We start from the raw sequence: 144,179 nt of genomic DNA, 5'->3' as shown, positions 1-144,179 counted from the left end.
AGGAAAAATACAGGGAAAATCCTTAAACTCTGATCATGGAGTTACTACTGTACTTTCCTCTTTAATGAAACCACTTGCAAATGGTTCCATTCGGCGGGGGTCATCCAGTAACAGCCAGCATGGGAGACAGGCACGCAAACAAAAACACTGTCAGCAGTCAGTGTGCTGCTTGAGGTCAGGAAAATGAACAGCAAAAAATTCTAATGTTCTGGCAAAGTAAGAATAAATGTAGTATTTGCTTTGCTTGAAAAGGGCTCTGGGATTTACAGCATAGTCCTTACCAGCTAACATCCATTACATCTGAACAACAGAGAGAAGAATATAATTTGTATAAACTGTTAGACTGAAACAGACAAGTGTTTAAGATTATGAATTATTCTATTAGCCTTTTAAATCTCAAAAACAGACAATTCTAACTATTATAGTCACATGATCCTACTTCCCCTTCTCCATTTTGCCAACTTCTGTTAAAAGGCACAATTATCTCAGACACTATAGATACACATCATAAGAGTTTCTGTAGACAATTCCAGTTATTCACCAAAGGAAGTGATTTTTTCTTTTTGCAGATAGCATGTGACTATAAGGTTAGGTGATTTGATTATGCTGTGCTGAAGAATAAAGTGTGTCTGAAAAGTAACAAAAGTGTTGAAGTTACATGCATAACAGCAAAATAACAAAGTGTTCCTGGAGATGTCAAGGCTTACCAACAGAGGAGATGTCCGTAAAGTGTTCCTCTCCTTCTTCAGCACTGATGAGGTCATTGCGACCCTTCCTGGTCTTTGTTCGTTTCAGCACTGAAAACAAAACCACAAACACACACAAACAAAGCTAAGTATTACACCGGCTACGAGAAACCTTCAATTTCTCTTAAAAACGTGTCCAAAGACACTGAATTTTTTCTTTTTTTTTTAAATAGTTTTAATTGATTAACTGCTCAACTTATTAGAAAAGCAACATACGTGTATTTGGCTACAGTAAGGAATGTGTGTGCACACCACAGGCCTGATCTCACTGAGACTCATCAGCACACAGTCATGGCTGAGCATTAGTCCTGGGCTCTTTCTCTGCACCTCTATGTATCGCCTTTTCTCCAAATGAACAGATCCAGTCAACATCATTAATTTCAGCTTGAGAAGAAATGGCTGGGAACCACAACATTAATCCCTTGCTTTTGTGACATATAGTGAAGATCTAAAAAACATGTATAATGATATTATGTTGTAAGATGAGCAGCTGGTCATAATGCAATCGCTACTTTTTCACTAATTTACATTGCTTATATCCATTTAAATTCTAAAACACAAAATATAGCAATTTAATGATGATAAAGGGACATTTTATTGTGCCTTAAAAAATAACTCTTTGTTGCAAAGACTTGCTCATCCTGCCAAAAAATATAGTTAGTTTAGTAGCATAACTACTTTTAGCTAGTTAGTGCCAAACACTGTGTGGCATGGATTTGAGAGTGTGTAACTAATCCAGTTACCACAGTTGTCTTTAATCCCTGTTATTACTTTTGGCTTCCGAAACAGCCCAAACTGACAGAGAGTATGGGCCTTGAGAAAACAAAGGCACTGGAAGCAGGAAGGCAAATGACAACAATATAAGTGACAAGAAATGTATATGTAAAGTGACTTTTTAAGAGTCCACAAGCATGTAAATACATGTAAATACAAGCATATTATCTAAAAAAAGATAATAGAAATTAATTAAAAACCATAAAACTTTGGATTTTGACTGAGCTGTTTTTAAACAGCTTTTGTACAGCATACGCCAATATTTGTGCCCAGGTGAAAAGATAATTGAAAAGCAATTTTGCCCCATAACAAAGCAAAATGATGGTCATGTATCAGGGCTCATGAAATGAGAGTTCACCTTCCACTGACCTGGTTTATCATAGGATATTATGGTAAACCAGTCACATGAACCCTTGCCCTCTTTTCACCTGGGTTGTTCTGTTTCCTCCTGTACCACGCACCATCCAGAGGGGATTTCTCCTCAGCATTCTGATCCTCCTCTGCCAGCAACACCTCCTCTGTAACAAATATCAAAGTTCCATGTTCCAATATCCAATGTTCCATGCAATCAACCAAATCATACCAAATTACATAATTCTATATTTCTACTTATCCTGGGTTTTATTCAAGCAAACAAACTTCTAGCAAACAAAATGTAAAAGATAATGTAACAGTGAAGAATGTGGAGTTTATACTAACCTGCCTTGCATATCCATTCCAGGTATCCGGTGAGCTCTCTCTCAATCTGCTGCTGTCTGCGGAGCTTCAAGAACTCTTGCCTCTTCTCCACTCGCTCTCTTTCTTTGGCAAATTCCCTTAAACCAAACATGCACACACATATGCATTTATGCACTGAAATAATAGGAACAGTAATAAAATTTTAAATACCCCAAATTTCGATGAACTATTGTAAAAGACCAAACAAAGAAATGTACTTCATTTGTTGGTACACATTTACACTTTTTTATGTGCAGTTTGAATAGTAACGCTATGGTTTAACTGTCTTTGTACAGCAGAGAGCTTCCATTTCTGCTCCTGAAGATCCACTCTCTACTTAAATGTACCTGAACAAGCTAATCAAGGTCTTCAGGATCACTTGAAAATTACAGACATGGTTGTTTGATGAGATGTGGAATTGTGCAGAACCTGTGAAAGCACAGCTTTTGATGGTAGGCCTATGTTTTTTACATTAGTGCTGTCTCATACTTTTAGATATGCTTAGATACGTCTGACACAAAATAGCGTACACAGTTCAGTGGATATTCTCCAAAATAGTGCAATGGTGATGCAGAGAGACACAGAGGAGGCAAATTATCACATAAAGTTATTTTGGTTTTCTTCATGTACAGAAAGTATTCTTGTCACTTCATAACGTTACGGATGAACCACCGATGGGCAGTGACTATTTTGACGATGTCTTTCATACTTTTCTGGACCTTGACAGTGTTATTTACTTGACAGTCTATGGGACAGTCACAAGCCTCCTGGTTTTTATCCAAAATATCTTAAATTGTGTTCCGATGATGGACAATGGACATTGGGGTAAATGATTAATGACGAAAAAAAAATTTTGGCGGGGGGGGGGGGGGGTGTACTGTAACCATTTAAAGGTTCATAAAATGCTATAACAGATTAGTGATAATTGTGATAAAAGTGATAATTGTACTACACACATAATTGCACAATTTTATCACCATATTATCATATTTCATGTATCAAATTAAAACAGCAATATTAACAGAAATAAGACACTGGGAGCATCCAAAAATGAATTTAGGCTGTCAATAAAATTACATGTAGAATATGAGCATTTATCTGTCAGTTAATTCTGTTTAAGTAATTTTGTTGCTTCAAAAAGCAGGTCACAATCAATTCGGTATGAAGGGATGAAGCTGTTTGGAATGGGTCAATTGGTGGGGATTGGGCTTCTTCACAGCTTGAGACTTCTTGGACATAAGGGCCTGTGGACAATGCCAGAAACAGGGATAACGCCCAAAGAAAAAGATAAAGAAAGACGAATGTGGGACTTACCCTGATAAGACACCCAGGACAAGGTTAAGCATGAAGAAGGAGCCAATGATGATGAGAGGGATGAAGTACAGCCAGTTCCAGGTGTTCCCCGAGGCATCATTGGCCTGTGCATAAACAAATGCAGCGGGTACTGTTAAAAGAATAATTATTTTGCTTATTGTATTTGACTGCCATACTTGTCACAATATACCACATTTAAATATGTCAAAGTCATTTGAAATGTAAAATCACTTATGAATCCTAACACTAAAACGAATTAAACTGAAAGCAGTTACTTTAACTAAAAATTAATCATTAATTAATAATATTGTTAATAAACAATAGATTGAAAAACGAATGGTAAATAAACAAGAGGCTCAAGGCACCCGTGTTTCACAAGGGTTAAACGTTTAATGCTGACATGGCGTATGCACCAATGAGGCGTCACTCGAGCTGCGACTACTTGTCACTTTGTCTCAAATATTATTAAATACATAACATAAGATATGAACAAATATAACGACTTGGAATAACGAACTTGAAATAATGAACAAAAGGGCACCAGGGTGAACCGGAGGAGACAAATTGTTGAATTAAGACCAGACTTTATCCTGGAATGCCAAAGCATTCATAATTTCAGAGCGTTACCAGACAAAATATAAGTGACTTAGCATCTACAAACAAACAAGTACAAAAAAACCCAGAATATTTATTGTCATATACTATGAAATCAAATTTTGAAGTACAGTAATGTATGTAGTACTGTACAGAGTTATGAAGCTGTTGTAAAAGAGACATCAGTGGTTTTCTGTAAACACCAGCCAAGGCACTGCAAATATAAGTCAATCATTTCTGCTAAATGAAGCATATCTGAGATAGGCCAATAACAACATACGTTCAAAGTCCAGAGCTACTAAACAAACAGCAACAGGGAGAAAATGCAGCCAAGCAGGTCTGTGAATCTGTAGATTTACTTTATCACAATCCAAAAAGCTTTCCTTAGTCTCAAAAAAACCACTAAAGCCAAAAAGAAAATCAACAACATGGTCAGACACAAAGTTAAAACTGAATTTTTTCCTCACACATTTGAACTAAAACAGATGGCAAAAATAAGACAAAGATTAGGCATAATTTATTAGAGGTGTGAGACTTTTGAAGCAATTACAGTGCAAAACGGGAGCCAAAGCGAAAAGCATATTAATCATATTTCCCTTAATCTGTTTCACTGTGACATTTTACTTTATCAAATGTATCTTCTTTAATCTATTACATCCTTTAAGGCTTTTGTAACACTTCCTTAAAACAGTGCGCAAACATGCATCTACTCAATCTATAAACACTGATTATCATAATGCTTTATTCAGCATTATGCACAGCCAACTGAATCAGATCAAGCAAGTCAAGTGTAGTATTTGTTCTAAGAGTCCTTAGAGGAACACAAACTATATAATAAGCTAATCTATTCTGCTATCAAGGCCACATATCTTCCTCTTCCCTTCATGCCAAGAAAATTCCTTTCATGCAATAAAAGTGGGGTAAATTCAGAAATTAAGAATGAATTGCATTATTTATTTGATTTAGCACCCGACTTAATTCATTATGACTTAATTAATTATGTAGCGTACTTCACTTAAACTGTACATCATCAGTCAAATATTGTGATCTATACACCTGAATCAGCTCTTTAAAATGCTGGAAGTGTCTCGACTGCACCATGGGTGGATATATGCCTTGACATAATGTTTTTCTCCATCATTTGACCTTCATTAGATAATTATTGCTGCTGCACCTTTTTGGGCACACAAGCATGCCATTATTAGTAATAATGAAAGCCACTGGCTTATGATGCAGCATTATTTTAGAGCATTAACTCCTGGTTAAGCTGGACTGACAGATTTCCATCTGTGCATATTTTTCACTGCCACCCGCCACTAGTTTTATTAGTTTTATAACAAAAAGGGGAAGGAGAAAGAAGGGGAAAAGCCTGAATAGTGTCAATGCTGCATGCACCCAAATATGACTGTACCCCATCCTGCTCACAACGGGCTATTTTTAAAGAGGTTTAATGAGCTCAGTGATGGGTCTGACAGCCCAGGACGACTGGCTGACAGGGTCAAGGTGCACAGAGGCCTGGTGACTCAAGTAAGCCTCAGTAACAAGACTAAAAACACTGAAACACTCACTGGATACATGGAATAGCATGACAGCTGCTGACTGACTATACATTTTAGTGTAACATAACAATTAATACATGGTCTCACAGGTCTACAGAACACATAATGTCTCATTTTGGGCAGCATACTCTTATGCGTCAATAAATGACATCTCATAAAGAGACTGTTTTTTTTTTATAGATAAGTCAACATTACAAATGCTTGACCAGAAGGTAGATTTTACAATGGTTAAAGATGCTGTAGGCAGAACAACATTAAGATAAGAATAATTCTAAATCGCCACAAAGAGGTGCCTCATAATTATTTCAGATCGTTTTGTTGCAAAATGCAATTTTCAGGAGCAGTGATCGAAAGAAAACCAATCTAGTTTCTGTCTGCTTAACGCTGCACTCCATTAAAAATCAGACTTCTGAAAAAAAGGGAAGGGAACAAAGGAAACAAAGTGAATAGAAAGAACAGAAATAAATGAATAGAAAGTTCTTGTTTTCCACTCCTGTTTTGCAAAAGGTTTGCTAAACTATAATGTATTATGTCATAGAAACTCAGGCTTATTTTTAGTTAATGATAGCCACTTTATTTGTTTAAAACTGAATGTTTATCATTATCTGCATATCTTCCTGGGTTTTGCCATGTTCACAAAAATGTCCTTTCAGTACAACTTAAAAAATTTCAAGTTAAAGGTCCAAACTCAAATGAGATTCTAATGCATTTTTCTAAGTAGGTAGTTGAAAATGACCAAAGATTGTGAGCTCCATAACACTAGAACGACTTAAAAAACTGACACAATTTATTAAACAAATCCAATCAGGTGCAAATTAATCCATCAAATCATAATGGACAATAATCAATCTGTTTCGTAAGTTGTTTTGACGACTGTACTCTGAATTCTAGTATAGCTGAAGACATATAAATAGACATATAGACAAAAACATCTGTCATTTCATTTAACTTATTTTTGTTTAAAAAAAAAGAACAATAATTTAAATAAATAATTACTTTTCTCGACAACAGCAGCACCATACTGTAACAGGTAGTGTTGCTCCACCACAGGGGATCTGACCAGAATCCTCAAACAAGCATGACACAGCAGTGGTAATTAAGCAGAAAGCAATTAATCTCTAGCACAGCGAGAGTGTAATAAAACTAACAGGCATGAAATGAGGACTGCCATGTCATTAGCCGAGGACTCCGCCCCCGCTGGCTTGTTTGGGCCGGAGCTCACTATGGGTAGGGATAATTTACCAGTGGAGCTCCTTAGGTTGAGAAATTTACACTAACCTCTAGCCCTCTACCTGTCTCTCATTTATTGAGCTACAATGTGATGCTTAATAGAGAAAATGCTTTTCTATTTAGACAACCGGTTCAATTCAATTTTTCAACCAGTTGTGTTTAGGTGGGATTTGAATTGTAGAATATGAATCTATATCACAGTGTTGTTAGTGTTTTCACTGGATGAACATTTAGGATGTGAAAGACAGAATTTATGCGTATAATCCATTACAGACGATCCCATTATTCCATTGTGCTGTTCCATCACAGCACCATAAAGACATCAATCCAAGGAGTCTCAATCCAGCTACTCTGACATGCAATCTAGAAAATGGAGTGCTGCCATTATTCTTATTTCATGATGCGATCCATCCTGGATTCCAACCATAAATAGCATCTCAAAAAGCAGCATCACACACAATGTCTTCCATAGCGTTTAGCCTTATAAAAGTATTAGTCACAACAGTTTCTCTGACTTACTAAGAGAGAGGCTGATTTCAGACTTTGTGCTTTTTCTATACATTTACCCTTTGGAGTTGATTCACGCGTTATGAATTACGCATTATGAGGCATTTTCTCCTGGTAACCCCGAAAAGAATTTAAACTAAACTTTCAGTTTTGATCGTACAGATAAGAGCTATACATCAAACGAGTCTGTAAAGGGTCTACATTTTTTGTATACAGACATAATAACAAAAAAACTTTCTAAAATAAATATAACAAACAGGGGGTGCTGTTTGCAGCCTTTGTCTGCACTGATCTTCATTTACAAACACGTCATCAAAATGAACTGTAGCTCAGTGAATACTCAACGAAGAGACATGAGAGATATATCTATAGAAAGCCTGACATGTCTACTTTTAAACTAAACAAGTGCTGCCGAAAACAAATATTCTGTGATGAAGCAATCCATATGAATACAACGCGATGTACGTCTTTCACGTATCCGTTTATCTTCTAATGCGACCATGCCCTCGCGCTGAACGCTCTATTCAGATTCTATTGTTTCAAACTTGAATATGCCCACACAACAGAAACAAAGCAGCGAGACAGTTCAAGTGTTTCTTTTTATTTTACTGTTTGCTGCGCAATGAGAAGAATAAGACATATTTTCACCCCAAAAAGATGTGATGAGGATTACCTCAGGATTTTACATTTCCCCTGAAAAAAGAATGAAGCGCTTTATTCAGCAGAGATCATAAACAAGTCTCTTTTTATTCACTTGTACTAGTTTTCACATAATGTGTAAACATTTTACTAGTTAGACTTTTTCCAAACTATAATTCCTGACTAAATGTATAATCAAGTGAATCATTATGAAGTTTTAATAACAATATACACTATACCATACAAAAGCTTGATGTAAATAATATAAATGTAACAAATAAATGTTACTGTAAAAAATGTAACAAACAATGCTGTTCTTTCAATTTATCAGTTTGAAAGTCAGCTTTGATAGTTCTTAATAAACTGTTTAACTGCACTCCCAAGTGGAAATTAAATTATGTTGTGCGATAATTAAATATATTCTTAATAAACTACAAACATAAAATTATATACATTTATTTTGTCCTCACATTCTTTCTTGTAACTCCTCCCTCACAGTGGCACAGCTGACTGAATGGCTCATTACGCCTCTCATTATGCAGGCCTTTGTCTTCTCAGGTGTAAATCACAATGATATTCATGATAGTTGAAGCCTACTCGCATATGACTTTTACGAACAAAAAGTGTCTTAGAAAATTAAAATCAATATAATGTTTTCTGTGAGTGAGTAAACAAGATAATTTTCACATAATTTGGAAAGAAGTATTCTAGGCTACAAGCTCCAGTTCTCAAAAGTCCCAGGAACCAATGTTCTGTATGTGTTTTATTGCCTTATTCATGTTATTTAACATTTTTAGTTTTTCACTAACCACGCATTTACAATTTTTTCCCTCAAACACAATCATGTACATACATGCTGCTCACATATTATTATAGCCCAGCTTGTGCTGATTACAGTGAGATTAGACTTTAGCCATTTAGATGTTTATAAGCAACTGAAAAAAGCACACATGACCAAACTTCTCCAGGCCCCAAAAATACCCTTAGACCTCAGAGGGTTAACTGGCTTGCAGTGTCAATTACTAAAAAAGTCTGGTGCTAATATGAAAAACAAAGCACGCTACAAGATAGTTTCTATCCATCTTTCCAACCTCAAACTAGCTTCTGGCTCACTGTTGAAATGGCACTCATATGGGTGACTTCTGGGAAAGATCTAAGACTTATGATGAACAATATATATATATATATATATATATATATATATATATATATATATATATATATATATATATATATATATATATATCTCCAAAGCGACTTAATATTATGATTCAGGCTATCAATTTTTACCTATCATGTGTTCCTGGGGAATCGAACCCCCAACCTTGCGCTAGTTTGCTTGCTAATGCAATGCTCTACCAGTTGAGCTACAGGAACACTTAACTATATTTATATATATATTGATTTACTCTCTATTTGTCACCAATTATAGGTCTTTGCTTGTCAATGCAGAGGGATTAAGAAGTTCACTGAGCAACTTTATAAACGAGTCAGTCTCTATGAAATAGGATTGAAGCCCCTGGGCTGAAAGGAATGGTTTAACTACAAGCTCCAGTAGTTTCAAATTGGCAATAAAATTATGAAGCTGCCTATGGTCTCCCAGAGACGTGTTTTTACAGTATTCTGGGAACAAAAGTTGTTTTGAAAGGCCCTCTGGAATACCTGAAGGGCCACCAGTGCAGTTTGGGAGGTTATGTGGCCCTCAAGCCCATGCCAATAAGATACACTCACACATACGGCTGTGCTAAAGTTGCCTTGTGAAAAAGGTTTATTGCACTTACTAAGAACACACTGCACTGCAAAGGAGTAGAGAATGGAGGGAGGTACCCTGTTCCAAAACCTTTTTTTAATGTAATATTTGGATGCAAAAACTCCTTATCAACATTTATTTAGCTTGTCTGCTAGGTAAAATGATTAATTATATAATTTTATTTTACATATAATAATTTTTTGCATCTACACAAAGTGTGTGTATATATATATATATATATATATATATATATATATATATATATATATATATATGTATATATATACACACACACACTTTGTAGATGCAAAAAAATTATTATATGTAAAATAAAATTGTTTTTAAAATAATTAAATGTAAAAATTAGACATTAGGAAATGTGGAAATAATATTTAGAAATATTTTTAAAAACTATTAATGCAAATAAAAAATAAAGTGGAATTAAATTATATTCAATATATTTTAATTATACTTGTGCTTTCTTCATAATGGTTAAAAAAATATTTGAAATACATATATTTTTATTTTATATTTTATTATTTTGTGTTTTAAAAAATAATGTAAAAAAAATAATAATCTTAGCAAGCGGAAAACATCCTTATTGTTGAGTACTGAAATTACGGTATATAATATTTCAATGTGATTAAAAAGGATTATTTTACCTAATATTAGCATTCCAATTGTTCATTTGAGAGGTTCTATTATGGTTACAATGCTAGAATGAAGTAGACAATGATACGGCTCGCTGGGTTGTGGAACAGAGCTCATGTGTTAAAAAGCCGGTAAGTGAAAGTGAGAGAAAGAGAGAAGGTATCAGCATAACCAGCAGCCCTCCGCATATGACAGGAACAGGTTGGCAGCATACAGTTTGGGTTCAGTTTACCATAATTCTCGTCTCAGTCTGTGGTGGGATAGGGAGCAGTGTGGAGACAGGGTGACATATGCTGCCCCACAACATGTTCTGGCAGCCTGATGCTCTGTACACATTTCTAAACTGTGAGAAGGGGAGCAGGTGAAACTACAGCAGTCTGTCTCTTCTGTCACTCAGCAGGGTTTATACTACGCTCTCTGGAAGTGTTACTGAGACTGTCCATGCCAGCGTTTATTCTGAACGTGATGTCTCTGTAATAACTGACCTGTGCTAAAAACAGATGGCCGCAGCAGGGTTTTCCATAACTGTGAAATTCCTGCTCGTCATAAAAGCACTTTTGCATTTTTACAACTGTGTACAATTAAACTATGCAGAATTCTTTCCACTTTTCCACTTAGTATTCACATCAGCACGCACAGATTCTAGCAACTTTACAGAAAGACAGAAAGTCTCCTGAGCTCAACACTCAGACAAGCAGAACACAGACTGTCAGATGTTCTAAAACATAACACATTATTTAAAAAGCCTTTGAGATCAATATTCCACGTCCATATTTAAGACTTTGTATGTCTGCAAATGGATATTTGTGGGTGTGTTTGTGTGAGTGAATATTAAAGGAATAGTTCACCTAAAAATGAAAGTTACTCTATGCCATTGTTCACTCGCCCTCATGTTCCATTCCTGTGACTTACTTCTGGGACGTATATTTAATACTTTCAGTGTATTGAAAATCTAGTTCAGATTTTGTCATCTTGTAAGTCATGTGATGGTGATTAATACCAAGTTCCAAAATAGCATGCAAATCCATGAATGTTGAGATAATAAAAAAAAATTAAAAAAAGGCATCTGAAAGTTACGACTGGCAACTGGCCTTTTGAAAAAAACCTGCCCTCCTTAGTAGCTGTTGCTATGTCCGACTAGCCATGCAACTTTCACAGTACACTCCATATTCTCACACAGTGAAAAAGAAATCACAGAGCAAAGAGGAAACTGACAATGTGCCAACAGACAAGACAGAGCTGGTTACTTATAGTATGGAACAAGGTACACGTCATTTTTCAAGTTGAAGTCCACCAAAGTTAATCTACTCTCCGGGCTGATTTGTTTATCAGACAAAATGGTGCATTCTGCATTATGATTGGTCAGATCGCATGTCAATCAAGCTCTTTGCGAAGATTCAGTTAGCTGGGAAACTGGATGGTGCAGGCTAATAGGTCTTTTACCTGCAATCTGCTATAAAACACATAATTTATTACACAGCACAAGCTGATTGGCCTGTGTTGATTCTGCAGCCAGTGAACTTGCTTGCTCAACAATAGACTGGTTCAGTGTTTGCTGAAAGCTGGCTGCAATTAAAGTTCCTACGAAACCCTCCACCTCCCCCAGCACCACCTGTCTAGAGCTGCTATTTATGTATGCATATTCACGCAGCATATCTTACTTGTTCACTGCATGTCTGTGTATCTATTGGCAGTAGCAAGTCCATACTTGTTCTGCAGCAGCGTACGTAGCCTAGACCATAATGCTGCACCAGAAGCCTGTCCAAAATCAGTTTTAGAATGTACTGTAGTTTCAAATGTAAATTTGGCCTGTGAGCTAATTAGCTTATAGAGTAGTAGACGCAGCCATTGAAAACTCGAAACATAGTATAGACATCTAAGTTTGACCTTTTTTTTGCCATTTGGAATTATAACTGACCAATACGTTTTATGGGAAATAAGTGATGTGATTTAGCCTCACATTTTATTTTATGTTTGGTTTACAAAAGAAAGAAAAGCATAAGGGTTTGGCATGATGTGGGGCTGAAGAACGGAGAAAAGTTGTCATCCTTTGCAGAAAATATTCCATGAAATGATTTCTAATAGGAACTCACATGGTACAGTACGTCGGTCCATCCTTCCATGGTGATGCACTGGAAGACTGTGAGGATGGCGAAGAGGATGTTATCGAAATTGGTGATGCCGAAGTTGGGTCCTGTCCAGTACTCCCTACATACTGTTCCATTGGGACACACTCTTGAAGGACGTTCTGCTCCACATGGGTAATCACCAACTTTTTCTCCTGCACACACAAACAGAAAACAAACCTTTGTGAATTAAATGACAGGCCTTTGAATCATTAATAATCATTACACATTTGAAAGGTAAATTAATGCAACTACTCTCTCCAAACTGACCAGACACACACACACACACACACACACACAATCTCTCTCTCTTTCTCTCTGAGGCATATCACCTGCTGATGTTGCTGATTGAGGGGTGAAGCAGGCAGCAGCTGAGCACATGTTAGCAGCTCAGCTTCTTATTGGAAACCTCATTACCGAGACAAGCTAATTACATGCACTGTGTTGAACTAAAATAGCTCTCATGCACATATCACATTAACAACCTGTCAAGATCCCTCACACCATGGACACAGAAGTATAGTACATAAATACACAGACATGTGCATACACACAAACACAGCCTCCAGCTGGAATAGCAGAGCTTATGTCCTCATCTTCGAGAGCCGTGCTGTGCGGATACAATAGAACAACATTTGCTCTCCAAGCTCTTTCAAGAAACGACTTCTCTCTTTTTACCTCCTTCTGTGTCACAAAAGACCTTTAAAAATCACTCAGTGATTCAGGAGTAAGTGTGCTACGCTCGCCTGCAGGATAAATCAGGAAAACATCTGCTTTACAATGGCAATCAATGATATTCTGCAGCAGGATTTTTATTTTAAGAAATGTGATTGCATTTGCTTCTATCAATCAATCATGTGGTACACTAGGATGTACCAAAATCAGATGTTGATTGGAATTAGGGGTGGGAATCAAAAAGGACCTTGTGATACATTATACTGTATCTGGGTCATGATATGGGCGTTATACAGCTCAAAAAATAGTGTAGATTAGCAGGGATTTAAACCCTCAAATATGATGATCCCCTTGCAAAGGACCTCAATCCTAAAATATGAATGGCAGGGTTTGCTCTGTTTGGGTAAAATCTCCTCACATCTATGTACTTTCACACCAGAACACAATGCATTGCTAATAAACATTTACATTTAATGTTTTCATTAGAAGACAAGGAGAAAAACATAGATAATGAAAGAAAAAAAATTTTTTTCTGCAAAAATCTTCTGGATATGTCTCGCAAAGGCTTTATTGTGTAAATGGAGTCTTCACTTTTAGTTTATATTTTGTGACACCAATGCAGTTTTCTTTCTGCTGGAATGTCTTTATTATCTTCAATATAAACTAATAAGGAGTCGCTTTCCTTGGACTCTCTGAATTCGTTATTTAATTTAATTTACAAAGAGCTGTTTTGAGATCGTGTGCTTTGAAATGTCTCTGACTGCAGTGGCAGTGAGATTTATTTCCTCGGTGCTCTCAAAGAAGCCTTTTTTGCTTCCACAGCAGGAACTAACCTGTATCTATTTTAAAGCAGGTGAAGTGGAATTTGCCCATGTAGAACTCAACGCCGATGATGGCAAACATAACAATGGCAAAGAAGAGCAACAGTCCGATCTGAAGAAGGGGGACCATGGCCTTCATAATGGACTTTAATACTACTTGAAGACCTAAAAAAAGAGAGAAACATTCCATTTAGTTAAATTAATCATGGTTAGACACTGTTACATTGAAGTGTATTGTACTGCCAGACACTTACTTGGGATTCCAGACACCAGTTTGAGGGGTCTTAGCACTCTGACGGCCCGCAACGTTCTTAAGTCAAACTGTGAACCCAGTGTGGTTAAAATCCTGTCACAAATACACAAACATGCAATGTATCTTTTAATATTCATTATAGACAATGTTTTATGTGATAATAATAATAATAGTTCAAATGATTTAATAATATTGAATAACATATATTTCTGAATTAATTAATTAATTATTTCATGCATTCAGCATTTCAAAACGCAAGCAAAATAAAATATCACATGTGTCAATTTATACATTTACTTCTCTTTTTCAAAACGAACAAGCGCAAAGTGTCTCTAAGTCTCATCTGGCACTGTATCAAATGGCTGGATCGCCCTTTAGGTCAGTTACTCGTGTAAGGTAGCCATCAGAAGAAACCGGACTGTCAGCTTTCTGTGTTCTGTGTGTTTGTGTTCTGGGAAATCAGCATACCCTAATCTAATCTAATCCCATCACCACAGTGACACCGCCAAGATGACAGCCATTAGACGTTGCCAAGGAAATGTAGCTGGCTGGCGTAGCGCACATGAGCCCGTGTGTCCTCAGGAGCACTGGAGTGGAACCAGCCGCACACTGCATGTGTGCAGAAGATCTCCCCATTAAATCACAATCATCAGCTCGCAGCAGGCAAACTGAGAAGCCTTATATAAAAGTTACAGTTCTTATGTTTGGCAAAGGGGCATCTTTCTTCACTGACATGTGATCTGATTTGCTCATAAAATGAGAGAGAATAAGAGGATGAGAGACTGAAAGAAAGATGGATGCATGCGAAGAGGGAAGAGAGGCTAGCAGCAGGGTTGGGGTGGAGGGATCATGCAGAGTACTGTGAGGCTGAGCAGACATGCCCCATTAAATATGATAGAGCTGCCGCAACACCCCCGCAATCTATCTAACTCACTACCCAAACAGAGAAGAGGAGGAAAGTTAGACAAGGAGGAAGAGTTAGCAAAGTTTTCAGCATTCTTTTTTAATAAAGCTGACCTTTAAGGAAACCGAAATCCTGTGTGGCGACAACAGCGCCCTCTGCTGGAGCCGTGCAGTCTGAGCTGTACACCTCACAGGCATACAGAACATGCTAGGGACCATCAAGACAACGCGCAAAAAAAATAAAAGAAACTGTGACGTAGCGGATGTTAATTCTTGCATCATAATCAGCACAGTCACAGTGAATATTTTCACTGCTGCTGAATAAAAATAACTTTGTATTGAAAGTTTGTATTAAAAATTCTTCTGTTTTACATAAAAATGTTCAAAACAAAAAAACGGAATTTATTGTGTGACATTCAATGAAAAATAAATATATATATTATACATATTTAAAATATAACCTGTATAACAAATATGAGTAATATATAGGATTTACTTGTGTATACACTGCAAAAAAAAAGCATACTTTTAGAAGTTGTGAATAAATCAAAGATTACTGGACAACATAAAAAAATTATAATAATAAAAAAAAGATAAGTACAGGTTGTTTCATTCTTAAATTACTCCATCATCTTAGATATTTGGTTACATCCTTAATAGAAATAATCTCATATTTAAATATGCAACATTATCATTACTATTATTATTAAGCATCATAAAATAATAATAATAATAATAATAATCATTAAAAAAAATAATAATAAAATAATACAAATAATATTTATCTTCTATAACAGATATTTACTGTAATTATATTATTGAACATAATCTTTACATTTTATAATACTTAACAACAATAATAATAATTATTAGAAGTCATATTTTGTTGTGAAAATTTAAAATTATTATTTATCTTATATAATATTACATAATTTAATATATTATTTTTATTTGATAATTAATGTTAACATAATAACATAATAAAATCATTATCGAAAACTGGAATATAAAATAATATAATAATATTTATATTATATATACACTTTCAGTCTTTTTAAATCATAATTAATTCAATGTGTTACTTGTCTTGTAATTTTTGTATTTGCTAAATTTTCGAGCAATTTCAGATTGAATTTTTTTTAAAGAAAATTCTCTACCAAATGTTCTCCATCTTTTACAAGTTTCATAAAATGAAAAGGGCCACTTTAAAGTATGAAACATGCAAGTATGGGCATACTTGCCAACCTTGAGACCTCAGAATTAGGGAGATATTCAAAAGGCTGGGGGGGGGGCTCATATATAATCACACACATAAACAAACGTAAAGAAGAATATAATTAATTTATCTGTACATAATTTATACATACATATTATGTACAATAACAACAACCCATCACAACCCAACCCCATTTATGCAAACCCAACCCAATCCATTCAGTTAGGAATTTGCAGGCATATTTTCTCTTTTTATTCACCATGTCTCTGCTTTCTTCCTTTTCCCCTTCTTCTTCTGCTTCTTTTTCTGTTCTGAATTTGCCGCGCTTGACTTTGAGGTGTAACCTTTATTATTAGGGACTTTAAGCAACTGCTGCGAATGGAACGGCTACAGTGACCAGAAGTTTGCTGTCACACCGCCGTAGCCATGAACGTAAAAATCATTAAGCAACGGTAAACAGGACAGCGCAACGCAGCATTAATTCACTTATTGAGATACAAAAAGATTTCATTTAAAAAAGCAAGAGATGGATTGCTTTTGGCATTAAATGGCAATCTTTTGTCAGAAGATGAGTTTTTAATATTATATGATGTAAATACGTCTAAAAACCTAGATTTACCATGTAAGCAAAATTGCCTTTTAACCTTGATTACATGGAGGAAGACGAATGCTTAAATGAATTTCGAGTCAGAAAATGTGACCTACCAATTCTGGTAGATTATTATTATTTTATTTTTTTTATGCATTTAGCAGACGCTTTTATCCATAGCGACTTACAGTGCAATCAAGCTAACTTTTCTTTTTTTTTGTTTTTTGTTTACCTATCATGGTAAAATAAAATATTTTTTTATTACCTATATAGATGTTCTCGGTATTCCCAATGAGATCGTTTGTGATCAGACAATCATAAACTGATGCAAATTATAGTGTCATATGCCATAAAACATAACATTTATTTACCTAATCTCCCACGCTGTAGCGACTCCGGCAAATCAGCTGTTCTCCCGTAGTAGACCGTTAAAGTAGAACGTCACAAAGTAGCAGTTAAATTCGCGCATGCGCAATACAACGCCAGAATGTCGTTGCCGTTCCACCAGAGGCTGTTGCTAAGTCCCTGCTCAGTCTGAAACAGCGCCCATTGACGGATGGTGTAGCAATATTGTTGTCCGGGTGGAAATCGGGTGAAATTCGGGAGAAAGGTCGGCCCAGGAGATTTTCGGGAGGGGCTTTGAAATTCGGGAGTCTCCCGGAAAAATCGGGGGGGTTGGCATGTATGAGTATGGGCTATACAAAAAAAAAACACTAATACACTACTGGAAAAGATGACAGATATACATGACTAAAATAAGATTAAATTTTATATAAGCGTTTGAAAAACTCATTTTATAGGACTTTCGTGGTGAGATAAGACTCTGGTTGCTTGTGGTGAAAAGAGACTAGCAGAAAAAGAGCTTTATTATTTTGAATGTAGCAGGGTAGCTGGCAGCAAAAAGGAAAGATTTTTAATATCCCGCTTATCGATGACAGAATACATCTCTACACAAGGGCACCAAACTCAGGCACAGGAAATATGGCTCGGAGCGATATCTGCTATTGGTCAAAGAGAAACACCTTCACTTAAAGACACAAAACACAATAACACATATAGAAACAAAAATAGATGCAGGAAAATCCTGCTTTACAGTATCAAGCTGTCATGAGAAATTGACAATCAACTCCTGCTTTGCATTATCACAAGCTAAAACTGAAATGAGCTACCATCAAATTTAGCCCTGCACATAATCATTACGGAGACAATAGAAGTCAAAATGAGCATATACAGTATGGCTGTTTTAACAAAAGATTGCAGTCAGATGATGAACCCCCAAAAAAGCTGTTAGGGGTTGATTTTATTTATGAAAACCATCTCTGAGCTGAAACAGTCACTGCAGTTCATAACTCATGCACACTTGCGATTGACAGCTGCTGATTTGTGGCACTCGACTGAATGAGCCGCCAAAGTCACGCTGCACTCGCCAGCGCTTACAAACTGTAAGACAGGATGAAAAGAAGAAGCGGGAGAGACAGCAGCGGTGAGGGAGAGTGAGAGAGAGACTTTCACCCTCAGCGGGGGAGCTGTGATGTAATTACTGTTGCACAGTGCTGGAATTAGGTTTTTCACACATCTCAGAAAGAGACTTCTCCCTCTCAGATGATCATCCAGTGTCAGAGGAGAGCTGTCAGTCAGCCTCGGGCACACAGTGACCTCACAACCTCAACAGAGCAATCAGACCTTCAGCCTAGAGAACAACCTGAGCAGAATCTGAAGGGAAATGTATCAGGAAGGTGTTACAAGCAGAAGACTTGTCAGCAAATGATGATCTTATGAGCCGAACACCTTCACATGAGTCAAGACGACCTGCTGTAAAGGCACAAATTAGATCTCTTTAATGTCTTTAATGTGTGAATTGTTTCTTTTAGAGAGCAATAAGTTTAAATGGAGAGTTATGATAAAGAACTATCACCATAAGTCACCACTACACCAGATATAGCAGACTTTGAATTAGAATGAAATGTTTTAATCCATTTCAACTAGAATGTCCCTTGTTATTTTATTCAAGTGAACTGAACATCTGATGTGTGTTACATGATCTGAGTTGCACATCTCGTGCATGTATATTTCCTGGCTTTATGAATGTTGCACTCAGTCAATATCTTTCTTTCTAAAGCCGTACTCAAGCTGCAGTTAAGTTAAAACCCTGGTTTTGGAGGAATAATTTGCCTACTGCCTGGGATGCATCAGGATGCATTAGCATTTATAATGTGGTGAAGTGTGTTTCTGACTTCTACTGAGCATGTTTCAGTGATCGAAGCACAAAACATTTTGGATCCTGTTTATAACTGTATCCAGTATACTCAGTTATTGACCACATCACCCCAAAATAGATCTCAAGCGTAAACAGGGCCCTAAAGAATATTCTGAATATTCATTTAATAGATATTTTAATATCATCTTCCAAAAATAAGAAAAAGAAAAAAAATATCTGTATTGTTTACATTCATTTAATATCACTCAACCAATTTTAAAGTCGGAAAGAAAGATTTGGAGTCTCTTTTGCATTTATTTGATTTAAAAAAAGTCAAAAAAATTATTGTAACAATTTAAAATAACTGTTTTCTATTTCAATATATTTAAAAATGGAATACAGCCTATTGCTGTGATGGCAAAACTGAATTGTCAGCATCATTACTCCAGTTATCACCGTCACATTAGAAATCATTCAAATATCCTGATTTGGGTCGTCTTATCGTTAATGTTGAATATAGTTGTGCTGGTAAAATTTTTTCATGGAAACTCTAAAACATTTTTTTGGATTCTTTATTGAATCTTGTAGATTCATTCTTTCCTATTACTTTTGATTGATTAAATCATTCTTGCTGAATGAAAGTATTAGGTTCTTTTAAAAGAAGAACAAATCTTACTTTTGAATGATAGTTTATGAAAATAAAGTTTCTATTATTAAAGACTTTCTAGTTGATATTTAAAGGGATATTTTACCCAAAAATGGAAATTCACCCTCATTTCATTTCAAAAGTCAAGTGTAAGGCCTTCATTCACCTTCAGAACACAAATTAAGATATTCTTGATGAAATTCGAGAGCTTTCTGATCCTCCATAGACAGCAGCGCAGCTACCATATTCAAGAACCAGAAAGGTAGTAAGGACATCATTAAAATAGTCCATGTGACATCAGTGCTTCAACCTTAAGCTACGAGAATTCATTTTGTGCGGAAAGAAAACAAAAATAACTAATTTATTCAACAATTTCTTCGCTTCCGTGTCAGTCTTTGATGGTGTACATTAGAGTACTCTTACACATTTGTGCAATACTGCTGATGGAGCAGGCGTTCTGACGGTTGAACCAATGATGTCACATGGACCATTTTAACAATGTCCTTACTACCTTTATGGGCCTTGAATGTGACGGTTACATAGCTGTCTATGCAGGGTCAGAAAGCTTTCGAATTTCATCAAAAAAATATCCTAATTTGTGTTCCAAAAAAGAATAAAGGTCCTCGACACGAGGGTCAATAATAAATGACAGAATTTTCATTAATGGGTGAACTATCCCTTTAAAGCTAGGATAACTGAGAAACATGCTTGAAAAGTCATTATTTTTGCGGTCCCGTTTGTTGATGCACTTCAGCTTTAAAAAGAATATAATAAACGAACTATGAAACCTTTGAGAAATAAAATGCTTCTCTGCTATGGCATATAAAGAAGGGGTATGAAACTTAATCTCTATAATTCAATGTCCTGCTCAAGTTTGAGAAAGATTAAAAGTTGTTTTTTGAAGAATTTCAACCCCAATTGATTTCGCTAATGTAGAAAAATGAGTGTAGCCGCACAACCCTTCTGTTATCAATTAGTCATAGATCATTTCCCCAGTCAGTGTTGGCATCTGCCATGTCTCTCTGTATTAGGCTGCACACTACACTTTCACCTTCCTTTGCTCACATTAAGACGTCACTGCATCATGCTCAAAATAGAAGAAGTCAAAGGGCACAGCATTAGACATTTGATGTGGAGCTGTCTGGAGGCACATGACCAACAAGGACGGGCATCTCAGGGTGCCAAACAGGGATTCATTGCCATGGTGGGGAGCGCTAATGAAGTCATCCTGCCTGCCACGAGGCACCAGCATCATACAGAGAGCTTTAATGATATGCAGTTAACCGGCACACACACTTACACACAAACATACACTGAAGCAGAACCCTGTCACATTGCAACAATTACACTCGTATAGAGATACACTCTATCCACTCGAATGTGACACATGCTCAAACACACACGCTCCTACGCACATGCCCACACACATTAAAGGCATGAATACAATTTAAAAAATACTACTAATAAAAAATATGCTCGACAAGTGTCATACAAGTACTTACATTTATGTAATTTGGTTATTTGCCCCTTTTTTGGGTTATGCCATTTTTATTTATTTTTTAATAATTCTGTTTAACATTCACATTTTTATTTCATCTTCTTGGATTCTAGCAATCCAACTAAAATTTATTTTATTTCAGCTAGTTACCAAAGCCAATTACTTTCAAATCTTTTAGGTTTATTTATTTGGTTTATTTATACCTACCTAATATTTTATTTTATTTTATTTTATTTTATTTTAGCTTTAACAAAAACAACACCACTAACTTAAAAGCCGATAAAGTCTCCTAATCCACCTGTCATTGATAAAATATAATTTCTGACCATTTGGAATGACATGATGATGCATAAATTACACAATTACTTTTCCTTTAAAAACAATACTTTCATCCTTCAGTAAATGGCTGCCAGAAGTGTTGGGATATGTGTTTTTGTCCTTTGAGGCCTCTTAAGCTGTTGTTTGCTTCCAATGTAGCAAAAACAGTCAAAACAGTAAGCCACAGCAATGTCTCTCTGGAGTTGTGTTTCTGGCACTTCAGTAGCGACTGCTGCTAAAACCTCCCATGTGCGCTGAATCGTCATGATTAAAACAGCAAAATAAGAGTGCATAACGTGTTCAGTCCCTCCCGTTATTCTTCTCATCTTCCATTTCTGTTAAAATGGCTTTAATTAATGCGGGTCCTTTAATGTGTCCCCTGATTCAACTCCAATAAACTGTGTTAAAAAATAGACTCATCTCTGTATCCCCCTCCACCTTGCTTTCCTCTTTCCATCCATTAGTCACATCCAGCTTGCATGAACGGTAACAAAAGGAGACAAAAATGGCTGCCAAGACTGGAATAAACTGGACACAGAGGACACAGGAATGTCATACATCAGGCATTGACCATAACCAGGTCTCATGCATCAGCCAGACAATTCCACTAGTGAAAAATGAAGTGTTTGGATGCAAAGAAACATCAAAAATTAACATTTTAAACTGGTTACACAATCATGACTAGAGATGCATCGGCCAATAATTGCTATCAGCAGGTCATTAGGGAAGATTATATCCTTTCTGTGAAAAGGATGTGGAAAAAACGCACTCATGAATTCAGTTCACTTGAGTTAAGAATGTTCTTGTGAGTAATGGGTTTTATTAGAAATGTACTGTTTTTAAAACACACATGTCATTCTACATCAGATGTCATACTGCATGGAAAATTAGCATGCAATGACATTTTCTTCAAGGATGCGATGAGAAAAAATTGGATGAGAAAATAACCAACAGAACAATAACAGTTATAACTCTGATGTTAACACTGTCCAACATCAACACTAGAGAATGTTTCACTTGGTTCGCTTAACATTCTAATATTCTCACTGAGCTCATATAGTACAAATAATTATGAATAAATAAATAAATAAATAAATTCAGTGAGAGTCGGTATATGTTAAACGTCTGTGTGATAATGCCCACCTATTATGTTCGTAATCTGTCTGTAACTTCACAGACAAGGCTCAAACTGGTGAAAAGAATATGTTGCAATTAAAAATAAAACTCAACAACTCAGACATCATCATTTAAGGTCACATCAAAATGAAACACAAAATGATAGGAATGAGAGAGTTGGAGCACTCAGCTCTGTAAAATTAAAAATGTAGCCAAGGTTTATTGCTCAGTACAAGAGCTATGCCACTAGGTTTTTTTTTTCTTTATTTAAAAAAAAAAAAAAAAAGAAAGTCTGTTGGTTCTAGCAGGTCGCTTATAATATTAAACACATTTGTGGTGAAGCGAAGCCATGGCTTTAGGGAGAGGCACAGTGAGCGTCATTACCTCATTACAGGCCCCAGTGCTCTGCCAAGGAGGACAGGATGGGAGCAAATTAAAAGTGCTGGCTGACAGCCTGGCAAAGCAATGACCCGTTGACTAGCACAGGACCCAGAGGTAGGCTAGATATCAGCAGGGTACCTTTATTTTACATATGGAAATAAAGTCTAAAGGTAGGTATCATTTGACTGAAATATTATTAAGTTTTCAATTTTAATTAATTTTAAAATATCTTGAGCCTTTACTCCTTCAGTTTCAATGATCCTTGAGAAATAATTCAAGTATGCTAATGTGGTGCTTAGGAAACATTTCTTATTATCATCAAACATCTATGGCAGTTTTTTTTTTTTTTGAGTATTTTGTGATTTTTAGGATTCTTTGAAAAATACAAAGGTTAAATGAATTAGAATTTGTTTTTAGATAGCAATGTCTAAGTTATTATAGTCACTTTTGATCAATTTAATGCATCCTCACTAAATAGAAGCAGTCATTAAAAAATCTTTCTGAATCCAGAGTTTTGAAAAACAGTGTAATTAATACAACTCATTTATTTAAATATGGTTTTTGAAAAATACAGCTGGAAAAAGGGGAATGAGGAGGAGTAGAGTAGGGGACCGGGTGAGAAAGAAAGATAAAAATGAACTCCTCTTTCATGCTTGGCATGCCAGTGAAGCATCATGGGTGACTGTGCAAGCACAGTTGGAAGTTAACAGCTACAGCATGCAGAGTGTGAATATGTTCTTTCAGTTTTTCAATCAGGATGACAAAACACATCCAATTTGTACTTTGGAAAAACAATCTGCAAAGCCACCCTGAAAGTCTGTTGGTGGCCAGATTTGTTGAAAGTCTGAGATTGTGAACACGGAGAGCGCCATTGCTGAGATATTGCCAGCGGACATTAGATCCGGTGCAGGAAGCTTCAATGCGTGCAATATAGTGAAAAAATTGCTCAAACTTCTACTTGGCCATTCTCTTTCAATTCTCTTTAATGTTTGACTTCAGACTGTTCGGGCATCATTACGGTTTCAAACCTTGAATCTATCCATCTAAATAAAATTAAAGACATTTGTCTACAGAAGTATGAAGACGATGTGTTTAACGGTTTGACATCATTTTAGCTACCATTTCTAAAGTAAAATAACACACAACCAAACTAAACTGCATACAAATTCCAAAAATGTAGTCCAAATGTAGGCACTCAATAAACCTAGTCAGGATAAGATGGCATATTGAATTTAAAAGGTATGAAAACAATGTAATGCAATGTAATGTAATAGTAATAAATAGTTTGATCCTACTGTACATATATATGTTGGTACAACTGTGGTAGTGTGTTGGGTCCCCACTATACATCCAATGCAAAATCTGATTCCTGAAGTAATAAAAATATTAAGTGAATGTATTTTTTTAAAGAAACTTCCAGAAGAATAATAGAAGGGGATGGAATGCTAAACATTTCAAGACAACCTTTTCACTCTAATGGGAAATTCTGTCTTTGCAGAAGACCATACACATGCACAAACATACACCAGATCCGGCAAGCATCTGCTTAATTACACAACAACCTTCAAAGTCCTTAATAGAGAACCCACTGATCAGCCAGAATCCGGAACGGATGTGTTCCCCCAGCTGTGCTCCTCAGAGCCGTTTTCATTTTGAGCTCAATTTGTCAGAGCACTTAAAAACGGCCAGAGAAAAGATGCTCATGAAGTCTAAAAATGGGTGATTAAACAGTATTCACATGAAATGTACTGTACATTTAAAAGCACGCTTATAAAGGAAAAACAGAGTCTGGAATGAAATAAAAGGAGGAAGACATAAAAGTAGCAGCTATATGGAATGAGGACATAGTTCAGCACTGAGAGTGAGAACGAGTCACCAAATAGACCCTCAGTCAACAAGACAAGTTTACCTCATTATTTGTACTGGCAAGACAGCTGGGTCCTCGTTCCACACAGCCAGAGAAAAACAAGACACTAAAAGACAAAGAACTGTTTCCTCATGCTTTTCAGATGAACATTTTAATGATATAATAACAAATGTAAACTGCAAGCATTATTCTTCACATGGCTTTTTTGGACCACAGAAGCTAATTACACAACTGTTCAGAAGTTTGGAGGCTGAATTTATTTGATCAAATACAGTATAAACAGTACTATTTTAAAACATCATAACAATTTAAAACAACTGTTTCCTATTTTTATATGTTTTAACTTTTAATTTATTCCTGTGATGCAAAGTTGAATTTCCAGCAGCAATTACTCCAGTCTTAAGTGTCGCATGATCTTTCAGAAATCATCTAATATCCTGATTTAGGGCTCAAGAAACATTCAAATTTTTTTTTTTTTTATTAATGTTGAAACAGTTGTGCTGCAGCTTTGTGGAAAACGTGATGCTTTAGTTTTCCGGATTTGAATGGAAAATTGAAAAGAAGAACATTTATTTAAAATAGACATCATCTGTAACATTATAAATGTTTTAACAGTCACTTTCATGCATCATTTCTGAATAAAAGTATTAACTTCTTTTTAAAAATTAAATTTGAATACGGAAGGGACATTGTACCTTACTGCTCCATATGAATCTTCCCAAGAAAAGTGTTCTTCCCTGAGAAACTAAATTAAACGGGCAAAAATCCTCCCTATATTTTTAGGAAGTATAAGAGGATTTAAAAAGACTTTTAATCCTAATGCAGACGACAACATACAACACTGAGCAACCATCCTTTATAAGAAGGTCTATGGTTTCCAAAACCCCACTCCTGTTCGCTCACTACTGTCTCATATTGAGAGCCCCAGCAGCCAAGATAAAGTCTACATCTCATTTCCTGTGGTGCAGGACACAACAAACATTGAGGACAGATGTATTACTCACTCCACCTCTCCGTCAAATGTTTATCTCTTTTCTTAACAGAAGGTGTACACTACAGGTGGATGACAATCTCCAAGCGCACTTTACGGCCCAGTGTTTTTAATGAAATGGAAGGTAATTATTTCTTCATGTGCTGAATTGCCTTTGAAGAGAAGAAAATCAAAGGAAAAATGGAGAAGACTGTCAGCTCAGGGCCATTTTCGAATCAGTCCAACTGATAAACACATTACTAGAACTTGGCAAAAAGGCTATTTTAGCTTGAAAAACAGCTAGAATAAGGAAGTTAGAATACAAAATAGCCACCATTTTGCTTTATGGGTCATTACAGTGAATATGCAGATTTGAATTTTGTAGTACAGCCAAGTCATGACAAAACACTAATGCTTTCTGGAATACTTGATTCTGATTGGTCCGTTACAACAGTGTAGCAATGTATTCAAATCAGTATCTCATGTCCATTTATTTTTGGAGGATTCTGATGCCTGTAGTATTGTACAGTCAGACAGACACCTCCAGGATGATACTAAACCCCTTCAATCTCATGTTGGGCTCTTGATCATCCTGTCAGGATTTATATGTATGAAAAAAAACTGTGCTCATTTGTCGAATCTGCTGTGTCATAACAAACACACGATGTGTAAAACGGTGTAGAAAAATCCTCCTCCCGGGTAGCATTTTCCTATAGTTTCCTCTGAATGTGAGGGAACAGAAACAGCAGAGGGGTTATTTTAAACCCATCGGCTCTGAGGGAGCTTTAATCTTTGTTGAGTTTTCATTTCCATTCCACCTCAGTGACCCTATGCGTCTCACTCAGGTCTCAGGTCAATGAAGCATTGGCTGCGCTGAGAGGCCCCTGGGCCCTATGTTTGAGAAAACATATTTAAGCATAATGACAATAATTATTCTCCACAATGGACGGATCATTATTTATTTATGCCGATGCTAAAGGGAATGAGAGGGAGGCGATTGGACGTCTGATGGATGCCCTTCTGACGTTCTCTGCTAAAGGAGGAGGCGTAATCCAATGAGCTGAGCCCACTGCTCATCAGCGCTCTGACGGGATGACGAATTAGCCGCCTTTTGATTCGACTTCGATTGCTTTGAGAGACTCTGTCGTGGGGAGAGCTGGGTTTGACGGCTCAGCTTGACTTAGCGCTTTAGTACATCAATTCTCAGTGGTGCTGCTCCAAATCTCACCTCAGAAAACTTACTTTAATCATTGTATTCTCTCACTGCATACCTAAACGGGACATTTTTCATCAAATTTATAGCTAATAATAAAGTAATTAGCTTTTGGGTTGACCCTGTAAATTGTGTTGACATTTCATTTAGCCTCGGATTTACTTCAAGCTGTCACTCATTATACACCAAAGAAATTCATGGTTTGATGATAAAGAAAATTTGGGAAAGTGGCTTTAATCCCTGCTGTGGATCTTAAACCAGCCTAAGGTGGTTTGCTATTAGCTGGTATTTGCAGTCTGGTTTTAGCTGGTTTCGGGCAAGATGAAATTGACTAAAACCCTTCTAAACTAGGACATTACCGGCAATCTTCAATTATATTCAACACCACAGCAGGTAACACTTTGCTAGCACAACACACAGTTTCTACATCTCAATGCCAAGTTTAAATTGTAAATGACAGCAACTTATATTTAACATGGAACGTTCATTTAATTTCCTTTAATAAAAAAGAAACTGGTTTTGCATGTATTTTCCTGGCTCAATGCAACTGGAAGGTCAATAACGCCACTGGAAAGAATCCATTCTAATGCACAATGAAAACTCAAAATGAAAACTATTTCACCTGGTGCTCCTGAACTGGGTCAACCATATCATTTCACACTATGATCAGGCAACACTGGCCATTCCACAATGTAAGTGACATGTAACACTAGCAGGTGTCAAGGTCCCAGTGCGATCCTAGCACAATCTGTCCCCGGTAACTCATCCGTAGAGAGAGAATTGAAGTTTTTAGGGTCAGATAAGGAAGTCGTTTTCTGCTCCTTGTTCCAGATATTGCTGGTGGGATTTAGGTAGTTGGAATAGATCCTCAATCATTAGAGCAGACGTGAGTTTTAATGCCTCAAAGCTGCAGTAAATGAAGAAGAAAAATACCAGATTCTGCGTGGAAAACTGCATTCATTCACACTCCTGCCAGAAGCGTAGCTTTTCTCCAGCTGGCCTGCTGTCTGTCAGATAGTCTACTGACACAGCTCCTTCCAAAAACACAGTATCCTAAACACAACTACCATTAATGTCTCTTTCTGAGCAAAAACACATTTTGATGTGCACTGTTAAGGTTGTTGTCAGGGGAGCTTGACTTTGAAAAATAAAATTAAATAAAAATTTAATATGGCTGTATAATTTTAAATTCGTTATAATTTCTGCTCAAAATAAGCCATGTTTTCAATACTGCAGATAACATTTCTGTATGTACTGTTTATGAATTCATTTGTGCCCATTTCTTTTTGACACATACACACACACAGGCATCTTAGAACAGCTTTCCGCCGTCTCTTAGTCTTAATCTCTGTGCAGTCTATTCTCTGGAGGAACTGGACCTGAAAGAACTCATCATCTCTGGCCAAAGGCACCTAATGCAGAGGGTCAAAGTTGCCAAGTAATTAACCAACAGACACAAGCTGCTGCCCGCCAACACACAGATGGAAGAACATATTTTCCAGACAAATAAACTAAAGGCAAACCACCACATCACTATAAAAGCATAATAAGGGAGGTATCTTCCTCCATAGCCTGCCATGAAAGTTATGAAAGTGATGTGAATGTAGAATTATTTAAGTTTCAGACTTTCACCCCTTGGGCTGATTTTGGAATGTGCTCTACTGATCCTAAAATCACAGAGATTATAAAGTGCTGTCTGCTGCATGGGAAATCTTCAGATTTTGCCAAACCATACTCTCTATATAACATCTCTCCTCAGGCATAAATACAACTCTGATGACAAAAGGTTTGACAGCCTTACAGTCGATAAACGTATCGAAGCATCTTCATCGTCGCAAGAAAAATTGCTAAATAGCTGATCATTTTTACATATAGCTTTGAAGTAATTTTGACAAAAAAATGACATGATCTTTCTGACCCCATGACCTTTTAAAACAACTGTCAAAGTGCGACTGTGTCCCCAAAAGACACTGCTGTCCTAAGAATATCTGAATAAAAGGGTACCATTAGCCATCAGTTCACTGTCTATGATGAAAAGTAGCTAGAGGGAGATGCTTTTTTGTTTTAGTGTTATAGCTGAAACCACTGAGCTTTCTATAAAAGCAGTCTCTGAAAAACCACACACTGAAAAAACTACACTTGAGAAAGATTAGTTGATGAAAAAAAAAAATTTGAGCAGACTGAGTCACAAATTAAATCTAAAGGAGCGGGTTTAATTTATTTACATAAGCGCATGCGGTGGACGGAAGGCTCTAATTACCTTCTCTGGGACGGCGATAAGACAAAGTACAAACAGAGCCAAACGAAGTACATATCCAGCACTACGAAGGAACGGTCACATAGAAAGTGGCTCAAAGCAACAAGAAAACTTGACAGTTCTGGACAGATACGGGTATTGAACTGCAGAATTACATACACTCCACCATGCTTCAATAAAAACAAGAGAAAAAGGGGAAAATGAGTGTCAGTCATCCTTGCATTTGGACAGACGGATGAAAGCCTGAGCCATGAGTGACAGCGCACTGATTTCCACGAATTGCGCCCACAGAGCTTCAGAAAACCCATTTGTACGTTTCCACTGATGCTAGTCAGTTTGTGTTTAGTCTCAGAATTAGACAGAGCGCCCACGGACCACCCACAATCCCTTCTCGGTCCATGTGATAATGAATATTGCACTTTGCTGACAAAACTGGAAATTACTTTATAGATGGCAAGCTCTAATCTAATTGGCTGAACTTTAACAGCTTGCCAAATATTCTTAAATAAAAATCTATATAATTATAAATAATAATAATAATAATAATACATGCCATATACAAATATGTAGAAAAAAACTAACTCAAACACAAAAAACTGCCTTTCAAATAAACACTAATAATAATAATAATACATTTCATACATAAATATATAGACAAATGACTAAAAACTTTTAAATTGTTTACAAAAAAACTGCATTTTAAATAAGAACTGCGATCTTTGAAGAAAAAAACATCATAGTTTCCACAAAAAAATATTGAGCAGCACAAATATTTTCAACATTGATAATAAAAAAGTTTCTTAAGCACTAAATCAGCATATTAGCTAAATTTCTGAAGAATCATGTGACACTGAAAACTGAGTGATGGCAGCTGAATTCAGTTTTGTGATTACAGGAAAAAAATTTTTTTTATAATATATTCTAATAAAATATTTATTTTAAATTGTAAGAATATTTCAATGTTTTTTACTGTATTTTGATCAAATAACCGTAGCCTTGGTGTCATAAGAGACATCTTTCAAATATATACAAAATATTACATTCTTTTTTTGAATGGTATGTTAGCCAGCAAACAGATTTACTTTACTGACCAGTTAAATATGTTTACTGACCACCAAAAATGTTCAATATACCCTATGAAACCAAAATTGTAAGCTTAAGTTCACATGCATAAACAAGATAAACTAATGTCAGATGTGGCGAGGTGACGAAGCACAACTAGCATAAAACAGTTCAGTCCGCTGGCTGTACCAGAACAGTAGGCCTTCAAAGGGGTGTCTATACGAGACCATCTTCTGCTTCACTGTCTAAATGTGAAAAAAGTGGGGAAAATAAGCTTAAATTGCAGTTTAATGGCTTGGGAAATAGGTATGAATGCAAAGTCAGGTTTAAAATTGAAGCCTGTGATTTAGGTCTGCTGGGGGAAGTGCCCAGTCATAGTGTTACATCAAATTTGTTTGTGTGAACGTTTAGTGTGTTACGGTTTGGCAGAAGACACAACTCACAATTTGCACATTTCACATTTGAGGGATTTGTCACAGCAAGAGCATATGTGCGCATCTGAATGTGTGAGCGAGTGATAGCGGTGAAACGTAAACCACACTGGATACAGCCCATTCTTGTGTCACCATAGAAACAGGAAGGCAACATGACAATGACTCCATCAGGCTTATTGGAGCACACAGACAGAAGAGAAAACAGGGGGGATGAGAAAGATGACAAAGGGCAACAGATCGAATGTTGAATTACATGTATATTTGCCATCTTCAAAATAGTCAAAAATGCCCTTCTTTTGCTTTATTAGTACACAAGGTACTACCAACAGAGAGAAAAAATAAAGAAAACCATGAAAGAGAGAGAACGTACTGCTTATCAGAACTATAAAACTGAACACAGGAAGTTCCCGCAGATAAACTCCCAGCAAACAGTATCTTATGTGTTGTATCATGTGTTATGGGCCGTGTGCGACACTAAACCAAACATCAATGGAACACAGGTAGCTAGAAGTTTGCTTTGAAGGGACAGGTAAACTGAGAAACCCTTGAGCAGAGATGGGAGGACTAAGCCAATGGCATGAGAACTGCCACAGAGCATCATGGGGGTTTTATTTAGATCTGAGCTGGCGCTAACATTTAAATGTCAGGTAAATAGATGGAAGGACTTGTAGGCATAAAAGCCTGAGGCTAAATGAGAAAAAAAGGAGAGAGAGAGAAAGGGAGAGGGGTCAGGCAGTGAGAACTGGTCATGTGACACCATGAGTTTGCTCTCACTGTCCGTATAAAAGATCATCAAAAAGGCAGTGGGCATTTAATATCTGTTTTCTTTCCATCTCAAACAACTGCATTTCTCGAATCTTCTAAATGATGAAAAAGGTTTATGTGTTAAAGTGGTCAAATCATGCCTTTTTCCCTGAGGCCCATTTTAATGTTAGCCAAACAAAAAAAACAGCCATGATTTGGCTTTTCATAAAAACTTTCTCTCTGATTTTTAGAATTAACAGTCTATTTTTCGCTGCTGTGCCTAAACCATTTTAAAAGCCCACTCTGTTCAAAAACTAAGAAATATTGGTTACTTTCAGGCTGAAGGTTTGCTGTTGGAAATGTATTTGAGAGATTCTGATATCTGAAGTCCAATTTTGATTTTAAAACACTTTTTTTTTTTTTTTTGCAGAGTTTCTATAGAGGCCTTTTTAGACTATCACAATTTTGCTCAAGCAAAATAAAGTCATTTAAATCATTTCTGGTATGACTTGAAAACAACACAACAAAATAAAACAAAAAGAAAAGCAAAACACAAAAGAAAACAAAAGCAAAGCAAAACAAAATAAAAAAAACGCAAAAGCAAAGTAATAACACAAACGAAACAACACATAAACAAACAAAAAAAAAAACACTCCAGCTTTGAAATAGATTGATTTCGGCCTCCAACGATTACAAAAATCCAATAATCAAGATAAAATGCAATAAAATGCACTTTCCATTCTTCATAACAGCCCAATTTCACATGCAAATCAGTAAAAGCATGTATCGTGACATTTGCAAAAAACTTGCGCTGTTCCTCAGGAGGCTTTCTGTGCCTGCGTTTAGAGACTTAGAGATGTTTATGACTTAGGATATTCTACTAAGGTATTGAGAATTGTGACATTTCGTTGTACTCTTAAATGTAGATGTCATAGTAACCTTATTTACAGAAAATATGTATTTGATATTGCGACGAGTGGGGCGGGGCCGAGAGCCGTGGGAACGGGGCGAGGCCGGTGGAGTGATTGGTGATGAGCGACACCTGCTCGACCCACCGGTCTCGAGTCCCACGGAGGAGATGGAAGGATATAAAACAGGAGCGACGATAGAGACGGAGGAGAGAGGACCAGGCCTGGATTTTAGTTTGTGTTTTGATTTTGTTTGTGCGCGGCAGTCGGCCGTGAGGGCCCGTCGCGCTGTTTTGTGTTTATTTGATTATTAAAGTTTGATTTGATTGTCTGCCGGTTCCCGCCTCCTTCTTCCCGAAGATTATGAAGTTTGTACAGCGTTACAGATATATATCACTATCTTTAAATAAATCTTTCAAATAAGGTTTGTTCATATATCTCACTAAAAATCATGTTAAATAATTGTGATTTCAATACTGACCAAAATAATCGTGATTATGGTTTTTGTTATAATCGAACACCCTTATCTGGGACATATAACTAGAAAAAGGAATGTGAACATTGGTTAAACCCATTAGGGCCGTTATCGTCATGTCTTATGGCAGAATCGTCACAACAAGCAGATTTTTATTAGTTTCCGGTTTCCTTCACTTTAGCTGTTCTTCACACAGCATGAAGGAACAGTGGTAAATCAATTGCCATGGCGACTAAAAGGCCTCCTGGTGCTCCGAGCCCCGTCTTAAAAAAAAACTGGCATGATAATGAGAGCAGTTCATCATATGAGTCACTCTCTGTACAGAATGAACCTGTGTGTGTTTAAAGAGCTGGTTCACTGAAATTACATTTAAAGCATGTTTAATTTGTCAATTAGTTGTTATTAGCATAGATTGGGAGTACCAGAATATAATACACTGAAGACAGTGAAATATATGACAAGTACAGATTACAGTGCATTTATAAACTAATGTCTTTTAGACAATTATATTAAGCATTAGCAACCAAAAACTTAGCGAGTGAAGTTTTTGCTGAGATTGCCACTAGCGACTAAGCCTATGTATTTACATTTTATAGCTTTTTAAATTTTTAATGTATTTCCTTTTTTCCTGATTGTTTTGCGATCACATCTTTTGTTATGTTCGTGTATTAAACTGAGACGATGCGACTCAAAGTTAAGGTGGGAAAAAAAAAAGAGTTTCAAACAGTCCTCATCTCATCATTGCTCGAGAGAAATGACGGAGAATTGCGAAGTGAAAGTGAGGAAAAGCCGCGTCTATTTCATGCACAACTTGAATAGACTACAACAGGTAAAGCTGCCAGCTGTGTGAATATTGGCAATATCGGTAATAATTCTCATTTATAATCATTAATAATATGATCTTAGGTCTATGCTGTGTTCTGTTAATGCGTGAACTCTATTTTTTTTCTTTGATCCCAGTAAAGCAGCTAAAAGTTAAGAATTACATTTTTCTGGTCACAAGGTTCAGCATCAAGCTGCTCTGAGGATTGAGTTATTTAAGGGAAAAAGACAAATACAAGTTTCCCCCCCAAATGAACCACTTCCATTCTCACCTCTAGATCTCATGAGACCACCCTTCATGCACGCCATCAGACGTCTGTTCACCTGAGACTATCCACAATATCCACTCTAATTCACTACTAAGTCCACTAGATAGGGAAACCTTTCTAATCCAAATCATTCCACTGTACTTCACCCCAAAATATTTTAAGAATGCACCGTTGGAAAACTAATTCATAAAAATGTATTTATCTGTTCTGCTTAATAAAACATGCCGGACAATCGCATCTTTCCTAATGACTTTTTAACACCCCACAATTAAAATCCATTATGGAACGTTATTCAGCATTGCTGCTGGTAAATATCAATTATGTTTTAATGCAAGACCTCGAAAAAACAACAACTTCTGTTTACGATATACTGATATACAACACAGGGAACTAAGGAGCAAGATGAGGCACAGACCAAGCATAAATGACTATTATTACACGAGTGAACAGGGAGGGCATGCAGTGAGACTAATGTCATGGGGGCGATTAATGAACCATGACCTACAACAACTAATTTGCCTATTAGCTTAACTATTAGCATGCTGGGACAATGACGAGACAGAGTAATCAGCATACACGAATACACTTTGACATTTGTCTGAATAAAGATGTAAAAAATAATGACATTTCCAAACACTTTCGCCATCCTCCACTGATTCTGTCTGTTGGACATTCTGTATGATTGGCTAACTTAAACGGTCTCTGCGAATTAAATTGATTTAGTAGTTAAAATTTAGAAAAAAAAGTAAAAAAGGTTCAGCTTTTAATAATGTTACTTTCAAAAATGGTGTCAGTCATGAAAGACAAAGTCAAACCACACTACTACTGATTCTCTGAGTTCAGACTATCATGAATGTCAAAACTGCTGACTGATCGTTTAAACGGAGGTGACAGGAAACAACGTGAGCAGAACTGTATAAATGCCCCAGCTGGAGGTCAGCCAAGAGTTGCATCTGTTCTGCTAGCAGGGCTAGTCTATCCTCCATAGTATAGTTTCATTCTAACGTCAAACACACAAACAACTACACAAATATGTCTAAACTCTAATGACACACAAAGCGACTAATAAAGATCCAGAGCTACAAATAAAATCTCTGATTGCCTCCAGGGCCTGCAGCCAGCCTCAAAATTACATTAAAGCACTCTGTGACGGTCTGCATTGTCTTAGGCACACAGAAGATAACACTTCTATTTAATTTAATGTTACGCAAGGGTTTTGAAGTGATCCAAAACGTGTCTTTATAACAAACGTCATATATAAAAAAAATGAAGTGTCTGCAACATGACGCATCCTAAAGATACCATGACACATCTCGCTGAAGGCACTGTTGTAAAATGAGACTATTACCTTTTTATTTACGCCTGGTATACAGTATTGTTCAAAATAATATCAGTACAATGTGACTAACCAGAATAATCAAGGTTTTTCGTATATTTTTTTATTGCTACGTGGCAAACAAGTTACCAGTAGGTTCAGTAGATTCTCAGAAAACAAATGAGACCCAGCATTCATGATATGCACGCTCTTAAGGCTGTGCAATTGGGCAATTAGTTGAATTAGTTGAAAGGGGTGTGTTAAAAAAAATAGCAGTGTGGCATTCAATCACTGAGGTCATCAATTTTGTGAAGAAACAGGTGTGAATCAGGTGGCCCCTATTTAAGGATGAAGCCAACACTTGTTGAACATGCATTTGAAAGCTGAGGAAAATGGGTCGTTCAAGACATTGTTCAGAAGAACAGCGTACTTTGATTAAAAAGTTGATTAGAGAGGGGAAAACCTATAAAGAGGTGCAAAAAATGATAGGCTGTTCAACTAAAATGATCTCCAATGCCTTAAAATGGAGAGCAAAACCAGAGAGACGTGGAAGAAAACGGAAGACAACCATCAAAATGGATAGAAGAATAACCAGAATGGCAAAGGCTCAGCCAATGATCACCTCCAGGATGATCAAAGACAGTCTGGAGTTACCTGTAAGTACTGTGACAGTTAGAAGACGTCTGTGTGAAGCTAATCTATTTTCAAGAATCCCCCGCAAAGTCCCTCTGTTAAAAAAAAGGCATGTGCAGAAGAGGTTACAAATTGCCAAAGAACACATCAACTGGCCTAAAGAGAAATGGAGGAACATTTTGTGGACTGATGAGAGTAAAATTGTTCTTTTTGGGTCCAAGGGCCACAGGCAGTTTGTGAGACGACACCCAAACTCTGAATTCAAGCCACAGTACACAGTGAAGACAGTGAAGCATGGAGGTGCAAGCATCATGATATGGGCATGTTTCTCCTACTATGGTGTTGGGCCTATTTATCGCATACCAGGGATCATGGATCAGTTTGCATATGTTAAAATACTTGAAGAGGTCATGTTGCCCTATGCTGAAGAGGACATGCCCTTGAAATGGTTGTTTCAACAAGACAATGACCCAAAACACACTAGTAAACGGGCAAAGTCTTGGTTCCAAACCAACTAAATTAATGTTATGGAGTGGCCAGCCCAATCTCCAGACCTTAATCCAATTGAGAACTTGTGGGGTGTTATCAAAAATGCTGTTTCTGAAGCAAAACCAAGAAATGTGAATGAATTGTGGAATGTTGTTAAAGAATCATGGAGTGGAATAACAGCTGAGAGGTGCCACAAGTTGGTTGGCTCCATACCACACAGATGTCAAGCAGTTTTAAAAAACTGTGGTCATACAACTAAATATTAGTTTAGTGATTCACAGGAAAAAAATGTTTGTACAAAATAGTTTTGAGTTTGTACAGTCAAAGGTAGACACTGCTATTTTTTTGAACACACCCCTTTCAACTAATTGCCCAATTGCACAGCCTTAAGAGCGTGCATATCATGAATGCTGGGTCTCATTTGTTTTCTGAGAATCTACTGAACCTACTGGTAACTTGTTTGCCACGTAGCAATAAAAAATATACTAAAAACCTTGATTATTCTGGTTAGTCACATTGTACTGCTATTATTTTGAACAATACTGTACATTCCCATTAAAACATTTTTACAAATCGGATGTTTCTTCAGCACCAGATCAGCATTTCAGAATGATTTCTGAAGGATCATGTGACAATGCAGATAAATGGAGTTATGGCTGAAAATTCAGCTTTGCATTGACAGGAATAAATACAATTTTAAAATATATTAAATCGAAAAAGTTACTTAAAATATTCATCAACAGTAATGTAATTGACAAGAACATATGTTTAATATTCCATAAAATCACATGGGGAAAGTCATATTGACTTTACGTTTTAGCTCGCAGGATAAACTGTAGAATGGTATTGGCAGCCAGAAACTATTGTTTTTGTGTGATTTTGCATAAATATAAAAGTCCAGGAGAATAGCAAAGAAGTGTAAGTGTCCAGAAATCCTATAAAATAACCAAACATGGGCTCTGATTCACAATAATTACAGTGATATATACACCCTTCAACCTTGTATTTCTCTCTTTGTTAAACAGTCACTCATGAATTCCCCGTCTATTTTCAAATCCAATTAATTTCTTTATACAAAACCATTTTCTCTGTTAGGAAAGAAGCAGCGTGCCTGACATACAATGAGAAAAGCGCGGTCTTGTTTGACATTCAGCCTTCTCTGTCAATCTCCAAACTTTAGTCTGTTTATCTAATTATAAAAGACGAGGAACGGCGAACCGAAAGCCGCAGCAGCAGGCAGAAGAGAAGCCAGGCGAGCTTTCGCAGGCAGACAGAGGCAGATTGTTTTCCTAGTTGTGTGTTGACTGAGAGACTGATAAGCAGAGAGTGGCAGAGTGGTTTGTTTGAAGTCTCGCACAAACAGAGTTCACAGAGAGAATATATAAGCCCGTGTGAAGTTTTTTTTCCTCCTCTCCTCTCCTTTATCGCCCTCTTAAGCGCCAGACAAACACATCTAGTTGACCAGAATAACTCTACAATAACATGGAGAGCTAAATCTTCACAGAATCCCGTCTTTTGCATAAGTCGCAGCAAGGCTCTTGGAATGATTACAAAGAAACTCAGACTATGTTCGGAGTGGAATACTAGAATACTGCGCAGGATACACTGAATATTGCCTACAAACTGCATGTGAAACAAGGCACAATATGCAAAGATAAATATTGCAAACCAGTGTTTTTATTGTGTTGTTAAATATCAGATTAAAAGAAAATAGAAATGCTTCTTTGGCAATTACATAAATTACAGTTATACAGAAATATAAACAAAAACCACACAACAAAATTACTTACACTAAACTAAAAATATAAATATAAAAGCTCATTCCAAATATTATTATATACATTGTCGTCACATGATCTCATTTCATTATGCATAATTCACAAGCAACTTCTATTTAGTATTTTCTAAACCCACTTTGGGTCAAATCATCTTAATTATTGACAGTCTGATGAATAATGAGACTATAAGCTAATATTACTTACAGTTCATGCATGATACTGGAAGCTCAAGCACAGTATGCTAAATTACAGTGACATGGTAGTTTTAATTCACAGCTCATAAGAGACCAAGAGAGCACTTCTTATAAAACGAATGTAGAGAAAATCTTGAATTAGAGTTTGAATTATTCAGTATAATAAAATCTACAGGTTTATACAACCTGAACGCTCCATGGTCTCTATATTTGATAGTTTTGTCTACATAAAAGCTATGACTATAAAATACCAAATTGCCACCACAAAAGGCTCATATAATGTCAAAAGATGATGTGTTGCATTGTTATTATAGAAATATTTAACAAGGAAGCCTGCATTTGATGCATGTTGTGTCATCTGTCTCAAAGGTTCCCTCTACATGAACTCTTCCTTGGTGTGTACTTCAAAAGGTCTGGTTTACGGACATCGAGACAAACGGGGGCACGGTCATGCCAAGCACACAATAAAGCTGAAAGGTGACCCCCTCCCTAAGGGGGAGAGATACGCAGCAGGGCTCTGTAAAGAAGCTGACGCAAATGTCACCATCTCCTCTGCTCCAAGACTGCAGACATGACAACAACAAAAGACAAACCTTTTCGACATGTCAGGGCTGTGGCCACATGAAAAATATTGCTACACGTGCACAACATGATGTCTAATTCTGTGATAATCATAACAGAGTCGTCTACATCTGTTTGAGCTGTTGCTTGATCAGCTGTTTAAGATTGTAATGTATTTGGGAACCCTGTTCAATTGAGACTTTGAGAGCGAGAAAAATCAGCGAAGGTGTTGACCTGCTGAGTATTTGAAATTAAGTCTGTCCCATTGTGAAAGGAAACAACAGAACATTACATGAGCTCCATATTAATGAGTCAAGGTGCTTGGCAACTGTAAACAGCCTACAGCTGAACTTTATTACTTGGCAGAAAAATGGTTATTAGGAGTATTACTATTAATAAATGTAATTATTTTGTAACATTGGTGCATTTCATCATATGGCTGCAGCTATCATAAAAGCAATAAACCACTCGAGGGCTCAGGGTTGCATTGTATTACATCATGCTTAGCAACTCCTCTACATTATGGGAAAATCACTGTGTAACCTGGTCTCTTGTGGTTTATGGCTTAATTTTAATACAATATGCTTCCTGAAATTCCTATGCATGGCATCAGGCAGAAATAATAGCTCAAAAGTCTGGATAAACAAATGCTTTTATCCAAAGAAATAAATGAGCTGCAAAACAAGCTATTTATACAAGAGCTGACAATATATACATATACACACACAATATAGCAATATATAAAATAGAACCAATATTTTTATTTGAAAATCATTAATTAGTATAAAAAAAATTACACTAAATAATGTAATATAATAGTGTGACCTAAAAAATGATGTGACCCTCAAAGATGTGAATTCTGAAATGAAAAAGAGAATGAGAGACTGAAAGCTTCTCTGCTTGAGAAGTCCAGGGCAAGTGTGCAATCTGGCCAGCAACACAAATGATAGAAATGATTAAGTTGGACAGTACATAAATGATGTCCATAAGCCACTTGGCATTCTTCCTAAGTGAGATGAAATACGCACTTTAGTCCAGCTAATCCAACAAAAAGGTTTTTGGACAGTTTTTGGAAGATCAATGAGAGAATCAATGATAACCCATGCAAATTTTTACTATGCCCTGTGCAGATCTGCACACATGGACACATCTATTCTCTGACACATGATATTGAATGGAGATTGAACTAAAGCCTTAAGTAAAGCCCTTTGAGGAAAAACAAACACCTGGAGGAGAAATGCAAATATACCAAAAACAGAGAGGAGAAACTGTGAGATTACAGCAGAAATGGGACCCTGGACCATGAAACCAGTCATAAGTCGCACGGGTGTATTTGTATCAGTAACCAAAAATACACTGCATGGGTAAAAATATACATTTTTCTTTAATGCCAAAAAATCATTAGGATATTAAGTAAAGATATTTAGATATTTAGTAAATTTCCTAACGTCAATTTTTAATTAGTAATATGGATTGAATTTCATTTGGACAACTTAAAAGGCGATTTTCTCAATATTTAGATTTTTTGCAACCTCAGATTTCAGATTTTCAGATAGTTGTATCTAAGCCAAATATTGTATCATAACAAATGATACATCAATGGCTTATTTATTCAGCTTTCAGATGATGTATCAATCTTAGTTTTAAAAAAATGTACCTTTATGACTGGTTTTGTGGTCCAGGGTCACAAATAGTTTTCAAGTGAAGCCGAATCTCTTCTGCACCCTGCTGTGGAGAGGCAGAGAAAAGGAACATACACCAGGCCTGCAGACACCTGCCATGTCAAATGCCAGTCAAAACTGCCTTTCTCATGGCCTGGGAGCATTGTGTTTCCGAAAAAAAAAGAAATGTGTCAAGAAAATAACACAGGAAGACTTTACTGTACTTTTCTTTTTTATTAAACGTTGCCACACTACTGTTTTCACTAACAGGAACTTGACTCTGATCTTTTTGCTGATTGTCATAACATTCTGGAAACACGGCTGGCATCAGGCAAGAGAGATATGAAGCAATAACGATGCTAAAAATAAAAAATAAAAACACAAAAGGTGAAAAGTACAGTCAAAGAGAGCAAAATAAAAATACACAGAGAGAGAGGGAGAGACATTCTCCTAGGGCTTCACTTGATAGAGGAATGGCTGGGACAAGCTGCTACCTTCCTGCAACAGTTTGAAAATCCACACTGTGCTTCACTGATCAACACACAGTGAGGAAACCAAAAACATACAACTAAGAAGAGCAAAGTCTGTCAAGACATATGCTGGCTAGACAAAGCCTTACTCGTAGGTTTAGGGGGGGAAAGGACTTGAAAATGTAATATTTGGAGGCCTTAAGGAATGAGAAAACAATAGAATGACAGAACGACAGATAGAATGATAGAACGATAGATATGACTATAGATAGAATGATAGAACGATGATGGATTGATAGAAAGAACGATAGATAGAATGATAGAACGATGATGGATTGATAGAAAGAACGATAGATAGAATAATAAAATGATAGATGGAAAGACAGGCAGACAGACAGACAAGATAGATAGATAGATAGATAGATAGATAGATAGATAGATAGATAGATAGATAGATAGATAGATAGATAGATAGATAGATAGATAGATAGATAGATAGATAGATAGATAGATAACTGAAAAACAGACAGAACGATAGAATTATTGATAGAATGACAGACAGAATTATAGAATGATATTGACAGTATGACAGAACAACAGAAAAAATAATACAATGATAGACTAAACAACACAGAAGAAGACATGACAACAAGAATGACAGAGAATGGTAGAACTACCAATAGAACAACAAACAAAACTTATAGAATGACAGACTGGATGCCAGACAGATTGACAGCTAGATTGCACTCCGATTCATTGTTTTTTTGTTTTGTTTTTTACAAAAGTGTAGAATTTGAAAATAGGGCAATTTAATCTCTTTAAAGACTTCATTATGAGTGAAACGTCTTTAAAACGCATACACAAGCATTTTAATAACCTTTAAAGTGTGACCAGGACCTGCTGTTTGTCTGTCTGCGCAACAAGAGGCACTGGCACACGTTCAAATGGTACTCCATTATCAATCTCTTTGACTCCGGCACACACAAAGCAAGGCCAGGTCTCTACCACTTTGAAGCCACTCATTGTCTTGCTGCATCCAACACACATGAAAGACAGCAGGTTTGAAGATGACTCTTTGAAGTCAGCACTTTGTGTTCCTGGATAAGCAGCCTCAGCCCTGATCGGAGTCCTAAATATTCTGAGTGGGATGAAGAACCAAGAAGCAGAGACTATGCCATCAACTCAATCCGCTCAGCCTCATCCTAAGAGAGTTGACGTCAACGTGGACAGATGTGGGAAAGAAAGAGATAACATGGAAACATCCTCTCTACCAGGCCCTGGAGCTGTAAAACAAGCTAATTAAAGAAGCCAAACAATAATCGTTAAGGCAAAGGTGGCTAATAGTACTTGCGCGCCATTCGAGCCTTGGGTGCTGTCAGGACGATTAATGGCATTTTTAAATGACTTTCACAAAGACATCACAGTGGTGTTAAAGGTCAGAGGAGGTGAACCGCGGCTTTAGTTGTTACTTACTGGCTGAATGTTCAACCGCCTGTGACCACAGAAAGGGGGAGGTGGGCTTGTAACCATGGTAACAAGCTGAGGCAAAGCATCCACTGTAGTTACTGGAGTACCAGGTTTCTGAACTGAACTAGAGACGAACCTATTTGACTCGAGGGTTCGTTTGGATTGGCTCAAATGAACTTGTGTTGACCACTGAGGATTTCGCCATAGGTGCAACATTCCATCAAGCGTAACATTCTGCCCATTCAGAGCAAGGTAAATCAAAGTGCTAACACACATACCAATAGAAAGCACATTTTATTTTTCTCTCTTTCTCATGATATTGGACTGATTATTATTGTTCTTTTTTTTTTGCATGCATATCTTTTCCTACAGTTTAAGTACTGAGTTTGTCTAAACGAGTGCAAAAAGAGATAGAAATTTGATATAGCTGGGAATCTATCATGTTTGCCTCAGTTTAAATCAGTGATAATGAATAGTATCAAATTGATGTACATTGATAATACATAAATTATATAAAAAAATAAAGCTCTAATTTAGGGGGCTTTCTGCCACTATTATTGACAAAAAAAGTAGAGAAAAGACAGGAAATTAGTGAGAAATGGGATCAGGAGGTATCACTGGATTGATTCAAACCTGTATGACCCATATGAGCAACAAATGCTACACTTCTAATTCTAGGGGCATTACCTCAGGGATCCTGTGAATCAGTTGTAAAAAGGTGACCAAACTTCAAAATAAATAATATTGGTGTGTTTCACCTATATAAAATAAAAGCAAAGCAAAAACTAAACCAAACTACACTGAAACAAAACTAAAACACAAAACAAAAACATGAAACAAAACTAAAACACGAAACAAAAACATGAAACAAAACCAAAACACAAAACAGAAACAAAAAGTAAACAAAAACAATCAAAATCACAACTACAAATGCTCTGCAGTTTATTTCCGCCGGAAGACTACTCTATCTTCATCTTTCTCACTTGTCTGCTTTTCTCGCTTTGTTCCTGCTGGACATTGTACTATTGATCTGAACCTCAGAGTGGGGAGGGGAGGAGATTTATTCTCCTATTAGAGGCTTTTGCTGTGTGATGGCTGTAGATTAAAGGTCTGCTGCTGCCCAGAGCAACACCGTTACACCGACCTATTCATTAAACAACTGAATATTGAGTTAAGTCAGGGTTAGGCTAGCTCAGGCTGACACTTACTGAGAAATAAAGCGGAGAGGAGAGAAAAGGCATGGGCAAACATCACATCCTTTATTCTTCTGATGTGGAAACCACTGCACACACCCATGCACCCATATACATGCACTCTAGTGTCAAATAATTGATAATACTCGATCTGGAAAATCTATAGTGTGCTGTGCTATTATACGATCTCTGTGTATGTCAAATTCACAGAAAGCTCTGAAACACTGTGCTTATTGCAAACCTAATGAAGCAACTCTGTAGTTCAGCATTCTCCATGTCTCAACTCAAAACTGCCTAATGCTCTCCTGAACAATGGACAAGCCTTTTTACAAAACACAAAACATACAAAAGTCTCAAGTTCAAATACCAAAGAAATGTAATTCACTAAGAGCCCGAGCACATTCACAATTGTATGTCAGTTGTAGTGAAATTGACAGACGTGGCCTTTCAATATATCTCTGGCGTCTGCATTTTTCCCATTTGTCCAAACTGGCTCCTTTTTAACTGAGCTCAGGAAATGTCGTTCTTTTTAAAAGCTTCCTACAGTCCCTTACGGTGATGTCCTCTCCATCACTTCTGCCAAGGCAGCATCTCATGAAAATATCATCCAGTGATGACTGTGTTTCCAGTAGGAGCTAAACAATCATTTCGTATGAATCTAAAGCAAAGACACTTTGAGATTTCAGCTTGAGCCAAGATAATAAAGGAATAAAAAGCCTTTAGATCATGAAATGTTCTGCACATTAAAGAAACAGTTCTGAAAGTTCTTTGGGGAAACCAAAATGTTTTTTCTCTTTCTATATGAGTGTACATCTATAATATTTCATTTGTTTTTAGATTATCGGTAGGTCAACAGCATTAGGGCATTTTGTGGCACAAACGCCTACTAACAACAAACAATACAGTGGCTTCCAGCAAAACAAAAAACACTGTCAATGTGAACGTGGCTCCACAGCTAATGGTGCTGGAGCCATTATGATGCATCCATGTAAAAAGGGAGTGAAATCTGCAGTGTCTCGCAGGAATCGGAATCGGAGCAGTGGGCGGCAGACGTGGACGATCACAGTTGAAAAATATAAAAGAACAGAGCATGCCATTGTCTCAAGGCCTAACCGGGTTGCCTCAGGACAGCATGGGCCAGACTGCTGTTGTCGAGGTAACGGTGGCCAATGGTAATAACAGCACAATGTCTGGGGATGGGAATGGCAACGCCATTTAAAATGAATAAACTGTACAAAAAATTATCTTGTTTTGCTAATCTGCATAAAACAATGACTGTTAGACCATTGTTTATAATGCATGTGGATATTACAAACATGCCAAAAAAGGGTAAGAAGAAGGGCTGAACCCTTAATCGAAAAACCTAAATCACAAGGTTTGCAATTTAATAAAATAAATATTTGTGAGAATTAAAAGTGATTTGTATCTAGCTCTATTTTGAAGTAAACGCTGCTCCACACAAACTCCATCTCTGCATCTGCTCTGAGTTTAAGCTGCTTTTGGAAATGCAAGATGTGCCAATCATCTTCCCATACTTCTAATTAGGAGCGCTTATGAACTCTGTTTATGAACTGTGGAACTCTTTCAAAAATGTACTGCATTTTTACTACAACAGCCACAAGAGTTAATTACGGTTTTCTTGCTACTAATAGGAATAGTGTGAAATGTAGTCGTTGAGTCACGGGCTTGAGTCACCACTTTGCTAGAAAGAATGTCTGTGCATGAGCCCTTAGTGGTAATCCTAATTTGGCTAGGGCCCATTCAGCAAATCAGTACTGGACAAACACCTCATAAATATTCATAAGCCAGTCTAATAAGGTTTAAATGCATCTCACAAAACTTCAGATCTCCAACTAAAATCTTGTTCCCCAAAACCCATCTATATCCATTCTATGCTGTCACTCTCTTCTTCCTCTTTTTTTTTTTAAATGATCACAGTCTGTCATACTCCTCTAACTCCATCCGTTTATAATCCCTGCCCATCTCTGATTTATCTGTCAAGACCATTTTCAGGATGGCCATTATCTGCTCCATAAATCCACAGTCTCAGAAAGTGTAATTGGAAGCTTGACAAACATAAACTGTGTACTGAAATGGACCACAATATAAAGAGCAGGTGTTGGGAGCTCAGACACCTGGAGATAAACAATGCAATTGCACTACAGTTACAAATCTGACAGAAAAAATGGGTCCCTTTTAAAGGGATGGATACCCAAAATGAAATTTGCCATGCATGCAAAAATAAAAATTATAATAATAATAATTGTAACAACACGGAGGTGAGTTATTCACAGACCGAGAGCAGCTTACATATAAAAATGTTGCTACATGCATTTTTACATAGTGTCAGTCACTGAGTATTACACATGAGAGATTTGAACTGCTAATCGTCTCTGTGAAATTAATTTGCCACATTTAAATGGGTGCCTATCTTACAAGTCTATTACTATTAAGTAGAGACTTGAAACATTTAATTTGCTCTACTTCATCATCTTGGGCAGCACTTAGATAGCAGCTCTGGATCGGTGGTCCAGACAGAAGAAGAGAGATTGTGCCTCAGCAGTGCACTGGCTCATAGCGGTTTCACACAGAGATGCAAGTTAAACATTTCCCTCTCGCCTCCTGAAGCACCTAGAAACACTGAACCATGAATATTTTACCACTTGAAAACTGAATGATAAGTGAGCAAGTAAAACTGAGCAACTTTTTCTTGCTGCATTTAATCACAAAAATCCCCTGATACAGCACAAATAATGCACAGAAATGTAAACTGATGCATTTAGAAATTTTTATTATATGCATTATTACTTGCACCTTACTCTTAAAACTTAGCACTGTGTGCCCAGTGATATTAGCATTGAGCTCTTACCAAAACAGAAATTAGGTAACAACCAAATCTGCATAAGACCCATAATTGAATTCCGTATTACTTTCAATAATATAACCAGTGGTAATTATGTGGGGCATTCACTAAAAAAAGCCTTCAGTCCATTACAAAACTTAAATAAGAAAATGGCAAATATGAACCCAAGATGACACTACCGTTCAATAGTTTAATATAAGATTTTTGCCAACTGAAGCCCGAACAAGAAGAGTGTTTGTTTCACATTTTGAACGAAGGTGAAATTGTGGCCCTATTCCCGAGTCCCGACAGGTTTTGGGAAAAGTTAAATTCACACGTCATAACCAAACGTTATGTGATTGGCTTACGGGTAACCAATGATTTTAAACTTCAGACAGGCATGGCATGTCACAAACATCATTTGAAAAAGGAATCCTGCACAAATAGTGCTAAAGAGCTCTAAAACCTAAAAACTTTTTTTTTTAAGAGTACAAGATCGGCCAGAGTGCAATGTTTACACAGACTAAGGGGACCAGACTAACACACTTTGTAACAGACACTGTCACAAAGACACAAATCCGATCGCTTATTTTCTTGAAGACATAGAACACACACAAATACATCCATTTTGAAACTGTTTCTCCCTGCTCAGCTGTGGACTCACCCTGTCAGAACGACCACAAAGTCCATTACGTTCCAGCCATTGCGTAGGTAAGAGCCTTTGTGAAACACAAAGCCCAAGGCGATGATCTTAATGCCGGCCTCGAAACAGAATATTCCGATAAAGTAGGGCTCTGTGTCGTCCTGCAGGAAGAGAGAGCAAAAAGAAAGATAACTTGTTTTTGTGCTTTTGAAAGAAGAGAGTGCCTATTGATGCATGGAAGAAAGACAGTAAGCAGAATAGCGAATATAGGTTGAAGCTTTTCGCTTTTTCGCACAACACACATAGAATAGGGCAAGATGCATGGATTTGCGTTGTGTTGAGGAAGGCAGGGATCTGACATGATGTAAAAATCACATTCTATGGGATTGAAAATATGTTATAATTAAACAGACTATCATTACATTACTGTATATATTTTACCCTCAATATAATATATGTACAAATTTTCAGATCATGCTAGTACCAGAACATTGCATCTCACAGGAAGTCTCAAAATTCTGAAACCTCGTGAAACTGGAAAAAAAGACCAAGTATGTGTCATGGAATCTGTTAGATGAATGTACTTAAACAGATTCAGTCCTGGCTACAGCGTGTCACATTTGCTTTTGAACTCATTCCCATTAATGTCACCAGAGCCCTACGGCTCTACAGGCACTTACACCGGACTAACCTCTCCAATGCTCTGCTCTCAGAAATCCCTCCCACTTTATGAGTGCGATTATCAACCCCACTTGCAAATAAGTCTTCTTATAGCCCTTTTTTGATGGAAACCTTGCCCTAGCAATAGAATTCTTCAATAACAACAGCATGATGCCGTTTTATGATTATAGCTTGGTACAGCAAGGAAAACGCTGCAGTGTTAAAGCTCTCTACTATCTGTAAAAAATAACTGTGCCTTTAGTAATGCATTACATAATTTTTCATTATCAAACACAAAACTAATTAAACAAACAAAACCTAAATTTGTGTCGAACACTCCCTTAAGGTGCCCAAAGTGAAATCATACTCTATTGGTGTATATTTTCTCAATAATAGTCTAATTATCGCTTTGGTGCTAGACAGCACCTGTCGTGTTGTCTCTATGAAATCACTTGGCAAAAATGTGCTCGCGGGAGCAGATGTGAGGCTGTGCGTAACGGATGATTTATGGGAGCGGAGAAATGAGAGAGCACGGCGGCAGACAGCATATTTCAATCTATTATGTATAGATCCATAGAGTTTATTCATAATGAACATCCTGTCTGTAGTGTTTGGGTATCGGGGGGGGGGGGCAGTTTAGTTCTGCAACGTGCAGGGAATTGGTTGCGTCACAGTGTTAACCAGACAGGCTGTTGATGAATTTGACAGGTTGAGGTTGAACCCTTGCTACAGGGAACAATGAAAACTGCAATAGCTCTTCAGCTAAGGACTGTCTCCGTCTCAAATCACACATAGGACCTTAAAGGAACAGTTCATTCCAGTATGAATATTCTGTCCTTATTTATTCACCCTTGTAATGTCATTTCAAACTCATATAACTTCCTCACAAATGTGTAAAAATAGCCATGCTGCTCTTTTCCACAGAATTGTTGTGGAAAAACACCTAGAAAGCAGTTATTCATATGCTTAGTGGCCTATATTCTTATGTAATATATTTTATGGGAAGAACAGACCAAATTTAAGTGAGAATCATCCCCTTCATAAAAGCTCTCCAATGCACATATAGATTTTTTTTATATTCCAAACACGTGCATGTATACATATTTGTATATGAATTTAATTAATACTTTGATTTAGAAAGGATGCATTGAACTCAAAGTAAATACTTTTATACTGATTTCATAATAGATTTGTATTTATAATAAATGTAGTTTCCCACAAATATCAAGCAGCACAACCATTTTTAAGTTTGATAATAATAAATGTTTCAAATAAGCATTATTTATTTAGTTAGTTCGAAGGTGAAGGGTGGTCAGCGCCAATAGCCGCTCTATATATAGCGTCATTGCACTTTGGGCGTCCCGAGTTCAAGTCCCAGCTCAAGAACCTTTCCTGATCCCAACCCCCTCTCTATCCCAATTTGCTTACTGTGTAATGACTGTCCTATTATAATAAAGCAAAAATGGCAAAAATAACATCTTTAAAAAAAGGTGAAGGTTGAAATAAAATCGACAGAAAAAAAAAAATTTATCATGAAAAAGCACATCATAAACACACATTTTGTGTTCCATAACCCATAAACCCTGCAAAAGATGCTTTTTTAGCATCTAGGAGTTGTTTTCGAGAGGACCCCATTGACCTTATAGGCTCATGCTGTTTTCCTTTCTGTGATTGCAGTGCTCGTCCTAGGAATGTGGAATCCAACATCACCGCCTGCATATTCAGCTTCACAAAGAGACTATTACAGCCTTAAGCCGCCAACATGTCCGGTTCCTAGTTTAATTGTGCAACAGCACACTTTGAAGCTGCTTCCTTATTTCATTTTGACTCAACAGCCACAACTACAATTGCAAGTAGGGGAATAAGAGCAAGACAGTGGATCAAAGCTTGCTCTGCATGGGTTAAGGTCGGATCATGGAGAAGCAGCGTTATGCACACATTCGTCAATGGTTCCCAGCAGGCAGGGTTTTAATGAGACAGAGACGTGGCTCCTGTGTGGAGTGCTTGGGTGGTTCTCAGTGGCCCTGGATGGGAGCTCTGAGAGTGGGATAACAGCCTCCGCTCCAACGGGCTCACTGATCACCCACGCCAACCAGTGCAAGACCACTAAAATGATCAATCAATATACTCCAGCGGGGATGTCGGGTGTGTGGGTGGAAAGAAAAGCAAGCCAAATACACAGTTATCTCTCCCTTGCTCTGCTTTTCTAGAATGCATTGTCATTGCTGTTTTTCTCTCCTGAGAGATATGGTTGCAGTCTTATTCAGTAAAAAATTAATAATCTGATATGTGATAGACATGTGAAACCTTAATAATCAAGAGTGAATGACGAGAAAACAGATAATTCTGATGCTCACCAGGCGTTCAGACATGGGTGTCTTGTCCATGGCGGGGAGATGCTGTTCAAGGGCCAGTACAATGCAGTTGGCGATGATGGTAGTGAGGATCAGGTACTCAAATGGAGTGGAAGAGTCAAGGAAAACACCAGAATAACAATAAAACCAAGAAACATAAATTCAAAAATATTCTGAAGAGGAAGACCAAAATAGGAGCATTGTATATCAATAGGCCAATGTAAATTTGACAGGAATTGTGCCGATATAAGAAAATGGCTTAAAGGGACAGAGAACCAAAAATGATCATTATACATCCTGATGTCATTCCAAATGTTTTTATTTCATGCAATGAAAGTATGGTTTCGACGAACAACAATTGCAAAGAATAAACGCTGAATCTGAATATGCCTACTTCTAGAATATCAAAAAAACAGAATGCGAAAAAAACTAATATGTCCAAACCAATAGCATTCATTCTAGGCAAAGTGTTCACAGATGACCCACTTTCCCCTGAGATCCTGAAGTGCACATTCAGTGGACACTTCACTAATCCATGAGGTCAAGGCAGTGGATTTGTGTAGGTCAGGTAACAGTAACAACATGGTGGATTTTTTTTATACTATATATACTACACTACTATACTAAAATATAAATTTTTAACAGACACAAATTAAGTTACAAACCAAACTAAACAGATTGCAATTTTGTACAAAACCTGTGTTCTAAAATAGTCTCATAATATCAAACATGACATCCTCCAACAGGATGTAATCATATTCTAAATCTATAAAAGCTGTGTCTGTGTCCATCATATATTTTGTGACTTTCTGCAAAATCTGTGAACTCTGATCTGCCCAAAATCAGCAAAAAAGCTTCAACTTTCAGCAACTAGTGTCGACCCATCCAGACTGCAAATAAAATAAAATCAATACAAAGTCATATCAAAGTCAAAGTCAAAGTATAATTTTAAAAGTATTCCTCAGGAATAACTACTTGTGAGTTTCCACCACAAGGAACAAAGGATTGTGTCATGTAAACACTCAATCACTAAATCATTAGGAGATGAGGACAAAACAACCCCAGCAGAGCCCAACCTACAGTACACACCCCAAGCTTAATCAAACAACTGAGATTCAACTTTGTGTCCTTGGTATTCCTAGACGACCTTGTTTAAACCAACTAGCAGTAATGCTGAATGCATTTACACCACCTCGCTCTATGCTGGAAATGACATGCAGAGGTCTGCGCATAAAAGCGAGACATGCTTTCAATACTGGAACATTGCAGTGCAGAGATCATGACTACCCATTAGACTGGCATGATGCTTTCTCTCTCAGCACAGACATTTGTGCAACCTTATTGCATCTGTGAAATATTTGTGTAAGCCCACCAGTATTGTCATTATTAAAATCTTTTTCATCATTTTTAAAGGAAACACTGAAAGGCTGCTAACATCTTTATGGATGGTCAGCCATTATAGTGCATTCTTAGGATAGGATCCATTTTTCCAATTCATTTTCTTTGCCTGTTCCCTACAGCTATAGGTCTTTATGGAATCGCCATTCATGGAGGCAACGGATTGGAAAGGAAAGGTCCAATGGCTGCTTCAATCACGTTCTTGTCACCCCCTAGAGGGATCTCCACATGTTATAGAAACATAATTCTATGAATGCCTGAAATGCATAAAGAAGCATTTAAATGGGCAACAAACTAGATGAGTTTATCAAAAATAAAGGCAGGATATCTGACTTCACAGTGCTTTAAAATTGGTAACTGAAACATCACTGGTGAGATTTCAGGACCCTGGATAGCGCTACAGCTTTTCACAACCATTGTATAATAACATGAAAAATTACCTGGGTTCATACATTAGTTTATTAAAGAACCATTTGCTAATGAATATACTAATGATGAATATGCTAATAACCAATTTTTTTTTTTTTTTGCAGAACAATTACGATGACTACTACTCTACTAGTAAAAGTAGGCTAATATTAGATAGTAGCCTACTGAAGGCAACTGTTTACATTTCCATTACTGTTACCGCCAAAACATTTCGAAACCAACGCAACCGTTAGTTTTTTTCTCTTTTATAGTGCCAATAACAGAAAAATACAACACACGATGTGAAAATGCTTGTCAGTCTTAGTAAACTTACAACCGCTCTGAAACACAGTGGTGAATCTTCATCGTTTGACGTTTTAACCGGTTAGATACTGAAACTAAGCAGCGCGTGAAAGTTTATGCGACTAAACCAAACACATGAATATTCAATAAGGAAGCGCAGTGCCAATTTTTAATTGGTTGTCTGTTGCTTATCAATTAGCCGTGATGTCCTTACTCCTCGTTTCACAGTGTACGATACATTTGGTGGTGCCAAACCCCTTTTGAAACGTTCCTTACCCGATGATTAAAACTAGTCTGTAAGCCAGGTTTAAACACACACCTTAGCCAGGTGCAGTATGAAAAGCCCTATCGAGCGCTTGACTTTCCCACATTTGAATTAGAAAATAAAAGGGCTGATCAGCCAACACCCCGACACGACAACCAGCTGCCAAATGCCTTAAAGTGCGTGAACACGTGAAAACAAAAGGCATTTCAAAAGGCGTGTCAATCAAAATTTCAGCACGCAACAGTTCATTTGACATTGGCAGATCTAAACGCGTGTATTTACATGCTTTCTAAATAAAAATGATTTCATATGTAGAAGTGGAGATGCTATATCCATTTTGCATAAATCTGGAAGATTAAGGATATGGCCATTCGGTTATTCTTTTGGCGTATTTCCTGAAGACATTGTCCTCACTGAAGATGAACAAAGAACGGTTGACAGTGAAGCAGTTCTGTTTGGTTTGTTTAGGATTATATAAAGCCATTGTCCTGGCTCTCTGAGCCATCGACTGTTTGTACATTCTTTGACCGCCCGAGGGACCTCCTGCCCGGGCTCCCCCTCTCCCGGCGCCCGCTGGACCTCCATAGCGGGTGGACAGATCGTCTCCAAAGCGAGCCATCCTAGAAATGCAGATATCCAACAGGTAAAATCCAGACTGGCATTAAACAGGAGATGAAGAGTGCACATTACAGTACCGACATCTGTTATCACTTAGAGTCCCCATCAGTCTACGTGAAGTGAAATAAAAATATAAAAGTCCCTTTTAACCAGCTCCCCGTGCGCCCTCACCTTACTCCATTTGCACAAAATAGAAACTTGTCATAGAAATGTCATTCCCATTGAATGTATTTCAAACAAAGGAAAATGTGTAACCATTCAATTCGTGCCACATTCGTCCAACAACACAACCTGATCCAGCTGACAGGTCACGAAACCAAAATGTGCACCATCACTTACGCGTCATGCTATACAGAAAAAGCGAGTTAGTGGAATCAAAAGCGCAAATAAATGTATTCCATATGCACGCGGAAACGTTTGTTCTGTTTAGCAATGATTTGCTTTCCGCTTCCACACAACATTTGCACTTGGAGACGCGCACGGTTAGAATGGTGCCAAACGAGTGGACGCTGGTGTGCGAGAGCCTCTCACACGTGACGCAAACGGCCCTATAGGCAGGACCACCTGCTGGAGAGCGCGTGAGGGGGAGGGTGTCTTAATTGATCATCAATGAATTATATTTATTTAATACGGTGTGTCTTATTGTTTGAATAACATCCATTAAACTAAAATTCCAAAAGCAAAAGCTCTTCGTTGTTATTAAATTTGAATCATAAAATATTGTTGAATTGTTGATAATAGCACGTACAAATCTACAATCAGTGGCATCATTATATTTAAGCATAAGCGAACCGTTGGTTGCCTCTTGTTGTCAGTCAATAAATGATCAAGCTGCATTGTGTGCCTTTATTTAGTTATTGTTATGCATAATATTATCATCGGTCGCATATACACATTTTCATAGTTTTAATGGTTAAGGGGGAAAACGAATAAGACATATTCAAGATAAGCAAATGTGTTATTAATCACAACCACAAGGTCACATTTTGAAATATGTTCCTTGTGTCTTAAATCATGTTGTATCATATCATTATGTGTATTTATATATTATTATATATTACATACCAATTTTTTTTCTTTTTTTTTTGTACATTTTACATTCATTAACACTCATAGAAACTACACTAATTTAGCTGATCTTTATGTTTGGTTTCCACATAGGCAAAACGTGACTCCACCCAGGGCATCTTCACCTCTCCAAAGAAGGAAAGATTCTTGAAAGAAATGTATCCAGCATGCCCAGATGTAAAGCTCAAGGCATTACAGTCAGTAAGTGTGAAGGATTTTCTGTGTGCATGCAGCCAGTCCAGACCCAGAGGCACAAAATCTCATGACAGACTCCAGGCTGTTGAGCTAATCTCTGGATGTGTGGCATACCAGAGCTCCATCCTACAACACCCTAGAGCACTGCAGTGCAAAGGATTCAAGACATGCACACACACGTTACCAAGTGGAAGATACTGCACAAAGGAAATCAGTTTTCAATCGCAGGACTGTTTTTGGATCTCTGTATCTTTCAAGTTTTTTTTCCATTGACAAGATAACATCAGCATTATTATTTTCTCCACTTTACACTACACTGCTCCCAAAAATTATTTGGACACTTTATCCATATTTTAAGGTTTATAAATATTCCATTGCATTAACTGTCAAATGAATTCACTCATATATAATATATTTAATATATATATATAATATATTTAATATATATATATATATATATATATATATATATATATATATATATATATATATATATATATAATATATTTAATATATATATATATATATATATATATATATATATAAACACACACACCAAAGTTATGCTCACCACAGTTGCATGTATTTGATCCAAATATAGTAAAAACATTAATGTTGTGTAATATATTTTTATATGCATTTTCAGCAGCCATTACTCCAGTTTTTATTGTCACATGATCCTTCAGAAATAATGCTGATTTGATTCCTATGAATTTTATTTTATTATTATTATTATCAATGTTGAAAACAGTTGAGCTGCTTAATATTTTTGTGGACACCGTGACACTACATTTCAGGTGTTTGAGGTAAATACGATTTGGGGAGGGGGTTATTCAGCAAGGATATAGACTTTTTTTCATTTTACAAAAGAATTTCATTTCTAATAAATCTGGTTGATTTGACATTTTATCCAAATAAAACAAATACATAAATAAATGACTGTTCCCACAAAAATATTGAGCAGCAAAAACTTTCTTGCACATTGATAATAATAATTACTATTAATAATTAAACAAGTAGTAATAAGCAATAATAATTGAGCATCAGTTCAGCATATTACAGTATATTAAAAGCAATTTCGTCCCCTTGGAATTATAAAGTTCTATCTGACATTTTTGTCAAAATTGAGTTATTCACATATTCTTATTCTGTGACAATTTATTTACATTATGTGATGTTTTATTTTAAGTTGTGTACATTTTGGGATTTTTTATTGAAAAAACAAAAAAGGTTCTATCTACAGAAGTCTATGGAACACAAAAACTTTAAAGCTCAATATCTCAAAACTACTCAGAACGCAGATAGAACCTTATAATTCCAAGGGGACGATTTACAAATGAATAAAATGTTAGTCCTATAAAAAAAAAAAAAAAAAAAAAAAAAAAAAAAAAAAAATCTGATAACATGAGGTTCAATATTTTATCTTGCATAAATCAGTTAATGTGTCCAAATACTTTCTAAGGCCACTGTGCAGTTTACATATATTTCTCCTGTTGAAACTTTAGGCCCCCTAGTGGCTAATAGAATGAACTAAAAGTGATAAATGTAAATTTTTCTGTGTAAAGTACTCACTATTGACCTTTAACAGCATTGAGCTTTAGCTTTACAGCAAACCGTGATAAAGTAGTTAATAACCTTTAGTGTGGGTTACATTACAAATGACTTCTGTTCCCTGCTGCTCACCTCTCCTCCCATGGTGCTACTTGCTCTTGACACATTTCATGGGCGCTGATGATATCGGTGTTCCTCAGGTCTCTGGGCCTCACCAGCTCTACCACGGTCTCAAATTTGCTACATTCTGCAGTGTTCTGGTCATCTCCGGCTGCTTGACTCTCTTTGCTGGATAGTTCTGTAAAAGCGGCTCTTCTGTTCCTCCGATTGTCAGGTGGCTCAGAAGACTGAGCCCAGGAACTGAACTCTGTGCCCAGAGTTAACATCCGCCATGTTCCAAGTGTGGCCAGTCGGGCGGCTTGATTTTTGAAATGAGATATGATAAACAGACTGACACATTATAAGGAAATTAAAGGAGGGAGACAAGTGCATGCTTGGTATAGGGCCAGTTTTAAAGGAGTTGTATTGGACCTGTATTGTACATTCTATTTTATATAATTCTTACTAGTGTAATAACTCTTACAAAACGAATGTTTAGGATCTATAAGCACTTCTGTATTGTGAGTTTTCATAAATAAAATGTAAATAATTGTCCTAAAATTCTTGTTACTATTAAGAAAAATGCAAATAAATAAATATATAAACAAAATAAATATTTAAATACAACTTTTTTATTAATAATACACTGCTGTTTTATATTTATACATTAATTTATATACAAAAATGTATTTCTTTCCATTGTATTATCATTGTATACTGTAATTCTTTAGTAATACAATTTTTTGTTATTAATAACATTGAGAATAATAGGAATGAAAAGGATTAATGATTTTTACATGTCCTTATTATTGTTATCAAAATAAATATCACCAAGCAAAAAAAAAATACTTTTTCTTGTTTTTGGAATTTGAGGTGAGCCTGTTCTGCCACGGGATGAAAATTTGCATAATTCAGACTTTTCTTCTCATAATTATGACGTTATATCCCACAATTGAGTATGTTTTTTCTCCTAACTCTAAAATCGTACAATGTGGACTGGAATTAACTTTTTTTTTTCTTACTTTTTTTCCTTTTTTTTGTTTCCCGTTGTGGACATGTTTTTGTCAGATTCGCCCACAAAAAGACATTTAACCTCAGCTCATCATTTAATGTCACTAAACCTAAATGCCACTAAAACAAGTTATTTACATAATCTTCATCTATCATTAAAATAAGTGAAGGGTTCACTGTGAGGGATGAATAACAATCCACAACCCAGTTAATGACACAGCAACCTCGAAAGACAAACCCAATGAACATCCTACCATAGATGACAGCTGATTTCCTCTCCTTCCAGTCAGAGCTACGCCGTGCTGATCTCATCATGGCCCGGTCTACTTGTTAACCTACTTGTCACGATCAGGTTTCTCAGCCGTAACACAGTGTATCCACAGTGCGTGATCCTCATACTTGTGCTGACCACTGGAATAGTGAGACATACTCAGGTTTTAAAGTTTGCAGCAGTGGAATGCGGAAAGGCGGTTTCCTGTCTCATTAGTTAAAAGCCTTACCGTCAAGTCAGAAAGCCTCAATCATCAGCTCCCAGTTCATTTGATCAATTAAAACCAAGAAACTCAAATAATCAGGAAGTTTATAAAACAAAACAAAAGCACACTTCTTTATAAATAATCAAAAGACTTCCTGCTTTGCTTCCAAAAACTCCTTTGGTCTCATTTGTGGCCACACGGGTTTAAAGTGACTTGTCTCCTTCCTTAAAAAAAAGTGTTATGCGATGAACAGCAGAGATCGTTTATTTCAGATTTGCATCGTTATTTTTGCATAATAGTGACAGAGATGTTTCTCTTTTATTAGTAGTAAATTTATTGAAAAAGAAAAACACAACCAGTAAGATTGTGCATCATGTTTCACGGTCCAGAAATATGTTACAGTTTTCTTCCCCTCCTCGGTTTGCAGTGTTTTGTATCTCTATGTCTGGATTTGCACAAAGGACATGACTACACTATCAACGCTTAAAAAGACTGTAATAGTTTCACTAACGACATGAACTTATGGGACAAAACTGATACAGGCTAATTTTGTCAAACTACAGCTTAGAGGCCAAATAAAAAAATACAGATGAAAAAAAAAAAAAAAAAAAAGAAACACTTGCTTCTTCATCGTATTTTACAACTTGTATTCACTTAGTGAGTAATAAAAAAATAAACATAACAAAAACCCTTTTCAGCACCATTTGCGTTTTTCTATACCCAACCGCATTTCATTCGTTCCAGTCCTATTCCTAGAGCACGTGTCTCGAAAGCATGCTGAAAGGTTCCATCATTGTGACCGAAAGTACATACAGAGATATTTTACAGTTTTCATTTGCATTGATGGGGGTGCAAGTAATATGCATTTATCAACAGCTGTGTCAATCCAGGCCTGTAACATGCAGGAAATAACCCATAGGGCTTGTTTTGAGACTCGTCCAGGATTCATTTGCACTTCTAATGGTGAATCGCCATTAAAACGCATTTATACTCTGGGCTGAATATATAGGCCAAAAATGTCCTGTTCAGAGGCCTTTTCATGATTTTGGTAGCACTGACGTGACGTCCTGCGTCTGTGAACCAATCAGAGGACACGCGCGACGGGCGCTAATGACGAACTCATCTCAAGTTAATACAGCTGAAGGACTGAGAAAAGGCTACTAAAAAAAAAGGGAGGTTGGTCTTTGAATACCTTTACAAAATTTTCTCCATATTCCGTGATGTTCCAAAAACTAAAATCAGAAGTACAGTAAAACGAACGGATGCATAAATGAACATTATTTGAAACTCATTTGGGATTTGGGAATCGATCATTCAGTTTTTGCTGACCTTGACTGGGTAACGTAAAACTTTGAAGAATAAAGTTCATGAAGGATGACAAGAAATGACGCAGAAGTTCGAGTCGGGCAGGAGAACACTGTGCGACAAGAATAAGGTCGTTTTCAAAAGAAACCTGTTGCAAAATCCATTCATTGGTTCAAACTGGTTCATTCTCACAATAATAAAAAACAAAAACTCAATTTTGAGCTCTTTTGATGATGTCAGACAAGAACATGGTCCAAAGGGGCTGTCTGACAATAAAAAAACCTATACAAAATGTGCATACCAAACACCTGAAAAACCAGTCCAGTTGTGCACCTCTCGCCTTCAAGACTTTAAACCCTTAAACTGCTTCAACCAATCAGGCTTTCAGACCACCAGAGCTAAACATGGCACTGAGGGTGTAGCATCAAGTGGCCCGTGTTGGTAACCGGAGCTGATTAGAGATGGCAGAGGTGCGCCTGTGCTGGTGATGGGAGGTGACAGGCTGGTAGAAGAAGGAGAACCGGATGTTTTACGCTAGAAAGATGGGTTTAGCTGGGGCTGGAGGGGGTGGATGAGCTGGTATCGGGCAGGACGCTGGGATGCTGGTCTCCTGGAGTACTGTCTGCCTGTGTCTGTGCGATGGTGGCGGCTGAGTGCTTGCATTTGGACGAGCCACACTGGCAGCTAAACAGCTTCCCTTTTACATCCCAGAAGTGATCACCGTAATCAAACCTGAGAAGGGGAGAGGAATTCTAAATTTCTGTTCTAATAAAAAAGAAATGAGCATCAATGAATGCTTTCATAAAGTTCATGACGGGAAGCTAACATCTGGAGTCAATCTAAATTGAGAATTAGCAAGTAGATGGATATTAATGTGAATCAGACCCAAGTTCGTCTCCGGCACTGATGTTCTTGCAGGCGAAGAACGCGATGTGAGGAAATCTGAGGTCCTGGTGAGAGGTGAACACTCGACAGGGGAATAGATTCGGCTCACAGTGATGGTTTATGAAGCGGCTGATGTTGCCGTAGAAACGTGCATCTACGCAGTACATATCACCCATCTGCAACAGCAACGACAGAAAATACATTTGTGGAGTGATGCCAGACTGGAGAAAATGGGATGTGAAATTTTATTCAGCAATAAATATGTACAGAAAAACAATTATATATAATATTTTTGGTAAAATTGGACTAAAGGATATATGGATATATATATATATATATATATATATATATATATATATATATATATATATATATATATATATATATATATATATATATATATATATATATAGGTGAAATGACGGGAGCAGAGAGGAGAGGTAATGTGATTTTGAAGGGGAGTCATCCTAAGATGGCGATACCTTACTGTCCAGACTGAAAAGATAGGAGTCATTCTCTCTGACATCTGCTTCGGCGTCAGAGATGATCTCACCCACGTATCTGTTGGAATGGAATGAAACATTAGGGTACAAACACTAAGCACATGACCATATCCATACATACACACCTAAACAAACATCTGCACAGACACACACAGTTAGACTGAAACAGGAAGATATAACACAGGCCTCAATGACCTTTAGAAACATACGAAACTCACTCGCAAACAAATGTTCCTTGCGGGATATCCTGTAATGTCTTGACACCCCATCCCATCATCTGCGTCCTGAACAACTGCAGTCTTATCCTAAGAAATCATTTAAGAGGATCCCACTCAATCCAGATCATATACAGTACTACAATAGAACAACAAGTATATCTGAATACTAAAGGGTTGGTCAGACTGCTTTTTTCACATTTTATTTTGTATTATTTTTGGAGTGCACATTTCCTGTTTGAATTATTATATTTTTAATGCAATATTCCAAGATTTTTAGTAAAATAAACTTTTCAATATATTTTGTGTTCATATATATATATATATATATATATATATATATATATATATATATATATATATATATATTAGTGCTGTCAAACAATTAATCGTGATTAATCGCATCCAAAATAAACATTTTTGTTTACATAATATAAGAGTGTACTGTGTATATTTATTATGTATATATACATACAAACACGTGTATATTTAAGAAAAATATACTATGTTTATATATAAAATATATGTATATATAAAATAAAATAAAACAATATAAATGTATATACACGTAAATATTTTTTTAAATATATACTGTATGTGTTTACGTTTATATATTGATAAATAAATAAGCAGTACGCATTCATATAGTATATAAACAAAAACTTATTCTGGATTTGATTAATCATTTGACAGCACTAATATATATATATATATATATATATATATATATATATATATATATATATATATATATATATATATATATATATATATATATATATATATATATAAAGCTATCAGTCACCCTACCTGTTCTCTGGATAAGGAGTTTTCAAAATGAAATATATAAATATATAAATAGAATCTGCATAAATCAGCATATTAAGGGAAAAAAATAAGAAAAACCAATAAAAAAGAAAAAACGCCATAATGACATCACATTTCAATACATGTGTTGTTATTGTTTAATCTGACAGCTGTTGAAAAGGGGGTTTAATCATCCAGAATGCATGTGGAAGTGAGGTACCTCAGTCCGTTCTGTACCACACGGTTCTTGCAGGTTCTGCAGCAGGAGCAGGCATGGTTGCACTCAAATATAAGAGGTGGCTCCTCATTACAGAACTCAGGCAGCAGACGGCTCTCCTGATGCCACAAACACAAAGCATTTGAACTCTAATACTAAAAAGCACATTTCAACAAAAATGTAACGATCTTAAAAAAAAAAAAATGTCTGTATTGCTCTGCATTCATAAGTTTCCACGATGATGCTAGATTATTTTGAGTGGTTTTCATGCCACTGTTATGCAGTTTCTACTGTGTTCTGGGTGGTTTCTACTTAGCTACATTACTAGCCTTAAACAAAAGAGTCTTTATGATATTATGTATTCATAGATAATGCTCAGGTCGCCTATTATTTATCAGTTTTATTGCTTAGACAAAGATATCAATATTATGGTAAGGCAGTTTATTACTTAAAATACAATTAACAAACGCCTACCTCTGAGTGTGGGCTTTAGTAATAGTGATATTTGATTTAGCAACACTAATAATTTTGCCTAGACCATCTCACACGGTCTTGTACTTAGCTTATTCCTCCTCTAGGTGGAGATGTTTGCCAAATCAAATTATATTAACAACAGGTTAGGGCTAGTAATTCATGTAACTATGCTTCAGAATTACCAGTATATTCAGAATTTACATATAACATCTCTAGCAGCTTAGTTATTAGATCCTAAAAATGGAAGTGTTCAGAAATGGACTTACTTTATCATACCAGCAACGCAGGCTGAGTTGGCCACACATGCAGCTAGCTGAGGAGCAATCATCTTTACAGACGCAGTACTGTGGAATGAAACAACACCATTATACATCATCTTTCTAAGTTTGGAGGTATATATCACTTATTCAAAGTTTAGCTAACCAGCCAACGCTTATTTGTCTACACTGCCAAAACAATGAATCAATGAGATTTGAAAAGTGTTACAATAAAAGTATTTTTTAGCTTATTTACCTGCAAGTGGGTGATATTTTTGTCAATGTTCATGGGGGACGTCACACAGCTATCGGGGACGTATTTGTAGTTGTCAGGACAGGGTTCGCTATCCACTGCATTCACACACGGGATGGGGACTTTCTCGTAGCCTCTGGCGATGTCCCTAAACACGGTTACACAGTAATTTATAGACTAATTTAGGTCTTAGTTCTGGTGTCGATAAACAGTTCAATACTGTGATCTGGAGGATGGTGAGATATGAATTAAGATCTACCTGCTGAGAAGCTTCTCTACTGTGCCAGTCTGGTTGCTGTTAGCTTCTCTCTGCTTTTTGCTGGCTTGAAGTGCGTTCCAAACCTTCGAGTTCTGGCTGCAGCAATCCATGGGGGTCTCTCCTTCTTTGTTCTCGAAGTTTATGTCAGCACCCCGCGACAGAAACAAGCTATAAAAAATGCATTCTTGAAGGTTAGGACAAACAACTATTTTTATTATTACTACTACTACTACTACTTAGGGGTGAGCAATATGATAAAAAAAAAAAGTGTAATTTTATTTTACAGTAATGATATATATGACAAAAAAATAATTTATACTACATAATATTGATTATATAAAGTAATCAAATGTATAAAAAGCTGCATATTTTTCACTGTAGATTAAATGCATATTTCTTCATATTAAAGTTACAAGTGATTTATTCAAAAGTACTGAAAGATTTTATATCTTTTGTTGTTTGATTAACATGGATGACAGAAATATTAGACTGCTGTCACTTTAAGAGCAGTCTAATACTGTTACACGTTTTCTTTCTCAGCTGTTCGCTTTCACTTAAGAGGGTTAGTTCACCCAAAAATGAAAATGAGCCTGTGTTTTATTCACCCTCAAGCCATCCTAGTTATATATATAAATTACTTTTTTCAGACGAATGCAATCTTTTGCTTCTGTAAACGAAATCATGAGACTAGCATATCTCAGAGGTGTGTGCGCGATGTATTCATCCTACATCATCTGCCGGAACAGCTTCCACGTACAACAGTCAACAGAAGTAAGAGAAACGTTTTTATTATGTTTGAAATATGGATATTTTTCTTACAAAAACGCATGGAATTGCTACAAGAGGCCGTTATTCATGCCCCGGAGCTGTGTGAGGCACATTTTATTATGGATGCACGTATTACCATGTTTTAGACCATTAAAGACAAACACCTACCCACTGCAATAATAACACTTGGAATAGCCAGGATTTTTTTTATTTTTATTTATAACTCAGATTGGATTCGTCTGAACGATAAAAGTCATATACACATATGATGCCTTGAGGATGAGTAAAAAAACTGCCAAATTATAATTTGACCTAATTTGACCATTTACTGCGCCCACCCCTACTACAATAACTACTAAAACAAGAACAACAACAACCTGTGAACTATACCATTTTCCAAAACAAAAAAAAGTTTTTGTCTTAAACAAAATCATCCTCAATTTAAAGGTTTTGTTTGGATTCGGAGGTGGACCTGAAACAAACCAATTTAGGATGAAAAATATATTTGTAATCTATCTTCTCCTGTTGCAATACTACATTCAAGACTCCAACCCATCACTGTAACTGCCTGCCAACGGATCCATAATAAAATTTGTCCAGGAAATGATGAGCGCAAGCCTTTATAGCTAGCGTTCAGCTCCAATGAATCTACATGACATTGATCCAGTCTCCAATAAAAAAAATGCAGCTTTAAGCTGATTAGGATCTACACAAGCACCTGATTAGACTGCAGTACATCGGATATGCGTGTAATCCTGCAGTACAGTTATCTTTTAGGAGGATGTAAATAAGCCTAGCTCACTACAGACCTGTAAGACTGAAAGGAAGTTTCCCAATCAATCAGTCTGGATCAATAAAACCAAGTGGAGGTTTACTCACTTCACACATTCCAGCCGGCTCTCCCGTGATGCTATGTGCAAAGGTGAGTCTCCGTGGATGTTGATGACGTTGAGATCACACTTTGCATCCAGGAGGATCTCAGCTATCTCCAAACACCCAGAGAATGCCGCCCAGTGCAGACAGATATTTCCCTCCTACAATCAAAGTTGATGATTGCAACAGATCAATTACACTGCATTTTCAACCGTCTAAGTCATGATGTAATTCTGATATATTAAACTGCAGTTTCCAGAGTACAAAACACAGCACGCAGACCTTGTCTCGTATGTTGATATCAGCCCCTTTTGAGAGCAAGAGTTTTACTTGGTCCACATGTTTGTACTCCGTGGCCCAAATCATGGCTGTCCAACCTCCATCATCCTGGAACAAGAAATACAACTACATGTCAATCTTTTTGACTCCAATGGCTCCTATTGTCCACAACAATACTGAAAGCACCATTAATACCATTTACTCACAATTTATATGCAATTAAATATTATAATAGTGCAGTTTGGAATAACTTGAACAATGTATATGCATCATAAAAATGCTGATGGTGTTTTAAGATTTTATTAATTTGCATGGCTTTTGCAGGTCTAGAAACCATTAAAAAAAAAACATATGCAACCTGGTTAATTTTTGACATTTTCAGACCCTTGCGTTGAGAACTACAGGTATATACCTTGAATCATTAAATAATAATAATAATAATAATAACAACAACAATTGTAGATAAAACTGACAAAAACTTTTAAATAAAAAAGTGAAAAGTTATTTTGTTGTAGTTATTAAAAGCCAAAGAAAAATGCAATAAGGTATTATATTACTGTAAATAAAAAAAATTAAAAACCTACACAAATTAAAAAATTGGTAGTGCATCCTTAACATGCCTTGTAACATTTATGAAACTCATTACAAAAATCAGTAAGAGTAGTTATCAGTGGAATGGAGGACTATTGATGAGGTTGTTTTGTGAAATTCCTGAACTATGTTTGGCAGAGTCTAACGACTCAAATAATGGAAATCCCCAAAAACACAGAAGGTGGAAACCTGGCAGTTAATATCTACAATTCCTGTAGACAGCAAATGTTGTACAATGCTGAAATGCCCAGTCTTAGCAGCAAGATGGAGACATGTTGAACCCTCAACATCCTAAAAAAACAAAGGATGTGATCAGTCCTCAAACAGAGCGAATGTTCATCTAAAAACAATTGATTATTGAGTGTTGTACTAAACAGACTTGCTTATCAACCCTCTTGCTCGTGGCAGCTGACCTTGTTAGAGACGATGGCTCCAGCCCTCAGAAGATAGCGCACTGTGTCAAGATTATCGTTCTCACAGGCCTCCATCAGGGGCGTCCGCTGGTCCTCATCACACATGTCAAGGTTTGCACCAGCCTGAGGAATAAGATCATTGATTTTAATGACAACAAAATCACTGAGGTTAAACTAGGCATGACACATCTTAATAAGTAAAAATTGTATATGCAATTGAGATCTGAGAACTATGACAGACTTATCTGTTGTGCTTTAAAGAAGAAAAATTAATACAGGGTGATAAGTTTTGATAAAAGTGGTGAAGTTAATACTCGTTCACTAGCATTTGCCCTCACCTGCACCAGCATATGGCAGACTTCCTGATGACCCGCTTCAGCTGCTACATGGAGTGGTGTGCGTTTGTTTTGGCTCTCCATTTGAAAGTTAGGGTCTATCCCATCCACTGAGAATGAGAAAGAAATGAGAAGTTTCCAGCACAGAGCAGACTACCATGAATAATACAACAATGTTATCCCTCTCTCTTACCCAGCATCAGTAGGACCTTCTGCAGCTCTCCTTGTTTAGCAGAAATATACAGCTGTTTTGGGTGAAATCGAAGCTTTTTGGGTCTTGGAGAAGAAATGAAGAGATGATAATGTTCATAAAGTGTTCATAATGATTGAACCCCATGTTGTATGAATAATATTGCTAAATCAGAGGCCATAATTGGTTTTCTTACTTCTCTGCATCTAGAGCCAGCAGGACACTTTCTAGAGTTTCTTTAGTTGGTCCCGGTTGAAGTACGGTTCCAAATCCAGCTCCAACAGGCCCGGTTTTCGAGCCCAAAGGGGACACAGATGTGTCCTGTGACTGTGTAGGTCTGGATAAGGTGCTATCTGCTTTGCCCTCTCCAAGAACAGAGAGCCGAGTGGACCTTTAATGACCAACAAAACAATTAAAATCCAAAAATTTGAGAAAAAAACAACAAAAAATCATAAAAGCATATATACAGAATGTCCTACCTAGGTACATAAATGAAACAGCTTGCACATACCCTCCAGTGGTGGTGTCCGCTTTACCCTCTGAGGTGCTGGGCGTGCAGGGGCCATGGATGAGAGGGACGGTAGACGTTGTATCAGCCTTGGCAATGGTGACCTCTTTCGCCTTGCTGACCTCCTCTCCGCAGTGTGGACAAAAGCTCTGACCGTTGAGCACCGAGGCACAGGCTCGATGAAACCGGTGGGAGATGTTCACCTCTGGCTGACACTCCATGAAGACACCCTACACGAGGGCCACATGAAGTACCTTTGAGTGTTTTGCTCCAATGTGGCTGAAGTAAAAACTCTGAAGCTTTTCAGACACATGCACTCAGTCAAGAATTTCTTGGCCATTGGCTCGTCATGCTTAAACCCAATCAAAGACCTAAAAATATTCGCATGGGTAAAGCCAAAGACTCACGGCTCTGCAAAAGAAGCCACAGCCTGGGCAGCACTGATGTTTGACCATGCCCGTGCGATGGTCCTCACACAGAACCAGCAGTTGGACAGAGTTTGAAGGCCTCATCATCTCGTGCTTCAGCACTGCACTCTGACAACGGCTCAGCTACCCCCAGAACAACAGGGAACCAATTAGAATAGAGTTCAGAACCTCGACTTTTAAAAAGAGTTTAAAAAAAAGTGTATCGTAGCATCAACCAAGACATTACAGAAAAAGAAGATGCCAAGTATTCAGCGGTAAGATGAATGCTAGGAACTTCTGTACTGAATCGAATTATTCACCTCATTTCATTCCAAAAATTGGGACCTATATTCAGATGGTAAATAGTAGGCGTTCTTAACTCTGGCCCTCAAGGTCCAGTTTTCTGAAGAGTTTAGCTCAAGCCACAATCAAACACACTTGACCAAACTAATGCAAATCTTCAGGATTACCAGAGAGGCAGGTTAGCGTGATCAGAAAGTGAGGACCTCGAGATTGGCCAGAGTTGAGTAACCATGGTACATAGCAAGATAAAGTGTTCCTGAAAATGCTATCACTGTCACCATGATTGTTCTACATATTCACAATGGTAACCATCTCACCTGACCGTCAATGCTCTCAGTCGCCATACACTTCCTGTCCGCAAGCGTCAGAATCTCTCGGCTCTTGGGCATCTCCATTCGACAGCTGCAAAGGGGCAGTTCCTGCACCATGTCGGCGTCTGTGCTCTTCACTGACCCTGAAACAGCTGAGAAACACCATCTGTAAGACTCTAATAATCAAGAAAGAGCTGAAAGACCATCATTTTGGAAACCAATGGCGGGAAATCGATGTTACTTCATAATGAGATGTACATGGATGACAAACATTGCACAGATAGCACAAACTGCTTCAGGATTTCTCTTCGATAGACACATGACCACCAGGGGGCACAATATCAGCTGAGTCTCGATGACTCATTTTATCCAAGATGGAGGCCACCACAAAGGCCCTGCAGTAATCAAGCTCTGAACTTTACACAAATGCGTCTTTCAAGATGCTGAGCTCGAAACCAATCAAATGGAACAGTCTGCCACAAATTTGATTTGTAAGCAGATAAAGTAGCCATTTTTAACTAGCAAAAACTCTTGGTTTAAAGAACTTAAATTGCAGCTTGAAAAGACAACAATTATATATAGCATTTAACAAGAAACAAACTTCCCTTTGCATTTCCTCATACAGTCAAAAAGCAAACCATTGCATCATTCAATGCTTTCCAAAGTTAAATAGCAAAATATTCTTATAATAATAATAATTATTATTATTATTATTATTATTATTATTATCATTATTATCTAACCAATATGGCCAAAGGATTGAATTTCACCTGTACTCTTAGATGACAGTAAGGCTTCCTGTGCCGCTAGGTTGAGGGAGTCGAGTGGGACTTCTTTATACTCTGTCCTGTTGTCAGAAGGGGCTGATAGTGATCCCTGGCTCTCAGATTGAGACTGGGACTCCATTCCTGGGGTTATGATTGAACAGACATAAAGAGATTTGTAAATGAAAATCATTAACAGCCAAGTTGTTGGGATTCAGCAGATATTTGAGGAAAGCATGGATTTTAACATTTACCGTACCTGAAAGAGTTTTCGCTTTCGATTTCCTCTTGCGTTTCCTTGATGGTCGGAGCCAGGCGTGGTCCCCCTTGACTTTCTTTTTCCATTTCTTTTTCAAACTGGACTCTGAACTCTGAGGAGAAACAGAAGTAACTTACAGTCCACAGACTGAAACAAAGCATTATCTCAGAAACCTCAAATCAAATCTGTGAAACTCACTAGTCTCCAAGCATTTTATCTAGATGTCCCTTGATTATACTGTATTTATTGATACTCGGTATTAGAGAATGCTTGGGGACTCACCAAGTCTGATTCATCCCCTTCCTCTTCACCTTCGCCCTCCGGTGACTCCTCAGACTCATGTTCTTCTTCAAGAGGCTTTTGAATGAAAAATTAACAAATAAACAGGGGAATGTAATGTGTTGTAGGCGTTACTTTACTTGTTCACAGATTCAGTGAACAAGCCGTTTGGCCAAAAAAAAAAATTAATCAAGGAAATAACTGACAAGATGGAAGAAAGTAATGGATGAGACCATTTTCCATTGGCTCATGAGTTGTATTGCTCAATTCCCACCTGAGAAACTGAAGCTAACTTGGGTCCCTCCAGAGAGGCTTTGGCTCCACCCTCTCTGACCAGCTCCTGATCCTCGTCTGTGTCTTCTCCTTCCTCTGACTCTTCTTCATCAGACTCATTCTCACCATTCACATGAACTGATTCCTTTGACAACTGTGAAACCAAGGAATAAAAAGGGTGGCATTAGATGTCTACCTCCACATGCCTTGGCTTACAAAGTACAGAAAAGGTTAACCAATTACCAATCCAAAAATATTTAGATAAGGTTCCTTATGGGGTAAAGACTGAACTACTCAAAGATTATTTTCACAACACAATATAAAAGCCGGTTTTTCACTCTTTAGGTTCAAATCTGGAGGTCCGATCTTTCACCTGAGGGTTGGGTGGAGACTGGGACATACGCTGAAACATCTCCAGAACTGTGCGTTGTTTTAAGACTTTATTTTTCTTCTTGGGCACAAGACTATAAGTTCCCATCTTTCTTTTCTTCTTCCTTGACATGGCTGCTACTGAGGGAGAGACAGGTCTGGGTTCAACTGTCAATGCATAAAGGGAGAATTCTGGTATACAAGCCTGTTTTCAAGCACTCGTTTCTTTGTAAAAGCAATATGATCATTTTTATGAAAAACTGTCAAACAGTTAAAAAATTATCTGCATTTCAATTTGAACTTGAACCATGTTTGACAATGTTAATATAATTGATGAACATGTTGCTGCAAATTTTACCAGAAATTTCCATTTGTCTACTATTTTTTGTCAAAAATAAAAGTTTAGACAGTTGCTGAGTTATTTATTTATATATATATATATATATATATATATATATATATATATATAAAAAAATATGGCAGTGCCCCAAATACATATATGTAGTTGTGCCAAAATTATTAGAGCACCTGACAGATCTGAAAAAAAAAAATGTTCAGAGTTTTTATTGCCTCAAAAACATGATTTAATTTCATAATGTTCATGAAGCATTCAGATGGATGCTCTGAGCACAGATATAAGATTAAGTGAGTCATACTGTTTTTATCCACTTTTAACTTTAATATTTGGTTTGTCCACATTTTGCAGCAATTACAGCAGCACATCTCTCTGGCATAGTGTCAATATATTTCCTGAGAGCCAAAGAGTGGAGTAAAGCCTCCTTGAGGGGGCCAGTCCATCATTTTCAATGTTCCAGCAGAAGCCTTCTGTCCCAGGTAGTTTGTTTATGGGTATTGTAATGGCCAATTCAACAAAACCCTCTTAAATATGCTTAGTAAGTGTTCTAATAATCTTGGCCATCACTGCATACTTAGTTGTAAAATGTAATAATTTCATAACACTAATACAAACAGAATGAAAAACACATTGACTTGCTAAAGATTAAATTCCTTAATATTAAATTATAACATTTAGTGATTTATAAATAATTTGTTGAAATCAGCACAATAAAGTATCCAACAACTAGTATAAATCAATCCAGTATAGATAAATATATATATTTTTAATAACATTATTTTGTTTTATCAGAATATATATATATATATATATATATATATATATATATATAGATAGATAGATAGATAGATAGATAGATAGATAGATAGATAGATAGATAGATAGATAGATAGATAGATAGATAGATCAATATATGTAAATATAATGTAAAGCCCCATCAAAACAGCTTTAGAGCAATCAGTTTTATTGGATGCAAAGAAAGGTAATACAGTGTATAACCTGTTTGTGGCTTGGCTGGTGTGGTGTTCAGTACAGATGTGGCGTCAGTTTGGCTTTGAGGTAGCTGATTCTGGATTGGAGATGACTGAGGCTGCACTGTCTCTGGTTTGCCCAGACTGTCATCTTTCACCACGACTGGCTCCTTATTTTCCCTATTCAAAAGCTGAAGGAGGAACAGAAATGCGATTATATGTATCCATGACCATGAGTCATGAGCAGACCTAAAAAAAGACCAAAACACGGCATTGTGGGATGTTCAGTGTTGAATGCACTGCTGTCATGACTAGTGCAGCTGATGTAGAAGAGTGTTTCACTGCGGTAGATCCTCATTACCTTTAGTGTCTGGTTTGAGGCCGGCCTTGACATAGTTTTGCGTGCGCGATGTATCGTTGGAGGAGGTGTATTTGATACTATGCCATTTTTAGTCTCTGTATCCGCTTGTCTCTCTATTGGACTCGGTCCTGGGCTTGCAGCACTGTTTGAAGAACACTGGTCAGGGGGTCGCAATGTAGAAGCTGAAGTTGGCGAGCTTTTAGTCCCATGCCCCAATGTGGAACCCCATACAGGGGACCAGTTAGTCCTATGTGGGGCTGACACTGTGTCTTCCTGTTGTTTGCTTAGAATATATCCATTACTGCCCACTGTAGAGCCATGGGGCGGCTCAGTCTCAGACAGTCCGTTCTCCGCGGTTGAGGATCGGGCTGGTGACCCTGCAGAAAGGCTCTGTTCAGTTCTCTTTGTGTCCGTGTTTTCATAGGTCCCATTCAGCTCATTGGCCTCTTTGAGAGGGTTGACTTCCCCATTCGAGTGATCTTCATCTCCTCCTATAAGAAAAATAACAGAAAAAGTTACGAGATTGTTTCAGGTTCAAAGCAACTTGGCACAACATAAAACATAAAAGTAAGACACTTACAATGGAAGTTACCAGTGCCAGAGACCAGAAGGCCAGTATTTTTAAAGCTAATGTGTTTTATTAAACACTTAAATAATAAATCAATACTTCTGGAGAAAAAAAAATAATATAATAGTTTTCCCAATCATCCTTGTTTATGTTGGACATCTGGTCTAGGTATAATATTTCAAATTTTGCACCAAAAATAAAAAATAAAAAATAGAATTAGAAAAAAAAATTAACTCACTAAACAGTAAAGAACAAGTCAATATGTGTTAAGACATGGCTATCAAGAGTGAAATGAGTCGATAAACAACCAAAATGTTGCCATAAACATTATATCATAAATGCTCATGTATCAAAATAAATTTAGTATTTACCCTCTTCTGGATCACTGCGAGACTCTTTTGTCCCCTCGGACTTCATGGTTTCCCTCTTGCCCGAATTCCCATTGGCCGAACTGGAGAGCTGAAAACAAGCACACTGTTGAATTACTGGATTTCCATAACATATGTAATACTGTGTAAAATGTGTAAGTGCAAACTATGGAGTATCAAAGCAGTAAGCAATATTTTTTCTTTTAAGGAGAGGGGAGAATGCATAAAGCCAATTGATCAAACTTTACAATGTCCAAGCCAGGCTGGTGGCAGGAATAACCGGTCTAAAACAATTAAAGAGGTAATGAGAATGAAAGCGGATCAAATTAAAGTTTGGATCTAAATTAAAGGACCCACTGTTTCTAAAACAACAGCATTTATGGCTAGCGGCAACAAAACACAAGCAATGGCGAGAAAGAAAAAGGAAAAACATTTAGACACCCTTTGGGAACGTGAGAGGCTTTTCCCAAAGGTTCGGTCTAAACAACATCTGAATAACAAGGTCTTTGATTGGCTAGGCTTTGAGCTGTCAATCACTCCTGAGTCAAGTTAATATTTTCAAGAGATTCAGTATCTCCCAATAACTGGTTTCAGCAAAAGCCTTTCTACAGGTTAATTACACCTAAAATCTCCATTCAATAATCAAAATGACCAGGCTTAATAATATCATAGCATTTGCAACAACACCAACAACATGAGAAAATGAACAGGAAAAGAAAACACACTGGACAATGAGGCCGAGCATGGACTTGCTTCCTAATGCACCCTTGTCCCTCTCTCTCTCTCATTTTTTATGTTCTGTTAGAATTGGTTACTTTCGTTCTTGGCTATTGGTCCACTGGAAGTAGACAGCCTGACCCAACGCCCATGTGGAACATCTCTCCTGCAACTGTAATGCAATAAAAAACAACCCACTGGCAACAAATCCATGTTTCAGCAAGTAGATTCAAAGCTCCCTGCAAAAACAAAGACAAATTTGAGACTTCATGGAAAAGGTGCATTGAGAGTCCAAAAAACTGCCCTTGATGGATACAACAAAATATACAAAAAATGTGCAAACATCCTTATGCTGGTACCATCAAATATGCCACATCCTTGAGTTCTAACAAAATCAACAACAAAAAAGCACAACTCTAGAAAGAGTGCCTGATGTCCAGAGGTCTCGTTCCTAAAGACAGTGTGCATCTACAGGACTCCCATACAGTCGGACAGAGCAGATCAAGCTCTCTTTGGCCTAGGAAAGCACCTGAGAACATGCGTAATCCTTTGAGCTACTACTCATCTTACTACCACATCCCAAGTAGCATGGAGAAACCTGCATCAACGTCAGGTGATCACCTGCATCAAGGATTCCAGCTTCACTCAATTCGCTTGTCATTGAAGAGACATGTTTAAAATCAACCCCTGATAGGGAAGAAACAGCGAGGCATGAGGTGATGAGATAGACTTGTTGATTTTTCTTTTTTGTCTGGAAGCAATTCAGACGTCCTCGAGCCATGCAACTGAAGTGGTGCATCCAGTCTCACTCACATACAAGCCTCCAACTACTGGAGTGAATCTCTGCAGCGAGGCTCAGAAAGGAAGAGGTAGGTCACAGGGTGCAGTAATTACAAGCAAATCCAAGCTTTCTCTCACTGTCTGTCCCCTCCCCCACCCCAGCCCAGATCCCCAGACCTCATCTGATTGGCAGACCCACTGACTGCCTTCCGTTCCACAGCCAGAAAATGTCTGCCGCTCGTTCGTTGGAGCTGCTCTTGCAACAAAGGAGGTCGTGTGGCTTTCTGTTCCTCTCTCGCCACAAGGGGAGCCACTTCATAATAAGAGTCCCCCCATTCCCTGCCCAAACCAGGCAAGATCTGCCCCACTGACACTACAAAGACCCCATCACACCTTATCAAATCAGTCCATTAGATTGAGGGTAACTCTGAGGACTGCTATGGCGGGATCATTGTTTTCCCAGCATTCAGCTGCACCTCTGATCTACTCATATCTTGGTTACTGCAAAAAGTATTTTCTTTGAGTGCAACAACTTCTAAGCAAATCCTTGATCTAGAGCTGTGTTTCCCAACCATTTTGTCTTATGTGCCTCAACTGCCCCATCAATAAGGCTCAAGTACCCCTCCTTTCACAAATGAATTCATGAATGAAACCCAGATTAACAAGTCATTTGCACTCTTTGTATAATGGCATGCAGTTAGCACCAAAGCTCAATTTATACAAACAAAACGCACTGTCATTAGTAGAAACGTTAATGAGAAGAAGAGTAAAGAAATCTGCTACTGAAGTCTATATATATGACAGTCTATGAATGCTTTACTACTAAATTGAATTGCTTTGTTTAATAAGTAACAAGCATTAATCAGAATATTTTATCATATTTTTAAAACCAGTTAACAGTCCTAACATGTCTATTTGAAGTCATAATGCCTGTTTAATAGGTTTAATACAGCAAAATCTTTCAGGTGTCCCATAGAAACTGATTAAGTACCCCTGGTTTGGATCACTTTTTAAATTTCTTAAATTTGTTCAGAGCATTATTTTCCTTATTTTAGAAAAACATTCCTTAAGCAAAGAGAGAACAGCTGAAGAGACATTCTTAGCACACGAGAAAAAGGGTCTCTGGAAAAGAAATGTCTCAGGTTAGCTTACAAAGATAAATGGTTTCAAATATCCAACAAAAGTATATAAGAGTCCATAATACATGGACTGACACAGTGTTGTCTAGTAGGCCTCAATGGAAACTAAACTAATAACAGACTAGCCAATTAGCTTGGTTGACTAGAGTATCCCATTTTGTCTTCTTTTGTTCTTAGCTTCCATATTTAATTAGCCTGCTATTCCTTAACTGTTTGTATGATAAAAGTTATCTTATGGAGAACTGCTATCAGAATAGAGTGATTAATATGAACCCTCACTCAATCTCCCTCTGTCATTTCATGACACAACACTTTGTTTTATTGGACAACTGGAAGAAATTCATTCAGCCACAAACACAAACACAAAGTGTGCACTAGCTTTAAATATTAAAAGGGAACTTACGGGAACACAAAGTTCCCTACTGCTTCGAAAACTAAAAAACCAGTCTAGACTTTGGCAGTTCAGAAGCCTAAGTGCAAGAATATGAACAAATGCAAATCTGTAGCTGATTTCAACAATCTGGCACCATCACCATGTTGCACAAGGTCACAGATGCTCTGACCCAATATCCACAGCTAGTATATCCCAATCTACTTGCATACCTAGCATGCATGGTTGTTTTCAGTACTACAACTCACTGTTTCAAAAGGAAGAACAACTTGGCACAGCAACACCAGAAATTATCAAGAACCAATAAATCAGCATTTCCAATCATTTTCCATACACAGAAGAACCTCCCAAAATCATGTCAAGCTCTTTCATGCCATGTCACCTTGAGCACTGCCTCCAGTGATCTTTTCATCGCCAAGACATTTTCCAAGGAAACCAGCTGAAATGAATCCCGGATATCAACTCCCACATTCCTCTCATTGAGAGAAAAGCATTTGACTGCGATTATCCAGTTGTTTCCCTGGATCTCCCCCTATAGGCCAAAGAGGGAACATGCTCAGTAGAGGAGAGAGGAGGGAAGGGCCTTCTGCTCCGTTCCACCATGTTGTAACCACAGTGTTTACTGATACGACAAGCCAGACAGGGAATGTTTTCCACGGAATATGGGGTGGTGGATTGGGATTTGGCTTGACTGGGGAGAGCAGACCAACACATTTAAAGTTTACTTAAAAAAAACCCTGAGATATAATATATGATTGAGAACTGAGTCTATATCAAATAACTCAATTTTATGCTGCGTAATATTATACATCCACATAAGACTATACTGGGGTTCGTAAAAGAAAAAAAAATTCTAAGCCATTCCCTGGATATTACTCCATGATGTAATTTTACTCATAAATAAATATCTGTTACAATAGAGAAGACTAAACCATCTTACCATTTTATTAAAGCTGGATGGGATATAGTTTTTCCTCTAATTACCTATTTTGGTGTCTATGGAAAGTGCAAATGCAGTATTACTTTTCAACTCCCCACAAACAAACAGGTTTTTCCATTCCATATGCATACAATCAGCTTCTCAGGTATCTGCTAAGAATTAATCAGCCACCCAGTGGGGATTTTTAAGACTTGACTTTATAAATCTGAGCTGTGGATTCTGAAGTAAACGGTGACTGGGGTTTGTATCATGCCATTTTGCGGCCGAGATCAAAGTGCAGACAAAACCCCATCAGGATTTCGTTGACCTCACCTTCCTAATAGTTTCAACACACACCGCAAGCCATGAGCGCAATGTCTTAATGAGGACGTATGAAATATGAGAGTGCTAAAAATGATTCACACCTTCATTTCAGTTTAACGTCCAATTATTTGTGCAACCAAACGTCAGAGCTGAAGGAACCGTACGGTGTGTCAGCTGCGGCTGTGACTCATGCATGAATGGCAATCAATGAAGACACCTAAATGCAAGCCAAGGCAGAGGGCAATGTGACCAATCCATTCAAAAGCAGTAAATACACTAAACAAGGGCTGAAACCATTTGACAAAACAAAATGATTACACCATACATTAAAAAACGAAGCCAAAAAACCTTGTCCCACTATGTTTGGTCAGTTCACATTTGGAGAATAAAAATGCGGGGAAATAAAAAGATCAGGGGGAAAAAACCAACAGGCCTCATTCTTTAGATCTTGCAGCAAAGACTAACCACTAAACTGTGTCATCAGTCTTGTCGTCACAGAACCCGTTTCTCATTAAAGCCTCTCTGCAACTGGACGGTTGCTGAACAGCTCTCTCAGGAAACATCCAAAAAGCATGATTTCAGATTTACTGTGGTCTAGTCTCATCACACTGGCAGCCAAGGATCACACAACAGGCCTGGGCCTGCAAAATTGTTCTTCCTCAACAATATTTCTATGTTTGGAAATAGCATATTACCAACCACACCACTCTTACCATTTCTGCAGTATATTATATGCCTACTGAGAAATTACTAACAACATGTGGGAAAAAGAAGAAATACGACAGAGCACACAATAAGACATACTGTCTCCCTCAATGCAATGCCTCTACAATTGACTTACCGTTTTCAACATCGATATTTGATCTGACTGCCAGAAATCAAAACATATTTTTTTTTCAGACAAATTCAGATTTAAATTGCAAAGTAACCATATATTTTTTTAAACTGTACGGCACTAGTTTAATTAAAAATGTGTGTGAAATCTGAAAACGTAGCCAACTAAAGTGTTTATACTTGTATAATGTCCATTGGTTTCCAATGCTATTTAAAGTCAGCATTAAGGCAGAAGCTGTGATCGTTTTTCTGTGATGTATATCCAAGTGAAACAGAAAAATGTAGGACAGTACTTGATTTGGCCCATTTGGGATTGTTTGGATTGTTCACATCATTGAATCACTGCGATATATCACTGGAGAACAGATATCATTATGATGCCAATTTTTGATTAAAGATGGCACAAAAATAAAAAATAAAAAATAAAAACATAAAATAACGATGTACACAGATAAATCAGAATCGAAAAATGTAGAACAGTGCGCAGAACATTTTGGGATGCTTGCTAGGTCTCCACTCTCTAAAGGCATCTAAAATTCTCAGGATCCAGATCAACGAAGATGTCAAAACAGGCAGAACGAGTAAAATACAAACTAAAGAAAGGTCCAGGACGTCAAAACAGATGATAAAACGGAACCACCACTTGCTTGCTGCCCAAAATTCAGAAATCCCTCCTCTTCCTTTGCTTTACATTTTTCTAAAGACTTGTGCCAGCAGAAGCAGCAACCATCTGACCACAGATGCTATTAATCCCCAGGATTTTTTTTTCAAGACTTCAAACGTTGACTCAGACCTCTGTGAAGGAAGGAAAGCCACTGTTGAAGGCTTCAAGCTCAAGCGGATTTTGACACTGCATGCTTTTGTTTCAGCTGAAAGGGCTGTTGACTACAGCACTGGCTGAAAGCTTAAGAGGGAGACTGGGTGCCATATTTCACTCATTTCTCAAAGCCTTCCTCTCCTCTGAACATCATGGTGAGATGAGTAATGACAAAACACAAGGAATCAAGATGACGAGCCTCAAATGATGAACATTAAGAACCAGCATGATGAAGAACCCAAGCACTTAATCACTGAAGGTGTTCCTCCATTGGTTTCATACCTGCTTTCACAACGATGGCCTCCGTTGAGGGAGAAAGAGCTTCGAGCTGACTGCTTTGCTTTTCTTTTCTCCTCCCGCATGCAAGCATTCAACCGGCTTGTTGATCATGTGACCTAGAAGCTCCCTCTATCGGCCGAGCTATCTAAAGCTCACCCTGAGCATGCTCAGTCAGTACAAATTTCAATTTTTTTTCTACTGAGAGCAGGGCAACAACGAATTGAGGCAGCCATTTCATTGCTGGAAAGGAGCAGGAAAGGTATGGTGAAGCTATGAAACATGACGCTACCACAGGAACCAGAAGCAATTTATCTGTTATCTTTAATCTGCTGTCGTCTCTCAAGAGGTCTTATTCTCTTCGAAGTCTCTTAGTAGGGCACAGATGTCAAAAGAGACACAAGGCCCAAAGAAACCAGAGGCTAAAACATTACTGAAAACAAGCTGCTTGGTACATTTGTATATTGATCCGATGCAGAATTCAACATGATTTATATATTGGTTGGTGGTCATGTAAATGCTAGCTTAGGCTAATGAAAAACATTGAAGATTGGATGTAGTCTTTATTAAACCAGCTTCTCTGGAGGCCATGAAGGTAAACTGACTCCCTCAAAAGAGCGTATTTCACAGATACAATTTCAACAGTACAATCGGGGTATATTTCAACTGAATATTTAGTAACCAAGAGGAAACAGACTAGCTCAAGACAAATCTATTTAAACTGTTGTCATTTAATTTCATTCTTTCCAATGAAAAAGTAATTTAAATATCCAATGAAATAATAAATCAAAAATGGCTTTAAGATCATGTTATGAGCTTTTTGCTCTGGGATTTTTAGTAAATATGTGTATTTACGATTAATACATTAATTTCAAGGAAAACAAACCAACAATTAATAACTCATCCACCCCTACACCTTTTTTTTGTCTAATCAAACACTGTACAATAAAAATGCCTAAAAAGTGATAAAGTAAAAAATCTTGATTCACAGCTAAGGCTTTTGGCTATTTTTATAAAAAAAAAAAGAAAAATTAAAGGTGAGAAGCTCTTCAATTCTTTCCACGAAAAGTCCTTGTTTAAAGGTGCTGTATGTATGATTGATTGAACTAGGTATTGCAGTCCAAATTCAAAATACTAGAGAGGGTTTTTTTCACCTGGCCCCTCCTCCTCAGACTTGACGCACAGGCAGGTTGCCAGATTGATGACATCAACAGGAACCAACGCACTTGACAATGAATGAAATGAAATTCACTGTGTTTTCCAACAACTAGCAACCCAGGGTGCTGAAATACAGTTGGGTAAACTGGCAGCGGGCGGGTTTCAAAAACAAAAACAGAGACCGACATTCCGGCCCTGAACGCACATTTCCAAAGGAGAATAACTGACTGTAGCATTGTTTTTCAGATAAACAAATATGTTGACTTGGCATGTTATGGTATTTTTATGCGTTAGTAGAGTCAAAGACTTACATACAGCACCTTTAAGTGGTATACACTACCGTTAAAAAGTTTGCGGTCTTGGACTTGGACTTTTGCAAGTCTGCATTTATTTGATCAAAATCTAAAAAAAATTCATTACACTTTATTTTAAAATGCAACTTATTCCTGTTATGAAAAGCTGTATTTTCAGCATCATTACCCCTGTCCTTAGAGTCACATGATGACTTGCTGCTCAAGAAACATTTCTGATTATTATTAAATGTTAAACACAATGGGCTAGTTGCATATCTCCGCCATCTTGGATTTCCGGTCTTGCGAGTGTGTGCGTAGATATTTCCGGTTGTGCTAAACGCCAGTGCAGAGAACCGGAGAGATCCAAATATTACCTTCTATATATGTTTACAGGATTTATAATAATCACTTCAAATGCAAATAAGATTTACACTGCTATTATTACTATTCTATAAATGTTAACTGAGCCAATGCATTTGAAACAGTGTATGTTTGGGTCCGGTGAATGAATTAAATACACTAATGTTCCTATACTGTTCACGAAATAAAAATTTTACTCATGGTGTGTACACACAGACACATAATTTATTTCTACCTTACCAATTATGTAAATGTAAAAATTACTTATTTCTCGAAAATGTTTGTATTACATTGATTATTATTTTTTTGTTTAATGAAATGTTCACCTTAAGACATGGGCTGTGATTTATCTTCACATTTCTCAATTGTGCACATACATTAGTTGTTTTTCATCTTTTTCATCATCATTTACACAACATATTTTATTATTTGACATAGTCAACTTTGCATCAAACATTTTGAAATGAAAAAAATAAACAGGCTGTAAAATAATACAAAACATGACTAATTTTAATATTTGTTTTATCAGAAGAATTCGTAACAAAACACATGCGCTGCTTATAGACAAAATTATTTATGCTGCAGATATTTTACAAAACATTGATAAAAACACACATGAATGCAAACAGTGATCTTTTAATTAATGCAAACCTACCATAATAGCATTACGTTAAATTGTACACCATTATAAACTGTTCAAATAAAGTTAATAAAACATACATACTTTATCAGAAATATCTATCTCGTTTGAAAGTCAGAAACCTTATGATCTTATAGATAACAGTCAGAACAAAATCAGCTCTCCGAAAATGTAAAGTATTGCATATTTGAGTGATTTGTGTTTGAAAAAAAATAAATCCCTGTGGATTGATTGACCTGAAGCTGACGTTGATCCGCTTAATCAACAGAAGAAGCAATCTCCGCGTTGTATATTGATTAATTTCCACACAGAGGTACGCAAAAATGTAGGGAGGATGTTTCCTCGTGTCTTTGATATACCACTTTTCGCTGTTTAATTTGAAAAACATTAATTATATCCATCTAGCCAAGTTTCGTATGTAAGTTTCTCTTATAGTAAATGCGAGCGTCGCAGGACCGGAAATAAGTTTGCACACACTCCTGTCGCTGAAGCTCACTGGCGCCATCTTGTGCACCTAGCCCATTAATTGCAATACTAATTGCAAATAAGTGCAAAATTTTTGTCGAAATCATGATACAATTTCTTTTAGGATTCTTGGATAAACGGTACAAAAGAACAGCATTATTGTCGTTTCATTATCTTTCATTTTTTGAAACGATCCAAATGTCACTTTTTTTATTTAGATTTTTTAGTTTTTTTTATGATGATAGGATGGCTTTAGCATTGACAGGAAGTGGGAGAGAGACGGGGGCAGGATCGGGAAAGTTCCTTGAGTTGGGATTCGAACTCAGCACACCCGTAAGCGCAACAACACTGTATGTTGGCACACTGCCCACAAGGCTATCGGCGCCAACAATTGTCTGTCACTTTTGGTCAATTTATAATTTAAATGAAAATGAAATAAAAAGTATTATTTAATTTAAAAAAATATGAGCTCAACTTTTGAGTGGTAGTGTGTATATGAGAGTAAATGTATTTCCTCCAAAACTGCCAGGAACCATGTAGTAATTCTAAAAAAACAACAACAGATCTCCACAGCTTTTCATCTTCATGACACAAATCAAGCCTATATCATATTTTTCAGAGCAATACAAAGCAGGAGGCCTAATCAGTTTATATAATACAGCTCTGTAGCTTGTAGATTGCACTCAGAAAGTAATCTAGTGCTCTCATACTAATCATACTGATATTGCTAACAAAATCTGTGGGTATACATAACTGTTCCATTGATCTAAATTATTTTACAGTCCTAATTCATTTCTCCAAAACAGATGCAATATAGGTTTATGATTATAAGAGGACTATGAATGCTCTGCACGACAGCTAAACTTTCGTAGCAATGAAATTGATGCGGAGTATGAAATTCCTTTTGATTTTGCAAGAATCATTTCTCAACACGTCAAGGCCCCATCTTGCAACCTTAGCAGGGGCAGAAACGTTGCTTGATTTTCATTCTGCCAACAAATGGTACTACTGACACCAACACAGAACAGGACTTCAACTGAACCCTGCATACCAGGAGTTTCACTCAGCCATTTTATAGTCACCTCATACCACTGACACAGAGAATCAGAGAAACCTCTTTCCCAGAAGCCATGATTATCATACTAAGAGCGAAAATGTAGTTTCATATCTTCCGGCTGGGAAAAGATCTTCTATGCTTTCCTGTATTTCTACAGCACAGTGGTGGAGAACAATGAGAGGGAAGGAGGGAGAGTTACAAACAAAAAGAAAAGAGAGCGATAGTATGGCTATTCACGACTCGTTTCTTTGCATTTCTCCAGAACCTACAGATTTCTATCAACCCCATCACAAAAGAAATATCACTATGAAACAAACACACAGATGCAGAGTTGGGTTTTGAGAATATAATTCCAGACGGCTCCAGGCATGCAAACAAGCTTGAGGGATATTCACCTCAAAGGAATCTACAACAGGACCAGCCAGCGAAACCAAGCTCATTGCTAGCCAGAGTAGCAGCAGTCTATGTTTTGCACTGCTGATTATAGGCGGCCGATGTCAGCACTCGGGTATCAGGAAAAGCATCAAGGATTGCCTGCATTATCGGCTCGATTTGCTTGGCTGCTCAAGTTGATCCAATTTGCAAGTTCTTCTTCTCTGCCATTGAAGACAAATGCAAAAACGTTGGAGTGAACCATCTAAAAATACCAATTATGTTCTTGTCTAAGTTTTGCATTTGAGAGGCTGCAGGTTTTTTTCTAAGTTGATGGACTTGAATGAGTGATGAAGTAAATCTATCCTTTAAGTAGATTAAGAAGACTTTCAAATATGTCAAAGCTGTTGAAGAGGCATGGTAGGCTAATTAAATATGGTTCTGGGGTACAGCTACACCCCCCAAAAAAAATCCTTCCAAGGAAAACATTCGGAGTTCAGATTTGGGATGTGCACAGGACAATGTCTCACAAATCTGAGATTGCTGCAAGTTCCTGTCCAACTTGAAGCAGGCCCACTCTTCAGATCCTGGAGCGTGAGCTTAATCAGTTCTTCAGAAAGAAGACGGATAAATCCAATGAATGAAATGAAATGAAATCCAAAAGAAGAAAAACTATTTTCAAGCATCAAAACAGTGGATTTTTGGAGTACCCAGTCCATTTCTTTCAAAAAACCTACAGCAAACCAGTTGGGAGCAGCTATCTGGAAACACTTATTCCTTTGACCACAAAAGCAAAAATGGAGATAGAATTAATCCTGCTTCATCAGAGGTCAAACCCTCCAGCAATATGGCTGTACCTGTCTTAAGCAGTGGTCTTCATTCATGGGGGAGGGGAAAACAAATTTACACTCTCCAAACGACTAGCTATCTTCCCACACATGCACCGTCCCTGAGCAGAGGTCACATGATCAGCTCGCTGTAAAAAGCTCTGACATGTGCCACACTGAGCATGCTCAGATGGAGCTCTACTGTTCTTCACGAAGAAGGAAGAGCAGAAAAAAAACAACACTGCAGCCATTTCATGGAACGGGCTCTAGCTACAATTAATAGGCTCTTTGTTGTGTTTAACACTGTTCCTGTAGCTCAATCTAATACCCTTGTGATATTTCGAAGGATTCTGACTAGAATGAGAAGCAATACATTAACAGCACATTTTTGAATGTGCATATTTATCAATGTGTCATTGGTTTTTGAAGTGTCAAACCTGTGCATTTACACACTTAATAAACATGAATTATTAAGCATCAAACTTTGTTTCCTGCAATATAATAAAACAAAAGGCCAATGTGGTTTGGATTTAAGCAAAACATCCTTGAGCCAAACCGAAACAATTTTTTAAAAATGTACAAAGGAAACTATCTGAATATTTTTCTCTTAATTTCTTTCTTTCTTTTTTTTTTTTTTACGTATCTAACATTTTTATCCATCTGCTTTGAAATTTTTATGTCAACAGGACTTTTAAATTAGAGATCATTAAAATGCACACAATTTGAAATGGTTAATAATGAACTCCACTGTATATGAAAACCACTAATAATTAGTCAGACTAAATATGTTTTTTTTTAGCAGGGGAACTCAGGTTTAGACCACGGTAAGTGGCTTGAGAAGATCTACAAAAAAAAAACATGAAGTCTTAACTAGAAGCAAACCATAAAACAACAAATAAATAAATAATTTATCTTTTTTTAAAGGCCGGAAATCAATAACCAAAAAAAGAGCTCCTCTGACAACACTGTGCAGTGTCTATTTCTTGCACACAACGTGGATAAGCTACATCATGACCGACAAAAATAAAGCTAGAGTATGGAATGTCATGGAATTTGACAAAATGTAAAAAAAAAAAAAATTAGTGCTGTAGACTGAGTGATATGATTCTGTGAACATTAGGGGGTAGGGCTGGACGATTTGATCTAAAATCAAAACCTTGTTTAATTGAACACTTACCTAAATTACGATTACATATTTTTTGCCTTCATAGATCATTAAAGGTTTGAACTGTACTCAATTAAAGGTGGGATTTTTTTTTTCAAGTGTATTTCTTATCTTGGCAATTTTAAAACAATAAAAACAAACTATTTATTGTTATTTGTTTCATTATTTCAGACAATAAAATGAAAGCCTGCTTGAAATGAAGACGTCTTAAGAAAAATTAACATTTTAGTTTTATTGTAAATTGTAAGTATCTTAAAAAAAGAGAAAAAAAGAAAAGAATATTGTCATGTCCAAAGGAGAAAATTACCAGCATCCCTTGCAAACACAATACATTTTAAATATTGTCAAGTGGAAAGCGGAAAACAATAACTTGCATATCCTGTAAACAAATGTTTTAAATAATGAATGTAAACAGAACTGCTGATAAAGGGAAAGAACCGGGCACCATCTCAGGGATCTTGTCTTGTCACACTATTTGCGCAAGAATTTACTTTAGTTTCTTAATACACAGAACACGTCTTTGCATTTAAAACCGCGATGCAGACGCAGCGCTCAGGAATGTTGCAGCACAGAATGCCAACTCCGTCATGTTGCCATCAAATACAAAAGTTACCATGCAAACCAAAGCTCGCCACGCTTGCCCCACCTCAGGGGTCTTCTGATTGCTCCACTGTTTAAGAACTTACATTGATGAGGGGCTCTGTGTGTAAAAGTTTCAATTATTTAACATGCCACTCACGTGCTGCAATGCTATAGCAATGGTCATATAGCATCAAACACGCCGTAGTATGTAGGAAAAGTATTAATAGGTGTGACGAGTGGGGCGGGGCCGAGGGACGTGGGAACGAGGAGTGAGGCCGGTGGAATGATTGGGAAATCAGTGACACCTGTGACCCACTGCCGGTCTCGAGTCCCACGTAGGAGATGGAAGGATATAAAACTGGAGCGACGACAGTGAAAGACGAGAGAAGACCAGGCCTGGGCTTTAATTTATGTTTTGCTTTTTATTTGCGCGCATCAGTCGTCCGTGAGGGGCTGATGCACTGTTTTGTGTTTATTTGTGATTATTAAAGTTTCATTTTGATTGTGCGCCGGTTCCCGCCTTCTTCCGGATGAATATGAAGCTTTTATTATTACAATAGGATTAAAAATAATAATAATAATTAACCGACTTGGGAAAATAAAATTTCGGTTTCGATTTATTTTCGATTAATTGTTCAGCCTTTCCCCCACAATGCATTGCATCATTTACCAAAGTATTTACATAAGTCCACCTTGAGAGATGAGTAGTTGATGAGAGTATTCATATACCGCAGATTATAGATAAATAGATAAATACACAAATACAGTTTGGGTTTATCTTATTGTTTTTAATGGCATAATAAGCAAACTAACAAACAGTATTATCAGTGTCTAATAACTGCTGTCCGGGGGATGCATTTAATTTCCAGTCTTCAAGTACTTTTTCAGAAGTTAGCTCTGTGGCTAGTAAGTTGTTACGCTGTTCATTTTTGTTTGCAGAAACAACATTGTATCGCTACACATGTTTGACAGCTCTGGCGTGATGAGAGGTGTAAAAACGATGTATTAAAAATGGCGTGCATTCGTTTGTCGAGCCGAGATTTCTTTCAGTGATACAGTGTTGAACAGGGGACTTTCCCCCACGTTCCCTCAACCACAAAAAAACAAAAAAAAAAAAAACCACTTATGGTGAATCCTTTCCTTTGGAATTAAATACTACATTATTAATGTGTACAAAAACTGTTCAGAATATCGCAAAAATGTTTCTGTGCATTAAAAAAGTTAAAGTTAAAGCAAGAGTCAGCTGTTTAAAACCTAGTAAGCTGCCTAGAAAGGCAGCATTTTTGAGCACAAAGAGAAAATGTCAGTATTTCATTGAGACTTGAGATTAAATAGACTGCTTAAGTTTTGTAGATCTTGTAGTGTTAATTTTCACACGCAGTTACACATTGTTGGTTAAAAACAAGAGAGTGGCTGGGAAAAACATTGAGTGGCTGGTAGATTTTGAAATCCGGAGGCCAAAAAAGTTAATTTCCATCCCTGGTACGAAATGACCGAAAGTTCGAGCAAAGCAAGATAACTGTTCTGCTTTTGTCTACACTGACAGCACAGAACATTATTTAGAGTCCCAGCCTGACTTTACTTATTTGTCTTTTTAAAAAAAATATTTGCCACAATACAGAAATGATGTTGGCCATCAATGAAAAACTATTCTTTCTGGGCCAATGTAGTTATAGCATCTACTAACTAAATATATGGTTATTAATCACAATTATCTTGATAATAATGCAGAGCACGTAATTTGATACATTTGTTTCACGACTTAAAATTGTTTCATGATTTCCAGTTCTGTGTTTATTTAAAGTCAAAACATTAAGATGGTTAGTGTGCAAGCCCACGTCTCAACCTGAAAGTTAACAGCCCCAGTTAACTTCCTGTTAAGTTAATGACCCAGCTTGACACTCAGACAGGATGTATGATAAAACAACTGGCAGTTGGTGGGGCGGGATCTTGTGGCCGTGGCCATGATCAGTGAGCTCCTACTCATTCCAAACGGACTCACGATCAATTAAATGAGTTACTGTTATTGTTGTAGTGTCTGTTTGAGATTTATCAGTCGCTAAACAATACAAGACACACAGATAGTGTTTGCCAGATGGGTGGTTACTAACCACAAACAAGATAACTGTGCTGGTAGTCAAACTTACTAGTTTGCACCAAACATACTAACATAGCACTTTCCATTCAGGCCAAAGAGTTCAACTTCAGTCTCAATCCATCACTAAAACTTTTATACATCTTGACATGACTGAATGTTGACCTTTTCAAGAAGTGGCCGATAAAATTTAATTATGGACAAACTGTCCCATTTAAACAAGACATACATTCTCTTTGTAACTTTCTCTGATAACTGCCCTACTGCGATTGTTAATTTGTAAGGATGGCCTGATCTAACTAGAGTCGAGTTGGCATTTTGATGCAATAAATTGTTGCCTAACGCCATGCAGTGTCCCACTAGCCAGTTTTCTTAGCAGATTTTTTCATTGCATTTATGTAGATTCAACAAAGCATATTGTTTTTTACAAAATTTTATGATATTGAAAAATACAGGAATTATAATTTGATAACCAGAATAGATTCATTTGAAAAGAATGAATCACTTTCCACTTAGTTGGGTGATTTCGGGGGGAGCACATCAGCACAGAAAATTTTAAATACATTTAAAATAACTAAATTAATAATAATAATAATAATAAAAGTTAAAACTAAATAAAATTCTTAATTTTCTGTGTTTTGACATTTTGGCACTACGGCCAACTAGTTAGGTGAAAAATCAGTAACAAACAAAATAAATAAAATAAACAAATTACAAGCAATAAAGCAAATAAAAACAATGCAACAAAGATACCATTTTCAGGTTGCTGCAACAATAGCATTCAGGTACAGAAATCAACTGTACTGTACTGTATAAAGCAAATAAAGATTACTCTTTGTTAAAACTACAAATGTTATTTGATCAAGAATGGCTAATTATTTTCTCTGTCATTTCTTGTTTGAATAACATTAATGACATAGACAAGAGCAAGTACATTAGGCTGCAGTCACTTTAAGACCTAAAGCACACATTGGTTGAATTGATACTCATTTTCTTCCTCAACTGTTTATGTTTACTTAAAGCTGTAGTCTGTAGCTTTTGGCACTCTTGCAGTTAATAAACAGACCTGTGTGCATCTTGTGGAAGAGCATTGTAGCCGTAGCTACTTCTCTCTCTTTTGGCTTATCCAGAATCACTACAGTAGACCTATAATACATTTTTATATTCAGACTATTTCAGACTGGTACTGGTGGAAACGTAATAAACATAAACAGAGAGTAGTAGCTAGAATTATTATTGTGTAGGCTACATAAATATAAAAATGCCTACATATCATAATGTATATTCATTGCATGTATCAGAATTAGGCTACTTATTTGCTCGTGCACGAGCAGATCGTTTTCTGTTTGGAGATGCATTCCGTCTTTGCACTTGCAAATTCCGCCGTGTAATTAGCAAATCCACCATGGCACAAGCGAAACTGGGTCTTAAAGGGAATGGGAGATGAGACTCTGATTGGTTTATTGTACGTTATGCCAGAAACACACCCATTACTCTTTAATGAGAATAGGAAAACCCCTTTTAGACCATGCACCAGACACGTCAACCATTTTCCCCATCCTTTAACTAGCAAAAGTGGATTTGGACACATTCTAAGTAAACCTGCGCCTTACACTTTAGACTATGTGCTTAAATCTTTAAAATAGGGCCCAATATTTGTGTATTTATCAAGAACCCAAAAATTTTTTATGCAAAATTATGTTATAAAATTTTATTTAGACATTCAAAGTACATATTTTGCAGGTTAACTATCACTTAAATAATTAATCACATTGAAATATATTGTTATCTGTTTTGCTGAGCCAATCAGATTCCCACAATTTCTTTGTAAATTTGAAATCATTTTGATCACACAATTACAAAACACTGCAATGACTTCAAAGTCCTGACTTTCATTTTAAGGACTAAACTTAAATTCTTTCTGACCGTACTTTTACTTTTGGGTGAAATCCCTTTAATTGACAATCAGATTGTTAGGTGTCTAAAGATTGCCACCACTTCTCATCAGGTTTCTTCCTAGCCAAACAAGTCATTTTCTTTTCCATTGACTTTTTTTCATCATGCCCATTGCCCACCTTCCTTGTCTTCATATAAGCTAAAGACATCAGTACAGATCAGTTTTCCAAGACAACAAAATCAGCTTGAGTCAATCACTGAATGTAGTCCTTAATGTATTTGCAGCAAAAACAATATATATATATATATATATATATATATATACTATCCTGCACTTTCATGTCCTTTATTCTTCATAGCCTACCGCAAGAGACACTTGAAACAGTTGAAAAGAGCCAATCACAAGGCACCCCCTGTCGGTGAACAAGTGCAAGTTCTCTCCTATGGATAACCTATGATTTCCTCATAGAACTCCATATAGTGAGCACCTAAACACCCTGCAGACATGGCTGTCAGTAATAAAACTGCAATGCATTCAATTTTATCCAATATACTAAATATCGGAGTCATGAAAAAAAAAAAAAAACCAAACCATCACTGTATACCCGTTCCTATGAACATGACTTTACAAGGCGGCCCCTGTCAAAAAATCATAAGTGAAAAATGAATACAGGTTATACAGAAATACAGATTTTTATGGGAATTCCTTTCGTAATTCTGAAATGATTCTTCATATTTTATGTTTATATGTTGAAGAAAAATTACGTTAGGGTCTTTAGGATTGTCAGAATGATTACAGAAATTCCAAACTGATTCCCTTGGGAATTTTAATTAAGGACATAACAGAGCTCCAAAGAACAAACGAGTATCTAAAATCCTTTTACTTGTAAACAGTGTAACTTCATTTTAGCCACACAAAACTAATGTTGACAGGTGTTTTAGTACCAACAACTTTTAGCTAATGCTTCCTGCATGGAATACACTACACACTACTGAGATTACTTAAATATTCCCAAACACAAGGGAAATCATCTGGGTGTATGGTTGAGTTGAGTTACGAAGGGAAGTGTTTGTGAATGAAGGACAATAATATGACAATATGCACTGCCGCTGTATTTACAATAGCAACACAGCAGCAGCATCTGAAGCCGGATAGTGCCCTGGAACCAGCATAACAACAATCACCTTGCCGTGTACTAAGATCACAGAGAAACTGTATTCAGGTTTCCGGGCGACAGCAGCCGCACTGCAAAAGGGGAGGCCGCCCCATTATTTCCCTCACAAAGCTTCACACACTCAGTGGCACAAAAGCACCGAGTTTTCGCACTGAAACAGACCGTCAGGCGGGCTCTTTGAAAGACCCGTGACGAAACCTGCTCAGTATAGCCGCTCAAACCCTCATCCGCCAGCTCAGTATGCCTCACACGGTCAGTCAATCAGTCGTTGAGTCAAACTGACCAAAACGAATACACAGATAAACAAAATTACAACGTAGAATCGTTCTCGTTGCTCTGCTCTCTTACCTCAGTTTTCATTGAAGCCATGGCTCCTCACCCGAGACCCCGCCCCCAGTTGTTTACGTCACCGACTCGCTTTCTTTCGGTGAAGTAGTGAACTCCAACTCATTTCTGAGAATCGGTTCTTTCAAACGGTTTCAGAAGTTCAAAAACACGGATCCACGATTCTTTTTTCGTCTTCACCTAATTACGCCATCTACGTGACCAAGCAAGCTTTTAAATATTAAAACCAAAATGAACGTATTCAATTTTGAAACTAATAAATACATAAATCAAATAAAAAATATATTATTTTGGAGCTGTACTCATTTGGTTTGGTTTTGGTCAAATTTCTGAGAGAGATCCAGAAATTATTTGACACCTTAAAACTAAAATCACAAAGCTGTAAAATATTTTTTTTTAATTGATTGATTGTAGGCCTAATCCCTAGCTGTATTACTAAATCTTTGAATCCAATTAAAAAAAAAACACCCTCAGTGACATATTAAATGATCTAAATTAGAACGTTACTTTATTGCGTTTTTAAATTGCGTTTTTATTGCTTTATGTCCCAGTTCAATTTGCTGCAGCCACGATCCAGCTCACTAGGCAAACTTTAAGACTGAAAATATGTCGATTAAATGTATACTTCCAGTATGTGTCACGTTTAAAACTTCTGTTTTAAAATAACCTTGCTCATCTGATCTCGATTCATTGCGAATCCGATATGTGTGAGTCAGCAGTGAGTTGGACCGATTCAGTTCAATTCGTAATTGTTCACACCAGTTTGTCAGATATCAATCGATTCATTTAAAGATAGATTCATTTAAAAGATTTGAATTCAATTCAAACGATAGATTCGTTCCCAATTTGGACAGGGCTAACCTATGCTCATTATCTATAGGCCTTATGGAATGAATAGTGGATATCTCTTGTTTCTAACCATGCCATTTTAAAACCAGCTGGGTTGAAGCTAGCCTGCCATTTTAGCGGAGTTGAAAACTTCCTTAAACCCCTTTGACAACAGCCAACATGTCAACCAAGATCACAAAACCAGCATTCACATTTTACTTCAGCCAAGAGAATTTATTTCTGACCACCCATCAAAATTCTCCATACACATTTCTTTCTGGTTTTGTCACCGCCTCTTCCCTTTCCCAGGCCTTCAGAGCATCTACCATCCATGCCGACTACACACCAATGTCCATGTCCTTATGTGGCACTGTGATAATGATGGATTGGGATACAGTTTCTATGGCAACATGAAAGAGGCAGCAGGCAGTGCTGGGGGTGTAGCTGGTCGCCTTGATCTTTTACCCCCTAATTTCCTTCTGTTGCCATCCAGAAAACTGTGTTCGAGTGAGAATCATGTTGAAACCAACATAATCAAAGGATATTCTGAATTATGCTTATTTAGGTGTATGTATTTAGGACTGCAGAATGACACAGTGTGACACAACAAATTGTTTCATAATCATTACTGATTTCTGTCATTACTTATAATTAAAAATGAAAGTCGCGAAGGAACATGCCTATTTTTTTTTCATCAGTTGTCCATTAGTTATCTCGGTGAACATGTATTAATTAAAAAAGTTCACCTTTAGATCACAATTTGCTGAAAATTCACTCCCCCTCAGGCCATCCAAGATGCAGATGAGTGTTTCTTTGGAGATTTAAAGAAATCTAGCATTGCACCACTTGCTCCCCACTTGGATCATATCAAAAAAGGAGTCATTTATCAATACAGATTTCACCAGACTTTTTATCCCCTTGCATTTTGACTGGAAGCAATGGTTTAAAGTAAAAATAAAATAAAAACCTTTAGGAATGAATTGTTTTATTTAAACATAGCCTTTCACTTCACAAGACATTAATTGATGGACTAATCACGTGGATTAATTAATTATTGTGATGTCTTTATCAGCTGTTAGAGCTCTCATTCTGATGGCACCCATTCACTGCAGAGGATCCACTGGCGAGCAAGTGATGTAATGCTAAATTTCTCCAAATCTGCTCTGATGAAGAAAACAAACTCATCATCATCTCGAATGGTGTAAGGATGAGTTCATTTTCAGCAAATTTCAATTTTAAGGGAAATAATTCCTTTAAATAGATCAATTCTGATTTCACACTGAACTGATGAATGGAAAAATTAACGTTTTAATCACTCGTTATGAGTGAACAGGTGTGAGTCGTTTTAAAATGCGAAATTCAAATAAGCAGCATCTGAGGGTGAAAAATTGAGAATTGAATGACTTTATTTGCTGTACAAGTTTCATTCTCTCACATCTTTACATAGAACACTGATCCACAATGGTGCTACTTTGTTTCAAAACCTGCTGGTAAATCCAGGGAAGGAAAAGTACCACACAACGATGAAATGAAACTTGATAAAGCTATTGAAACTTTGGTGAAAAAGAAAAGACAGAACATAGCACATGTAAATAAACAAGGAATAGGTGTTTGTCCATACTGCAATGTTAGCATTTCCAGAGGACTTGCACATTTATAATAGTTTTTTACCTTCAGTGCTAAAATAACTATCTAGTATCCCTTTTGACTTTTTCTGCTGCAAACAGAAAGTCAAAGAGGCTTGAGAGGCAAATATAGAACAGTAATAGCAATGCAATGTTATTTCAAAGTATTTGTTTTCTATACAGTTACAGTGGGACCAGGGATGCATCAATATCTCATTTAAGGCAAAATGTGGTTTAAAATACAGAACAGGCATTCAAGTCGGGGGTTTCTTTACTGGATGCTGATGATGAACGATGCAAATGTGAATTTGAATGTTCTTTTTTTTTTTGCATTTAAATGTTCTTAACATTTGTGCAATGGCTGAGAGTTCAACAGTGCTGCTCACAGTGAAGAAACACAATCTCAATTTAATCTTATAGCTGCACTGTCAGAAGTCACAGTGGCCTGCTGGGATACAATCAGCAAAGTCCAAATCCCTTGAAATGAGTGTGAATGGGTCATTCTAATAAATCAGCACCTTCTGCAGTCTAATAAGATGATTCAAAAGTACGTTTTTTTTTGTATTATGTCTGCTAAACAAAGTTTAACTAGTAATAAATTGCATTGATCCATTTCATACTACTATAATAATTGCTAGCTTTTATATATATATATTTTCATCAAAATGTACACAGGTTAGAAAATCAATGAAAATAAACTAAAATAAAGCTACTGGATTACTTTTTAAGAAATATGCATATTAGCACATCAGCTATTCACTGTTTTACACCCTTTTTGTTGAATGACCTAAATGATTTTTCTGTCAGCACTGTAAATGGTTCATACTGCTCCATACATTTTAAACAAACACTTAGATAAAGAACATCACATAATTTAGTACTGAAAACATGTCTTCTAATTTGCTTCATGCAAAATCATAGAGAGCATAATATAGGTGGTCTGTTCTGAATCAAATTTTAAACTTTGATTTTGGATTTTGGAGAAGAAATTGAGAAAACATTCTCAAACACAGAAACACAAACACACAAACATACAAAAGTGCCTTTTGTGCTTCAATTTTTCAATTTCTTCAGCAGTTCAAAGGTCTGAACAGGTGTTTTGGGAAAAGGGTTTGCCATATTAAAGGACTGTACACACCAATCCAAGTACAGCCTAAGGCCTCACCGGAAATCCATCTGAAATCTCCAATCGCTGTGGGCTAATATGAGAAATATCGATGTACAAATCCAAACAAGTCACATATAAAGACACGTACAGTTTGTATCAGATGCATATTAGAGATTTCTGACATCTAACGTATCGCCAGCACTGATATTATGTACAGTCTGAAAAAAAAAAATCACAGTCTGAATGACAGTTCTATGAAATACTTTGAAAGAATAATTCTAGGGTGAAAAGATGAACCCCAGAAAAGAAAAATTGGATTATTTTGCTTTGTTTTGTGTAAAATAAGGTAACAAAAATACAGAGTCAGGAGTCCAAAGTGTCATCCTAAAATCTCTTGACAGCCTGTGAAACAAAATGAATGTCATTTTCTTTTAAAAATGGTATAAAATATGTTGTTCCCTTAAGCATTCAGGGAACACCGGCTACCATTTGCCAAGTGATGATGACGTATGTGCCCAAAGACGGTCGACTACATATCCACATAATCAAATGAAAACTTCCAACATCAATCTTCATCAATAAATAAAACTTGTTCTTTCCAGAGGCTCTTTCTCTGTGGCCCAGAATCTTCGTCAAGAGCCATTCCTGCTGGCATAAGCACGGAGTGCATTATGATTCACAATGATCATCACAAGGAAAGGAGTATTTATTTCCAACAAGACTTTAAATCGGACTGAAATATATTTCTGCTTAAATTCAGATTTTACGGAGCATGATTTGTGATGAGCTTTATTTAAGGCCAGCCTTGGTTGAATGAAAATGTATCCTCAGTGTAACTTTCACTTCAAAATGTTAGAGATGCTGGTATTCGTTTCACAAGAACTCTGTGTTTGTCTTATCTTGGGGTTGCTCAAGAGTGCTACATTTTCTTAGGCACTGAAACATTCTCCCTGTACAGTTTCAGGGTGGTTTTCTCCAATGTTGAAATGGTAATCTGAGGGGATGTTTTTTGTTTATGGCGTGGCAGCAATGTCTGTACCGTCCAGCAGGGGGCACCAGATGAATGGCATGAAGTAGTCTACCTCATGCTACTGTTGAAGCTGGAGTTGTTGCTACTGCAGCTTTCCTCATAAGTGGGAGGCGGCTCTGAAAAAATACACAAAAAACAACATAAATAAAAACCCTTAAACAAACACATTTAAATAAATCTGCATTTCATTCAAGTATGTAATCAGTTACATTCACACTGTGACAGAGGCAAACCACTTTTATAAAAATATAAGATTTACATTTACTGTGATCTTTTTGGGTCATAGTTGAATTGCCTAAATGATTTCATTTGCACTTACTCTACACATGGCAACATGACAAGTTACAGCTTGTTGCGCGCTCATAATCATTTGAGGGTTGTAATTTCATCCTAAGTTGAAATGTAACACTATATAAAAACTAAATAACTGAAGTAATGTCTGAAATAAAATGGCAAACCGATTGGGTTACAACAACTAGTCATGTTTCAGTTCCAATCTTTTATTGTAGATGATGTTGACATTTATGATTGAGAATATTGTAAGCATAAATGGCTCTAGAGGAAAACTGATCTGATACGTGTTGTTAAGTTACTTGCATGCTAGTGTTTTAATATTTTAAAGAATTAATAGATAGATAGAATGAATGGAATGAAAACACAAGCAGACAGATACATGTCAAATTTTCCAGTTTGTTGTATTAATCTCACATACAGTTCCTAGATTTAATTACATATTTCAGTGGTGTTCAAGTTTATTGCTTCACATGCCATTTCATGGCATAAACAGCTTCAACATTCAATAAATATATTAAAAAAAAAATACAAACATTGTATAATTTGATAACTACTACTATAATACATTTCATAGATCACTTACCATGTGGGTATTCCCAGGTGCTGTATTCAGGGGGCAGGATGAGGGGACAGGAAGTGGGCACAGGAGTTGTATTTCCATCTGTGAAGAAAGGTATGGTTGCCCCTGTGGACAAACAGAAGAGAGGAGCAGAGCCGCTGGAGGACTGGGCGGGCTGCGGTGCGACTGGACCAGACGCTTGACCGAACGCACTGGGAGGCATGGAGAGAGGAACGCCGGACGGGTCCTGCTGAGAATGACTCTTGGTGGGGATCTCCTCGCTGTCTACTCCTCCTGCACCCACCGCACCCTCCAGGTCGTCCTCCACAGGAGGTGCGCTGGGGACTACGGGTGCAGGGCTGAGGCTTGGCATGGCAGGCATTGGTGCACCTTGAGCGATGGGGCGAGGAATGGAGGGAGTCAAGTTCACAGCAATGTTCCCAATATAGATGGGTAACGTGACCACAGCCTCTGGAGATTTTAGTGAAACCTGTGAGGAAAGAAAGAATTTCTCATATACACTTCTTGACATTAAGTAAATCTTAATTTGAAAGACTTCAGCAATGCATTTAAGAAAGGACCTTAAAGGTTCATGCAACAAGAAAATCACGTTCGTGGGTTTTGTAAACAAATCTTTCTTTGAGTTTGATCGTTAAAATGAATCAGTAGATCTATTGACGAAACTGATCTGAATGATTCGTTTATTAATTTTATTTGGTTAGTTGAAAAATCTAATTATTTTGGATCTGGATAGTCAAAAGAGTCCAATCTTTTCTAGGAACTGGTTGATCCACGTCTCAAAACTACTCTGAATTATTCATTCATGAGTTATACCGATTTGGTTCTTTAATTGAGTCAAAAGTGTTCTGAATGATTCTTTTATGAATCATATTAATTCACTTCTTTAAATCAACTGAATCAGATATTTACAATGAACAAGTTGATCCAGTTCACAAAATTGTTCTGAATGATTCTTTAATGAATCAGATTTATTCGGGTTTTTGAAGTATATTCACAGAGTTAGATTTTTTTCAACGCATCAGTCGGTCCTGTTAAAAAAAATGCTCTGAATGATAATTTTATGATTCAGACTCCTTTAGTTTTCTCTTTAATGCAATATTTTCAATGTATCCTGTTCAGAAAACTCTTGTGAGGAACACAATCTAATTCCTTTGAATGTTTCCACATACAGTAAAATGACTATAAAGCTCACTTGACCAGAAGTCAGATATTTTCAATAAATTAGATGATCTTGTTCACAAACGGAAATGATTCTTTCATGAATCAGATTCGGTTCTATATTTCAGCTCACTTCATCTGATATTTTAAATTAACTGGTTGAATTCAGTATGTAAAATAACTCTTAATGATTCATTCATGAATCAATCTGTTCAAAAAAAAAGAGACATTTTAGTGAGCAAATGAGTTTACTTCTTGCAATGTTAAGATTCACATTTCTTGTCCCATACCTGGATAAAATACTCAATATCTATGAGGCTGCAGCCAGTGAGGCCTGACTGAGGAAGAGGAGGGACGATGATCTGTTCTTTCCACTCTGCATGTTTGCCAGCCTTCACCCCGGCACCCTCCACCTCTGCTATGGGCCGCAGATCAAACACTGGCCGCTTTGTTTTATACGCCACTCTCTGCACAGATTGTAATGAGCATTAGCATTATCTGACAATTTACATCTACAAGTGCATCACCCATCGTCAACCAGATTGCATGAAAAATGTGGTATTTTCATTAAACTAAACATCAGGAGAGTCTATTTTGAATTTTCTTCATACCTGAATAAGGCTAGCCATCACATAGCCGGTGTCTTTACCAGACTTGTTATGGATCTCGGTGGATAGTTTGATAACCTGTCCAGGAGTGTATCCTCTTAGATCACTGCAGGCCTTCAGCATGAGCGTGCCTGATTTTACCAGGAGGTAGTTAAACTTTTTTGTTGTCAAAGCACAGCTGGGTTGCTGGGAAAAGAAGGGCAGACATTAGGAACTGGAGAGCAACTATAATTGAATAGAATTAGTATTAGGTTTTTTTTTTTTCATGTTGCCAGGTCTCACCTCTATATCTGGCAACTCATTGAGGTTGAGCACATTGAGAAGGTAAAAGGGTCGCTGGGTCTTGTAGTCCTTTGAGAAACGTGGCGTGTCAATAAAAGCCCTAATTTTGTACAAAACCTTCCCAAATGGGCCTTCAAACGAGGTTGGCACGGATGCTACAACAGACATAAAAAAATATGTTATTTGGGATTTGTCAAAAGCTTTCCTATTCAAGCAAACTTATAAACTAATCGTGTCTTTGACAAAACAAACAAAATCATTCAAGGACCAGAATATTGGATGATGACAAGATGATGTTAGAGCTCACAATCAATAAAACGAATCGATACAGTTCTAAGTGCTGTCATTCTGAACCTGTTTTAAAAGCAGAATAGAATCGGAAGGCTCAGGAGCTCTGAAAATGTGATAAATAAAAGCACACCAACAGCCCACAGATATTGACTAGTTTAATCTCTATATCTCTGTCTTTGTATTTGCATGTCTTATGTCAAAATGCATTTCTGTTTTATGGGGTGGAAAGTCCCTAGATTTATCAGATGCTTCTTCAATAGCTGTTCATACAGTCTACCTGCGAGGGGCGCAGCTTCAGGCTGCAAGCGGTCACTAATTAAGCAGCCAGGAATGTTGCTGCTATACCTTCCCTTTAATAGCTCATGATGGGACATGTGTTAGTGCAGAAAGGGGCGGTTCCATAACAAAAAGACTTTATACAGCTGCTATTAGTTCAAGGTTAAAATTAAACTCTTCTTCTACCCTCTCAGAGGCACTCGGCATAGTTCAACTTCACACTTGAGTGCTCTCCATCTACGGTACACAACACAACATCCTCATTTAACTTCTAACATTAAGTTGCTCTGAATGAAAATGTGCTTTAACTGCTTTGAAATGCTAATCGTAAAATTCTAGAAAGTCACCTGGAATGACGAACTGAAAGGGAAAGCTGTGCTCGCCAGCTGACAGATTACCTGTAATGGCAGAGAAAAAAGAACAGATTATGTACATATGCACACACACACACACACACACACACACACACGTTTGTTACTGTGGGAACTTTCCATAGACTTCTATTACTCTTAAACTGACCACAAATCTGAAATTTCTGTGACTATACTTACAGAAAACATGTTTGCATTCTTACACTTTCAGATAAACATCATTTACTATTTTTTTTTAAATCAATTTCAATGTAAAAAATGTTAGGTTTTACTATCCTTGTGGGGACATTTGGTCCCTACAATACAGCATAAACAAGAACCCACACGCACACGGCACAATGTGTGACAACAATATGCTATTATTGTAAGTCTTACAGAAAGTGTACATATTTAATATGCCATAATATTAACACATAAGCATAGAAGACTTCGAAAAGTACTTCCCTATCATGAGAAACAGTGTATTGTGGGAGTGGAAGTCTGGTAAGTCAGAGTGACTCAAACAGGACGGTGTATCTGGGCAGATAAGCACCCTGACAGCTGTAACAATGATCTCTCCTGTTCTTTCTAACTGGGGATTTCCACTAGCCCAGAGGTTATTCAAAGATCTGGAAGTCTATATATATATATATCTTGAATAAAGCACTGGAAATGTGTGCCCCTGCTGTGATCCTTTTTTTAAAAAGTTTGTAATTTGGCACCCTGCGTGTGAATTTGCACGAGCTACAGCATACGCCGCCTGTGCTTGTTTATCAAAACTTTCAAATTTGGCAGTAAAATCGCATCTAAGGGTGTTGTCTGATTTAAAAAAGTTCATGTGTGAGGAGAAAACGAGTTAACATCAGCCATCATTACTGTATAAATCTGTTCGTGTTTAGAAGTCACAGTCTGTAAGACAGGAAAAGGGCTCTTAGAGAAAATGATGGGAAATTCACTGACACAAGCAGCTTGGAGAGCAGAGCAGACATATCAACTATCAGTCTTAGCTAGCTATACTTGCAGTGTTTGTAAGGAAGGAAGTCCTAAAAAAAAGAGACATTCAACAGGATACAAAGTTAATTAAGGCAAAACTAGCTTAGCTTATATTCATTACTTTTTGTACTACACAGTCTTCCAATGAAAAAAACACATTTAAGTCTGCAGTAAACAATATCTATTACGTTATCGGGTTTATTTTCGATAGTCATCAGTTTATTGTTATGCATGCAAACCAGGTACTGTTTTGACGCTATAAACACAATTCTGTGAAACAAAACCTGTTCTAAATGAATTTATGAGTAGTGACACATGCATTCATTTTTCCATATAAAGTTTGTGACAAGTGGAATATGTGTTTAACCGCTCAGGTGTGGAGAGATGTCACCTTTTCCTGCTCAGTACATGCCTTCAAAGAGTTAACAGAAATCCAAAGATACAGATCTCCATGTCGTCAGCAGCGAGAGGTCAAACGGGGAGATGTTGTACTTTCATAAAGTGCTGTCAAAAGGGAGATGATTGAAAACTCTCTCACGGCTGATTAATACGCCCAGAAATGGAAATTCTGAATCATTTGCTCACCCTCATGTCAATTCCAATTTAAACCTGCATGACTTTAATTCTTCTGAGGAACAAAAAAGAAGATATTATGAAGAATGATTTGACTGTTTTTATCCATGAAAGAAAGTCAGCGTGACCCAAAACAACACTGGACCCCATTCCCTCTCATTATATGACCCCCCAAAAAAGGGGGGTCTTTTTTCAAAATATCTTCTTTTGTATAAAAAAATAAATGGCTCAGAATTGCTCATTTTAGGGTGAAATATCCCTTTAATTTCAACAGAACCACACCTTGCCCGTGTGTCAGTTCTTTTATGTCTTTGTCGGAATGCTATGAAACACATCCAACTATATCATTTACAACAGTACCACCCAATTTTCAATTCTCAGAGGACTAAAAGCATTGCAAACCACCACCACCGCCCTGTCTCTCGGTGCTGCTGAGCAATGGAGAGTGGAACACAACCCCTTAACGGGCAGACAGCGTTACTTCCTGGCAGCCAGAACAACAGACACTCAGCGCCTCTGTTGGCCTGCGGGGTCAGATGAGCACTGTTCCCCAGCACATCTGATTCAGACGGCCGGGCTGCTAAAGGGACTCCTGGAAAGAGGTCGTAGGACAAGCCTGGCCATGTGAACTAACAAGCACTCTGACAGGAAAAGACCTGCCGGGACACATATGCCAAGAGCTCACACTTCACCTCACACAGCAGAACATAATGACTCTGTGTGACCTGAACACAGAGGTGAGAGACAGATATTTTTTGCAATTTTTTTGCAATCTGAAAACACTCTTTAATAATCAGGCGTGACGCAAGAACGCTTTTGTGCAAATCTTAATATTGGTTTTACTAGTTAGCAGCTACTGTAACGGTTGGTATATATGGAGTGCAACAGTCAGTTCTGGAAGTAAAAATACCATTCATTTTCTGAATTGGGTAACTGATTTTTAACGATAACTTATAAACCGTTAAAGTCAGGCTCTCTGTAAGCTATGAAATTGTTAATCGCTGTTTTATATTTTTGTTAAAGCAGTCAGCCCACATAATTTCAACTTAATCTTGAAATAATCATGTTTAACAGCGGAAATCCTGGAGAAAAACTACAGTATCCATAATTCTGCTAATAAATCTCCATCAGAATTGTGTCAAGCAAATCGCGGCAAAAGAACTTGTCCACTCCCATGAAACACGGTGAAAATACACATTCAGTTTTTTTTTATCAATAGTTTTATATATCCTGTCAGCATTCAGCCCCAGATTATAGAATGATAGACTATAATATGATACCTTTATCTTTTTGGGTGATTTTCAAATCCTTTTTTGCTTCATATCAATGTTTATAATGTTGTGATTCACTTCACAGGTTGGTTTGGTTTATGGCTCATAAGACTTCTTTACAAAGTCCTTATGGAAAAAATATTTCCAGTACCAAGTGAGCGGGAGCTATTGCATTTTGTGGAGTTCTGTTGGGTAGTACTGTAAAATCTTATACATTAGGTCTTTTAATTGGCTGTGACCATGTCAAGTTCAAGCTCAACTTGATAACTTATCACATTACACCTGATAAAGATATAGACCTAATAGCTAAACAAAATAGCTAAAAAGTAGATGGAGAGTAATTTTTGCTTATTTTAGCAAAAATAAGCTGGTTCTACACAGTCAATCTATCGGTTTAAAGGGGTGGTTTACTGTTTGTTGTTGTCTCATACTTCTAGATACGCTGTTGTTTGTAAATGCTACTGCTTCTGTTAGCTTTTAATATACAGTTTTATTCTGATTAAAGCTTTAATTATAAAGTGTCCATGTATAACGCTTATAATAAGTGTATAAATGGAACAGTTTGTTGGAGCTGATCTGATGATCTGAATCATTAATCATTAATCATGAATCATTAGAAGACAGAATTGTGATTTGTAAATGCACAGATTTCAACATGGACTCCTAAGCTCCTTTCACACTGCACGTCGGACCCGGCATATTGCCGGAACATTGCCGGGTCGCCTTCTGTGTGAAAGCAAACACGTCCCGGGATTGATTCCCGCATTGAACCCGGGTCGGGGACCTAGTAACATTGCCGGGTTCACCCCAGGACGAGCGCTGTAAAAAAAAAAGAGCCAGATCTAATGCCGTGTCGAAGTGATGACGCAAGTTATCGCGCGACTCTTTTACCGGCTGTTTTGAAGGAAGATCAACGTTCGCGACGGAAAAATATGTGCAAACTGTAATGAAGCAGAGGTCAGTTAGTTCCTCACTTTCCGTGCTGACGCATAGATCGTTCGCTTGCTTCAGTGAAAGTATATTCGACTCGTACATTGCACGTCACGGCCTGATGTCACGTGTCATTATGGGATCTTCACGGGTTGTGTGTGAAAGCATGCACATATTCTCAAATAACCATTATGATGAGTTTTGTTCCACCTGCTTAAATGATAAAAGTACTTGCGCTGTAAAAACTATTAAGACTGTGTCTGTTCCCCGAATAGTGAGGTCAAAATATAAATTTAATGTAGGATCTAGAAAAAATCTTATCGTAATTAAACCAGAAAAATTTTAAGTAAATTAATAAAAACAATTTTTAAAGTTTGGAATCATAAATATTAGATCAATCACACCCAAAGCAGTTATTGTAAATGAAATGATCACAGATAATAGTTTTGATGTACTCTGCTTGACTGAAACCTGGCTAAAACCAAATTATTATTTTGGTCTAAATGAGTCTACTCCACCAAACTACTGTTATAAGCATGAGCCCCGTCAGAATGGTCGTGGCGGAGGTGTTGCAACAATATATAGTGATATTCTCCATGTTACCCAGAAAACAGGATACAGGTTTAACTCTTCTGAAATACTTCTGCTAAATGTTACACTGTCAGACATGCAAAAGAAATCTAATGTATCTCTTCCTCTGGCTACTGTGTATAGACCACCAGGCCATATACAGAATTCCTAAAAGAAGTTGCAGATTTCCTCTCAGACCTTCTAGTTATAGTTGATAAGGCGCTAATCATGGGAGATTTTAATATTCACATTGATAATGCAAATGATGCATTAGGACTTGCGTTTACTGACCTAATAAACTCCTTTGGAGTCAAGCAAAATGTCACCGGGCCCACTCATCGTTTTAATCGTACACTAGATTAGGGGTGTGACGGTTAGTATATAACCGTGCGACCGTCATTAGAACTCTATAACCGCCAAAACCGTGTCATTAAAATATTTTTTACAAACATTTTTTATCAAAAATTATTTTCATTTTGTAGATAGGATCATAAGATGCGCAATATATCGGGAGACATGGTTTTTACCACTTAATGAAGTTTTGTAAATCGTCAGACATGATATTTACCACTTCATTAAATTTTGCTTTGTAGAAAACCTTTCTTAAAAACGAATTTCATTTTGTACAAATTTTATCTTAATTTTAATAAATGTTTCATCAACCAATTGCATGTATTTTAGTAAATAAAAAGCAAATATAGCAGACAATGATAACCGTGACATGGAAGCACCAGCGCGCCACGTTCACTTGCACTGCACTGTGTCTATTGCATGGAAAAACAGTATGTCCAGCTATAGAAAGGCTCTAAAAACTGCTAGGGCAGAGCATATCCACAAACTCATTGAAAATGGCACAGTGGCTAAGTTAACAAATTACCAGATGCCACCTGATTCAAATATTCCACCAACGTTAAATAGTAATGACTTTATGAATTTCTTCACTGATAAAATAGATAACATTAGAATACAATAGTGAATGTAGATTCTACAGCGTCTAATACTTCAGTTTCATCCATCGCACCCAAAGATAAACTGCAGTGCTTTACAAATATAGGACAGGAAGAGCTAAATAAACTTATCACTGTATCTAAACCAACAACATGTTTATTAGATCCTGTACCCACTAAATTACTGAAAGAGGTTACCTGTAGCCGAAGAACCGCTTCTCAATATCAGTCAGATTTTAGGCCCAACCATAGTACAGAAACTGCACTTGTTAAAATTACAAATGACCTGCTCCTTGCATCAGATCAAGGCTGAATTTCATTTTTAGTCTTACTTGATCTTAGTGCTGCGTTCGACACCATAGATCATGACATACTCATAGATCGATTACAAAACTATACAGGTATTCAAGGGCAGGCTCTAAAATGGTTTAGATCCTACCTGTCCGATCGCTACCATTTTGTTTACTTAAATGGGGTGTCATCTCCTTTATCATCAGTAAAATATGGAGTGCCACAAGGATCCGTCCTAGGTCCCCTTCTATTTTCAATATACATGTTGCCCCCTTGGTAATATTATTAGAAAATACAAGTCTCACGCGCAGTGTAGATACGTCACTGTCCGAATCCTTTCACTTATTTTTTTGTTCACTCCTTCCTGATATAGTGAACTCAACTGCCATACACTATATAGGGATAAGTGAATGAGTGAATGAGTGAGCGATTTCAGACACAGCAACACTTTCTCTGTTTAAATCTAGATTAAAAACGCATCTCTTTCGCCAAGCATTCGAATAATGTATCTCTTAAATTGTGAGTGTAGTTGCATCTGATCAAATGTGCATTTTTTATTCATTAACTTTAAACAAATTTTACTTTGTTGGATCAGTAGCTATGCTAATGATGTCTCTATTTTGTTTCTATGTTTTGCCACGGGATTTACATCCCATGGTAACTAGGATTTACACAAGCTCTAGTCTGGATCCAGAACACCTGAGAAGAGATGATGCTGACCCTCAGAGGACCTCAGATGATGCTAAACCTGAATCAACAACAGAACTAACAATTATTGCTACATGTGTGACTGCATCATATAATAACTATTAATTAATAATATTGATAATGTTCATCATCTAGCTGACTACGTCTTGTATTAATTTTTTTTTTTTTAATCCTGTCAAACGTGCACAAACTGACAGTCACCACCATAAGCTACTACTAAATTTTGTAGAAACATAACTTTCTGTAAAGTTGCTTTGTAACGATTTGTATTGTAAAAAGCGCTATACAAATAAACTTGAATTGAACTGAATTGAATTGAATATCCCGGGTCATCACTGGCAGTGTGAAAGTGCAAAATCTAGCGGCCCGGGAACAGTTGCTGGAACACTTTACCCGTGTATTTGCCGGAATGGCAGTGTGAAAGGGGCTTTATTTTCTCTTAGTCTTCTCTAAACTAAAGCAGCACAACATGGCCTTGCCCCCTTTGTTCCCAGAGGCAGGGTTTGACTGGGTTCGTGACATAACAGACCTGGGAAGAAGCTCGTTGTAGTCCCTTACCAACCGTTTCTGTAGGCATTAAACTGACAGAATTTTAAAAGACTTTATCTCCGTTTGCATTGAACTTTCAGCGCTGCAATTTTTCAGATATTGTTTATGTTCAAACAGCAACATTTCAAACTAACTAATATTTAAAAAGTGAAATCGCATCAACCACCCCTTTAAACAAACATATAGTCCTATCCTAAATTTACTGTACATGATTGGCAGATAACTACCTAAAATTTTCTCATTGGCCTAGGTCTGTCACAAGTTGTTTTTCTCAATCTACAGACATTTCCTATTATACCATACTAAAGACTACAGAAATACAAATACGGTTCTTTCCTATACTTATGAATAGGAAAAACTGCAATGCACAATATGGCGGAATAGTCCCGCCTTTTAATTAAAGAGCCAATCGCTGATTGGTAAATCATTGCGTCACTGCAGCAACCATTAGAAGCTCTGGTTCCCATAGAAACCTGAGGCTAGTCCAGCCAATGTGCATGCACAGTCTTAAGCGCGTTAATGAGTGCACATGCGCATTGGCTGGACTAGCCTGAAAAATACACTTTTTAAACGCTATTTTAGCATAAGAAACAACATTCATGGGGTAGTTCATTTCAGATTTTGTTGCTGATTTGAAATATGTAATTTAATTGTGAGTTCAGCAAACATTTTTTGAGATTTCAAGACTCCCCCATTTAAAAATTGCAAATATGGCTTCTGAGTGAACAGACTACAGCTAACCATACAGCTGATTCGCTAGAAGGATCATTGTTTGGACACTACGACGATCAGTTTTATCAGAAATAACTGTACATTCATGTTCTCCAAACATTAGTTCTATGCAGACAGATCGGTTATTATCATTATAATGTAGACTGCTCGAAGGAGACAGATGAAAAGTTTCTGGTTTAAAGGAATAACTCAAATCTAACCTCCTGTAAGGGTTATGTGATACTTGACACATTCAGAGAGACAGGAAGAAACCAGAAAGACACATACTCAGAACAGGAAACTCTTCAGACACAAACAGTTGATCAAGTAATACAAATTTGAGAAGTAAACAATGAAGTCCTTCAAAGTGAGCAAAGTTTTCTATTGTAGATGGGAGCCATTAAAAGCTGTTTAAATTATATTTTGACTAATAATATTAAGAATGATTGGATTTCTGAACTGAAGAAAAGCTGAAACTGAAAGAGATCCTTACCTTTATCAGCTATAGACAGTGTGCTGCTCAAGTACTTCTCCTCAAGCATCCATGATGCATCATTCAGCTTGGACGAGATGCCACACGACCCCACACAGTTGACTTTAATGGCTGTGAAAACACAAAAAGAAAGAACTGTGTCAAGCAAATTGCGGCAAAAGAACTTGTCCACTCCCAAAATACACATTCAGTTTTTATTTTTATCAATAGTTTTATATATCCTGTCAGCATTCAGCCCCAGATTATAGTAGGATAGACTATAATATGATACCTTTATCTTTTTGGGTGATTTTCAGATACTTTTTTTGCTTCATATCAATGTTTATAATGTTGCGATTCACTTCACAGGTTGGTTTGGTTTATGGCTCGTAAGACTTCTCTAAAAAGTCCCTATGGAAAAAATATTTCCAGAACCAAGTAATTTTCAAAGTTCAAAGTTCAGTCATGTAATTCAGGAAGTAAAAAAAAAAACATTTAACATTTATATATATATATATATATATATATATATATATATATATTATTTCTATATTATATAGTATGCATATAATGTAAATATTTATTTTAAATGACCTATTTTTGTATCCTGGATATTGTCCCCTATAGCATTCCATGTCAAAAATGTTTTAAAAGTATTAATTATAAATAAAAAAAAACATAAAAAAAAAATATTCCTATCTGACACACCCTGTCATTCCATTTAAACAGATAAGGCTGTTTGCGAAACATGTTGGCGAACCTTCCTCCACATTCAAGAAATGATGCAAGGACAGGTCTGATAGGTCTAATCGCTTTGGATTTTCCACAGTAAACTGATCTGATGTCATCTTGATGGCTAGAGCAACATAGCAAATGTTGAATAGGAATGTTGATTGTTTTCCTTTCATCGAAAAACCTGTCTGATTTCTACAAACCCACACAACAGACATTCCGTACGAATTAAACATTCACCCAGACGGAAAAGCCCCTTTGTCTGGAGCATCGAGGAGAAACAGCCATCCTTATTTGCATTATAATTGTGTGATGCTAAGCTATCCACACAGGCTTTATCAGGGTGTACCCAGACACATAAAGACACCTGAACGTAAAAAACCTAAACAGACGGATCAACGTCAAACCCTTCAAAGACCAAAATTTAGGTTGAAATCAGACCTAAAGGTCAAGGTCATACAGACAAAGACATTTGCATGTGTATGGCTTTTAGCATTGGTGCTTTTGCCATTACTGTGGCACTAATAAAGGCTAGAGATGAATGTTTGAGCAGTCTCCAATGCTTGGACAAACATATACACCTCACATGACCCTGTCAGTCAGTTCACAAATATACAGTGAGCACAAATCTGAATTTGAGTGAAAAGACACAAACTGACTGCCATGTGACCACATGCTGATCTGATTATGTAATGGGTGAGTGGTTGGTAAAGCCCAAGAAATCTCAACTAGATTGATTTAAAACGAACGCCATCATTGCACTCTCACATATATGGTAAAATAGGAAACAACCATATCCGAAACATTTAAACAACCCTCATGGTTTTCTGCAAGCATGCAATCTTGTGCATTAAATATTCACATTCAAAAAGCAATAAAGCAGTACTTTAAAAAAAGCATGAGATTAATAGAGATAAAGCAGAATGTGATAGACAAAAAACAACAGATGTCAGTGACACTTCTTAGTAGGGCTGGGTTAATACCACATTTCAGTACAAAAGGATCTTTGTATTCATACTTTGATAAAACTGACAAAGTTTTGAATATGTTTCAAAAATACTAAACCAATAATTGAAATACACACTAAAAAAATAAAAAGTGTAATTATTTCCATCACAGAACTTCTGCAAACAAGTGCAAAATTAATAGTACCAAAGTCTTGCAAATGAACACAAAAGTTTATTGAGGAATTCCTTGCTAATACTTGCAAGCGAATGCAAAAGTTTTGAAAGCAAATGCAAAGTTTTTCTGGGGAAAGAAAACAGTTTGAACACTAAAGCACTGATATATAATTTTTTCTTCCATCTAATTTTTTCATCACCAACATGTCCCTTCATAAGATACATAACAGAATTATGATATTTCTTACTGAAACAGGAAATTGGGGTGGAACACATTAAAATTATTGATAGGCAATAGCGTTTACTGTACACACCAATTGTGAATGATTTGCTGTGTTATTACCAGTCAATGACAAATAATACTAGAAGAGGAGGTACATTCAAAATTGGATTGGCTAAATATTTGCATAAAACCTTGAATGAGTACAAGATAAGTCATCAGTATTCTCATTTGTTCTCCCAAAAGACAACGACCACTCATTTTAAATGCATACATCTGCTGAAAGCTACTTTCGTCAGTGTTTATAAGAGTATACAGTTTACCACGCATGCAGCATATAATCAATGACCCGCCAGCAATTTTATCACATACCAAAATTAGCAAAACAAACGTATTGTACCGTTTAAAAATTGCAGTTATTGAGATACTCTGTCCTGGTCCAAGCTACTTTTTTAGTATGCAAGTCAAACTCCAAATAGACAGATAAACTGCTCGGGGTAAGTGTGGCCACAAAAGACCCATCATGAATGAAACCAGGCATAATTTTCTCAGAGAAAAACTGTCAGTTTGCATTTTCAGACAGAGGTAGAAGGGGGGTTCGAATCAGGGCAGGCATAACACACGGCTGGGGAATGTTAAAGCCTGTTAGTGTGTGGCCAGCACACAGTCTAAATCAGCACCAGTTCACCACAGAAACAAAACACTGGTGGCAGATGGCAGCATATCACTGGACCGGGCAAGAGCCCTCCCTGGCACACTGGCATGAGAGCCCTTCCATCTCTAGCACAAATAAAAAAAACTAAATCCAAAGGAGAGACGGTCCTCGGAGTATCAGACGACTCATAATAAATAGGCATTTAAGCACCGGTGCCATCTGCTGTGTACCATCTGGGCACTTCTGCTGGCATAAGGAAACTTTATGCTGACTATATTCTACCCCTATATATATTTAAAAAAAAAAGCAGTAATGAAAATGAAAACAGTACATTGTGTTAAAATGATTTTGCTTTGGGTACAGGACTTTCCATGAGTTTTTTGCGAAAATATAATATCAACAACCATTTAAACTAATTCACTTGTCTTTCAACATGACTCTTTTGATTCATTAAAAAGAATGAAAGAAACACAGCTGCAGCTTTCGAAGGAATTCCTACATTTTGCTATAGCAAGTTTTTCTTTTCATAAAAAAAAATTTAAAAAAATTATGACGTAAAAATAATTATGTAAAGTTTTTAAATGTATTTTTCAGATACGTGACCATGGGAATACGCAGATCACATGCTTACAAAGAAAAAACATATAAAGTATCAAATATAGGTAAATAAGAAAGAAGAAACATAAGCATTGCATTGCCAAATGTTCTGTTGTCTTTTTTAACAAGTGAGCAGCTGCAGTAAACCCTTCACACCATGACAAGTGTACTGTATCAGCCATGACTGAAACACTCAACTATTACAGGAAACAACACGACCAAAGAGAGGATGTAGAGATGGTTTTACCTCCGTTTGTTAGTCTATAAGTAAAAGGTCATGTTGACACTGAATGCGGCTATTAAAATTAAAATAGTTCTTGCGCAACATGGGGAGGCCAGCTGGTTTCATTGTAGCTTCATACGGACAAAAGACCAAGATGGAAATGAAGCTTTCATGAAATGGAAATGAGCCTCCCAGCCTCGGAGTGATTATAAAGTGAAATTGTGGCATGTGTCTGGTTTATGGTGTTACTCTTACAATATCACATTTCTGTCATGTTTTCTGTCTTCCATTAAAAGCAATGGTTCTGACATCTCACAAGATGTCACAAAATTTCACATTGCATTACTTTAGCATTATAGAAAACTAAATTTTAAGTCTATAATTCTGAAGAATTCTGAATGGTCACTGGTGCATTCAAGGTTCATATGGAATGCAAACTCACTATGATTCATGCTGAATATTATAAGTCACAGCTCTGAGTAAGAAACCAAATAAAATTTAAGCCGTTATTCACTGAAAATGACATTCCATTACAAAAAACCCTCTTTGTGTTTTATAGAGGAAAGAAAGTCAGCATCAGGGTGAGTAAATGATGATATGAATGTATTGGATGAACACTGTGTGCTGGGATCTGACTCAAAGTCTACAGGGGAACACGCTGGAGCTGGCCCAGGCCTCTTGGCAGCTTATACGGTTCAGCGCATGTGTCAGAGAAACACCGCAGTAGGCGTCCGGAGCGTCTCCTGTGTTTATCACAGCCCTTCCACATGGGAAGACAGCGTGGGCTGAACCTGCTTCCTAACACACGCAGCTTAAGCAACACTTTTGCCAGTCATCAGACGACTGTGAGAAACTGCGCACCCATCTATTATCAATGAGTTTCATCTAAGAATACTACATACAAAGACCTGTTCAAGTACTCTTCCAACGGTATATTCAAACACACAAACCTAACTGTTAACGAAAAAAGAATAAAAAGAAGTCTCCTAAAAACCTCAGATCTAAAAGAAAGGTTCATTATCTGTTTGAAATACCATTCCCACCCATGTCCTGCGTGAACGTCCCTTCCCTAGGACAGGAATTTATAGCTGACATTACACAGTTAAGAGTTTCAGGTTTATGCATAACTGGCTCTGAAAGCTCAGCTCTGCAATGTTTTAGACCATAAAACCTCCTTCAAGAAACACATAAAAGACTGTGCATCTTAAATGAAAAGATAACAAGACTGTTTAACTGACTTCCTTATTTTAACTTAAAAAACATTCACTTGAAAAATACATTTAAACAATATGATTTTTAACAATCATACACAAATTACATTTCTAAATAAAAAACAATAAACTTAAAAAATCTATCTGTCTATCTCTTTGTCTGTCTGTCATTCTGTATATCTGTCTGTCATTCTATCTATCTGTCTGTCGTTCTGTCTGTCTATCTGTCATTCTGTCTATTTGTCTGTCTTTAGTTTGGTCCATCTGTCTGTCTGTCTGTCGTTCTGTCTGTCTGTCAATCTGTCTATCTATCTGTATGTCTGTCTGTCATTCTATCTATCTATCTATCTATCTATCTATCTATCTATCTGTCTATCTATCCGTCGTTCTGTCTGTCTGCCATTCTGTCTATCTATCTGTCTGTCTGTCAGTCTGTCATTCTATCTATCTATCTATCTATCTATCTATCTATCTATCTGTCATTCTATCTATCTATCTATCTATCTATCTATCTGTCTGTCTGTCTGTCATTCTATCTATCTATCTATCTATCTATCTATCTATCTATCTATCTATCTATCTATCTATCTGTCTGTCTATCTGTCATTCTATCTATTTGTCTGTCATTCTATCTGTCTGTCATTCTGTCTATCTATCTATCTATCTATCTATCTATCTATCTATCTATCTATCTATCTGTCTGTCTGTCTATCTGTCGTTTTGTCTATCTGTCTGTCTGTCATTCTGTCTATCTATCTATCTATCTATCTATCTATCTATCTGTCTGTCATTCTGTCTATCTATCTATCTATCTATCTATCTATCTATCTATCTATCTGTCTGTCTGTCTGTCATTCTGTCTATCTATCTATCTATCTATCTATCTATCTATCTATCTACCTATCTATCTATCTATCTGTGTCGTTCTGTCTATCTGTCATTCTGTCTATTTGTCTCTGTCGTTTTGTCCATCTATCTGTCTGTCTATCTGTCTGTCTACCAGTCTGTTTTCTTTTAAGAAATCAAAAAATCTTAATCAATTTTTCATTTGTATTTAAAATATTTATTTATTTATTTATTTATTATATTGTTTTATTTTCATAATTGTAAACATTTCATCGGGCATACAACAAAACAAATTAAAAGGCATTAGTAACTGGCAGCTGTGTCCACTCGGTGATGAATTCTGAAACCCATCAGAGAGAATTTGACCCTGTGACACTGGAGCAATGCAATGCAACAGTGAGTCAGCACAGTGAAGGTCCGCCTGCACGGGCATTGAAACGGACAGCTGGGTTTTGGGAAAGACTGATATTTCCTTGTTTACTGTTGGGCTGGATACAGTTCAGCTGGAGAAGAGACACACAAAAGTGCTACAGTGTGCTTGTCTACAGTCAGGTTTTTCTTTCGACAATGCACAAAGAAGAAGTCCTTGATCTCTAGGCCAAAACACAGAGAAGGACTGTATCACAGCAAGCACAGGGTCAATTTCAATTGGTCAAGAGTGTGATTAATGAGATTAATAGAATGCAATGAATTGACTGAGAGAAGGAAGTTCCATAAACATGCTTAATTCAAAAAGTAAGCATCATGTGAATATGACGTACAACAGAAGTTTCAATATAACCCTTCAAATGTCTGTTGGAGATCAGACTTGAAAATTATTGGGTTTCAACAGCTGGAAGCAATGAACTGGTTTATTTCACCCACTGAAACATTTACTACATTACCACACCACACATAATGGATGACTTATAAAACATTACGCTTCTCACAAAGATGCAAATTTCACCCCAGATTGGTGGAACTTTATTATTTCGCCCATCCAAATAATGTGCAACACTAGACTTCATTACAGTTTTTCTCAGTCGCTTTGGTACATTTCTTGAATCAAACTCACAATTTGCAAAACATAAAGTGCATTTCTCAAAACAACCCGTACAAATAGCAAAACACCATGGATTACCTGCAAAAGCCAGTCTCCTGCTCAAAATCCTTAGTTCATCTCTCAAAAGTAAATATCTGTGTCAATGAACATATCAGTGCCATCAGAATGACAAGTCCTTGTGTCATAGTGTACGGATAAGACAGTCAAATTGCTTAGTCATGTTGTCAATATAACAGTTTACTCTGGAGGGATGATCTGATGTAAACCTCTGTATTGAACAATATGCCATATGCTTATGTATGCCATATCCATTTCAAACGTACACATTTACACATTACTGTATGTGGGATATTGACTGAAAGAGACTGGATAGAATTCCCAGTTACACTTTTACAAAGTCTATAAGCTTTTCAACTGAAGATTCATGAGATGAACCTTTGAGCTATTTCAGAGAAAGGGTTTATCATTGGTTTATCATATACATTCTCTTCATAAGTCAAGATTCACTTGGACAATTCATGCCAAATGTACAAAAAGTCTGATAATAATGTGTAAAAATAAATATAAAAAGTGTGCTAGGCAGTTTTTGACAACTAGATTAACCATGTTGCATTTAATGACTTATATGATGAACTAAAGACTAGATGTTTTGAAGGGTAAGACTGTTGCACAGAAAACTATGCAATACGTTTTGAGCAACATGACATGAGCAACTGATAATGTAGGAAACTGCCGATAAACATGCATAATCAATTGCATGAATGTACAAAAGCAATCGCAACTTGTTCAAAAGAATGAGAAACTGGTTTTATGATGTGTATAAATGGCTAGATGATGTGGAGGTTGTACAAGTAGTTTTGAGAATTTCATTTCTGTTTTGAAAAATGCACCAAAGTGACTGAGAAAAACTGTAAAAGAAAAGAATGTAGAGACAAAATCTTCAAGAAAATCATAATGGTTTTGAACAACATCAGGATGAATAAATAATGACAGATATTTCCTTTTCTAACAAACTACACCTTTGAGTAACGTTTAATATTTTGCCAATAGAACTGAATGCTGAGGCTGAACTCTAACACTACATTTCATCACGACCGTGGCATCATCGACTGAGGAGCTCCATCATCCTTGATGCTCGGGGGTAACTCAACTCTCATGTCCTCATTAAAACTTCAAGAGCAATTAGACGCTCTTGCTTTCTCTCTTCAGTCTAACCTCGCTCCTGACCCCGTCGACTCACTTTATGAGCTTATTACAGCATTTAATCCACTGGCCCCACAGATTACAAAGCTCAATTCAACTATAATACATCTGCCATTCACATCATTGGTCACACCTTCAGCTGCATGGTAAAGAATAAAAATGAGATCAGTATGGATTGCAAGCTAATATATGAGATATAAAGAGACTAGACCAAAGCAAGAAATCCACAGCATTGGTTAATGGGAGTAATATGTAAATATCTGCCATTATTAATGTATTTCTATTTTTTTCCCCACTTATATTTAAACTTAAATATGCTTTTAAAGTAATTTGTGTGTGTGTGTGTGTGTGTGTCGTGTTTAATACATACAGCAGTTTTGTTTTAGTATGACTCATAGAGTTTCTGTTAATGTTTTGAACTAGATTTTATTTTGAGTAATGAAAATGGTATTTAGATTTAGTTTTAGTTAACGATAATAGCCATGGCATACAGTCATTAAAGCCGATGACTATAGTCATAAAGATAATCAAAAGTATTGCAAAATATGAGTAAAGAAGAATACAAATACATCATAATGGGAAAAGTGAATGCATTTGTTTCCGAATTGAATCACTATTTTTTTCCAAGTAGAAAAGCTGACCGCATCTTATAACAATTCTCATAAACAAATAAATACATGGAATATCAATTACTGACAATTCAAATATTTGAATTTTACATTACTGACTTGTTAAGCATTACCGTTTTTAAATGTGACCGATAAATGGAATTTAAAAACATGCATTACCAAGCCCTATAAAATAAGAATATCTATCTATCTATCTGTCTATCTATTTATCTATCACATTTATGTATAAGGAGATTATCCCTTCCAGACCGCATTATGCAACATGCTCTGGTCATTCAGATCTAAAAGAAAGGGTTAATTATCTGTTCGAGAACCTTCGAGAACATCCCTTCCCTAGGACAGGAATTTATAGGTGACATTCAGTCCTTGTTCTACTCACACAGTACCTCAAGATTCCCACCAATTACAGCACAGGCCCATCCTGTCCCATGATCCTCTGCTACATGCCATGCATCTCCCTGGGCTTTATTAACCTCACCTAAACAAAAGCAATCTCTCAGCCAGCACAGACAAAGTCAGTGACTGGCGTTCACAGAAAACGTGAAAATTTCTTTAAATTTCATTCGATTATTAATTTACGTTCTATGTTGCATCACAACATGTCGAATGAAGCTGTAAAGCACAGGGAAAGATAAACACTCAAGCTATTTGTAATCCTGATTTTTATGACTTGACTTGGTCAAATCAGAGCAGTGTGTGCAACATGGATCCACTAAAGTACGAAAGAGAAAGGTTGACCACACTTGAAGATTTCTCCAGTCTAAACGCACTTGAACATTACAGCTTTTGGTGTCGACCTGAGTCCATTTGGTTCAGGCCTAAATATCGATTGAGAAAACAGTTAGTGCACTATTTAGGTTTTGATTCCTCAAATATATTTGAGTGCTCGCCCATAAGCCCTCAGTTTCTGCCAAGCTTTAGAATATTTTTTTCACATACCGTTTGGTCAGACAATGCTGGTTGTCAGACTAAAAAGACATTGCAGAATGATGCATTAGAGGTGTCTGTCAATGAGATAACAAATAAACGAATTGGTTGTTTACCACATACATGAATATTTTACATAAACATGAGAATTTATGAGCAAACGCTAAATCATAGGGAGCCGGTCGTGTATTCAGAGGGAGATTTACTCCAGGGACGGTAACAACACATCGGCTTTGATAGGGAACAGGCAGATTACAGCAAGCAAACTGAGAATTTCAACTGAGGCAGGTCACCTTGGTTTAAACAAAATCTTTCTCCCTATATTTATGGTTGCTATCGCTTAGTAAAAACCAGGATCTTATAAGATACTCAATAAACAGCACAGACATAGAAAGCCGTAGGTGGATTAATTTATATTTCAATAAAGAGACATAAATAACTTATCAGGCTTTCGTTTACTCGCTGTACAGGATCGTATCATCAGGATTACAGTAAAAGCTTGTGCTGCCTATTTCACATCATAATCACTCAAAGTCAAAATACTACTGGAAGAGAGCTGCATCATTTCATTTAATCAACTTGTATATTTTACATACATTTTACACACACACGCACACACACACAATACTAGATATAAAAATACATAATTTATTTAAGATAACTTAATTTATATACACTTCCTCAAATGAATAAAATGCATATTTCAATATACATGAAACACTGAACTGTTACAATGCAACAACTATGACGCAAGACAGTGGCAAACCCATCTCTTACAAGTATGTTTGCAGTATGATAAAACCATAATTTCAAATTGTTGTACAGAATGTATACATATTCAGTATAATGGTATTTACAAGGTTTCTTAGTCAGCAGGGCGATTTTCATTTGGAGGGTAAATTCTTTCTAGAAACTACTCTTACATAATTTACCGAAACATCCGTTAAGCTCACTGCAGCCTGTTTTAAGTGGACTTACAAAGAGAGGAAGTACAGTCCTTCCTTCAAAGGGTGATGAGCTTCTAACGAATACAGAGAATCAAAAAACAGGCCTATTTTGTCCTTATTTCTGTGAAATGCATTGAAATATCATTCATCACCACAAATGATATTTTTGGTATTTTATGTAATTGTGAATGTGATGTTGCTAATGGAAAATGATCTTTTAGCAGAAAAACGGAATTCCAAATATATTTATATTTTGTTTGGCCTGCAATGCTCCTGAATTTACAGACAGATAAAGCCGCGTAATGAAGTAATATTGAAGAACTCAATATATAATGAAAATCACGAGAGTTCTTCTGCACTCAGAGGAGGAGAAAAGAGCCTTTCTCAGCGACCTGATGGAAGAACTGTAATTAAATTCTCAACGAGACAGACAAATCGGCCCCTCTCTTTACTTTATAATATCCTCAGGGCTGGGAGGGCAGGTAGCACTTCTTATCTACCTGATTTAATTAATGACAGTGTTTGAGAGCACATGATAAGTTGAGATGCTTCAGATAAACTGGAACAACGCCACCCAGGTGTTTCGAACTTATCAAAAAGAATTGAGTTATTACTTTTCTACCTTTCTATTTTTATGCTGTCTAATATTGAATATTTAAATAGATAGTTCATCCGAAATTGAAAACTTTCTCATCATTTACTCACTCTTCACTTGTACCAAACCTGCATGAGTCTCTTTCTGCTGTTAAACACAAAAGAAGATATCTGAAGAATGCTGGTAACCAAACCATAATTTAATATCTTTTTTCTTTTACATACATACATACTTTATCTTATAATATAGTGAGGTTTTCATTTACTTGTACCAATTAAAAATGATTGATTTTATTTTTGATTTATTTACCAAATTTCAATATCAGTCATGAATTCAGTACTGAAACCAGTTTTTAAAAGAAAACGAAAAATGTTCCATTCTATGCAGGTCTATGCAGAATTCATTGAAAACCTGTACTACTGCGTGTTGAAATATATTCACATAACTGAAAATTAACATACAAACAATAAACTTGACACTTAATTTTCCAAAGGATCTTAGCCTAAACTCACCTGATCTATTCTGAACATTAACTAATTAAACTGCACTAAAACATGTGCTGTCCTCTCGAAACCACAGGCCTCTTAAACTCCCGCACAATCAATCCAGCTCGCTCTGTTGGGAAGGTAAAGGCGTCTTTGTCCTCTGAGAGAGCATGAATACGAGAGGGCACCTGCACACAAAGGGCATAGGGTTGGGAAACCCCATACGTCTCCTGGGACCAGTATTTCTGAATGCCGGTGGCCTAGCAACCACATTCCGATAAGATATCCCCAGTAATGGGCATAAACCTGCTGCCAGGTGAAAGCTAACCTCAATAAAACACTCTCGAACCAATACACACACTTACAAACAAACAAATCACAGAGGAAATTCCAACATTCCAAAGCTCACCACAAAGGCTTTTGGTTACCAACTAAACCAGAGCCATGATTGGACAGTTTAAGAATATTTGAAGAGCTGGAGATTTGGAACCATTTGTGAGGAATGTGTGATATTCAAGCCTCCACGCAAGGCATGGAATAATGTGAGAAGTGTGGCCTCTCACAGTCATCGAGTTGGGGCTATTCAGACAAACAGAAGAGAAAAAAGAAAGGTCATTAAGGTCAAACATAAAATTTCCAAGAGGTAGTACTGTAAAAGCATGCGGAAACCATTTTCATCTTTGTCTTTGAGCACTACTGAGACATAATATACATTAAGGGATAGTTATGACTTCATTTTTTTTGCTTCTTCCATTCAATCAAATTCAGTGAGTTCCAATGTCGTTTTATTGAATTTCATCATATGGACAAAAACAACTGAAACAGAAGAAAGAAAGTCATACAGGTTTTTCATTTTAGTGTGAACTGTCCCTTTAAATGAACAAGGTTTCTGAAGATTGAATGTAAAATTGGAAGTAGGAATGCAAAAACAGTAGGAACTAATACAGAAAACGGAACTTTGAGAGACTGGAAGGCCTTTGTTCTCGCATGTGATCAGTGTCATGAAATATTCTCGTTATGGAACAGAAAGGTTCGTTGCTTCCCTTTGAGAGTATTAAGACAATGTGAGTGCTCTAAAATTTCACCAGATATATTCAGCGAGGCCAGATGTACTGCATGTCCTACATTACTCATTACTGCTTGAGAACGAGCTGAAAGCGTACACTTAAAAACAGTCATTAAAAGAGTCGAGAGCATCATTAGTCACAAACATAAAAGAGAGTAAATTTGTCCCATCCTTAGCTCCGTTTCAAATGCTACAGCTGCATCCCTCATTCAGCTAGACATTGTGGAGAAATCTGTCTTATCTAAAACCCAGAAATAGACATCTTCCTCACTCTGATGACCTAGAGAGAAAGAGAAAGAGACAGGAAGAGACACATAAAGAGAACGAGAGAACGCATTTCTTCAGGCACATGATGCTGTGACTATAAAAAAAGAGCCCCATTAAGGGTAGCTGGCATGCTGGAAGGCGAAATCAGGAAAATGCAAGGTATGAGGTGCCAACACGAGTGCCAGTGGCAAATAAACTGCCAATCTTGATATCTCACTATAACAATCACTGAAAGGTCAAACAAACCCGGAGGTTAAACATTTACAAGGAATCTCTCTAGTGTCAGACAAACTTTTATTCTTCACACACTTATTTCTAAGGAATATTCCAGGTTTTTGTGAAGTCAAGGTCATTCGACAGCATTTGATTACCACAAAAATAAGTAACACTTGTCACTCTTTTTCTTTAAAGGAACAGATCAGCAAAAATAAAAAACGGATGAAAATGTACCCACCTTCAGGCCGTTTAAGATGTATATTTCATCAGAACAGATAATAGAGAAATTTAGCATTACATTACTTGCACACCAAAGGATCCTTTGCAGTAAATGGGTGCCGTCATAATGAAAGTCTAAACAGCTGATAAAAACATCACAATAATCCACACCACTCCATTTCAGCAATTCACGTCTTGCAAAAAAAAAAAGCGGTTTTGCATGTTTGTAATAAACTAATCCATCAAGATGTTTTTAACTTCAAACGTTTGCTTTTGACTACCCTAAAGTGATATAATACCAAATTTATGTTATGAAACTAACTCAAGTTGGATGGCCTAAGGGTGAGTAAATTTTCAATTGCGTTAATGGATTTGAACATGAAAAGAATACTTACTTAACTCTTAACCATTTTGCAACTTTGTCACCATGAAAATGCAATGCCATAAAACCCCTTAAAAGACATCTATTAAAACATCTACTAGAGATCAAACAATAAAAAAATTGGCTTAATTTAAGTTAAAAAAATTAAAAAAAGAAGCTTCACTTTTCTTTCTTGAATTGCATCGTAAGTTCCTCACTGTAACAATTGTTGCTTTTTTTTAAAAGAAAGGAGGGAAACGTACAAATATGTTTGGGGGTTATCAAGACAAATATTGCTTTAATACACTGTGCAGAAGTAAAAAATACAAAAGGACAGTTGTTCAGGCGACTATCTTTAGAAAAGCCAAATTATTTTACTTTCACAAAGACACTTTACTTTCTATTCGTGATTGCAGTTTGCATGTCATTAATTAAAAGGTATTTCTATTTTGAAAAATATCCCCAAGTCTAGACACATTAGGGGTTGGATGCCCCAAGCATACTCTCACTATGACTCATTTGCTATTTGCAGCTGGCAGATGTGGTCATGCGAGTTCTTGTTAACTCTGTGATAGCCTATATAGCTGCCGGGACATGCGGCAACGTCAGAGTCTCCGGCCTTGAACAAACAGAGACATTTTTTATTCAAAAGCACAATGAGCCAATGAGGGCATGGCTTGTTTAAACAGAACGGTTCATTAGTTCAATAGTTTTCATTAAGAAACTGAAATTAAAACTGATAATGAGGTCAGGAATTTATCAAGATATTTCAAGGCAGGTTTGGGCTCAATGATGGCAGACTGGTCAAACGGTACTTATATTTGAATATATGGTGCCATTAAAAAGTTTTTGCACTTTTGATGTTTCGGTTTTTTTTTTGCATTTGTCACACTTAAAAGATTCAGACCATAATTATTACACAAAGGTAATTATGTAAATACAAACATTAAACAGTAAATACAAAATGCGGTTTTGAAAATGATTTCATTTAAGGGAAAAAAGCGGTCCAAACCTGCCTGGCCCTATGTGAAAAAGTAATACCCCCCCCATATCTAATAAATGGTTGTGCCACCCTTTACTGCAACAACTGCAATCAATCGTTTGTGATAACTGGCAATGAGTCTTTCACATCACTGTGGATGAATTTTGGCCCACTCTTTGTTTTAATTCAGGCACATTAGAGTGTTTTCAGGCATGAAAGCACGGTTTAAGATCATGCCACAGCATCGCAATCGGATTTAAGTCTGGACTCTCACTTGACCACTCCAAAACCTTAATTATGTCTTGATCCATTCAGAGGTGGACTTGCTGGTGTATTAGGGAGTACTTTCTTGCTGCATAACCTAAGCGCGCATGAGCTTGAGGTCACAAACTGACAGCCGGACGTACTGCTTTAAGATTTTCTGACAGAGTGCGGAATTCATGGTTCCATCAATAATGGCAAGTCATCCAGATCCTGAAGCAGCAAAGCAGCCCCAGACCATCACACTACCACCGCCATGTTTGACTTTTAGTATGGTGTTCTTTTTATGAAATGCTGTGTTGGATTTACGCCAGATGTAAAGGGACACACACCTTCCAAGAAGTTCAGCTTTTGTCTCATCAGTCCACAGAATATTTGCCCAAAAGTCTTGGGTATAATCAAGATATTTTTTGGCCAATGTGAGAAGAGCTTTTGTGTTCTTTTTGACCAAATATGGCTTTTGCCTTACTATGGATGCCGTTTTTCCCCAGTCTCTCTTATTGTTGAATCATGAACACTGACCTTAATTGAGGCAAGTGAGGCCTGCAGTTCTTTATATGTTTTTCTGGGGTTTTTTAATGTTCTCCTGGATGAGTTGTCGTTGTGCTCTTGGAGTAATTTTGATAGGCCGGCCACTCCTGGGAAGGTTCACCACTGTTCAAACAAGTTTTCTCCATTTGTGGACAATGGTTCTGACCGTGGTTCGCTGGAGTCCCAAAGCCTTAGAAATAGCTTCATAATCCTTTCCAGACTGATACATGTCAACTATTTTGTTTCTCATCTGTTCCTGAATTTCTTTAGATGGCGGCATGATATGTTGCTCTTTAAGCATGTTTCACTTTGTCAGAGAGAATCTATTAATGTGATTTCTTGATTTAACAGGTCTTGCAGTACTTAGTCCTGGGTGTGGCTAGTGAAATTTAACTCAGCTTTCTAAAATAATGTGGTTAATCACAGTTCTTTCATGATTTAACAATTCATTTTTCACGTAGGATCAGGTAGGTTTGGACAGTTTTGTCCCATTAATAAATGAAATCATCATTTAAAAACTGCTTTTTGTATTTACCTGAATTATCTTTGTGTAATATGAAAATTAGTTTGATGTTCTGAAGTTTTTAGGTGTGAGAAATATGCAAAAAAGACAAAATAAAAACAGGAAACTTTTTCACAGCACTGTAGGAGACTTGAACACAACACACAACACACAGGAGACTTGAACTTGACTTTTTCTTCAAAAAATTTCACTTCCATTGTAAATTTTGGGAGGTTGACTTCCCTAAAATAGCTTTGCAAACACAAACTTCCATTTGAAACTTAACATAATAGGTTTTGTCCCTAAAGGTTTCTCAGGTGACCTGGTCTAAACTCATCCTGAATACTTGAGTAATGAGGCATCATACTGGATGAATACACAAAAAATACCTTCCTTCCGCCTAAAAAAGTGTGCTCCATTAATAAATAATGACATTTGAGGCCTATAATTCCCGTTACTAAAGGGACAAACAGCCTCAGGCTTAACTTTATATTTGTGTTTAATAGTGTGCAAAATATTTCGACACAAACAAGGGCATAGGTACTGTACTGCCTGTAAATGTGCTGAATGCCCTGTTATAATGAGGAACAGGAGTGAGTTCTTCACAAACACTCCCACAGAGCCAGCGTGGGACAGAGTGGCATCATGTTGATATCAGCGGTGTTGCCTTACAGGCCAGTCAGTCCACTACTAATGAATAGACGGGCTTGTCTCTTGAGATACAGAGAGACAAAAGGCTCTAGAGCACTACAAACAAGCTTATCACAATCATTAGTATGCATTTGATACCAAGCTGGATGTAACGTGAACATGCTTTCTATCATGATCAGTTGACATATTTCCTATTGAAACAAGAAGTCGAATGCAAGTCTGCATGATTAATCAAAATAAAACCGAAATCTCATTATCCAATCACAAAGGCTTCAATTTAATGAAATAAACGTATGCGTTGCATGTTTTTAGGGTGCAGCACAGCACTGTGTTCATTTACACACATGCATTAATAGAGTCTCAGAGCAGCTCGGTTCAAAGTAAATGCAGCTCCACACATTCATTATTATAATTATTATATAGTCAGTATTGATATATAGTCACAACATTTATGGCCAAGCTGTTCAGCACACAAAACCTAGAGATTTGTATATTTATAAAAAAAATGTTTTATTAGATTTGTAAAAAATACAATAAAATAAAAAACTATTACATTTTGCAGCCCTAGTTGGACAGCCTAGTTAGAAGGTCTTGTCTTTTTTAATAGCTTAGTCTAGCTTGAGTCATATGGCAAAAACAACTTCTGTTTATCTACTGGTGTCGTTTTAGAAAATTTGATTGGACAGAAATTTGCATACTCCTCTGCAAACAAAACAAGTTTCCATTTTCCTGAAAGAAAAGCACTCCTTTAAACGGACCTATGTCAGCTTAAAACATATTTTGCCAAGCAACTTGTAAACATGGGGGTTTTCATGATGCTTTTTGAGTATTTTCAGTGTTTCAGCCTTATAATACATTTTCCATGGGACAAAAGTCAATATTTATATCGTGATGCACTAAGGATATTTTCTCTCCACAAATCACACAAAATAAAAACGTATTAGTTCAGGGAGAGTTCATCCCAAAATGAAAATTGTGTCATAGTTTATTCAACCTCAAGGTGTTCGAAACCTGTATTAACCGGTTTCTTCTGCTGAACACAAAAGAAGATATTTTAAAGAGGTCAAACAGGTAACCACTGACTTTCATAGTAGGGGAAAAATAAATGTGGAACTCAGTGGCTACCGGCAACTATTTGGTTGCTCAAAGTGGTTTTTAATGACATGAGTGTGAGTAAATGATGGCAGAATTGTATTTTTGGGTGAACTATCCCTTTAATGTCCTTCTAGGCTGTACAGATTATTTCTATTTGAGATTTAAGCAATCATGTCTTCTCTAGAGTTTCTGACTGATTAAAACCAGGCTAAAGTCCTTCTTCCATAGTTTTAAGGGATTACACACGACTTCTGGCAAAGCTGAGGCTGTCTTGCCTGTTCAGTCTGTTAACCAGTAACCCTATACACTGAACGCCGGCTGCGATGTAAATAAGAGAACGTCTTTCAACAGGAGGGTGTCTCTGCACTGAAAGAGACTCAGGTTTTAATATTCATGCCATGCTTTTCATTTTCAGCCAATGAGTTATGGGGAACAAGGCTAAAAAATGCCATTGTCTCTCACGCTCATCAGGACAACGATAGGACTACTTATCAAAGCGGCCAGACTCAAAAAAGACAGATAAGAAAGCCAAAGCATGAGTCAGCTGCTTTTTTTTTAAATAAAACCTATTGAGCAATGTGGATTGAAAAGCACAGCTATTCTCGGAGTAACAACATCACATCCTCCACTTTGTATCAAGAAGACTCTGAAGAAAGTATCCAGGTCCATTCTGCAATATAATATATCAATGAAAACAGAATTTACATATAAGATGAGCTATTCCTTTAAAAAAACAAAACAATATAGCTAACCCACGGAGTTTAGTTATGCTAATGCACAATGTCTGCCACATTAGAGGAGCTTTTTCCACATTAAGTCAAGGTGAAGGGTGCTCAGAACCAGTTCCCAAAGTACTTAAATTGGAAATGCAGGAAGACCTAAAAAATGTAAGTGCCAGCAGAGAATGACTAGTCACACGACCTTATTGTCCCTTATAATAGTGCTGTCATCTGTCACGCAATCCACTGATAAACACAACAGCAGGCTTAAAAACCTTGTGCCAATCCACAGCGTTCGAACGCAAAGAGGCGCATTCTCGCTATTGACAGGAAAAACTGAGAGGAACAGAAACATGACCACAGTGTCGATCATTTTTCAGAAGTGTCACAAAATGGGCGGGGTCCTAGAAACTGAGTGAAAAACACTACGACTTCAGATGCATCTGATCAGTCTCAAGTGTGAATGTAACAGTGCAAAGGAAAAATAATAGAGTTGTTTCATTGGAATCTTTCTTTCTCTCGAGTGTCAGTCCGTGAGTCTCGCCTACACACTAAAACCCAACAGTTCAGTGAAAACACTTACAATACATTCTTTGTAGCTAAACATTCACACAGTGTGTCTAACCTACTTTCTTATCTCTTTCCCCAAAGACCAGCAATATGCAAAATTGTGGCTAGTGGGGAGTGGGTTGCAGGAGGTGTTTATTTTCTAACAATTATAACTTTTCTTTTAGATTTTTTTATAAACTTAAGGGAACTGGGTCATTAACCCCCTTGTTAGGTTGGTAAAGCCCCTAGAGTAAAAAAAAAAGGTTTTGGGAGGGGGCGAGGTATGTCTAGATGCATATGTGGATTTTATACACTTATACATTATTTATTACATAATGCTTAAACCCCATTTTCATTTAGGTAACAACAAAAGTTAGGTTATAAATCAGTCAGAGTGAATGCTTGCAAACAGTAGAATATTAGTTGTGTGGGCCGCTTGAGGGTAGCAAAACATGAATAGGCTACTATTATTATTTAGCATACTGTTGTAATTATAGATTTACATGTAACAAAACATTTAATTTAAGGGATATCTGCAGGTAAACTTATTGTTTAGGGGTGCCACTGTCCTGCTTCAGAAATGTAACTGGAGTCGCTGAATTTCTTGGAATCCATCGCACATTTCGGACGACTTTAAAAAGGTCAGCATCTTTTTATATGCGTGACATTCATATGACCAAACCACTGACAAAATTCAGTTAACTTCTTAAAAACATGTTTGCGATAATTAGCGGTCGTTCAAGCGTTCTTTCGTTTTTGGTAAAGAGAACAGATGCGTTCAGCTGGTCATCATAAGCGCGTCGCGTTTTAATACGCGTTGCGTTTAGCCGTTTTTGAACGCGAGAACGCGTCCTGAATGAACGCTAGGATCCTTTCGTTTGTCGGTTCTGCAGGTACACTCATTTGTGGACGTTTAAAGATGGAAATCAAGTGATGACAAACATCAAAACACACTTGTTGGAACGCACACGACATACAATGTGTTTCAACGGTCCAGGAGCAGCTCGGGTGTGATTGTGCAATCGAACAGGAACCAGCAGCAGCACACGAGAAACAGGATGTTCACTGACGTTCATGAAGGCAAGAGCGTAGACGTTTATGTCTGCCTATCACAGCTCCTATTTCACATAAATAATACATATATACGAACCAGTACTGTACTGTATATGAAATGGAGGAGCAACGGATGCTGAATATCAACATGCAAACACGCAACACGTCCATGTTGAAATGCATTATTTAAGCACCCTAATTTTACTAGAACGGGGAAACCCCAAAGCTTACCAGCTGTGCTGTCCCTTCAAATTATTTTTTCCTATTGTAAGCATATGTAAGATACACAGCGTCGCTTACCTTTAAACTGTAAGGAGTGGCTTGTTTTAATTCTCACAGTTCCTGATATGGACTCCCCGGGGTTGTAGACCACTTTGTTATTAGTTAAAGTAATCTCGAATTCCTGAAGCTTCCCCATGTCGTTCAGAATCACCACTCAAGCGCTCAAGGAAAATGAGCTCGACAGTAAAACTAACAGCTAAAAGCGTCCAGTTTTACGTCCCACCTGCGGCTCTCATCTCCGCCCATCATCATCCACGAGCGCTGACGTCATCGGGATAGTCAGACTCCCCTGCTCTTTATGATCCAAATAATAGTATTGATGACATAGTGGATTTAATATTTCATTTGAATGCTGATAAACTTACAAGAATTAATGCAAGGACGTTCATTCTTAAAACTGCAATCATTCTTGAAAGATTGTCATGCACATCCAATACATGACCTACAGTAACGATATTATATTTATAATTATTTAAACATTTTTATTTTTATTTTATTTTTATTAACATATCATTTTGATTTGCTAGTAAGCTATTAAAATTGCATTACATTGACATATATATGTATATAAATTATATTTATATACAATAAATATGCACAACTGCTTCAAAAGACGTATTTTATATTAAGGCTATAATATTTATAAATAATACAATTATGACTATGCCAATTTAAACGTTTTTTTTTTATTATTATTATTACTTTCTTGACAGTTGCACCTCAAAAATATAAAAATTTGAATTTGAAAACATGTTGCTTATAGCTGAGGTGTATTCAAGATATATTCTGTATGAACAACATTGAGTTTGTGTATGTTTGAATAACTAACATAAAAAAGTATGTTACGTCAGAAGGCTGTGATGTAAATGTGCAAGGAGCACCACGCTGACCTTTCTCCATAACCAACCAGGAAATTAAGCAAAAATCCATACCTAAATCTGTCTGGCGACACGAGCATTGATAAAACTGAACAGACATCCCTTCTGCCATTGTTCTGGGAATAATAAATGCACCTCATGATGGGGACTGAACACACTCCTGCCCTCCACACATCAGTCATCTGCTGAAAATAGAAGCCAATTTAAAGCCATCTCATGTGCCTTTTGATATCAGCTTTTTATTCAGAGAGGTCTTCTTTTGTGTAGTCCCGATTTAATTCGGATGTAATAGAACAAAATAACAATTTTATATAAACATGACTCAAGATTTATAAGAACTATGTCTTCACGTTTTTGTTCTAATACACTTGTGTGAAAGTAGCAGAAAGTCAGTGGTTGCAACCAACATTAGCAACAAGCAGTATTAACATCTTCTTTCAGATTCTTAAGACTAAAAGTAATGATTAATAAAATGAAGGTATGAAAATATTTGAGTTAAAAAAATAACCTTTGTAACAGATACGTTATTACAAACATTAGTGTGTGCCAATCACTTGCCTGTTACGCCCCCTTATGGACATCCAAAAGAACAGCAATCATACCAATTTTTGACACTTGTGTACATATAACACGGATTCCTTAAATGTGAGAGACTTTCGTTGTCATTCGTTTCCAGCAACTTAATTTTACATTTAAATAAATAAATAAACTGTCATGCTTCTTGATGTTACAAATAGTAGCTATGTGTTGTGATATTAAAATCATACACATTGGTTTATGATGCAATTTTCTTACATTTAAACAAATATGATAAGTATGTCATAATAAATTAGTATTCATTCTTATATTCTTCTCAACAACCACATTTGTTTGCAGAATTGCATTATTTCAATTCTTCCTCCTCCTCAAGCATGCATGTGCAGGCCATTGTGCAGGTCATGACATATGGGTCACAGTTGGCGGCAGGACGGCGGTCCTCAAAGTAACCATATTTGTTTTCAGCCACCCAATAGGGGATACAAATGCTGATCCCATAACAATTTGCCCCTTGTCAAAGTCACTCAGATCTTTATTCTTGCCCATTTCCTCTGCATCCAACATGTTGATTTCAAGAACAGGTTGTATGTTTACCATATAATCTACCCTAATCTTAATATGTGGCCTTGTTATGAGATTCGCTTCAGCTGTGACTGGTCATAATGTTTTGGCTCCTTAGGGTACATATATGTACAGTATATGTTTGCAAATGTATATATTAATACTGCAAAAACACCTAATCAAATATTAAAAGACTCCACTGTTTTAAATCCAAACAAAATGTGTTTATCTGTAAATACTGCATGTGAAGGTGTCCTCAGTTTGAATCATGGTTGAACTATGATTATCATTCACATCATATACACTGTGTATATATACACACTCACTGGCCACTTTATTAGGTACACCTGTTCAATTGTTTGGTAACACAAACTGCTAATCAAACAATCACATGGCAGCAACTCAATGCATTTAGGCATCTAGATCTTAGTACCAACCAACTGAGCACTGTTTTAATGCCACAGCCTACATGAGTATTGTTGCTGACCATGTCCATCCCTTTATGACCACAGTGTACCCATCTTCTGATGGCTACTTCCAGCAGGATAATGCACCATGTCACAAAGCTCAAATCATCTCAGACTGGTCTCTTGAACATGACAATGAGTTCACTGTACTCAAACGGCCTCCACAGTCACCAGATTTCAATCCAATAGAGCACCTTTGGGATGTGGTGGAACGGGAGATTCACATCATGGATGTGCAGCCGACAAATCTGTAGCAACTGTGTGATGCTATCATGTCAATATGGACCAAAATCTCTTTTTGAATCTATACCACGAAGAATTAAGGCAGTTCTGAAGGCAAAAGGGGTAGTAGCGGTAGTAGCAAGGTGTACCTAATAAAGTGGCCAGTGAGTGTATGTATGTATATGATCATTCAATATGACATATCAAACTTGCCTGCAAATCATGTGTCATAAAACAATCCTTTAAGAAGAGTTTAATATGTATAGATTATGATTTACAAACAAAATTAACAAATATAACAGGTTAAAGTGCCCTCTATATAATATTCTATACAATTATTAGTTACCAAAAGTGTGTTATTTAAGTTCATGGGTATTTTTCTCCTCTTCCAGCATGGATGTGACGGCCATTATGCAGGTCACGGCATATGGGTCACAGTTGGCGGCCGGACGACGGTCCTCAAAGTAACCACATTTATCCTGACCCACCTGGCGCGGGATACGGATGCTGGCCCCACGGTTAGCGACGCCTGCTGAGAAATCATTGATGCTGGAGGTCTCGTGGCAACCTGTGAGGCGACGTTTGTTATCTTCTCCACCGTGTGGGTCGTAGGCCTGAATATGCTCTGCATGACGCTTCCTCAGTTTCTCGATGGCTTTCTCAATGTGCCTGATGCAGAGAAAAGAATCACGGAGATCAGATAACATGACCAGACACGGTTCACACCAAGGACGACTATAACAATAATGGAAGTTCACACCACAACTGTAATGATAAGACAGAGAGGAACAATATCATTGGAATCACTACACGTAGGATTTATTTCCATCTGATGGATGATATCAAAATCCATCCTGCTTTAAAAAGCTTGAGCATTAAGAGAGACAGATAAACAGAATGTTATCATGCGTGGGTCTGGATGCTAATATAGGTATTCTTGGTGTGAATGGACTTTAACACTCTCTGTTTGTTTGATGTTTCAGTTGGTCTTATGATTTATGAGTGTGTGCATAACTTAGTACATACTCAATTCCTCCTTGTTCTCTCATCTGCACTGTGCTCACATTAATGTGGCAACCGGTTCCGTTCCAGTTTCCTGTCATGGGTTTTGGATCCAGGGTAGCCACGACTCCAAAGTCTTCACACACCCTGTGGAGCAGGAACCGTGCCATCCACAGCTGATCTCCCATCTCAATTCCTTCACACGGACCCACCTGGAACTCCCACTGCAGACAGAGCAAACTGTCCAGACTGGCTATCCAGAACATGAAGTCTAATAACTACAGTGTAACCGTTGTTACCTGAGAGGGCATGACTTCTGCGTTAGTGCCACTGATTTTAATGCCAGCATACAGACAGGCTTTATAATGACACTCCACGATGTCTCTGCCAAAAGCTCGGTCGGCACCGACACTGCAGTAATACGGACCTGACAGAAAATAGACACAGAATTCAGAACAAAAACTGCAATTTTATTTAAATATAAAGATTTCACAGATGTCATTTGATTGTACAATCAGACACATAAAAATGGAACATCAATATAAAAATTTTAATCAATAAATGAACACAAGAAATGATACAAGATTTAACCTTGTGGTTTGGGGTATCCCAGTCTGGGCCAGCCATAAGGGTGTCCATCCATTCCTAGGAGAGTATATTCCTGCTCCATGCCGAACCAGGGGTGAAGGTCTTTGACCTTTTCCATGACCTTGTTACAGTGGTTACGGTGGTTCGATTCTAAAAGAAAAAAAAATGTTTGTTAGTTCTACACAAGTTTGTATGATCACTGTGAGGAATTTTATAACTCAAATAAATCTCTGCATATTTTAACTACAAAATGTGGTGTTTGTAGAACTTTAACTAAAGAAGGTTGTAGTTTGAAGTATCTATACTATTATTTGGATCATATCTATTTTTTAATCAACTTGTTATACATGTGTGACTGTACATAAAACTAGCAAAAGATTAACATTATTTATGCCCCAGTGTATGCTGGGAAGAAGGCGAATGGGACTCACCAGCTATACTTGATTCTTTGACTTTAAAAAACATATAATACATAATATTTCATGATTTTGAAGTTGTTGTTTTTTTGGAATTTGGAATGGATGAATAATGTTTTTTTTTCAGCATTATTTAACTGATCTAATATCATTTTTATAGTGGTAAATGTTTACCTGCAGGTTCTCGGGTGTGCTTCAGCACCTCACACAGCACCAGTTTGTTCGGGTCCAAGAGGAAGGGGTCTTTAAACATGCAGACCGGAATCAGTAGCATGTCACTGTTGTGTCCTGTAGACTGACCTGTGCTGGAACCATCAAAATTCCATTCTGGTAGGTCTGTCAAAGAACAACAACAGCAAAACTAAATAAGAAAAAATAAAACGTTTAAAATAAAGAAAATGAAACCAGTTAACGCTTCTCTACCAGCAATGCTCTTTGGCTCTGAATCCATGGTTCGAGTCTTGTTTCGCAGACCCTCTCCAGAGCCATCGATCCAGACATAAGTGACCTGACAGAAGTGTCCCTGGGGCAGATTGAGGTACTGCTGCCGCAGGGCTTTGTTGAGACTTGAGCTGTCTGATACGTAAGACATACTGGATCTGATTTACAGTAAGCAATGAACCTAGAGAAATGATACAAGACAGAACATTGTGTTAATGTAGTGAATTTCTAAAAACGTTTTAGAAAAAGATTATCTTTTTATATGATAGATAACGTCAAGCTAGTTGTTTAATAAAATAGCATGACAATTCATTTGAAAAATTACATTTGATTGTTATGAATTCCTCAAAATGAAATTAAAGATAAACATCACTAGACAACTTTCAGTGATGTAGGATATTAGAAAAAACACAGAACAGAAAACAATGAAACAGATTTATATATTCAATAAAATGCAGTGATATAAATGATATCATATTATTATGAAAATATTTTAAATAATTATTACATTGTCATTGATGATAATGGATAACAAGCAACAAACTTCAAATTTCAGTGCTCATTAATGTACCATATTAAAGATGACTTACTCAGAGATGGATCTTTGGCTCCACTTCACATGACAATTGAAACCCAGTTCGCTTAAACAGTCAAATTTAAGGCAGCCTGTCACTGAAGTTATGTTGTATAGAGTGACGTAGATAGTGTGCTTGATGTCCATCCTTCCCTCACCTGAGATACCAAAACAGTATGAGTCAATAAACATTTAACTAATAAAACCTGTTCAGCCAAACCATCTGCACTGCTGTTACAATGCCTTTAAAAAAAAAAAAAACAGTGAGTCAATGATTGTTTGTTGGGATGCATCACTTTGTTATTGAGTCTAACGTCCCTTGAGGCAATATTAAAGACTTGTGCATGACCAGTGTGTTGGGTGAAAGATAAACCTACACAACCGTTTTTCACCTCAGCTCCCCTGAACACTCAATTACACGTATACTTACTGAGAGATTTTTTTTTTCCACTTCAAAGAGACATCAGCACAAACAAAGCACAAAGAGTTTTTTACAGTTCAATTAGCCTCTGATGTGCCAATAAACACACAAGAGTCCCAAACCTGCTGAAACAGTGATTGCTGTAAATAACCTGATCATACAGATTTGCAAAAATGTAGATGAAGCAAAAACAGCTTCTACGATTTAAAAAGAAACTTCCCATTTGCATCTTAGCACATAGATGCAATTTTAGTAGGCCACTAAAATTGTGTGTAGTAGCCTATCCTAAAGTATACACAAGCAAAACTGTCATAAGCAACATGTTGAAGATATTTCCAACTAAACATAAACAAACCCAAACAAGTCAAAGTAAATGGAAAGTCTAGTATCAGCTACAATCTTTGTCTTAGGATCAAAGGTTTGAACCAGACCCCTTCAAAAAAAGCCACAGGTTTAGACATAAGTGGCAATATATATATACACACACTGCAAAAGTGGAAAAATAACAAAGATTTGAATTAAATACACATTTACTTGAAATGACTTCAGAAAGAAAGAACATTGAAATGACTTGATTCTTAAAAATAAATAATAAAGTTAATTAAAATCTGTCAGTGGGGTAAGAAAATAAATTCAAGAGAAAACTATATATTTTTTTTTACTCAACTAGTGGATATTTTTAATTTTTTTAAGCAAAAACTTAATTTTAAAAGATTTTACAGAAAAAAATACTTATCTTAATATCTTCGGTCATTTTGCTTCTTAAGTGAATGTGTCTTGATTTAAGAATGTTATTTGTACTGGAAAACAAGACAAAAATCTGAACCCCGCTGAACACTTCTGGGATGCCAGACTTTGTCACTCAACTTTACCGACACTTTTGTGTTTGAATGAAAGCAAATCTCCCATTCCTTGTTCCAGCATTCAATAGAAAGCCACCCCATCTCTTTAAATGTCAGTAGTTTTGATATTAAAAAGTGAGTTGTACGTTGCCTATGGGTGCAGTGTTTGGGTGTCCACATTTGGCCAAATCAATAGAACATGTAACCTGTTCTCCCAAGGCACCTAAATTATTGTAGTGAACAAAAAGTATTTACTGGCAGGTAAGAAAAGATACTATAAGATCAAGATGATGACAGGCAACCTTTAACCAGTTCTCCTCACCCATCTGCATTCTTGTTTAGATTTGGGTGGATCATGATACTGTTTGTGAGACAAAGTAAAACCAAAAAAAGGCAAACCACAATCACCTGAACGAGGTTATGTGTTAAAGGAACCGGAACAGAGATACATTTCGTATGACGTCACTTGCTCAACCAGAAAAGGTTTTCTGCAGTAAATGGGTGCAGTCAGAAAGAGATTCCAAACAGCTGATAAAAAACATTTATCCACACCACTCCAGTCCATCATTTAACATCTTGTGCTTGTAAGGAACAAATCCATCAGTAAGGCATTTTAACTTTTAAACATTGCCAAAATACGTTACAAGTCCATAATCCACAATAGCACTTCCTCCCGTGAAAAAGTCCATCCTCTGTTGTCCTCTCACAAAATCAACCAACATATTTGTTTAGAACTGTTTGATTTGTAACAAGTGCTTGATCTGTTCATATTTCTGTCCTGATACAGACAAGATGACTTTCCAATGGAGAAAGCAATATTATGGATAGAGAACACGTATTTTAGCTGAAACGCTGAAGCAATTTCTTTATGGCGGATTTGTTTCTTACAAAAATACACAAGATATTAACTGATGGAGTTGAATGGATTATTGTGAAGTTTTTATCAGCTGTTTGGACTCTCATTCTGACGGCACCCATTCACTGCAGTGGATCCACTGGTGAGCAAGTGATTTAATGCAAAATTTTAAGCAAATTTTCATTTTTCTCATGAACGTTTCCTTTAAAGACAGAGTTAAAATCTTTCTGATGAGACAGATCAAAAATGTATATTTGAAAATGCTGTTTCAACACTGAAATAACTGTATGGCCTTTATACCCAGTTCAGGAAGACGAGACTTGAAAGTGAAAGTGCATGCTAAACTCCAAAAATCCCAAACCTGCTGATACAATTACACCTCAAATCAAAAAATATCACTACATCATAGCTGATGTTAAAATGCATATTTAATGAATCTCAATACACAGTCTGGTACACAGGTTTAGAAGGAAGAATCTAAAAGAAGAATTTGCAATTCATTTACAAAATGTAAACAACAAATTGAACAGGAAATATACAAATCATGTTTAGAAATGTAGCAGAAGAATTTCATCAAAAGCAATGTAGAATAAACGCTGCAATCTAGGATTAATTTCAGTGATTATATTGTGATATTAAAATACACAGTGACATTACATTGTAAATGTGACAAGAGATCTTGAAGAACCTCAGCTTGTGACTGAACATTGCGTTCGGCTAAACTCATATTAAGTTTATATAAAAATAGCACTAGCAAAAAATCTGGTTCTACAAACATTCTTCAAAGGTTAGTTCACTCTTAATTAAAATTCTGCCATTGATTTCTCAACCTTATGTTATTCCAAATGTGTGTGACTCATTTTTTTTTTCTCTATTGAACACAAAAAAATGATCTGCTCCTCACGCACAGCTATCATGTGGCTGATCACTTATTTTAAAACCTTGTAAGTGCAGAAAAATAAAATACAGTAAATACATTTTTCAAAATTTCTCATACATGTCTGCAACGACAGTGAGGGTGAGTAAATGCTGACACAATTTCAATTTCTAGGTGAACTATAGCTAGAAATTAACCTCCAAAGTTGTCCACAATGTCCGTGAATTGGAAAACTAAAACTAAAGCATCAGAGTTGAGATTATATGATCATGAAGTGGCAGTGAGCGGTCCAGCATAGCGTCAGTGAATGAACACAGTGCAGAAAGGAGAATTAGGAACCACATTTATGGGTCGGTATGTCCACAGCGGCCCTCATGTCACCATTTCCTGATCCTATGCGCAGGTCTGTCTCGTTTTCCTGTCGGCACTGCCTGGCCACTGGCTCTCCTGTGGGTATAAAGCCCATACAGTTATTAAAACATAGAAACATGAAGATATTTAATTAGCTTCTATTGTTTTAAAAGCAATATTTTACTGAAATACTTCTATATTGACAATGACTGATTTTTTTCAGAAAAGTGAACACTGGATTTTAAGAAACAGTTAAAGTTGCTTCAGTCACATGAAGTAATGTTAATTTAGATGGTGGCATAATAATATTTAGGTCACTTACAAGACATTTAAGGAATACATTTATATTTGTGGGTGTCCAAGAAAGAAGTTGGTCAAATTGAGTCAACCTAAGGGATATTTTGAACGAATTTGTGAGGTAAAATACACAAATTCATCTTACCCTTGTCTCGTGTACTGCATCAGTCCACACACCAGCGTGAGAGCTATCAAGACATAAACTAAGAACATGATCACACCGGGGTCCATCCTGACTGTTGAAGTGCAAGTATTCACTGTTTGACAGGTTTTTAGACAGAAATGCAGGTTGCAGTGATAGATAACAGTGAATTTGGGAGGAGGGTCACAGCATCACTGTCACGTGCTCGTGTCAGTCACCCCTCCACGAGTAACTTCTCAAAAACTATTTGTGAACAGTGATATTTTGCTGCTCTTTTTGTTTTATAATCCGAGCTTTCATTTTGAACACAGCAAAGCTTTTCATATTTTACGGTTGACGAAGTATGAGGATTTTGTTGCTTGAAATTTCCTGAAGCTTTTCGCCAGAAGAGGGTCGTAATTCGGTTTCGGATCTGTCTGTAATCTCGAGTTTGAAAAGAAAATCCATCATAATTATAAATGAGAAAATGTTTAATTCGTTTATATATAAACATTTTATATATCTATCTATATATATATATATATATATGTATATATATACACACACACACACACATTATATATATATATATATATACACACACACACACACACATATATATATATACACACACATATACATATACACAGATATACATACACACGTACACATATACATACACACATACACATATTATATATATATATATATATATATATATATATATATAAGACAGTCGGATTTAATAAACACCTTGTTAATGGACAAAACAAATTTTAAGGCAGTCACATCTATCCATCCATCCATCTATCGACATATTCTACTGTACAATTTATTTACACTAAGATATTCTTTAAGAGAATATTCAGGTTGCATAATGTAGTTGTATAATACTCCTATTAATTGCAGATGAGACACTTGTAAATAAATTCTCAATTTAATGTTACATTTTCATATGCAGAATGGTAATACAATACAATACGATACACTTAACATCTCAAATGGATAATTTACTTTACTTTTCCCCTCTCCCATAACAAAAACTATGAACTGTACCCTTGAAAATGTAGTGCATTCTTTTGGAGCATCTGTTTAATAGAGAATCCATAAAGTTGAAAGATCATCCACTAGTTACATCTTTCTCAGTGATGGCCATGGTGAACCCAATCCATTTACACCACAAAAGCTCTAACAATATACTGTACATCATAGACATCTAATACTACAGGGCTTGTTGATTGTTTGCACTGCTGTTCTGTTTACTGTAGATCATACATTAAATTGTACTATATCGGATTGGTTTACTTGTTTGAAGACGTTAATTTATATCCTGAGATGGCATATAGAACAGCCAATAGTGAAGTTACTTGACCCCAATAATTCACTCTTTATAAAGAAAACTCTATATCGTGTAGTATATTTGCATGTTATGACTGGGCTAGTCCTGCCACAGCCACACAAGCAGTTCTCCTTCTGTGATGTCACTGTTTTACTGAAAGACTGCCAGTTGGTGGCCAAGTCACCACAACAAACTCCTAAGGTCCTGTATTTTCATTCTCCTCCTCCAATTCCTGTAAACAAGCATGCACACAAAAAGATATTGAAATATTGGAGCGCAGATCATATTATAAGAGATTATAGTAAACCAATATGACTTTCTTTCATCTGTGCAACACAAAACGTGACATTCTGAAGACTAAACTGTTTGTTCTTTTCCATGCAATTACAATAAATCAGAAATTTGCTAGTCCTGCGACTTACAGTCAGGTGCGACTTATTTATCAAAATTAATTTGACATGAACCAAGAGAAATGAACTAAGAGAAATGAACCAAGAGAAAACATTACCATCTACCGCTGCGAGAGGGCGCTCTATGCTGCTCATTGCATTGTAGCCATAGACTGTATAAAAACATGGACGTAGTGTCCGTGATGTCACCCATAGGCTCCTGAAGTGTGTTTTTGCAGCCTAAAGTGTGCAGAGTGAGCCGTCGCCATCTTGGCAGCGCGTTACTGCGCGACTCTCCCGGACAATCGAAAATGGGCAAAAAAGGTGGGAGCTACATGCTGAAGCACTTAGCGCGACGGTAGTGTCAGCAGCGGCAATCCACCTGTCACTCAAGTGGCCACGCCCTTAATTATATGGAACTTTAAGTCTTAATATAATTTAAACGGATGAGTTATAAAAAAAAATAAAAAAAATCACCATCCTCACAGTTGTCATGAAGGGCAAAATTAGCTATTTAGACCAAATCATTTTTTGAACCAGGCTGTAAACATTTTTTTTTTTTCTGCTGTAAAGTTGGGCATTTTAACATGGGGAGTATATGGGACTGACTCCCTTTTGCAGCCAGCCTCAAGCGGCCAGTCGATGAATTGCAGTTTTAGTCACTTCCTTATTGGCCTCACGAGAGAGAGAGAGAGAGGTTGGCGCTCGATTGTAGCATACACTGAGCAGCATAGAGCGCCCTCTTGTGGCTGTAGATGGTAATGTTTTCTCTTGGTTCTTGGTTCTAAATAAATGCGACTTATAGTCCAGTGCGACTTATATATGTTTTTTTTCCTCATTATGACGTATTTTTGGACTGATGAGACTTATATTCAGGTGCGACTTATAGTCCGAAAAATACGGTACGTGACTTCTCAAGCCTTCAAACATGACTTTTAAATCCATACATGAAAGTACATTTAGTGTAAAACAAACATAAAATGCATGTTTTAGATCTCCACAACAGAAATCAAGTATGGGTTTGGAATACAAAGAGGGGTGAGTAAATAATATCCGAATCCCTTCAACACAAAACAAGACCATATATAGTTAGATAACTTACAGCAATTCCAGATTCATATATGGCATTCCCAAAGCCAACGCTGTTTACATATGACACGTTTGATTCCTGTATTAAAGCATTGGCTTTTTGTTTACTCTTTAGGTACACCACCAAGGCAGCGAGAAGCACTAAGTGCACAATGACGACTACAACAGAGGCCACAATGGTTCCTGTGTTGTCAGATGAGGCTGAAAATACATAAAAAGATTTACTTAAAGTTTTCACACCCATCTCATTCATGTCTAGTCCACACAGAATCATAGGTATGATGGTAACAAGATTACATAAAAATGTAAATGACTCATAAGTAAAATAAATCTTGGTATAGGAAGAACTCTTACTTTGGTCTGTCTTCTGCCCAGCACAGTTCACCCCGACTGTGTAGCGTATGTCATCCAAAGCAAGAACACCCTTCTCGCCTTTAAATCCTTCTAGTACAATCTGCCTCCCGTTAAAACACAGACAATCAATATAAATCACACTCAAATGATCATTTAAAAACCTATATGACCAGAGTACAGTAGACTTTGGTAACCTGGTACTCGGTTTCTGAGGTGATATTGACACTGAAGTGTTTCCAGTTTCCACCTCCTTCATAGAGCATCAGCAATTCATGTCTGGTCCCTTCAGACAGCCTCCACACTGTAAGTTTAGTGTCATCTTCACCAAGAAAGCAATAGAATAATCATTAATAAATGAAATCCAAAGTGACAAACAAGTGCATTTCACAGGATATGTAATAGCATATTTTGACAAATATGTTAGAAGTATGAGTTGATAAGAATATAAGTTTAAATTATTATTTTTTTTTTTACTTTAAATGTATTTCTGTGATGGGAAAGCTGAATTTTCAGCAGCCATTACTCCATTATTTATGTCACATGATCCTTAAGTCTAATATGTTGATAAAAGAACAGTTTATTTTAAACTTTTTTTAACAAATATATGAACATCACTTTTGTTATTTTAATGCTTCCTTGCTGAATAGAAGAATATTTAAAAAGAAAATCCTTCCTTCATGATTCCAAACTTCATCACTGACATGTTAAACAACTTCGATAATAAACATCCAAAATTAACCATTTGATGATATAGACACATATATACATACACATGGTTGGCTGATAAACCCAGAAGCTCAGACAGGTTCCTTTGGTTGGTGCCAGGTGAGGGCTCAGCAGACAGGCATTCTGGGTAGCGGTGTCACGCTGGGAGTTAGGAAGGACCAAGAAGTGTCCTAGGGTCAGAAAAAAAGACTAAATTACACCCAGTTCCTCAAAAATACAGGAGCTGGTGACAATATCTTTATTATGAGTTAAGGAGCACAAATCACCTTCTTCTGTGTACAGTGTGTGGTCATATGGTGGTGTGCTGTAGAACATCTCTGCTTGCACACTGGTCAAGTCCCAGTCTAACCAGTCTACAGATGGGTTCTGAGTATTGGACCAACCACACAGACCTTTCTCGAAATCACAGACGCTATCTGAAATCCACACATAATTCATTATTTAAAAAAAAAGTAATATTAATAATAATAAATAAGATGTAGGAGCAAGATTATGAAGATTTTTTATTTTATTTTAAATAGCATACACTAATTCATTCACAATAAGAACAGGAATGGGTATTGAGAAAGTAAATGGTGTAAATTCGGATTGACCTGGTGTGGGGCAGCTGTGAGTCGAGTAGGTGATGTCATCAATGGCGATAAAACTGAATAGGTCTCCTTCACCCTTCACCTCAAACTCCAGCTGAATCCCAAAAAATAACATAAAACCTCACACTCAGACTAAACACTATATACTAATAAAATAGGTTTCACTGCATTACATTAATAAACAAGGCAAGGCGTCAGATAACTTACTTGCCAATCCCCATGCCAGCTGACATTCCCTTGGCCATGACGCCAAGCATGTCCCTGCCTGATGCTACTGGAGAATAACTGTATCTTGTTTCCATCAGTTGGCTTTACATAGACATTCAGCGTGCCTGTGTGGGGACACACATATGGTTTTTACCTGTGAATGAATAACTGGACACACACAATCATGAGATGATGTTCTCTTACCTGGTTTGTCTCCTCCTGTATGGTACCAGAAGTGTACACATTCGGTGTGAGACAAACCTCTACGCACGGGGGAAGTCAAGGTGGTCACACTGCCCTTGGGAAGGACGTCAGAACTGCTGTGGGCCAGCATGTAGAAACCTGGTCACAACATACCATTCATATCATTCACTTGAACTAATCCAGCTAAAAGAGAAAACCTGGTAAAACAGGTTAAAGGAATAGATAGGAAGATGTACTCACGCTCAGGCCATCGAAGATGTAGAAGAGTTTGTTACTTGAAATTTAGCATTGCATCACTTGCTCAAAAATGGATCTTCTGCAGTGAATGGGTGCCGTCAGAATGGGAGTCCAAACATATGATAAAACAACACAATAGTCTACAAGTAATCCACATGACTGCAGTCCATATTACAAACACACAGCCTTTCACTTCATAAGACATTAATTGATGGACTGGAGTCTTGTGATGTTTTTGTCAACTGTTTAGACTCTCATTCTGACGGCACCCATTCACTGCAGAGGATCCATTGGTGAGAAACTGATGCAATGCTAAATATCTCCAAATCTGTTCAGATGAAGTAACAAACTCATTCACATCTTCGATGGCCTGAGGGTTAATATATAAAAAAAAAAAAAAAAAACTATTTGTTTGAGCTGGATTGTGAGCTGTTAGTGAATGAGATACAAAATCACTGAATACAAAAGATGTTTGATCAAAACTGAGCTCGAATTCCTTTAATTTTCTAATTTCGCTCACCATTTTCTGTCTCTAAGCTATGGTCCGTCTTGGGTCCAGTTTGGGTTGAAGCCCAGCTCTGGTGTATCCACCTGGCTCTTCCAGAACTGGTGTAGCCACAAGTCTGACCCTCAAACGAGCACATAGTCGGCAAAGAACATGGTCCTGCCACAAACGCCACATCATCTAAAGCCAACTGACCGTCAAAACCAGAGCGAGTGGCCTCAAACACCAGCTACATATGAGAGACAAAGAATCAGAATCAGAATCAGAATGAGCTTTATTGCTAGGTATGTTTACACATACGAGGAATTTGTTTTCGTGACAGAAGCTCCACAGTACAACAGAAAAATATGTTTTTCTGAGAGACAGAAACGAGGATAAGAAGATTAAAGCAACTGTAATTATAAAAAATGTTAAACATCCCATAAGATGCTTAATGTAGTCAGTTTATGCAGCCGTTATCAGTGGTCATTCATAAAGTCATTATGTATTTTTCTAGTGCTTTTGCTGACAATTATTCTTTAGGCATTTAAACAACTTGTGTGTGCACCTGGAACGTGGTGAGCTGAGGCGGCACAGAGCAACGGCCCTCATGCCAAACATTTCCATGGGCACCGCTGCGCGTCCACAAAAGCTTTTCTGAGCTGTCAGCAAACAGCATCTTTACACTGAGAGCGCCTGGGAAAGAGATGATGAAACGCATGAATTATAATGAAGTGTCATGTTGGAATCAGATACTCTGCATAAGCTGTAAGATCACACATCAGCTTAACTAAACTGATATTTAAAGAAACTGGGAATAAGGTGTATAGATTCACCTGTGTTTGGCCCATAGAGTTTGTAGAAGAAGGACAAACAGTGCTCGGAGTTACTATACTGTCTGATTGACAGGAGACGTCCAGAAAGACCCCGCAGGGAAGGGTCCCACATATCCACCACCAGACTCCTACCTGAGAAAGAAAGAGATAGGAAAAGAAAGAAGTTTGTATTAGAATGCGGATGTTTTCAAACATAATAAACCCATTTCCCAATTCAGCCAGCATCAGAAGTATCCTGACCATCATGGACAGTGTGGTCCATTCCACTGTGAAGCATCCAGTCATAATTATCCGTCTGGTCCTGGTACCATCCGCACAAATTTACCTCAAAATTGCATGATATTTCTGTTAAGAGGGGAAACAATTGATGAGGAAGAGAGAATGGAAAACAACCAAGTAAA

The 144,179-nt window shown here is 36.9% G+C and overlaps 6 protein-coding genes across 18 annotated transcripts in view; all 6 read right to left on the bottom strand.

Moving 5' to 3' along the window:
• Positions 1 to 14,461, bottom strand: part of LOC113038792 (voltage-dependent N-type calcium channel subunit alpha-1B-like) — an 82,355-nt gene extending 67,894 nt beyond the window's left edge. For 2 of the 3 annotated variants that reach the window (XM_026196449.1, XM_026196450.1), the window contains exons 1-7: positions 14,358 to 14,461; positions 14,116 to 14,268; positions 12,575 to 12,762; positions 3,552 to 3,655; positions 2,220 to 2,335; positions 1,982 to 2,038; positions 708 to 797 (exon numbers count right to left, since the gene is read on the bottom strand). In XM_026196449.1, coding sequence (XP_026052234.1) covers positions 708 to 797; positions 1,982 to 2,038; positions 2,220 to 2,335; positions 3,552 to 3,655; positions 12,575 to 12,762; positions 14,116 to 14,242 — 682 coding nt within the window. In that variant the 5' untranslated portion in view covers positions 14,243 to 14,268; positions 14,358 to 14,461. Of the gene's footprint in view, positions 1 to 707; positions 798 to 1,948; positions 2,039 to 2,219; positions 2,336 to 3,551; positions 3,656 to 12,574; positions 12,763 to 14,115; positions 14,269 to 14,357 lie in introns of all 3 variants that reach the window. The other variant, XM_026196448.1, reaches the window with a different exon arrangement.
• Positions 14,462 to 47,430: 32,969 nt separating this feature from the next.
• LOC113038116 (voltage-dependent P/Q-type calcium channel subunit alpha-1A-like) lies at positions 47,431 to 56,962 on the bottom strand. Its single transcript, XM_026195313.1, has 5 exons — positions 56,440 to 56,962; positions 53,241 to 53,495; positions 50,505 to 50,610; positions 47,509 to 47,648; positions 47,431 to 47,437 (listed from the first exon to the last, which is right to left on the bottom strand). Exons 1-5 carry the CDS (start codon positions 56,691 to 56,693, stop codon positions 47,431 to 47,433), a joined length of 762 nt encoding a protein of 253 aa, XP_026051098.1. The 5' UTR covers positions 56,694 to 56,962.
• A 1,179-nt stretch (positions 56,963 to 58,141) lies between these two features.
• Positions 58,142 to 91,319, bottom strand: LOC113038793 (histone-lysine N-methyltransferase EHMT1-like). 11 transcript variants are annotated; one of them, XM_026196459.1, is made up of 27 exons: positions 91,244 to 91,319; positions 72,617 to 72,704; positions 71,678 to 72,168; positions 71,345 to 71,507; positions 69,995 to 70,158; positions 69,623 to 69,775; positions 69,352 to 69,426; positions 69,070 to 69,181; positions 68,817 to 68,954; positions 68,053 to 68,198; positions 67,433 to 67,576; positions 67,029 to 67,255; positions 66,714 to 66,908; positions 66,521 to 66,603; positions 66,331 to 66,437; positions 65,993 to 66,115; positions 65,769 to 65,870; positions 64,992 to 65,096; positions 64,716 to 64,870; positions 63,069 to 63,236; positions 62,813 to 62,957; positions 62,566 to 62,643; positions 61,829 to 61,944; positions 60,805 to 60,891; positions 60,566 to 60,644; positions 60,084 to 60,259; positions 58,142 to 59,930 (listed from the first exon to the last, which is right to left on the bottom strand). In XM_026196459.1, exons 1-27 carry the CDS (start codon positions 91,262 to 91,264, stop codon positions 59,747 to 59,749), a joined length of 3,825 nt encoding a protein of 1,274 aa, XP_026052244.1. In that variant the 5' UTR covers positions 91,265 to 91,319; the 3' UTR covers positions 58,142 to 59,746. The 11 variants fall into 11 exon arrangements, with proteins under 11 accessions (XP_026052244.1, XP_026052243.1, XP_026052237.1 ...); XM_026196458.1 differs by lacking the exon at positions 91,244 to 91,319 and adding an exon at positions 84,013 to 84,270; XM_026196452.1 differs by lacking the exon at positions 91,244 to 91,319 and adding an exon at positions 83,179 to 83,966.
• A 2,137-nt stretch (positions 91,320 to 93,456) lies between these two features.
• arrdc1b (arrestin domain containing 1b) lies at positions 93,457 to 128,112 on the bottom strand. The gene is made up of 8 exons (XM_026196447.1): positions 127,891 to 128,112; positions 107,707 to 107,817; positions 99,668 to 99,718; positions 98,754 to 98,908; positions 98,475 to 98,657; positions 98,154 to 98,330; positions 96,709 to 97,174; positions 93,457 to 95,947 (listed from the first exon to the last, which is right to left on the bottom strand). The coding sequence occupies exons 1-8, from the start codon at positions 128,006 to 128,008 to the stop codon at positions 95,880 to 95,882; spliced, it is 1,329 nt and encodes a 442-aa protein (XP_026052232.1). The 5' UTR covers positions 128,009 to 128,112; the 3' UTR covers positions 93,457 to 95,879.
• A 2,663-nt stretch (positions 128,113 to 130,775) lies between these two features.
• Positions 130,776 to 133,680, bottom strand: LOC113038790 (glutamine synthetase-like). The gene is made up of 7 exons (XM_026196446.1): positions 133,575 to 133,680; positions 132,967 to 133,165; positions 132,718 to 132,879; positions 132,131 to 132,277; positions 131,839 to 131,966; positions 131,564 to 131,763; positions 130,776 to 131,206 (listed from the first exon to the last, which is right to left on the bottom strand). Exons 2-7 carry the CDS (start codon positions 133,133 to 133,135, stop codon positions 130,894 to 130,896), a joined length of 1,119 nt encoding a protein of 372 aa, XP_026052231.1. The 5' UTR covers positions 133,136 to 133,165; positions 133,575 to 133,680; the 3' UTR covers positions 130,776 to 130,893.
• Positions 133,681 to 138,104: 4,424 nt separating this feature from the next.
• mamdc4 (MAM domain containing 4) overlaps positions 138,105 to 144,179 on the bottom strand; it is a 12,602-nt gene continuing 6,527 nt past the window's right edge. The window contains exons 16-28 of the mRNA XM_026196439.1: positions 144,019 to 144,123; positions 143,779 to 143,910; positions 143,511 to 143,638; positions 142,979 to 143,192; positions 142,222 to 142,359; positions 142,018 to 142,142; positions 141,814 to 141,904; positions 141,487 to 141,636; positions 141,265 to 141,390; positions 140,689 to 140,813; positions 140,495 to 140,594; positions 140,154 to 140,341; positions 138,105 to 138,894 (exon numbers count right to left, since the gene is read on the bottom strand). Of these exons, the coding sequence (XP_026052224.1) occupies positions 138,859 to 138,894; positions 140,154 to 140,341; positions 140,495 to 140,594; positions 140,689 to 140,813; positions 141,265 to 141,390; positions 141,487 to 141,636; positions 141,814 to 141,904; positions 142,018 to 142,142; positions 142,222 to 142,359; positions 142,979 to 143,192; positions 143,511 to 143,638; positions 143,779 to 143,910; positions 144,019 to 144,123 (1,658 nt within the window). The 3' untranslated portion in view covers positions 138,105 to 138,858. The remainder of the gene's footprint in view (positions 138,895 to 140,153; positions 140,342 to 140,494; positions 140,595 to 140,688; positions 140,814 to 141,264; positions 141,391 to 141,486; positions 141,637 to 141,813; positions 141,905 to 142,017; positions 142,143 to 142,221; positions 142,360 to 142,978; positions 143,193 to 143,510; positions 143,639 to 143,778; positions 143,911 to 144,018; positions 144,124 to 144,179) is intronic.

Source organism: Carassius auratus, chromosome 21, assembly GCF_003368295.1.
Source record: "Carassius auratus strain Wakin chromosome 21, ASM336829v1, whole genome shotgun sequence".
Taxonomy (NCBI): domain Eukaryota; kingdom Metazoa; phylum Chordata; class Actinopteri; order Cypriniformes; family Cyprinidae; genus Carassius; species Carassius auratus.
This window is presented reverse-complemented; position numbering and strand designations above follow the sequence as displayed.

What these genes read in the sequence shown, in the direction of transcription:
- LOC113038790 (XM_026196446.1), bottom strand. Translation starts at nt 133,135, where the DNA reads ATGTCTTACGTATCAGACAGCTCAAGTCTCAACAAAGCCCTGCGGCAG. An exon ending in GCACACCCGAGAACCTGCAG is followed by an intron (nt 132,278 to 132,717) that starts GTAAACATTTAC and finishes TTTTTCTTTTAG; the next exon opens with AATCGAACCACCGTAACCAC. An exon ending in GGGATACCCCAAACCACAAG is followed by an intron (nt 131,967 to 132,130) that starts GTTAAATCTTGT and finishes ATTTTCTGTCAG; the next exon opens with GTCCGTATTACTGCAGTGTC.
- LOC113038793 (XM_026196451.1), bottom strand. Translation starts at nt 73,401, where the DNA reads ATGAGAGAGAGAGAGGGACAAGGGTGCATTAGGAAGCAAGTCCATGCT. An exon ending in GCGGACACCACCACTGGAGG is followed by an intron (nt 66,909 to 67,028) that starts GTATGTGCAAGC and finishes TGGTCATTAAAG; the next exon opens with GTCCACTCGGCTCTCTGTTC. An exon ending in TCTGCCATATGCTGGTGCAG is followed by an intron (nt 66,116 to 66,330) that starts GTGAGGGCAAAT and finishes CTTATTCCTCAG; the next exon opens with GCTGGTGCAAACCTTGACAT.
- LOC113038116 (XM_026195313.1), bottom strand. Translation starts at nt 56,693, where the DNA reads ATGTTAACTCTGGGCACAGAGTTCAGTTCCTGGGCTCAGTCTTCTGAG. An exon ending in AAAAGAATAACCGAATGGCC is followed by an intron (nt 50,611 to 53,240) that starts ATATCCTTAATC and finishes TGACTCTTCCAC; the next exon opens with TCCATTTGAGTACCTGATCC. An exon ending in CACCCATGTCTGAACGCCTG is followed by an intron (nt 47,649 to 50,504) that starts GTGAGCATCAGA and finishes CTCTTCCTGCAG; the next exon opens with GACGACACAGAGCCCTACTT.
- arrdc1b (XM_026196447.1), bottom strand. Translation starts at nt 128,008, where the DNA reads ATGGGGAAGCTTCAGGAATTCGAGATTACTTTAACTAATAACAAAGTG. An exon ending in ACTGTCTATAGCTGATAAAG is followed by an intron (nt 99,719 to 107,706) that starts GTAAGGATCTCT and finishes CTGCCATTACAG; the next exon opens with GTAATCTGTCAGCTGGCGAG. An exon ending in ATGAGTTGCCAGATATAGAG is followed by an intron (nt 98,658 to 98,753) that starts GTGAGACCTGGC and finishes TTCTTTTCCCAG; the next exon opens with CAACCCAGCTGTGCTTTGAC.